The 121,153-nt window shown below is 39.8% G+C and overlaps 2 protein-coding genes across 3 annotated transcripts in view; one reads left to right on the top strand and one right to left on the bottom strand.

Annotated features, from left to right (window-relative positions):
• The first annotated feature begins 9,427 nt into the window (after nt 1-9,427).
• Nucleotides 9,428-109,814, top strand: EEIG2 (EEIG family member 2). Of its 2 annotated transcripts, XR_008418291.1 has the most exons (12): nt 9,428-9,890; nt 58,396-58,516; nt 69,258-69,287; nt 75,109-75,225; nt 79,425-79,471; nt 88,286-88,389; nt 97,302-97,397; nt 97,538-97,727; nt 97,827-97,954; nt 99,111-99,180; nt 105,605-106,024; nt 107,260-109,814. XR_008418291.1 is itself a non-coding variant. In XM_019457693.2 (11 exons), the coding sequence occupies exons 1-11, from the start codon at nt 9,754-9,756 to the stop codon at nt 105,645-105,647; spliced, it is 1,083 nt and encodes a 360-aa protein (XP_019313238.2). In that variant the 5' UTR covers nt 9,428-9,753; the 3' UTR covers nt 105,648-109,814. The 2 variants fall into 2 exon arrangements, 1 of the variants encoding a protein (XP_019313238.2); XM_019457693.2 differs by having other exon boundaries at nt 105,605-109,814.
• A 7,705-nt stretch (nt 109,815-117,519) lies between these two features.
• Nucleotides 117,520-121,153, bottom strand: part of HENMT1 (HEN methyltransferase 1) — a 9,415-nt gene continuing 5,781 nt past the window's right edge. The window contains exons 5-8 of the mRNA XM_019457697.2: nt 121,105-121,153; nt 119,910-120,089; nt 119,052-119,250; nt 117,520-118,172 (exon numbers count right to left, since the gene is read on the bottom strand). The exon at nt 121,105-121,153 is cut by the window's right edge and continues 86 nt beyond it. Coding sequence (XP_019313242.2) covers nt 117,747-118,172; nt 119,052-119,250; nt 119,910-120,089; nt 121,105-121,153 — 854 coding nt within the window. The 3' untranslated portion in view covers nt 117,520-117,746. The remainder of the gene's footprint in view (nt 118,173-119,051; nt 119,251-119,909; nt 120,090-121,104) is intronic.

Raw genomic sequence — 121,153 nt, 5'->3', positions numbered from 1 at the left:
TAAAGAACCCACTGTAATCCACTGTAATTATTCCCTGACTGGAAAGAGTTGTTAACTAAACATGGTGGTTTCTGATAGAAAAGTGTACAATCCAGTGTTTGTCTTTTTAAGAGCCGCAAAGGCAATTTGCCATCTTTCCACAGAAATTTGAAAAAAGGTAAAAAGAATTAGTGATGAAAGAAATCAAGTTTTCAAATTACTGGAGACACCTCAGAAAGTAACCTAGTTCTTTCTTTGAAAGCTTTTATTCTTCTATCAGGCAAACTGATATTTAAGACACCTAAATATCAGTATTTAGGTATCAGTAATATCCCTATTTAACCACAGGACCCAAGAAAGAAGGAGTGTTTTTACTGCCATGTTTCCTTTGATGTGAAATTAAAAGCTTTTGCTTGGCTAGGAATGTTTTATTCAAACTTCTATTTCATTCTCCTACAATCATTCCTGAATAACTCTAGTTTGGTTTCAGGCAATGGAAAATTAAGGCAAGTATTTGAATTAACACTTTTAGAATATATGCTTTTTCCAAACTCAATATAGCAGTATTTCCCATGAAATGAACAATGTACAGGGGAAAAATATGTTATGGACTCCCAATGTTAATTTAAATTATTGTAATTATAAGGTTTTCTAAATTACATTCAACATAAAATCGGGGGGCACCTGGGTGGCTCAGTCAGTTGAGCGTCTGACTCTTGCTTTCGGCTCAGGTCACAATCTCACAGTGGTTTGTGAGATCAAGCCTTGCATTGGGTTCTGCATTAACAGTGTAGAGCCTGCTTGGGATTCTCTCCCTGTCTCTCTCTGTCTCTCTCTCTCAAAATAAATAAATAAACTTAAAAATAATTTCATAAAAAAATAAAAATCACACACAAAATTAAATGCTAATTTCTCAGTCACCTCACAAACCAGTATTCTGGTCAAGGGTTTGGGAGAGTGAGTGAGGGGCTCTGCTATAAGTTGCTGATAGAAAGACCTGGGCTGGGGAGCCTGGCTGGCTCAGTCAGTAGAGCGTTTGACTCTTGATCTTGGGGTTGTGAGTTTGAGCCCCACATTGGGTGTAGACATTACTTAAAAATATAAAATCTTAAAAAAATTAAAAAATGAGAAAGACCTAGGCTGATGGAGCCTTTCTCATCTTTAGCACCTGGCTTCCAAGGCCAGCTTGGCATCAACATGCAGACATTAGATGGGGAAAGAGTAAAAGAATCACATGCAGGAGGTGTGGAGACATTTTTTACTGTCACAACTAGGAAGGAGGGTCATCTAGGGGGTAGAGGCCAGGGATGCTGCCAAACATTGTATAATGCACAGGACAGCCCCACACAACACAGAACTGTCTGGTTCAATGTGTAAATAGTGCCAAGGGTGAGAAGCTCGTTGTGACCTATATAATCTAATAAGGTATCTTCCCCAATCACATCCAATATATAATTATGAAGCAAATGTATTGCAGCAAATACTTCCAGGTGGGAAAGAGGAGAAAGGGAAAGACTGACCCACTGCAAAGATGAAATTCTGCATGGAGGCATCATGATGACCCTGAAGTGCGAGAGGTTCCTTGCTTCTACATTCTGCAATGACCCCTCTCGTTTATTGTTCTCTGTGGTCACTGGCTCTACCCTCTGAAAGCTTTTCCTCTAAGCCCGCATGTAAAAGAGGTGTGGAGAAACATGAATTCCTTGTAAAAAGTACCGCTTTTAATATAGGCAAATGGTTTCTTTAGCAATATATTCCCTCAAAAACTGAAAGACTTCTGATCTATTTGCATCCAGTCAGTTCCATTTGCCAGTAACACTAAAGTTCTTTCCTAGAAATAATTCTCAACCTAATTTATTTCTTTGCTTTTTCACCCCTATGCTTCTCTTCTTCCCAAAGGGCTATCAGATTTAAATATGAAGGCCACACCCTAAATCTAATCTTTGCTGCAGGGCTGAATTTTAATGGACCTTTGTTGCTCAAAAGCTTTTTCAATCCTATTTCCTATTCTTTGAAGTACAGAGCAGTTTTTCCAATCCCTTGAGGCTCCAAATTTCTGTACTTTCTATATTCCTTTTCATTTATGCTTGCAAATCTGCTTATTATTGCATGAGCTCATCTCATTTTTCTATTTTTTCTATCTTTTTTATTCTAGAGAAAGAGAGAAAGAGTGTGTGAGTGGGGGAGAGGGGCAGAGGGAAAGAGTGAGAGAGAATCTCGAGCAGGCTCCACACTCAGCACGGAACCCCACACAGGCCTCAATCCCACAACCCTGGGATTATGACGCAAACTGAAATTAAGAGTTGGACGCTCAACCGATTGAGCAACCCGGGCACCCCTCATTTTTCTAATATCTTGCTAAATGCAGCATTAAACTTAACCTACTAACATTTCATTTTCCAACCTCTTCTAGAGCTATGGACTTTGTAGTCACCTTATTAGCCTTCTCAAATACTGCACGGAACTTTTTTTACCCAATGTCTTGCCGTGGGTTTCCATTTTCAAGCTCCTAATAATAGTTTTCTTGTTGTCTACTGCCTGCCTAATTTTAGATTTGCACTCTACTTCCGTAACAATTTCTGTATTAAGGTAATGCTAGCTGCTGAGGAAAACATACCTCAAAAAGTCACAGTAAAATCTGTTTCTTGCTCCCATAACAGTTCAGTATAAGTGTTCCTGGTCAGGGTTGGAGGAACAAAAGAATAACCCTTTGTCACACAGTCACCTAGGGCCCCAGGCGTATGGAGGCTCTATCATCTTCAGCCAGTAACTTCAAATTTTTCCCTTTACACCAAATTCCAACCAGCAGATGCCAGAAGAGAGGGAGGATTATGTGTAGGAGGTTTCTGTGAGCCAGGCCTGGAATTGGTGCCATTATTTCTGTTCACATTGCACTGGACGTTAGAATTGAAGCAAAAGTGGAGTGTGCATCTTTCAGGAAGTATTCTTGAAGGAAGGAACATATCTTTGTTCCTTCAAGCTTCTTGCTGGCTGGAATGGACAAATGGCGCTAAAGCTTAAGCAACCACCTTAGACCACAGGATGAAAAGCACATGTTAAGGATGATGGAGAAACAGGTTTGGGTCCCTGGTAATCATAGAGCTCTCATTCAAGTTTTGGACTCTTTACCTCCTGACCTTAATTAAGAGAGAAATAAACTTCTGTCATATTTAAGCCACTGTTGTTGTTTTGAGTTTTTTGTTTTTAAGTTGTGGCTTACTCTAACTTTAACTTATATAGTTATTCTCTAATTGTTTGCTATGGTTACTTTTTCTTTTGCCCACTCCTTTTGGTTGAAGACCTTTAATACTTTCTTCTCATGGTAGAGGGGACCATAAGAACTACCAAATCTCTGACACAAGTAGTCTCAGCTCATGTCGAGAGCATCTTTATTGTTTTACCTGAGAGGTAAAACACTTAGGATTGGCCCATAAATTCAGATCATTTCAAGAAACACTATTGAATACCCACTAATGTCAGATACTGGGTGAATTACAAGAGATGCAAAGGTGATTACAAACCATCCCTGCCTTTGGGAACTTTATTATAGGCTGTAGGGTAAATACTTAGATCTGCTGCCTCAACTTCCAGTCTATCACTCTATTTGAAGAACTTGGAAAGCTAAAAATTATATTTCTCAGACTCCCTTGCCACCCAAATTCTAGGTACAAATAAGGTCTGCCAAATAGATGCACTTATGGGGGAAAAAAAATAACAGGTGAAATGTTCCTGCTGCAGTAGCCATGTACAAGCAAGATGTGACAATGTGTTTACAGCATCCAGCCTCTTCACATGGGCTTCATGGTGGTGGTGGCAGCAGAAACAGGGTCCCATTGTCAGCTTCCCAGCCCAGCTACATTGTATAGTGTACGAGATATAGCCTATAGTCAGAATAGGCTAGTAACATGCTGTAGTAACAAGCAATCCCCAAAATCACAGTGGCTTAATGCCACAAATTTTCTTTCTCAGTGACAAAAAAAGAAAAAGTTTACTGCATGCACAGCAAAGGAGACCATCGACAAAATGAAAAAGGCAACATATAAAGAATCATACAACTCATAGCAAAAGAACCCCCAAAAAATCCAATTAAAAAATGGGCAGAGGAAATGAATAGACATTTTTTCCAGAGAAGACATACAGATGACCAATGAGTACATAAATGCTCAACGTTACTAATGATCAGGGAAATACAAACCAAACCACAATGAGATATCACCTCACACCTGTTAGAATGGCTATTATCAAAAACATCGGAAATAACAAGTGCTTGGAAGGATGTGAAGAAGAGGAAACACCTGTTCACTTGTTGGTGAAATGAAAATTGGTGCTGCCACTATGGAAAACAGTATGGAGGTTCCTCAAAAAATTAAATGTTGAGCTACTATATGATCCAGAAATCCCATTTCTGGGTATATATCTGAAAGAAACAAAAATCACAGTCCCCCAAAAATATCTGCCCTCCTGGGGTGCCTGGGTGGCTCAGTCAGTTAAGCATCTCTTGATTTTGGTTCAGGTCAAAATCTCACATTTCATGAGATGGAGCCTCATGTCAGGCTGCATGCTGACAGGGTAGAGCCTGCTTGGGATTCTCTCTCACTACCTCTTTGTCCCTCCCCTGCTGGTGTGTGCTCTGTCTCTCCTTCTCTCTCTCTCTCTCTCTCTCTCTCTCTCTCTCTCTCTCTCTCTCTCTCTCAATAGATAAACATTAAAATATATATCTGCCCTGGGGCGCCTGGGTGGCTCAGTTGGTTAAGCGTCCGACTTCAGCTCAGGTCACGATCTCACGGTCCGTGAGTTCGAGCCCCGCGTCGGGCTCTGGGCTGATGATGGCCCAGAGCCTGGAGCCTGCTTCTGATTCTGTGTCTCCCTCTCTCTCTGACCCTCCCCCGTTCATGCTCTGCCTCTCTCTGTCTCAAAAATAAATAAACGTTAAAAAAATATTAAAAAATATATATATATCTGCCCTCCCATGTTCATGATAATTATTTATAATAACCAACTCATGGAAATAAATTTAAGTGTCCATCAATAGCTGAAAATATAAAAAAAATGTGGTATGTTTATACAATGACGTCTTATTTAGCCATAAAAAAGAAAGACACCCTGCCACTTGGAACAATATGGATGGACCTTGAGGACACTATGCTAAGTGAAATAAGTCAGACACAGGAAGACAAATGCTGCATGATCTCACTTATATATGGAATCTAAAAAACAAACAACAACAACAGCAAAACCAAATTCATAGACACAGAGAACAGACTGCCAGAAATGTGGGGAGAGGGGAAGGCAAAACAGGTGTAGGGGGTCAAAGTTATAAGATAAATAAGTTCTGAGATGTAATATATACCATAGTGACTGTAGTTAATACTGTACTGTGTATTTTATTTTTTTTTTATTTTTTTTAACGTTAATTTATTTTTGAGACAGAGAGAGACAGAGCATGAACGGGGGAGGGTCAGAGAGAGGGAGACACAGAATCCGAAACAGGCTCCAGGCTCTGAGCTGTCAGCACAGAGCCCGATGCGGGGCTCGAACTCACGGACCGCGAGATCATGACCCGAGCTGAAGTCGGCTGCCCAACCAACTGAGCCACCCAGGCGCCCCTGTACTGTGTATTTTAAAGTTGTTAAGAGAGTAGATCTTGAAGTTCTCATCACAAGAAAACAAATTTGAAACTATGTGAGGTGATTGATATTAACTAAACTTAGGGTAATCACTTCATAATTATACCTATATCACATCATTATATTGTACATCTTGGACTAATCTAATGTTATATGTCAATTATATCTCAACAAAACTGGGGGGGGGCAGAACTTTACTATGGGTGTGGTTAGTTGTTCTTCATGTGCTGACTCAGTGGTCTGGGCTGCTTCGATCTTGTGTCTACTACATTTTAACCCAATATTTCCTCTATGACTATTGTGGCAAGGAAGAGAACGTCTAGAAAACTTTTCAAAGGCTTTTCACTGCCTCATTCTTGAAGTGACACATTACTTCTCACGTTTGATTGGCTAGAGCTAGTCACGTGGCCCCACCTAACTGCAAGAGGATCAGGAAAGGTAATCTTCCATAGGCCCAGGCAACAAAGGAGATATTAGTGAACACTAGTAATGTTTACTATAAATGATGTGACCTTGAATTCAATAGTCTGTTGACTTCCATTCCTCCAGCCCTTTCAGGGGTTTGAAGCACTGAATTGCCTGATATAGTTTTGTTTTTTGAAATATGTAGAGTGGTTTCAGGTCCTGATGGTGAACCTGACTGAATCAGGTATGGGCTGGTAGCTTTCTGTCTCCTTACCTTTAACTTCTCTCTACCCCTCTGTGCCTTACTCTGGGTTCCAGAAGGCCATCCTCTATGAACTGCATCTTCCAGGTTCCTTTGCCCTCTGCCTTTGGATCATGGGAGGTACCAGCAGGAGCTCAGAGGCAGGAAGTGAGAGAGGTCAGGATATTTATCCCCCCTCATTTCAACTCCCCACCAAACTGTGGGTCTCTTACCCTGCCCTCAGTAAAGAGTCCTTTTATTAAACTTTCCTCATGTAAAAATTTTGAGTATGATATCTGTTTTTTGCCTGGACTTTGATTCATAAAAGGTGTTTAATAATCACACCATGGATCAAAAAGAGAGTGCTACTAACTCTCTCCCTCCTCCAGCTGAAGGTCTTTATAAAATGCAAATCAAAATATATCATTCCTCTGTGTTAAAATGTCTAAGGCTGGCTATTATATCCTTGTCACCACACCCCACTCTAAGTTGTGGCCAGACTAAACTACTTTCAGTTCCTCTTGCAACATGGTCTCTCTTCCTCTGAGCCTTTGCACATGCAGTACCTTCTTCCTGGAAACTGCTCCCTACCCCCCACTCTCATCATTCAGACATCAGCGTAAATGTCACTTACCCCAGAAACTCTTCCATAAGAGTTAGAGGTTATTATGTGTTCCCAAGGAAACCTCTATTTACCAGCACATATAGATAGAACTCGAAGTTACATCGTACTGCAACTGCCTGGGGACTTACCTGTGTCCTCTGGTAGACTGTAGCATATAAAACTGGGACAGCAACTCAGATCTCTAGGGCCTATTAAGCTGCTTGGTATATAACAGGCTCTCAACAAATCTTAGATAGTACCCAAATGTTATTGAAAAAGCCTGAAGCCTCCTCCTCTACCTACTGTCCTATCTCTTCTCATTCACTGACAAAAATCATAAAAAAATTTTAGTCACCCAGTTCTCATTACTACCTTTAATTTACTTCCCGGACCATTTGAATCTTAATTGGCCACCACCTTTTAAGGGGACTTCTCTTGCCAATGGTACCAATGACCTCCTAGATCTTCAAATAGATTCTTTTTAGTCTAAATCCTCCAGGAATGCTCTGCAGGCTTTCTGGAAACTCCCTCCTCTGTTCTCCAGGGACCGTGGCGTGCGCGCACGCGCTCTCTCTCTCTCTCTCTCAATGTTCTGTTTGCGTATCTATGCTATCCTCCATTCATTTATAAGCCCCCGTTTGTCTTGTTCATTCCTATCTCTAGTACTGAGTATAGTGCCTGGCACACAGTAGGTCTTAATAACTATAAATTTCAAATGATTAAAACTCTTGGTTTTCAGGTCATCTCTCTTGATCTCCTCTTTCTTTGACTGTCTCAGGCACCTTCATAGGCTCCTCTTCTCCCATCTACCCATGAAATGTTGTTCAAAGTAACTCATTTTTATCCACCTCTGGGGCTTCAGCCATCAGAGAAAATACTCTAAATTCCACATGTTTTCAATCTTAACCTTTCACCTGAGCTAAGGCCGCCCTCCTCACCCTGTATATCTCACAGGCAATTCAAATAAAGACTCATTATCTCTTCCATTCCCAGCCTGCCCTCCTCCTGCTTCCAAAACTCAACCAATGGAATTAACATGCATCTAATTGTCCAAATTACATACCCCAAAGTCCCCTTAACTCTTCCCACTGCCTTTCCTCCCTGTCCTGTTGGGCAGCCAACTTTATCCACTACCAAACCCCCAGCCCCAAACTCCTGTACTCTGCCTCTGGGTCTTCTATTTCTTCCACCCTGAACACGGGAAAATCCTATTCATCCTTATCCAGAAAGTGTCAACTTCACTTAATTGTTTCCTCTTCTGAGTTCTAGACAAATTGCTTCTTCATTCTGAACAAACACAACTTGATGCTAGATTTAGTTTTTAATGACTGCTTTATATATGTCTCTCACTAAGTTGTAAAATTCTTGAGGGCAGGTTTTTGGTTTTTTGATCACTGGGTCTAGCCAATGACTGACATTTTAGGAAATTAAAAACTATTTTATATAAATGAATGCATGAATAAAAGAGTGAACTGAGAATGAGAAGCTCTTCAATTACAGCTTTCAGAGATTAGTGGGAGGGAATATTTGACTTGAAAGGACAATTCAGTTTGAAAACACTAACTTTATGTATCCAAGTAGGCAAATATATTGTAATAACATATGCATGCCTATGGAAAGAAGGTAATTGCTATGCATCTAAGGAGGCTTTATTTTCAGGCTTTTCAGTTCTTTGTTATCAACAGCCACAATTTAAAAGGGAAAGTATTCTTTTAACCCTTCCTATAGTCTTTTATTCTAGGGATAGGAATTAAAGTATAAATAAGACAGGGCACCTGGGTGGCTCAGTTGGTTGAGCGTCTGACTTCCCCTAACGTCATGATCTAACAGTTCCTGAGTTCCAGCCCCATGTCTGGCTGTGCTGACAGCTTGGAGCCTGGAGCCTGCTTCTGATTCTGTGTCTCTCCCTCTTCCTCCACCGTCCCCCCCCCCCCCCCCCCCTTGTGTTCTCTGTCTCTTCCTCTCTCTTTCAAAAATAAATAAATAACTTCACATACATACATACCTACATACACATAAAGGAGAAAATGTGTCCACAGCAGTTGAGTGCCTGTGCACTTGGTAGGCCCTCCACACATTTTAATCCCTTTCCTTTTTCCTACCTCGTCCTAATATTAGAAACCTCCTGACTTCAGAATACCTAAAGGAAATCTTAGTTATAGGATTTCAATTTGACGAAAGTAACGTCGTGGAGATTCTGATTAACCCTATTAACCCATGACTCTCAAACTCAAGAGGGGTGGAAAAAATCACTGGAGGGGGAAGGGAGAAAGGAGGCGAAGCAAAAACTGAAAGAAGGCTGGGGGGAAGCTGTAGAAGGAAGCTCCATTTTGGTTGGGTTTTGTCTTTTTTTAACCCCAGAGAGGCGTGACGCTCTAACTGCCCTCGTGGGTCAATTTCCCGGCGAAGCGCCCGCCCGCCCCGAATTTCCTCGCCCGCCCTCCCGCTTCCGCCCCGCGGTGCGCTGCTGGCCGCCGCCGCTGGGGGCGCCTCTGGCCCCGTTGGCGCTGAGGAGGCGGCGGCAACGGCAGTCTTCAAGTCTTCGCCTCTCTGGGCTCTCAGACGCGCGGCGGCGGCGGCGAGCTGCACACCGAAAAGGCGCCCACCGCCCAGGCGAGCTGCAGCACGATCGCTCTTCGCGGGCGGGCGGGGTCCTCGCCGCCGCGCTCCGGCCCGGGCTGCCGCGAGAGGCGGCGGCGGAGGCGGCGGCGGCCCCTGCCCCGGCTCTAGCCGGCCCGCGGCGCCCCCCGGCCGCGCCCCCGCGCGCAGCTCGCGGCCCTGGCCCTGGCCCTGGGGCTGCGCGGACCCGGGTCTCCGGCGAGCTGAGGCGGCGGCGCCGGTCCGCGCGCCCCTTGGGGCCGCCCCCGCATCCCGCTCGCCGGCGTTTGGCTCTCACGATGATGAAGAAGAAGAAGTTTAAGTTTAAGGTGGACTTTGAGCTCGAGGAGCTCTCCTCGGTGCCCTTCGTCAATGGGGTCCTCTTCTGCAAGATGCGGCTGCTGGACGGCGGCAGCTTCACCGCGGAGTCCCCCAGGTAACTCGCCCTCGGCGCCTCCCGAGCCGTTCCGCCTGCCCCGAAGGGGTTTGTTTCATGGGCAGCTTGTCTTTCCTTGGCCCGTTTACTTCAGGGGGAAGGCCAGCCTCGTGAGCTCCTCGTCCTCTAGGGACCCAGTCTGAAATCAGTCAGGAGTTTATTGATCTGCACAAAGTGCTTCGCAAATGGGTCCATCCCAGCTGGGCTTGGCTCCTGCTCTCCTGATTCCAGATGGTTCCTGGTATCTACTCTTCCCTCCTAAATTCTCTAGGAATGGGTGCAGTGGCCAGAAGGGAGAGAATGCTTCTGGTTTCTCTTAAGACATTTACGTATTTGTGAAATGCAAAGTGGAAATTGAACTGTTATTGAAACAGAAACAAAAATAACCCAAACCTCTTGCGTTCCAAGAGCCCTCGCTCTGAACAGAAACCTGTGCTTAGCATTAACTCCTTTTCTTTTGTTTCTTACTGGGGGGGGAGGGGGGGTACTCAGAAGCCCAGGATGTGGCCAGGGTAGGCCTGATCAGGCTTGTCTTGACTTCAGTCAAGTGTTCCCTGGCAGATGAGACAACAGTCTGTGCCTCATCGGAGAGCTGCGTCTCCAGTTACGCGCTCAACACTCACTGAATTACCAGCCTTGAGGTGGCCACTAGTGGCTCTCAGTATAAAGGACTTGGAACCAGAAGGAGAGCCCAGACCTGTGCTCATTTTGAAATGAACCCCAAGGCACTCTCAGGGAGAGTCGTTGGCAGATTGCGGACTGAAGTCAAGGGTGATAGTGTTCCTTAAGTAATTTAAGGTCTATTGGGTAGGTTGACAGATTTGCCCTAAGGTAAGTGTTCTTTAAGAAAATAGGAAATTTACATAATTTTTAAAAATGAACTTTTAAGTTCCTGAGATCAAGAAAGGAGATTAACAATTAATACTTATTTTGCCTAAATTTACTGTTCATGAACTTTATTTTTACCCTAAAAAATATTCTGCTTTCTTTTGATCTGTCATCCCTATTAATGTAAAGAGAATAAGATAAATAGGTTGTGAAATTGGGGCCAGAAGATTGTCTACAATGGCAACACTGAAGCCTGTAGAAGCCAGAAAATGTAATGGCTAGTTGGCTGAAGCCAAGGATTTATAAAACATTATTGACTCTCAGAATTAAAAAACAGTCAGCCAAGGATACTTTTAAAAATTAAACTGATGACAAATCTTTTGTGGCTATTCAGCTAATTAATTACACTGCAATCATTTTAACACACTGGTAGGAGAACAGTGTAACTTAAAATGGTGCACCAACTATTGTACCAGCTCCTAAAGTGTTGAAAAACCAAAGCCAATTCTTGAATGTCCTGTAGGTACAAATGACTGCCTTATCCTGGATCTTACCCTGTTTGCTGCAGGGTCACATGCCCCACTAATGGCTGTTAGGCCAGCTCTTCTGGGCCAGTGATGACACCTGGTGGTCAGGGCACTACTTCTCTCTTAACTCTTTCCTCCCTCAGATTATTGATTTGGCTTGCTACTGACAAATCCGTTATTTCAGTGTTGCAGGTAATCATTTATTCAGCGAATACATGTAAGTTGGGTCCTTTAAGCTTATTACCTTATTTCATTCTCACAGAAAACCTGTGAGGTAGGGATTCACATTTTATGAATGAATAAACGGAGACTCAGGTTAACTTTCCCAAGGCATCCACATGTGGTAAGTGAAATGCCAAGATCTTGATATGGGTCTGTCTGATTTCAGATTGATGCCAGATGAAGGAGAAAAGTGTGCTGTACTGAGTAGGGAGCTTCCTAATGGTTTTAACAAGCAAGGGGTATAATTTGATTTCTAATTTGCAAGAGTTGGAAAGGAAAAAGCAGAGTATCCTGGGTTAAATTTACCCCCTTCTCTTCCAACAAAAATGTGACCTTAATGAAAATCAGTAGGGTTGAGAATAGTGCTCTATGTGGCCAAATAAAAACCCCTGTAGTTTTGAGGGAAAGGATTCATAAGGAGCCTGTGCCTTGTTAGGGAGAGGTAGTTTGTGTAAAGCTAAGAGCAAGGACTTAGGATAAGGCAGATCTGAGCCTAAATCCTGACTCCACCGTGGTAAACCTGGGTAGGTTACTCAGCCTCTCAAAGATTGCATCTACAAAATAGAAACCATCACTGGCATATGGGGTTGTTGTGAGGATTTAGTAAGTTGATGTACCAAAAACAGATATCACAGTGCTCTAGCACCCAATTGACATTTAAAGAGAAGACGAGGAGCTTGTCTGAGAGGGTTTGCTTCCTTTAGATGTTGATACTTAACTCCTTTATCCTGACAATTACAAAAGTGTTGGTTTGAAAACGATACCTTAGGGGCGCCTGGGTGGCTCAAATAGTTAAGTGTCAGACTTCGGCTCAGGTCATGATTTCGCGGTCTGTGAGTTCAAGCCCCACGTCAGGCTCTGTGCTGACAGCTCAGAGCCTGGAGCCTGCTTCAGATTCTGTGTCTCCCTCTATCTCTCTTCCCTTCCCCCACTCACGCTCTGTCTCTCTCAAAAATAAATAAACATTAAAAAAAATTGAAAAATGTACCTTATTCTACAAGGGGAGAAAAAAACCTGAAATATCTAAAGGATGTGAATTATTTTTAAATTACCTAATTTTTAATTATTGGGTACCAAGCTAGGCATTGCATCTGTAATTAAATGCTAGAATTTAATTTTTTTAAATAACTTTATGTGCCTCCTATAAATCAAATATGGCTAACGCTATAACATTTCTCCCATAAAAAATATGAAATTGGGGCACCTGGGTGGCTCAGTTGGTTGGGCATCCAACTTCAGCTCAGGTCATGATTCATAGTTCCTGAGTTCGAGCCCTGATTGGGCTCTGTGCTGACAGCTCAGAGCCTGGAGTCTGCTTCCAATTCTGTGTCTCCCTCTCTCTGGCCCTCCCCTGTTCACGCTCTGTCTCACTCTCTCAAAAATAAATAAACATTTTTAAAAAATATATGAAATTAACTTCATAGAAAAGGGTTAACATAGCAGGCCCAAAACTAATTTCTTAAAAAGGCCTGCTTACAATGTTTTTGCTGGCATCAGGGAACTTGAATGGTCACCAGTTCCCTACACTGATGTAAAACTTTAGAGTGTCTCACTGCCTAGACTACAAACAATGTGATTTATGCTGAATACTTTCTAGGAGTCTGGAATTTTGGTCTGTGCCAGGGGAAGGGTGGCTATATGACCATCACCAAATGAGCTTCCTTGGTAGATGACAGGTGTTGCCACAATTTGATGCCAGAGAAACTGTGTTCTGGGTGACTCCACTGGGAAGACTTAGAAACTTGCCCATGGTTTCCAAGGACTTTGGTCCATGAACCTTTTCCCTTTACTGATTCTGCTTTGTGTCCTTTCACTATAATACATCTTAGAAATGAGTATGACTATATGCTGAGTCTTATGAGTCTTCCCAGTGGATCACTCAACCTGGGGATATTCTTGGAGACCCCTGATGCATGAATGTACATAAAATAATAATTCATTTTTTTAGAGAAAAGCCTTAGAGGTACATCTCAAATTATAAATATATTTAGCTTTATACAGAAATTAAAGATGCAGATCATTCATTGCTCACCAAATATTAATTGAGCATTTACCAGGTTTCTAACTGTGTATCAGGGGCTCTGAGAAGGACAACAAATAAAAATGCCCATAAATGAATTAGCTCTACTTAATGAAATTAGATCATAGATGTATAATTGCTTACCAGTAGGAGACAGTATGATTTAGTGGCTAATCAATGGGTGAGACAGTATATGAGTGTTGTTGAAATTCTGTAGGTAGAGAATTTATTTGCAGCTGAAATGGTTACTGAAAACCATATTGGCTTTTCAGCTGAGCATGCCAGGAGGCTGAATTTGCATTGACAAGGAAGTGAGGGTGAGAGGGCAGCTTGAGCAGGTTATCAGTAGGAGCTGGTGACAGATCAGCCTGATTGCAGAGAGAGTTCACACCGAACAGAAGCAAAGATAAAGACTTTGAAACCATTACAAAGAGTTTGCTTTCCACTGCTCATTGGATAAAAGTCAATTTGAGATTCTTGCACTAAGGTGTAATGTGATTAAAATGGTATTGAAGATGGCTAGCGGGCTGATGTTTGTCAGATTCAAGTGGGGATAGACTAGAAGTGGGGAGACAAAGTAGGAGTCTGTTAAAATAACCCAGGAAGGAGCTAATAAGAACCTGAACTTGGAGGTTGTTCTATATAAGTAACTGATAAAATGATAATGCTATGACAAATGCCCTTATGACATGACAAAGAAGTCCAGAAGAATCTTTGTTTCATTTTGTTTTGTTGAGGTATATCGTGGTGTATTTGAGGTGTATTTGTTGATAGAATACTGTGGGGGGAGGATATGAAGAGGTAGGTTTTACGTTTAACACACAACATTGAGATGACAGTGAGCCTGATAAGCACTTAGAGACATTTATTGTAGATTTCTTAGGTTCTGTTCTATTGCAAATAAGGCTGCTTACTAAACTTTTCATCTAGAATTTCCTTATACTGTTTTGCCTTTTTAAAGATTAGTAGTGAAAATTAATTTTAGAAGGATCCAGTTTCTCCTGGGAAAGTGTGCTTAGTGAAGGGGTTAGAAATAATATAAAGACCAGAATGTGTTTATTTGTGATAAATGTTATTAAAATTGTCAGATTTTCCATATCATAATAAATAAAACATTCAGATAACACTTTGTATGATTACAGTAATCTAATAAACTGAAACCCAATTATTGCCTAATAAAATATTTTTGAACCTTTCAAAAAGACAGAAAATTACATTATTTAAATCTTTTAAGAGCATGCTTTCTTTGTAAAAGCATTTAAATCTCTTGAGGTTTCTTAAGACTGTGAGAAGAAGTTTCATTTCTGTCTGCTTTAATAAAGGAATAAGAAGAAAATTTTCCTGCATTTTTAGGATTCCCAAGTTTGCCATATTTTGTTCAGCTTTTTCTGTGCTCATCGCTAAATACTTCTCTAAGTTTCACATGAGCCTGTGGCAAAAACCATGTGAATTCAGGGAGTGTCTGGGAAACTAATGAGCACATCTGTGTGTTGGATCTTTTACTCTGTAAACAAGCTGAAGGGATTTCTTCTCTTTGGCCAGAGTATGTCTTCATGTTTTCAAGATTTTAGTTCACTGCGCATTGTGTACTTATTTTTAGTAATTTTTTTCCATATTGCAAAAGTGAGAGATTCTTATGAAAAATTTAGAAAATAGACGGGTGCCTGGGTGGCTCAGTAGGTTGAATGTCCGACTTCAGCTCAGGTCGTGATCTCATGGTTGGGTTTGTGGATTCAAGCCCCACATGGGGTTTTGCAATGACAGTGCAGAACCTGCTTTGGATTCTATCTCCCTCTAAAAAAATAAACAAACATTTAAAAAATTTTTTTAAAAATTTAGGAAATAGAAAAGCAAAAAGAAAGAACAAAAGTTGCATATAAAGGACCAACTAGAAAGTATCGCTATTATATTTTGGTATATAACATGGGAGTCTTTATTGATACACACCCACAGATCACATCACATCACATACTTTTTTAAAATCCAAAATAGTATCATAATGTACTTAATATGTTTTTCCCTTAATGTATCTTCCCATATCATTACATATTCAATTACAAAATATTTTTTAATAGGTTGTTATCATTCATTCCATTGTATGGATCTCCATGGTTAATTGAACCATGCCTCTTTTGAAATAGTCTTTATTCTATGCTACCTTTTTTTTTTTTTAAGCTTATTTATTTATCTTGAGAGAGTGCCCAGGAGTGGGGCGGGGCTTGGGGGCGGTGAGGGGCGCAGAGAGAAAATCCCAGGCAGGCTCCGCACCATTAGCACAGAGCCCCTTATGGGGCTCAAAACCACAAACCGTGAGATCATTACCTGAGCTGAAACCAAGAGTCAGATGCTTAACCGACTGAGCCACCCAGGTGCCCCTCTCTGCTATCTTTTTAATTAATACTTTTATGAACACACTACAGTGAGCATCATTAAAACCAAATTTTGTGCACATCCATTATTATTTTTTAGGACTAATACTTAGAAATGGAATTACTGAATCAAAGTGAATGCAGATTTCTAATGCCCTTGATGAATTATCAACTTGCCCTTCAGTACATTAAGTTGACTTTTTAAGGTAAAAAATACTAATGATTAGCAAATATGAAAAATAACCAGTATTAGAAATGCTGTTTGGCCATATGGCACAGAATTCTATTTTTTCATAATTAACATATATATCATATTAGTTTCAGGTGTACAACATAGGGATTTGACATTTGTATACATTGCAAAGTGGTCACCACAATAAGTCTAATTACCATTTGTCACCTTACAAAGTTAATACTCTATTATTGACTGTATTTCCCACGCTGTATACTACATCCCCATGGTTTATTTATTTTATAACTGGAAGTTTGTACTTCTGAATACCCTTCACTCATTTCGCATCCTCCCAACCCTTTCTCTCTAACAACCACCAGTCTGTTCCCTATATCTATGAGTCTGGGTTTTATTTAAAAAAATTTTTTTTTACCATTTTCATTTATTTTTGAGAGACAGAGACAGAGTGTGAGCAGGGGAGGGGCAGAGAGAGAGGGATACATAGAATCCGAAGCAGGTTCCAGGCTCTGAGCTGTCAGCATAGAGCCCGACACAAGGCTGGACCCCACGAACCATGAGATCATGACCTGAGCTGAAGTTGGATGCGCAACCAACTAAGCCACCCAGGTGTCCCTTGTTTTGTTTTTTAGTTTCAATATGTAAGTTAAATCATACAGTATTTGTCTTTCTTTGTCAGATTTATTTCTTTTATTATAATACAAGATCCATCCATTGTGCCATTGCCACAAATGGCAAGAAATCATTCTTCTTTATAACTGAATAATATTCCATTATATATGTATACCATATCTTTATCCATTCATCCATCAATGGACACATCAATAGACACATGTTTCTATTATCTTGGCTATAGTAAATAATGCTGTAGTGAACATAGGGTGAGTATATCTTTTTGAATTAATATTTTTTTCTTCAGATAGATAGCCAGTAGTGAAATTGCTGGATCATATGGTAGCTCTATTTTTAATTTTTTGAGGAATCTCCATACTGATTTCCATAGTGGCCGCACCAATTTACATTCCCACCAGTAGGGTTCCCTTTTCTTCACATCCTCCCTAATACTTGTTATTTCTTGTCTTTTTGATAATAGTTATTCTTAAAGGTGTAACGTATTTCGTTGTGGTTTTGATTTGCATTTCCCTGATGATTCGTGATGTTGAGCATCTTTTCATGTGCCTGTTAGCTATCTGTATGTCTTCTTTAGAAAAACATCTATTTAAATCCTCTGCCTATTTTTTTTAGTTTTTATTTGAATTCCAGTTAGATAACATATAGTGCATTATTGGTTTCAGGTGTACAACAAAGTGATTCTGCACTTCCATACAACACTTGGTGCTTATCAAAACAAGTGTGCTTCTTAATCCCCATCACCTATTAAACACATCCCCCCACCCACCTTCCCTCTGGTAACCATCAGTTGGTTCTCTGTATTAAGAGTCTGTTCTTGGTTTGCCTCTCTTTTCTTTTTCTCTTTGCTCATTTATTTTGTTTCTTAAATTACACATATGAGTGAAATCATATGGTAATGTCTTTCTCTGACTTATTTTGCTTAGCACAATACTCTCTAGCTCCATCCATGTCCTCACAAATGACAAGATTTCATTGTAGATATGTCTCTTGAAGCAAAGGAAACAAAAGCAAAAATAAACTATTGGGACTTCATCAAGATAAAAAGCTTCTGCACAGCGAAGGAAACAATCAGCAAGACTAAAAGGCAGCCTACAGAATGGGAGAAGATATATGCAAATGACATATCTGATGAAGGGCTAGTGTCCAGAATATATAAAGAACTTATGAAACTCAACCCCCGAAAGACAAATAATCCAATTAAAAAATGGGCAGAAGACATGAACAGACATTTCTCCAAAGAAGACATGCAGATTGGGGCGCCTGGGTGGCTTGGTTGGTTAAGCGTCCGACTTCGGCTCAGGTCATGATCTCATGGCCCGTGAGTTCGAGCCCCGCGTCGGGCTCTGTGCTGAGCACTCAGAGCCTGCAGCCTGTTTCAGATTCTGTGTCTTCCTCTGTCTCTGCCCCTCCCCTGTACATGCTCTGTCTCTCTCTGTCTCAAAAATAAGTAAACGTTAAAAAAAAAAAAATTAAAAAAAAAAAAAAGACATGCAGATGGCTAACAGACACATGAAAAGATGCTCAACATCACTAATCATCAGGGATATACAAATCAAAACTACAATAAGATATCACCACACACCTATAAGAATGGCTAAAATCAACAACACAAGAAACAACAGGTGGTGGTGAGGATGTGGTGAATGGGGAACCTTCTTGCACTGTTGGTGGGAATGCAAACAGGTATGGCCATTTTGGAAACAGTATGGAGGTTCCTCAAAAAATTAAAAACAGAACTACCCTACGATCCAGCAGTTGAACTATCAGGTATTTACCCAAGGAATACAAAAATACCAATTCAAAGGGGTACATGCACCCTGATGTTTATAGCAGCATTGTCTATAATAGCCAAATTATGGAAACAGCCCAAGTGTCCATTGACTGATGAATGGATAAAAAAAGATGTATGTCTACACACACACACACACAAACACACACACACACAGGAATATTACTCAGCCATGAATAAAATGAAATATGTGCCTATTTTTTTAATCTTTAAAAAAATTTTAATGTTTATTTATTTTTGAGAGAGAGAGCACAGGGAGGGGCAGAGAGAGAGAGAGAGGGACAGAGGATCTAAGCCAGCTCTGTGCTAACAGCAGAGAGCCTGATATGGGGCTTGAAATCATGAACCGTGAGATCATGACCTGAGCCAAAGTCAAACACTTAATCAACTGAGCCACCCAGGCACCCCTCTCTATTTTTAATTTGATTGTTTGTCTATTATTGAGTTGTATGAATCCTTTATATATGGGATATTAATCTCTTTATTGGATATATGACTTGCAAATATCTTTTCCCATTCAGTAGGTTGCATTTTCATTTTGTTGGTTTCCTTTGCTGTGCAGAAGCTTTTTAGTTAAGATTGTCCCATTTGTTTATTTTTGCTTTGTTTCTTTTGCTTTTGGAGTCAGATCAAAAAACATCACTTGGACCAATGTAAAGAAGTTTACCACTTATGTTTTCTTCTAGGAGTTTTATGATTTCAGGTTTAACATTCAAGTCTTTAGTCCATTTTGAGTTGATTTTTATGTATGGTATAAGATAGTGGTTCAGTTCATTTTTTTGCAGGTAGCTGTCCAGTTTTCCAAACACCATTTATTGAAGTGACTGTCCTTTCCCCATTGTATATTCTTGCCTCCTTTGTCCTAATATTTTTTATTTATTTATTTATTTAGAGAGTGCATTTGGGGGAGGGAGAGAGAATCCCAAGCAGGCTCTGCACTGTCAGCGCAGAGCCCAATATGGGGCTTGAACTCACAAACCGGGAGATCATGACCTGAGCCAAAATCAAGATGCTTAACTGACTGAACCATCCAGGTAGTCCTCCTTTGTTCTAAATTAATTGAATATATATGCATGGGTTTATTTCTGGGCTCTCTATTCTTTTTCACTCATCTGTGTGTCAGTTTTATGTCTGTGTCATAGTGTTCTGATTACCATAGCTTTGTAGTATAGTTTGAAATCAAGTAGTGTGATACCTTTGGCTTTGTTCTTCTTTGTCAATGTTATTTTTGCTATTCAGGATCTTTTGTGGTTCCATACAAATTTTAGAATTACTGGTTTCAGTTCTGTGAAAAATGTATTTGGAATTTAATAGGGATTACATTGAATCTGTGGATTGCTTTGAGTAGTATGGACATTTAAACAGTATTAATCCAGAGGTGCCTGGGTGGCTCAGTTAAGCATCCAACTTCAGCTCAGGTCATAATCTCACAGTTCCTGGATTTGAGCCCCGCATGAGGCTCTGTGCTGACTGCTTGCTCAGAGCCTGGAGGCTGCTTCAGATTCTGTGTCTCCTACTCTCTCTGTTCCTCCCCACTTGCACTCTGTCTCACTCTCTCAAAACTAATAAAATAAATGTAAAAAAAATTTTTTTAATTTAAACAATATTAATCTAGTCCATGAGCCTAGAATATCTTTACACTTTTTTATGTCATCTTCAGTTTCTTTCATCAATGTCTTATACTTTTCAGTTTTTAGGTCTCTTCCTTCTTGGTTAAATTTATTTCTAGGTAACTTACTCTTTTTCCTAAAATTTATTTATTTTTTTTAGAGAGAGAGAGAGAGAGAGAGAGAAAGAGAGAGAAAGAGTGCATAAAGGGGGATGGGGGCAGCAGAGAGGGAGAGAGAAGGAGAATCCCAAGAAAGCCCCACGCTCAGCATGGAGTCCAGCATGGGGCTCCATCCCACAACCCTGGGATCATGACCTGAGCTGAAATCAAGAGTTGTACACTCAACTGACTGAGCTAGCTAGGCACCCCTATTTTATTCTTTTTTATAGAATTGTAAATGGAATTATTCTCTTGATTTCTCTTTCTGCTACTTTGTTGTTGGTGTATGGAAATGCAACAGATTTTTGTGTATTAATTTTGCATCCTGCAGCTTTACTGAATTCGTTTATTAGTACTGTCTTTTGGTACAATCTTTAATGCTTTCTATATGTAGTATCATGTCATCCGCAAATAGTGTCATCTGCAAATGTGACAATTTCACTTCATTTCCAAATTATATGCCTTTTATTTCATTTTCTTGCATAATTTTTGTGGCTAAGCCTGCCAATGCTGTGTTGAATAAAAGTAGGGATAGTGGGCATCCTTGTCTTGTTCCTGATCCTAAAGGAAAAGCTTTTAGATTTTCACTGTCTAGTATGACATTAGCTGTGATTTTGTCAGTTATGGTCTTTATTATGTTGAGGTACATTCCCTTTATACCCAATTTGTTGAGAGTTTTTATCTTGAGTGAATGTTGCATTTTGTCAAATGCTTTTTCTGCATTTATTGAGATGATTGTATGCTTTTTATCTTTTATTTTGTTAATGTGGTACATAATGTTGATTGATTTACAGGTATTTAACCATCCATGCATCCCTGAAATAAATCCCATTTATTTGATCTTGGTATATGATCCGTTTAATGTATTGTTGAATTCAGTTTGCTAGTATTTTGTGAGTATAGTGCAGCTATGATCATCAGGAATATTGGCCTGTAATTCTATTTTTGTGTGCAGTATCATTATGTCATTTTGATATCAGGGTAGTGCTGGCCTCATAAAATGAGTTTAGGAGCTTTCCCTCTTCAGTGTTTTTTGTTTGTTTTGTTTTTAAGAGTTTGGGAAGGGGGCGCCTGAGTGGCTCAGTTGGTTAAGCATCCCACTCTTGATTTCAGCTCAGGTCATGATCTCATGGTTCATGGGATCAAGCCCCGCATTGGGTTCCTTGCTGATAGCAGAAGCCTGCTTGGGATTCTCTCTCTCCCTCTCTCTGCCCTTCCCCTGCTTGTGTGCTCTCCCCCCACCCTTCTCCAAAAATAAATAAACTTTTAAAAAATAGTGTTTAAAGAGTCTGGGAAAGATAGGTATTCAATCTTTGAATTTTTGGTAGAATTCTCCAGTGAAACCATCTGGTCCTGGACTTCTGTTTGTTGAGAGATTTTTGATTATTGATTTGATCTCTTTAGTAGTAATCAGTATGTTCAGAGTTTCTATTTCTTCATGATTCAGTCTTGGAAGATTGTAAACTTCTAGGAATTTATCCATTTCTTCTGCACTGTCCAATTTGTTGTCATATAATTGTTCTTAGTATCCTCTTGTGATCCTTCGTATTTCTGAGAAGTTGTAACTTCTCCCCTTTAATTTCTGAATTTATTTGAGCCATCTTTCTTTTTTCTCTTGGGGAATCTAGCTAAAGGTTTGTCAATTTTATTTACCTTTTCAAAGAACCAGCTCTTAGTTTCATTGACCATTTGTCTTTTTAAGTCTCTCTTTTATTTATCCACTCTGATCTTTATTATTTCCTTCTTTCTCCTAACTTTGGGCTTCATGTGTTCTTCTTTGTCTTGTTTCTTTAGGTGTAAAGTTAAAGTGTTTATTTGATATTTCTCTTATTTCTTGAGGTATTGCTATGAAATTTGTCTCTTAGAACCTCTTTTACTGTATCACATAGATTTTGGTATATTTCTGCTTTCATTAGTCTTTAGATATTTTGTTATTTCTCCTTTGATTTCTTCAGTGACTTAGTAGTTGTTCAGTAATATGTTGTTTAATCTCCATGTACCTGTAGTTGTTCCAGTTTTCTTCTTGTGATTTCTAGTTTTATACCATTGTGGTCAGGAAAGATGAGTGATATTATTTCAGTCCTGTTGACTTTATTGAGATTTGTTATGTGTCCTACAATGTGATTTGATCCCGGAGAATGTTTCCTAGGTACTTGAGAAGAATGTGTATTCAGATGCTTTTGGATGGAATATTCTGTATATATCTATTAAGTCCATCTTGTCTAACATGTCATTTAAAGCTAATATTTCCCGGGGCGCCTGGGTGGCTCAGTCGGTTGAGCGTCCGACTTCGGCTCAGGTCACGATCTCGCGGTCCGTGAGTTCGAGCCCCGCGTCGGGCTCTGGGCTGATGGCTCAGAGCCTGGAGCCTGCTTCTGATTCTGTGTCTCCCTCTCTCTCTGCCCCTCCCCCATTCATGCTTTGTCTCTCTCTGTCTCAAAAATAAATAAACATTAAAAAAAAAAAATTTAAAGCTAATATTTCCTTATGGTTTTCTACGTAGGTAATGTATCCATTGATGTAATTGAGGTGTTAAAATTCCATATTATTATTATGTTGCTATCAATTGGCCCTTTAGGTCTTTTAATATTTGCTTTAGATATTTTGGTGCTTTTATGTTGGGTGTATTTATATTTATAAATGTTGTATCTTTTTGCTGGTTTGTGATCTTAATCATTTTTGCTTTAAACAGAATATTCTGAAGTCTATTTTGTCCAATATGAGTATAACTACACCAGCTTTCTTTTTGTTTTCATTTGCATGGAACATCTTTTTTCATCCCTTTGCTTTCAGTCTATGTGTGCCCTTCTAAAGTGAGTCTCTTGTAGGTGGTATATAGATGTGTCTTGTTTCTTAATCCATTCATCTAATCTACATCTCTTGATTGGACAACTTAGTCCAATTTACATTTAAAGCAATTATTGGTAGATATGTACTTGTTGCAATTTTGTTAAGTGTTTTCTGGTTGTTTTTGTAGTTCCTCTCTTCCTTTCTTGTTCTTTCTCTTTTCCCTTGTGGCTTGATGACTTTCTTTAGTGTTGTGTTCAGATTCCTTCCTCCTTTTGTTTTGTGTATTTGCTATAAGTTCTTGCTTTGTGGTTATCATGAGGCTCACATATATCATCCTATGTATATAGCAGTCTACTTTAAGTTGAAAGCAACTTAAATTTGAACACATTCCAAAACTCTACATTTTTTATTCTCCCCTGACACATTTTATGCTTTTGGTGTCACTTTTTACATCTTTTTGTTTTATGTATCCCTTAGCTAATTATTAGAGTTTTTAATTTTACTACTTTTGTCTTTTAGCCTTTTAGTAGCCTTATAAGTTATTAGTCCACTACCTTTACTATATATTTACCTTTTCCAGTGAGATTTTTACTTTCTTATGTTTTCTTGTTATTAATTAATGCCATTTCTTTTCAGCTTAAAGAAGTCTCTTTAATATTTCTTATAAGGCCATTTTAATAGTGATGGACTTCTGTAGCTTTTGCTTGTCTGGAAAACTCTTTCTCTCTCCTTCAAATCTAAATGATAACCTTGCTGGGTAGAGTATTCTTGGTTTGAAGTTTTTTCCTTTCAGCACTTTGATACTTTATGCTACTCCCTTTTGACCTGCAGAGTTTCTGCTGATAGCCTCATGGGGTTTCCTTTGTACATAACAATTTGTTTTTCTCTTCCTGCTTTTAAGATTCTCTCTTTAACTTTTGACATTTTAATCATAATGTGTCTTGGTAGCATCTTTGGGTTCATTTTATTTGGAATTGTCTGGGCATCCTGGACCTGGACATTGGTTTCCTTTCCTAGGTTAGGGAATTTTTCAGCCATATTTCTTCAGGTAAGTTTTCTGCCCCTTACTCTCTTTCTTCTCTCTATAAGACCCCAGAAATGCAAATGTTATTCCACTTGATGTTGTCCTAGATATTCCTTAAATTATCTTTATATTTTAAATTCTTATTTCTGTTTGCTCTTCTGTTTGGGTGAGTTTCATTGCTTTATCTTACTCCTCACTGATCAATAGTTCTACTTCACCAAGTCTACTGTTGAATTCCTCTTGTATATTTTTCAGTTCAGCTGTTGTATTCTCCACCTCTGTGACTTCTGTTTGGTGCTTTTTAAATATATTTTCTATCTCTTTGTTGAAGTTCTCACTGTGTTCATTCTTCTGAGTTTGGTGAGTGTCTTTATGACGATTACTCTGAATTTTTTATCAGGTACATTACTTATCCCTCTATCATTTAGGCCTTTTTCTGAGGTTTTGCCTTGTTTTTTTATTTGGAACGTGTTTCTTTGACTCCTTATTTTACTTGACTTTCTGTGTTTGTTTATGTGTATTAGGTGACACAGCTCCCTCTCTGTCTTGAAGGAGTGGCCTTGTGTAGGTGATAATCCTTGTCATTCAACTTTGCCCTAACTCTTGACTATCTCTCAAACCTTTGTGATTGTCTAAGCCACCTGATTTATTATTCTTGATATTCCCATGTTGAGGTTGTGCCAATACCTGTTAGTGATCCAAGGGGAGGAATCTCATTTAGCATCTAGTTTCAGACTGGAAGCCAGACCCTCAGGCAGGAGCTTTTAAAGTTTGCAAATATATACAATCTTATGGAGCCACAGTCATAATCTATATTAGCCTCCAGACCAGAAGATCTTGAGGTATTCCCTGGGCAACAGTTGCAAAAATCTGGGAAGGCTCGTTGAGCCGTATCAAGGTGAGTGGCATGCACAAGGATGGTATTTTCCTGCTTACATTCCCTGATAGGCCTCGTTAGCCTCTAGATGTATGGGAAACCTGAAGCCTATGCCTTGAGCTGAAGCTCCAGGCTAAGTAAATAGGCCTTTTTCACAGGAAGACTAGAGTTGTGTTTCAGTCTGCTGTCTTTGTAGTCCCCAGGTCATGATGGCCTGCCAAGAGCTGTCTTTTGGACTGTTACAGTCCCATGGAGCTCTGGAACACCAGTCCTCTTGACCAGCAGGGTCAGATAATCAACAGACATCCCCTATATGGATTGCACATGCCCCCTGGCTTTAGTAAAGGAGCTGGAAAATCTAGGGGGTAGGACATGCTCCCCAGTGTTAGAAAAGCAACAGGAAAATGTCTTAACCACATGTATTCATATGATTCAGCAGTGTAGCAAGTGAGTGAGTGCCTGGTCCATGCACATACACAGGCTTTAGGCTTGGGAGTAGGAGGATGCCCCAACTACTCGCACTTTCCAGCCCCAGCTAGGGGGCGGGGGGTTGGAACAGCTGGTGCTGGCATACTGTAGCTAGGGAGTGGGAGAACTCCACAACTGTATGTGCTCTCTGGTCTCAGCAGGTGAGAGGTAAGCATGACTGCTTACCCAACCCATCCTAACAAAGCAGTTCTACATCTAAGGTCACCCACCTGTGCTAGTAGTCTATGTGGAGAGTGCCACAGTGGTTTCTGCCAGTGCCTTCATATCTAGGAAGCATCTAAACTAGCCTCCGTTCCTCCGCCCAGTGCCCCCAGATCAGCAAATGAATCTCCTTCACACAAAACCTCAGTTCTTTTCAAACTGCTGTTTTTCACTGGGTCTCAGGGTGAGTAAGGATGTACATGGGCTCTCCAGGAGGGGAGTCATAGTATCCTACAGCACTTTGGGACCCCCAGACATCAGTCCTGTTGGTTTTACAAACCAGCCATTTTGGGTCTTGTCTTCATGGTTCATATTCCAGGGGCTGCAGAGCCCATTGTGGAGTACCAACCCCTGACACCTCCAGAAGAGTGCCTATCTGGTGAGATCCCTCTCTCTTATGTGTCACCACACCAAGGGTGGGTTTTTTTGTGAGACTGTGTCTCTGCCTCTCCTACCCATCTTGATGTGGTCCTCTTTTCCTTTGTTGTGGAGAGTACTTCATCTTGTTTTCAGATCTTTATCAGAGAGAAATGATCCATATGTAGCTATAGATGTGATGTTTCTGTGGGAAGAGGTGAGTTTGGGATCTTCCTATGCTGCCATCTTGGACGACCCCCCCCCCCCCCATCACAGAGGGGTTTTTTTTATTAATTTATTTTTTAATTCCAGTACAGTTAACATACAGTGTTAGTTTTATGTGTACAATATAGTGATTCATCCATTCTATACGCAGCTCAGTGCTCATTATAAGTGTACTCTTCATCCCCTTCACCTGTTTCACTTGTCCCCCCCACCCACCTCCCCTCTAGTAACCACCAGTATGTTCTCTATAGTTAAGACTGTTTTTTTGTCTTTTTTTCTTCGTTTTGTTTCTTAAATTCCACATAGTTAAATCATATAGTATTCCTCCAGTCATTCACTGACTTATTTCCCTTATTTCACATTATACTCTCTAGAACCATCCATGATTTCATTCTTTTTTATAGCTGAATAATATTCCATCTTCTTTATGCATTTCACCACATCTTTATCCCCCACGTCTTCTTTTGTCAATCAGTGGACCCTTGAGCTGCTTCTGTAATTTGGCTATTGCAAATAATGCTGCAGTAAACCTAATGGTGCATGTATCTTTTTGAATTAGTGTTCTCATATTCTTTGGGTAAATACCCAGTAGTGCAATAACTGGACATAGTTCTATTTTTAATTTTTTGAGGGACCTCTATGTTGTTTTCTGTAGTGGCTGTACCAGTTTGCATTCTCACCAGCAATGCAAACACTAGGGTTCCTTTTTATCCATATCCTTACCAATATTTGTTTCTTGTGTTTTTTTATTTTAGCCATTCTGACAGGTGTGAGGTGATCTCTCATTGTGATTTTGATTTGCATTTCCCTGATAAGTGATACTGAGCATCTTTTCATGTGTCTTTTGGCCATCTGTGTGTCTTCTTTGGAAAAATGTCTTTTCATGTCCTCTGCCTATTTTTATTGGATTATTTGGGGAAGGGGTATTGAGTTGTATAAGTTATTTATACATTCTGGATACTAGCCCCTTATCAGATACATCATTTGTAAATATCTTCTTCCATTCAGTACACTGTCTTTTGTTTGGTTGATTTTTTTCCTTTGCTGTGAAGAAGTTTTATTTTGATGTAATGCCAATAGTTTATTTTTGGTTTTGTTTCCTTTGCCTTAGGAGACATGTCTAGAAAAATGTTGCTACAATCGATGTCAGGAAAATTACTGCCTGTGCTCTCTTCTAGGAGTTTTATGGTTTCAGGTCTCACATTTGGGTTTTTAATCCATTTTGAGTTTATTTTTGTGTATGATGTAAGGAAGTAGTTCAATTTCATTCTTTTGCATGTAGCTGTCCAGTTTTCCCAACACCATTAGTTGAAGAGTCTACCTTTTTCCCATTGCATGTTCTTGTCTCTGTCAAAGATTAATTGACATTAATTAATTAATCATGGGTTTACTTTTGGGTCCTCTATTCTGTTCCATTGATTTGTCTGTTTTTGTGCCAATACCATACAGTTTTGATTACTACTGCTTTATAGTATATCTTGATATCTGGGATTGTGATTCCTCCAGTTTTGTTCTTCCTTTCCAGATTACTTTGGCTACTCACAGTATTTTGTGGTTCCATACAAATTTTAGGATTATTTTTTCTAGTTCTGTGAAAAATGTTGTTGGTATTTTGGTAGGGATTGCATTAAATCTGTAGATTGCTTTGTATAGCTGGGACATTTTAACAATGTTTTTTCTCCTGATCGATGAGCATGGAATATCTTTCCATTTGTGTCATTTTCAATTTCTTCCATCTGTGTTTTATAATTTTTAAAGTACAAGTCTTTTAAAGTACAAGTCCTTAGTTAAGTTTATTACTAGGTACTTTATTTTGTTGGGTACAATTGTAAATGTGATTGTTTTCTTAATTTCTTTTCTGGTTCATTATCAGTGTATAAAAATGCAACAGATTTCTGTGTACTGATTTTATATCCTGCAACTTTAGTGAATTCATTTATCAGTTCTAGTAGTTTTTGGTGGAATCTTTAGGATTTTCTATGTAAAGTATCATGTCATCTGCAAATGGTGACATTTTACTTCTTCCTTACCAATTTAGATGCCTTTTATTTCTTTTTCTTGCCGCATTGCTATGGCTAGGACTTTCAGTACTATGTTGAATAAAAGTGGTGAAAGTGGACATCCTTGTCTTGTTGCTGATCTTAGGAAAGCTTCTCGCTTTTCACCATTGAGTATGTGTCACAAAATTCTTTATACCCTGACCAGAAATGGGGTCATCTATTCACATTATTAGAATATCTCACATTATTACAATACTATATTGTAATAATGATAGCTAACATTTTTTAGTGCTTTTCCCATGTGCCAGAAACTTTTCTAAGCCTTTATATCCTCAAAATACTCCTAGTAGGAAGGTACTATTATTACATTATTACTGTTGTTACTTTTGCTTATACCTGAGAAAACAGAACTGCAAAGAGGCACTGGAAGTTATAGTTAATAAGCAATAGAGCTAGGAGGTAGTTTGGTTCTAGGGTACACTCTTGATCACTAAATTTTGCTGCCTTTCAAGTTTTATGTTTTCTCATTTTTATATTCTAACAAAATTGTAGGTAAATATATATAGTATGACTTTTTCTGAATGTTAGTCTCAGAAAACTGGTTCCAATATGTGACACCACTAAACAGGTCACTGGACCTGGCCCCTCTAAATTTGCCCTAAGATTATTGTATATCAGACATAAGAAACATAGTACTAATACATATGTTTCTTTTTTCAAGGTGTGGTTTTCTAGTACGAAGTCCTCAAAATTCAGTCTCATTACTGGATAGTTGTGTCTTATAACAACATTGTTAATATCATTTTAACCAGTAAGTTGATATTCACTGTTGCATCACTAAGTCTTGCACAGTAAACAGTTCATAAATATTTATCAAGAGAATGCAGATATTTAGAGAAAGCATCTGTCATATCTTTGCTAAGGATGACAAATACACAGAGACCCCCAAATTAAATATATAGAGAAGTCATTTAGGGAAGTATATGCTGTCCTATGTACATGGCTTATAAAAAATTAGTGTTCAGTTTGGGGTGTCAGCCTTTGAGGGATACTATGTGAGATCCAAAGAAATTTGTTAAGATTCTGAGGAATCTTGAATTATGTTAACAATGGGGGACTAGAGTGAGACTCGAGAAAATGATAGTCTTCAAATACTAAAACAAAAAAAGTGTGTATGTGAGTGTGTGTATGTGTGTGTGTATTTTACATTCTTAATTTTATTTAATTCTGATAAAATCCCTTTTATAGAGATGCTGCCTCCTATTGGGTTTGGGTATACATTAGATGCTATAACATGTATATTGAAAAATAATAAGTGGTTTAAAACATATAGACATTTGTTTTTCTCTCATATAAATTCCAAGCTGATGTGGTGGCTCTGCTCTGTCAAGTTGTCAGGGGCCCTGACTTTATCTTGTTGCTCTGTCATACCCAGGGTATTGTTCTCATCCACAGGGTCTAAGTTGGTTCACCCCACATCCGAATTCTAGCCACTAGGAAAAAGGAAAGGGGAAGAGGAGGTCCCTGTTGCTCATAGCCCATTGACCAGAACTTAAGCAGAAAGCCACATCTAGCCCCAAGAAAGGTTGAGAAATATAGTCTTTCTTGTGTGTCCGTGTACTCAGAAAAAGATTCAATTATGGTAAAGAGAAGGGAGGACAGATATCAGGGTACAGCTAGCCTCTGTCACACCACTTTTTTAGAAATGAGAAAGTCGATCCTCAGAAAAAGCAACATAATTTGTTCAAGGTCACAAATCACTTAAATGAGAGACATTTGAAAGACTATCTCATAAAGAGGGAATAGACTTATGCTGGGTACATCAGAGGACAGAACGTAGGACCAATGGAGACGTGTTAAAGAAAGCATCTCTCTATCCAGTATGATATTAGAAAAGTAATCTCTAACATTTAGAATATAGTAGTAAATAGGCTACCTCAGTCTCTGGTCCATTTGTCAGGGATATTGTCCTTCATTAGAAGGATTGGTGACCTAGACGGTTCTCACAGCCCTTTCTAACTCCAGGATTGTGTGACAGGGCTTTCTGATTTCTGATTTTTTATCAGTATTTCCTGATACTGCTCTTCGCAAGTCTCCCATTTTAGCCAAGACTGTTCAGCTTATATTAGCCAAATGTCTGTGGGTTTCTGTCTCCTTGGTACTCTCTCCTTTGGCCACCTCTTCACCATTCTTTCAGTTGATTCACATTCCAACCATTCTTCAAGAGCTAAGTCAAATGTCTCATCACCTTTATGCCCATACGTGTCCCAACCTACAGTCCACCCACTGCTTTCCTGTAATGTTTACTACACATACTGTGTCCTTAATTAATGGTGGTTGTCTGTTGAATGAATGAAATCTTACCTCACTGTACCACTCCAGTTTTACCTCACACTCAATTCCTATAGTTGTTTCTACCCCAAACTTGTTCTTTTAATTGCCTTTATGAAAAATTTCCACATAGTATAAAATTTACAGTAGTAATAATAAATAAAGGAAAAAGTAGAAAGAAGTGTTTAACTGTTTGGGGGAGGAGAGTAGAGCAGGGAAAGTGTCATGGAAGAGAATTCCTCAGCAAGATTTTGAAAAAAGTCTAGCTGAAGGAGCATGCAGGAACAGCAGCATGGTATGTACAGGGAACACTGTGAAGACGGGTTTATCACACTATCCAAAAGATTATGAACTCTTTGAAGGAGAGAGTAACCCCCGCCCCTTTCCAAACGTTCACGTTACACCACTTCACATTTAGGAAAGATCTCCTTTCGTGTGGTAACAACTTTTCTCATAAAAGCAGAAATGCTCTTCAGATTTCTTTCAGTTAGCAAAACCGGGCGCCAATGTAGGTTTTTCCTAAACGTGAAGTGGCGTGACACAAACTTTCAGAAAGTGAGGGATACCTGTGTGTGGTATTCCCCTCCCTTATTTGTGGTTTCGGTTTCTGAGGCTTCAGTTACCAGAGGTCAACTGTGGTCAGGAAGCAGATGATCCTCCTAATGAATGGTCAGAAGGTCAGCAGTAGCCTAAGGCTGTGTCACAGTGCCTACATTATTCACCTCGCTCATCACAGACCTTTTATCATCTCATATCCTCATAAGAGGAAGGGTAAGTACAGTACAGTAAGATGTTTTGAGGGAGAGACCACATTCACATAACTTTTGTTACGGTATATTGTAGCTGTTCTGTTTTATCGTTACTTATTGTTGCTAATCTGTAATCTTACAGTGCTTAATTTATAAATTAAACTTTATCACAGGTACGTTATGTATAGATAGGAAAAAACGTTCGCATAGAGTTCAGTACCATCCATGGTTTCAGGCATCCACTGGGAGTCTTGGAACATTCCCCCCCACCCCCCCACCGGTCATGGGGACACTACTATAATTGTGTATTACTGCTGACACATAAAGAAAGGGAGAGAGGGTGGTCTCTATAAGGATTTTGGACTTAACTTTGATACTGTAGGGCCTATGGAGCCAAAAGCAGAGGAGTGTGTGATTTATGCCAAGTTAGTAGGTTGGCTTAAGGCTGGCATTTAAGAGAATTCTCATCTGACGACCTTAGCTTTCTCAGTAGCAACTGTGAAAGGATGAATAAGGAACATGAGGATAACGTAAAAGATCAGAAAAGCTTTTGTAAGTGATGGGAGAGGAAGCTGACCAAAGACAAATCCAAAAGGCCCAAGTGGAATTTAAAACATGAATTTTAGTGATGGCAATGTACATGTTAATGCATTTTTCTTCAGCAGTGCTCATAGGTTTGAGATAGTGAGATAGGAAGAAATGGTTAGAAGGTTTGATTCAGGTTTAGATGTTTGTTAGGTATGTGGAAAGACTAAGGAGGCAAGGGAATTAAGAGTGTTGGTGAGAAAGGAATTTAAGCAGTCACTCATGGGATCTGCACTTCATAAGGAGAAAAACCACGCCAGAAAGATAAATCAGGAAAACATAAAATGGTTGGAAGATGCAGGCCTGGGTGATTGTATGTAAGGAAGGAATGAGGCTGTGACAGATTTGGTGGAATAAGAGATGTGCTCAGAGAGTGGGATACGGAAGCTTGAGTTTCCTTCCTTCTAGAGCAGTCAGGAGGGTTGGCAAGGTCCAGGGTGCAGGTGTTACTAAAGTGATGTAAGAATAGGCATAGGGCAAAGAACTCTGGGTCTAGGGTGTTACGTCATGTGCATGATGTTAAATAGTGACTGTGATTGCAGGTGTGGGGGTGAAGAGAGAAAGATCAAAAAAGATGTGCTTCAGTGTGACATTAACTAGGAGAAGAAGAGTGTAGGCTGATACTATAGCCTGACATTGTGTGCCTCAAACTTGGAAGTAGAACTACAGCCTACAAATGACATTGAGGAATTAGGGAAATTCTAGTGCCGCCTTCTGTGGAAGATGGGGGTGGAGAATAAACATCACCTATGCCACAGGGCTTCAGTACAAGTAGTGTCCCCGTGAGATAGTTGGTTTCAGTTAGGCAGTGAGCAGAGTGTTCTTATATGAAGAGGTTCAGGCTATATCAGTTTACTTACCCCTCCGGAACCAGGGTTTCAGGCAACATGGTCAAACGAGTTGAGAAGGAGAGCAGCAACAGGAGAATGAATCAGAGCGAGGAGGGATAGAACAGTGGGAAAGAGCCAGCTGGGGATTCAGGCAGGCTGGGCGACTAGGATCTGCGTCATAGTCTTTTCCTGTGAATTACAGGGACGAGAGGTATATAGAGAAATGAATGGCCTGAAGACTTCCAATATGGACATGAAATAATTTAGCGTTCTAAGGCCCAGGTAATACAAGACATTTGCTCCAGCTGTCTCTACTACTTCACTTCTCGGAGTACAAAAACAAGGTCACGCGCATCTTTCCTCCCACTTCCTAGGAGGCCTTCTCCTTGATTGTCTGTGTCTCTCAGTCCCCTACCTACAGACGCGATCTTCACCCTCACTAACCTTGTCACCCTGTTTCAGAGGATAAATGTTCTTCCTTCTGTTCAGTGCTCATTTTTTTGAGTATCTTTGACGCCACCTGCATCTAACTTCCCTCTCCCTCTGCACAATTCTGATCCAAACTTCATGAAACAGTAATCCACATTTGCTGCCTCTTAAGTGTTCCTCCTCCCTGCTCAACCCTATACTCTGATTTCCACCCCACCACTCAGTGGAGACTGTCGTTGCTGACATCATCAGCCATCTCTACCACATCTAGTCAATATTTTCTTATTCCTTTGTTTGTGCTCTATTCAAAATTATCTGGTAAATTTACCTCTTTCTTGAAACTTGACTATCTTGGCTTTCATGAATTTTATTCTCCACTTTAACCTCCCACTTCTGATTCTTCTGAGGTCACTTCTCACCTTCTTTGTTTTTGGTTTGTTTGTTTGTTTGTTTGTTTACAGACTTAACTTTTAGAGCATTATTATGTTCCGGGAAAAATTGAGAGTTCCCATGTACCCCTTGCCCCACACATGCACAGCTTCCTGGACTATCAGCATCACCCACCAGAGGGTACATTTGTTACAACTGATGAGCCTACATTCACACATCATTATCACCCAAAGTCTATGGTTGTCATTCAGGTTCACTCTTGGTGTCCCATGGGCTTTTTGTGACAGATGTGTTCTGACACGTATCCATCTTAATAGTATCATATAGAATAGTTTCAGTGCCCTAAGAATCTTCTGTATTACCTATTTATCCCTTCTTTTCCCTAATCCCAGGCTCCATAGGTTGCCTTTTCCAGAATGTCATATAGTTGGAATTATACAGTAGCTAACCTTATTCAGATTGGCTTCTTTCACTCAGTAATAACGCATTTAAGTTTCTTCCATGTCTTCACAGCTTGATAGCTGTATTCTGTAGTCTGAATTACCACAAATAATATGTTCACCTACCATTCACTGTGTGTGTGTGTGTGTGTGTGTGTGTGTAAATTCCACTTATGTGAGTTACCTAGGGTAGTCAAATTCATAGAGACAGGAAGGAGAATGGTTGTTGCCAGGACCTGGGGAGAAAGAGGAATGGGAAGTTATTTAATGGGTACAAAGTTTCACTTTTACAAGATGGAAAGACTTCTTAAAGATTTGGTACAATATGAATGTATTTAAGACTCCTGAACTGTACAGTTAAAAATGGTTAAGATAGTAAGTTTTCTGTTATGTGTATTTTACCACAGTTTCTAAATAAGTATTTCAGTCCCCCTCCCCCAATTTTTATTAGGTCAAGCCAATTGTTTACATATTAGTATATTTAAAGTTGATTAGTATCAAGAAGAAAGTTTTCTCCTTTTAAAACTTCATAAAAAAGGAATATTTTGCCATGAATTTTCTGAAATAGCATTGATGAGTCCATTCAGTCATTCTACAAACAATATGATTTAATAAAACTAAGATGTATCAGTTTATGTAGTAATTAATTTTTGTATAACAATTTTAGGCAGGTCCCTCTTTTTCCTACTTGTATTTGTGCTTATGTAAGCTATTTTTTAACAGTATCAGTCACTGATTTTTTTTTAATGTTTATTTATTTGAGAGAGAGTGAGCACAAAGCAGGGTATATAAGCTATTTTTTCTTGTTTCATAAGTCTTAAGATATTTGTCATTCACCAGCAAATAGCATTTATTGATAATATTATTTCAGGTTTATCTTTTATTAAATGTATTACCTTAATAAATTTGTTATGTGAAATTACTGTATATGACATTTATTTTTGTCTTTTGCATGAGTCTTTTTCATCATCTCAAATGGTATATCCTTCATAATAACAATATTATAAATATATTAAAATAATATATATTAATATAATATATAATAGCATAATATAGTAATAATTACTGTAAACATAGGTATAAAACAATTTTCATCATCAAGAAACCTGCAGTTTCATGAGAGATACTGACACATATGTTGTTAAATGCAATATAGGGCAGAGTGACCAAGTCTACAGTATATGTACAAATTGGCAGTTCAGAGGGGGAACAGAGCTGTTAATCCTGACTGAGAAAATAGGAAAGACTCCTTAGAAAAGGTGGTATGTGAGCTACACTTTGAAAGATTAGTAGGATTTATCCAGTAGGGGGTAAATGGGATGGTAGAATGTCAGACATTTTGATTCTAATAACTTTGAATTGTGTTTATAATTAAAAACCATTTTAAGGAGCAGTACGTTAATAGTGAAGTTAGTGTTTTCATTTGTTTTTATTTTGTTGTGTTTTGTTGTGTTTTTGATAAATACCCAACAATGAAATTGCTGTATTGTATGGTAGTTTTATTTTTAATTTTTTGAGGGTCCTCCATACTGTTTTCCATAGTGGCTGCACCAATTTACATTGCCAACAGTGTATGAGGGTTCCCCCTTTTTTCCACATCCTTACCAGTACTTGTTATTTCTTATCTTTTTGATTCTATCCTTTCTTACAGATGTGAAGTGATATTGTGGCTTTGATTTGCATTGTCCTGATGATTACTGATGTTGAATACGTTTTCCTATACCTGTTAGCAATCTGTATGTCTTCTTTGGAAAAATCTCTACTCATTTCCTCTGCCCATTTTTTTTTAATCAGCAGATTTTTTTGCTATTGAGTTGTATGGGTTCTTTATATATTTTGGATATCGACCCCTTGTTAGATATATAAGTTGCAAATATTTCTCCTTTTCAGTAGGTTGATGGTTTCCTTTGCTGTGCAGAAGTTCCTTGGTTTGATGTAGTCCCACTTGCTTATTTTTGCTTTTGTTGTTTTTGCTTTTGGTGTCAAGCCCCAAAAATCGTTGTCAAAACCTATGTCAAGGAGCTTACCACTTATGTTTTCTTCTGGGAGGTTTATGTTTTCAGGTCTTATGTTCAAGTCTTTAATCCAATTTGAGTTAATTTTTGTGTATGGTGTTAGATAGTGGTCTAGTTTCATTCTTTTGCATGTTGTTGTCCACTGGTGAACTTCAGAGAGTAGTTTCATTGGAATCATAGGAGCAGAAATCAGGTTTCAAGGGGTTAAGGAGTGAACAGGTGGTAAAGCAGCAGAAGCATGGAGTGTAATTGTTCTTTGGGGAAGTTTGTTAATGAAGAGAAGGAGAAAAGTGGAATTTGGTAAAGGGGGGAAACACAGGAAAAAAACAACAGTTTTACGTGTTTATGTTTAGGATAGAGACCTGAAGAAACAATGTAAGAGGAAATAGGCATACAGATATTTTAAACAAACCCATGATTGAATACCTTTCCATAATCTCAAAGAAAAAAGAATTTCCTGCCCTGACATTGGTTTCAGAAGAAATTCTCAGGCTTTTCCTAATCAAATGCTATTTTCAAACATTGTGACTTAGATACTAGCTTACACCCAAGTCTTATTTTATCTTAATGAATGAGGAAGTACCCAGAGTATTGATTTTGGACGTTACATGTTTGCTTCATTTCATTTTAGTGAGTCATCATTAGCATAGCATTGGAATAAACTCATTTGGTGACATTTTCTTTCTAGTTAAAATTTTATTTATTTCCTTGTTCACAGACTGCAACCACATTTCAATAGCAATTCCTGAGAATTCTCTAGTGCTGGTGTCTAAACATGAAGTTGTTAACATTTTGAGGCCATTTCAGGGTCCCGTAAAGCTTTTTGTTTTGTTTTGTTTTTAAGTATCACCTCTGTGTACCATCTTGAAGGTCTCCACATTTTGGTCATTTCTTTAAGGAATGACTTCAGAAAGCTCAAATGAATATCTTCCTTGGAGTGTTCTGTAGACATCACTATTTTCTCTGTTTCCGAGGCAGAGACAATTACAGAAATAACAACCCCAGGAACATAGTTCGAAAGATTGTTTATAGTTCCTGCAAAAGAAAATAATTGGTTCCAAACTTTTGCTTGTCGTCTAAATTAGTAAAGAACATTTTATAAGCAGCCATAAATTACCTTTATAATATCTATTAATGCATTTCTATTCATGGAAAAGTTAATTCAGTCATTAAATTAGTAATACAGATGATAAACATTTGTAATTACATACAACTGAGAACTGTAAACTCTTTCATTATACTAATAAAGTATAAGCCTTCCTGAAGCTACCAGGAATTCGGTAGTAACTGCCATATCAACACTTGCCGTTTCCTCATTTGAGAGACTGTACGTTAGTGCCAACTGTGATAGTAAGCCAAAATGAATCTGACAGTTATTTTTACTAAGGTCATCTATATAAAACCAACATACAAAAAAAAAAAAAAAAAGTTGAGAAGCTATTTTAAGTATTCATTGCAGTTTTCTTAACTCACCTGCTCTGCTCCCCCTGGAGTTTCCTTCTATGTGAAGAATGAATGGTATCAGATGTGTCAGGCAATGCAGTGTGATGCCTAAGCACAAAGCTTACACTGACTGTTCTCACAGTCAGCAAGAGATACCACAGTGGGTCTCTGCCACTTAAGAAATATCCCAACCCTTGGGGTGCCCGGGTGGTTCAGTCAGTTAAGCATCCAACTCCAGCTGAGGTCATGATCTCACAATTCGTGAATTCTAGCCCCACATTGGGCTCTGGGCCCGAGGCTTGCTTCGGATTGTGTGTTTCCCTCTCTCTGCGCGCCTCCCCTGCTCACACTCTTTCTGTCTCTAAAAAATAAATAAACATTAAAAAAATTAAAAAAAAAAAGAGAAATATCCCAACCCACATACCCAGGATAGGCCTTTTCTGCACAACTCCTGTAACCTTATGTTTTCAGCACTGCCCAGATCTCTTCCCTCTTCTGTCTAGTACCCAGACCTCCCTTCAAAGTAGCACTCCAATAAAAACAAAAACAAAAACAAAAACCACTCGACTGTCTTGCTGTGACTTTATTTTAATTTACTTCTTTTGCATGAGTTTTTCCTCACTATTGTATCATTATCATTATTTTAAGAATTACCAAGACAGCCAGAGTAGAGCCTTTATAGTTTTCCTGCTATTTTGTCACATTCCAACTGTGTCACTGGCTCATTTCACTCCTGATCTCAAGAATGTAAGCATTCTGCATTCTTCTTTTCCTTATCTGTATCTCCAAATCAGTCCTCATGGCCTGTGCATGTTCTTTTGAATTCACTACTTAATATCACTGTATCAGAAAACCTCCTCTCATACTATAGAGTTCCCTTTCAATAATTGTGCTTGTGAAAATACCAAAGGGGGAGTACTCTCATAACATGCAGCAAAACTTCACTGAAGTCCCATTTTCCTTGTTCTCAGTATCTTTCATTTGCAAGGCAGCTCCAGACACACTTGTACAATGTCCCAGGATGGGCGTGTTGGTAGCTCAGTTGTTTAAGCGTCTGACTCTTGATTTTGGCTCAGGTCATGATCCTACAGTTTGTGAGTTCGAGCCCCGTACCCAGCTCTGCGCTGGCAGCATAAAGCCTGCTTGGGATTCTCTCTCTCCTTTTCTCTGCCCCTCCCCCATTTGTATGCATGCCAACATGTTCTCTCTGTCTCTCTCTCAAAAATATTTTAAAAATAAAATGAAATAAATTTTAAAAATAAACTGTCCCAGGAATTTATCAAAACAAGAGAATAATTTTACTCAGGGACTCAGAAAGTGTATTATAGAAAAAGCTTTTGGGGCACCTGAGTGATTCTGTCAATTGAGCGTCTGACTCTTGATTTTGCCTCAGGTCATGATCCCAGGGCTATGGGATGAAGCTCTGCACTGGGCTCCGTGCTGAGCGTGGAGCCTGCTTGAGATTCTCTCTCCTTCTGCCCCTCTCCTCCCTTGCACATGCTCTCTCTCTCTCTAAAATAAAAAGCTTTTGAGTGAATTCTGGATTCATAACATTTTGTTATTTACACAGTGGTGTGTGTGTGTGTGTGTGTGTGTGTGTGTGTGTGTGTGTGTGTATAATTTTTCAAACTACCCTGTGAAGTAAGTTTTTATACCATTTTATAGATTTAGGCAACATATGTTTATCAATTTGTAGCTAATTACAAAACATTTCATAAAAGGGGGAAACTTGGGATATAGAGGAAAGTAAATTGTTCCACATCTTTCAGTGTTCAAATTAGACTTGAGCCCAGATCTTCTGAGTCTGAACTTTGCTCCCTCTCCATTAGACTGTGTGCCTGAGGTTGGATGGTAGGCAAAGGACAGCGCGCATTGGGGAGGCACCCCAAGGGAAAGAGCAGCATGAAGGCAGAGACAAGGAGCCCGCCTAGAGAATAACAGATATTCAGTTTAGTGAAGAGTCAGTGAAGGTAAATCATTGGGGATCAAATTTGAGAGTTTAAGGGCAGCCATGGAGGGATGAATATGTAGTTGAAGAATTTGGTGTTTATAGACAAAATGGAGCCATACATTTCTTGATCTAGAAACTGGCTAATTGACTACGTGATGGAAGAAGCTGTTTACAGCTGTTAAACATGTTTTTAGACTACTCAGAAAGAACAAAAAAGTCCTTTTGTTCAAAAGTAAAGTACTTTTGAGAGAACAGGTAACTTACTGACTTGGTTTCTTGCCTTTTTTTGATTCTTATAATCTAACTTTTAATTCATTTTTCTTATTCTTACACAGCTCTTCAAGTGTTGTATTTATAAAGGGTACCTGGGTGATAGCTTTTTGCTTTGCTTTGTTGTTGTTACTGTTTTGGGGTTTTTTAATCCTTGGCATGTCTGACAGAGTATCCTTTTTCCTTCGTACACAATGCATAGTTTGAGCTAGGTATAGATTCCACAATTCACATCTGCTTATGAGTTCTGAGAAATCAATCCCTTGTCCCTTTGCTTTTAAGAGTTGTGGAGAACATACTTTCATTCCTATGCACATAACCTGATACATAAAAATTTTTTAAGTTTATTTAGTTATTTTGAGAAAGAGAAAGAGACAGCGTGAGTGGGGGAGGGTCAGAGAGAGGGGGAGAGAGAGAATCCCAAGCAGGCTCTGAGCTGTCAGCACAGAATCCGATGCAGGGCTTGAACTCAAGGAACCGTGAGATCATGACCTGAGTTGAAACCAAAAGTTGGATACTTAACCGACTGAGCCACCCAGGCACCCCTCACATAACCTGATTTTAAGTACGTATATTCATGAAGGATTTTACCTTATTAAAATTGGGAACTTTTGTGTAGTTTTCATTAAATTTTCCTAGATTATCCTGTGTATTCTTAAATTTGTAGTATAAAGTCTTTCCTTAGATTGGCATGGGTTTTTTCTCTTATTTTTTATTGTGTTTTCATCTGTACTGTCCTTTCTAAAAAGTAGGGAAGCAATGCTATGTAAATGTCTATATTTACAGCAAAATAGATTATTAATTTTCTTGGATGATAAAATATTCTTGTCAAAAATATTATTTTGATACATGGAATCATGAAATTTTAGCTTCTAGTTTAACACTTGTTTCTAAATGAAGAAGTTGAGGCCCCATCCGGTTAAATGACTAGTCACTTACCTAGTTTATAATAGAAAACATCTTTGTTCTCTGTCCTTTGCTCTTTCCATTATTATCCTGCTTTTCTTTGGCTGTTAAGCTGAAAAGTTATGAATAGAAAAACTATATGTTCACTGGCAGGTGAACTGGGTGCTGGTCCTCCTTTTTCATATTACTCTGATTGTTTCTATTAAATGTGATCAAAAGTATGTAGAAAGAATCTGTAACTAGATATGAGGGAACTTAAGAAATATGTCTCTTTAAGTGAACATAAAATTTGTATTCTACTCATAAAAACAACTACTCAATTATTATAGTATAAAATTGGCATAATTTTCCATACTTTTTAAAATATTTTTATATGTTTATTTTTTGACGGGGGGGGGGGGGGGGTGCAGAGAGGGAGGGAGACACAGAATCCAAAGCAGCTCCAGGCTCTGGGCTGTCAGCACAGAGCCCAACGTGGGGCTCGAGCCCATGAACCATGAGATCATGACCTGAGTCAAAGTCGGACACTTAACTGACTGAGCCTCTCAGGTGCCCCACTGCATACTTTTTTTTTTTAATGTTTATTTATTTTTGAGAGTGAGAGCATGAGCTGGGCAGGGGCAGAGAGAAGGAGAGAACAGAGGATCCTAAGTGGGCTCTGCACTGACAGCAACAAGCCCGATGCAGGGCTCAAACTCATGAACCATGAGATCGTGACCTGAGCCAAAGCCAGACACTCAACCAACTGAGCCACCAAGGTGCCCCTGCATACTTTTTTTTTTTTTTTTTTAATGACATTGCTCGTTAGGATATCTGTTAAGTCACTGCTAACTCACAGTCTTTCTTGTATGAGGCTACAAAAATTTGTTTTCATGTATTCGGCAGATTATTAATAAACAAGTATTCAACAAACATTTATCTGGTGACCTACTATATGCCAAGTAGTAGTGTGCGTGTTTATATGAAATTTCTCATCAGAACAGTTCTGGGAAGTGAACAGTGATCTGCTGACAAACCTGCCTGCATTAGAGCTTGTTCTTTTCTTTTTCCCTCCTCATGATGAAAGAGGAGCCCCTTCTTTCGTCAAGGGCCAGTTCCTCCAATTATTGCCTGGTTCCCATCCCCTGTGACATTTTCAGGGATGGTTCCTCCCTGGTGCTGTCATTCATACACCCTCAAATATTTGACCTTTTCTCTTTACTAGTTCTTTCCTATCAGTACTAAAACATGTTTGCCTAAGTCTCTTGCATATTAACTGAAATCCTCTTTCTACCCCCACCCTCATTTCTCTACTTTATTACTACGGTCTCTACTTCCTATAGTTTTCTGCCTTTCACCCTCACCTTTGCACTGAAACCACACTCCCCAGTGTTATCAGTGACTTCATTGTTGCTTCTTTTTCATCATACTGTTATCTGAACTGTCTGCCACATTGGATATTCTTGAGCAGTTCCTTATTAAAAATCTTTCTCTTGGTTTCAGTGACATGATTTCCTTTGCTTCTCCATTTACCCTATGGTTTCCTTTACCTGCCCCCTTCTACTCCTATACCTTATGTATCTGTGTTCCCTAGAGTTCCAGCCTCCGTTCTCTTCCTTTCCTACTCTACTCACTCTCCTTCAGTGACCTTATCCATTCCCATGATCTCAATGACCATTCACATGCTGATGACTTAACATTTGTGTTTTCAGCTCTGTCCTCTTTTTGGAGTTCTAGGTCTCTATATCTACCCACCTACTGAACATTTCCAAATGAGGGACTCTCAGGCTCCTCAACCTCAAAATGTCCAAACTGGATCATCATTTCCCTCACTGTCTAACACTACCATCAGAATGAATAAATGAATGAATGAGTGAATGAATGAACGTACTACTTAAATCCTTAATAATAACAACTTCTAATATTTATTATTGAGATCCACTATAAGCCAGGCATTGTTCAAACACTGTGTGTAATAATTCACATTCACTGAGTTTCCAAAAATTCCCTTGAGGTGTGGGAATTGTTACCACCCCTGTTTCATGGAGGAGAAAATGGAAAATGCAGAGAGGTTAAGGAAAATGCAGAGAGGTTAATGTCCAATGTGACACGTGGCAAGTAGCAGAGGCAGGATTTGAACCCAAGCAGACTGGCTCTGGATACAAGCTCTTAACCTCCCGGCAATAACGTTGTCTGGAAAAACAGCTTGCATTCCTCATAGCAGTTTTTTTTTATCACTGCTTCTAAAAAGTTAAAAATACTTCGAATTATCAGGACGTGGCATAATTTTAAATATAAGTGTAGAGTATACATATGCAAGTTATTCTTAGAATATTAAGTAATGCAGTTTGCTGGTACAGTAACAAAGTCACAAGGATCCATAATGTTCACTTTATTTTATGTTAATTTTTAAAAGACTTTTTAGATTTTTTTGACTATTGAAGCATAAACAATGTCCATAGCAACATTTATCTTCTTTTAAGTCCTTGTGTATTTCACAATCAGCAACTTTATCATTTATCTTGGAAATACTTGACTCTCCACAGTTTCAACACAAATCCTATTCTCTTTCTTTGTTTCTTGAAAGTGGGTAAGCAACCATATAAAACTCATAGGAAGTTAATGACTCACATAACGGAAAACATTACTAATGTGACTTTTGTCTCAGTTGCCAAGTAGTCTGAGTTTGTTTCCATGGTAACCCATCAGTATAACAAACTGTCATGAACTAGCTTTGCCACTTATTTTTTGTTTGTATAGTTTGGACAGCTTTCTGGCAGCTGTGTGTATGTGCATGTATATTCGTATGTGTGTATACACACTGAAGATTATCACAAAAAAATTCTGAATAATTGTCTTGGGCACACAATTTTTTTTTTAATTTAGAGAAATTGTTTAATACTCCAGGGCTATTACTCTGATGTTATAAAATCAAAAAAGATTAAGTTGTCATATCTATTTCTACTTGAATTCCTATTAAGAAAGGGCAAAGACAGCTATTTTTTAAGCTTACAAATTTTTAAAATTAATTTAAAATATTGGTTCATTTGAAGTATATGTAATCATGGGAGCATCTGCCAGAAACAAGGCAGAGAAAAAAGGAAAGGAAAGGACCATGTCCTGGGAGATGAGGACTGAATGGAATGATGGAGAAAGCCAACTCTGCCAGTTCTTGCCCACTCCTTCCCTGGGTGGCAGTCCTCTAGGACACCCAGTGGTTCCCTGAGGTATACAGGGAACTAGGGCAAACCACGCCATACATGACACCGAGCTTTCACCTGAAGGCTGAGTTGGGGAAGGATTCCCAGAGCAGGTAATGACTGAGTGAGTAAGAATTAAACTGGTAAATGTCAGAGTTGAAAGGGAGAGTGGATGGCATACAAAGGAAAGGAAACATGAACAAGGCATACAAATGAGAAATAGTGTGAAGCAAATGGGGAACAATAAGTAGTAGGAGACAGAAAGGGTCAAGAGACTAAAGATAAGCAAGGACCTCCTCATGGCCTTGTTAAGGAGATTGGAGCTGATCCTCTAAGATACGGCAAAGCGGTGAAGGATTTTAAACAGGAATGACATTATCAAATTTGTGTTTTAGAAGGAGCTCTCTGGTAGCAATGAGGAAGGTAGATTTGAGTAAGGACCATGTAGGAGGCTGTTGCCATATTTCAAGAAAGAGCTGTTGAGGGACTGAATTAGGGTAGTTGTGCTAGATTCAGGAAAGGGGTTGGTTTAAGAATAACTATGAAGTAATTGTGTGTTTATTTGTGACTGATTAATGACATTTACTCATTTAGTCAATAAATATTTATCGAGCGTTTACTGTGGTTGGCGGTGTATTAAGAGTATAGTTAGGCTGGGCTCTTATTTTCTGTCTTCAGCTTTCTGAATTTCTCCTCCAATAAGGACTCTTTATTGTGTGACATTATGAGTTAATTAATGATCAGGCACACTTTTCATAGCCCTCATTCGTGCAAACCTGATCTCTTAGCTCACTAAACTTTCTTACTTTCACATAAGAACCTATTCCAGAGTTCTAACATATATATCAGTCTACTACTTGGGAGACAGTATTCACATGTCTGGATAGTGCCTTAATTCCCAGCAAGTGGATTGTGGATCTGAGCTTGTTTGTGGCTTCATTGGGTAGGGCTACATGGGTAATGAAAAATATGTACAATATGTGTAAAAATATAACAGCATTTCATCCATAATTTTAATTTTTATCTTTATTGAAGTGTAATTGACAAATTAATTACATATGCTTAAGAGGTACAACTTGATGTTTTGATTTATGTATACATTATAAAATGACCACCACAAACAAGCTAATTAGCATATCCATCACCTCACATAATTGCCTGTTTTTTTCTGGTGAGAACATTTAAGATGTACTTCAGCAAATTTGAAGTATGCAATACAGCATTGTTAACTGTGGTCACCATGCTGTGCATTAGATCTCCAGAACTTATTCATCTTGCCTAACTGAATTTTGTACGCTTTGACCAACATCGTCCCCATTTCCCCACTTTCCAACTCCTGGATACCACCATCCTATTCTGAGTTCCTATGAGTTCCACTATTTTAGATTCCATATATAAGTGAGGTCAGGTGGTATTTGTCTATGTCTGACTTATTTCATTTAGCAGCGTGTCCTCTACCCTCCCCTGTGTGACTACATTTACTTCTTTTTTATGGCTGAATATTTGTGTATGGGTGTGTAGGGGTGTGTGTGTGTGTGTGCGCGTGATATTTTCTTTATTCATACCTCAACAGACACTTAGGTTGTTTCCATGCGTAAGCTATTGTGAACAGTGCTGCAATGAACATGGAAGCACAGATATCTCAAGATGCCAATTTCATTTCCTTTGGATATATATACCCAGAAGTGGGATTGCTGGATCTGATGGTAATTCTATATTTAATTTTTAAGGAAACTCCATACCATTTTTCATAATTGCTATACCAACTTATATTCCCATCAACCATGTAAGAGGAGTCTTTTGTCTCCACATTCTCACCAACACTTATTTTTTGTCTTTTAGATAATAGCCACTCTAACAGACCTGAGGTGATATCTAATTGTGGTTTTGATTTGCATTTCCCTGATGATTAGTGATTACAAGCGCCTTCTCATATATCATATCTTCACTTAAGAAATGTCTATTCAGGGGGCGCCTGGGTGGCTGAGTTGGTTAAGCATCTGGCTTCGGCTCAGGTCGTGATCCCGCAGTTCATGAGTTCAAGCCCCGCATCAGGCTCTGTGCTGACAGGTTGGAGCCTGGTGCCTGCTGCAGATTCTGTGTCTCCCTCTCTCTTTGTCCCTCCCCCTCACCCCCCCAACCCCTGTCAAAAATAAATAAACATTAAAAAAAAAACCTTAAGGCTCCTAGCCTGCTTTAGATTCTATGTCTCCCTCTCTCTCTGCCCTTCCCCTGCTCATACTCTGTCTCTCTGTCTCAAAAATAAATAAACATTTTAAAAAAAGAAATGTCTTTTCACATCTTTTGCTCGTTTATTAATTGTGTTGTATGGGTGGGTGTTTATTTTTGCCACTGAGTTGGAGTTTCTGATATATTTTAGATATTAACCTCTTATCAGATACATGGTTGGAAAATATTTTCTCCATTCCATAAGTTTCCTTTTCATTCTATTGATATTTCCTTTGCTCTGCAGAAACTTTTTAGCTTGATGCAATCACACTTGTCTATTTTTGCTTTTGTTGCCTGTGCTTTTGGTGTCATACCCCAAAACTCATTGCCCAGACCAATGTCAAAATGCTTTTTCTCGGGGTGCCTGGGTGGCACAGTTCATGGGTTCAAGCCCCATGTTGGGCTGTGTGCACTGACAGCTCCCAGCCTGCTTCAGATTCTGTCTCCCTCTCTCTCTGCCCCTTCCCCACTCGCTCTCCCTCTCTCTCTCAAAAGTAAATAAACATTTAAAAAAAAAAAAAAAGCTTGGGGGGCACCTGGGTGGTTCAGTCAGTTTTGAGCATCCAACTTCGGCTCAGGTCATGATCTCATGGTTCGTGGGTTTGAGCCCAGCCTCAGTTTCTGTGCTGACAGCTCAGAGCCTGGAGCCTGCTTCAGATTCTGTCTCCTTCTCTCTATGCCCCTACCCCTCTTGTGCTCTGTCTCTCAATCTCTCTCTCTCTCTCTCTCTCTCTCTCTCTCTCTCTCTCTCTCTCAAAAATAAATAAACATTTTTGGGGCACCTGGGTGGCTCAGTCGGTTAAACGGCCAGCTTCGGCTCAGGTCATGATCTTACAGTTCATGAGTTCGGGCCCCACATCGAGCTCTGTGCTGACAGCTTGGAGCCTGCTTAGGATTCCGTGTGTGTGTGTGTCTCTCTCTCTGCCCTTCCCCCACTCGTGCTCTGTCTCTGTCTCTCTCTCAAAAATAAATAAACATTAAAAAAAAATTTTAAACATTTTTAAAAATTTTTTTAATTAAAAAAAAAGGAAAAAGGCTTGGGGCGCTTAGGTGGCTCATTTGGCCATCTGACTTCGGCTCAGGTCATGATCTCGTGCTCCATGGGTTCAAGCCCTGCAGCTGCATCTGCTGACAGCTTGGAGCCTGGAGCCTGCTTCAGATTCTGTATCTCCCTCTTTCTTCCCCTCCCCCATGGGTGTGTGTGCGCGCGTGCGCTCTGTCTCTGTCAAAAATAAACATTAAAAAAAAGTTCTAAGGCTTTTTCTCTGCTTTTTATTCTGATAGTTTTACTATTTCGTGTCTTATGTTAAAGACCTAAGAATCCATTTTCAGTTGATTTTTGTATACGGTGTGAGATAATGTTCCAATTTCATTCTTCTAATGTGAATAGCCAGTTTTCCCAATATTACTGGCCTTTTTCCATTGTGTTTCCTTGACACCCTTGTCAAAGATCAGTTGAGTGTTAGTGGGTGGATTTATTCCTGGGATGTCTATTTTGTTCCACTGGTCTATATTTCTAGTTTTGTTTTGTTTTGTTTTGTTTTCATAATACCATACTGTTGATTGCTGTGGCTTTATAATACATTTTGAAATCAGGAAGTTTGATACCTCCAGCCTTGTTCTTCTTCAAGATTGCTTTGGCTATTTGGGGGTCTTTTATGGTTACATAGGAATTTTAGGGTTGTTTTTTTCTACTTCAGTAAAGAATCCCATTGAGATCCTTGAATAGGATACGTTGAATCTGTAAATCACTTTGGGTAGAATGGACCTTTTAACAATATTAATTCTTCTCATCTAGGAACACAGGATGTCTTTCTATTTATTTGTGTCTTCATTAATTTTCTTCATCAGTGTTTTATAATTTTCAATGTACAAGTCTTTTACCACTTTGGTTAAATTTATTTCTGGATATTTTATTCTTTTTGTTGCTATTGTGAATAGGATTATTTCCTTAATTTCCTTTTCAGGTAGTTTGCTGTTTGTGTATAGAAACACCACAGATTTTTTTTTTCTTATTTAGATTTTGTATCCTGCAAATTTACTAAATCTGTTTATTTCTTCTAACAATTTTTTTCTTGAGTCTTTAGGGTATTCTCTATACATCATCATGTCATCTGCAAATAGAGCTGATGTTACTTCTTTCTTTCTGATTTGGATGCCTTTTATTTCTTTTCTTCCCTAGTTGCTCTGGCTAGGATTTCCAGTACTATATTGAATAGAAGTGGTGAGAGAGGGCATCCTTGTATCCTACTAGATCTGAGAGTAAGAGCTTTCAGTTTTTCCTCATTGATTATGATGTTAGCTGTGGGCTTTTCATATATGGTCTTTTTTTTTTTTTTCTTAATGTTTATTTTTGAGAGAGAGAAAGAGTGGGAGACAGAGCCTGAGTGGGGGAGGGCAGAGAAAGAGGAAGACACAGATCTGAAGCAGGCTCCAGGCTCTGAGCTTGGGGGTCAAACCCTGGAATCATGAGATCATGACCTGAGCCAAAGTCAGACACTTAAATGACTGAACCTCCCAGGCGTCCCTTTATATGGTCTTTATTGAGGTAAGTTCCTACTCTACTAATTTTGTTGAAAGTCTTTATCATGAGTGGATGTTGAATTTTGTGATGGTTTCTCTGCATCTACTCAGATGATCATGTGGTTTTTCATCTTTCACTCTTTTACTGTTGTTTATCACAGTGATTTGCATAGATTGATCCTTGTAATGTGTTGTTAATTCAGTTTGCTAGTATTTTATTGGGAATTTTTGCATCTGTACTCATCAAGGATATTGGCCTTTAGCTTTCTCTTTTTGTGGTGTCTTTGGCTTTGGTATCAGATTGATGCTGGCTTCAAAATGAATTTCAAAGTGATCTCTCTTCTATTTTTTTGGAAGAGTTTAAGAAGGATTGTATTAATTCTCCTTTGAAAGTTTGGTAGAATTCACCCAAGAAGCTGTCTGGTCCTGGTCTTTTTGTTGTTGTGTTCAAAAGTTTTTGATTCATGATTCAGTCTCCTTATTTATTATTGGTCTCTTCAAGTTTTCTGTTTCTTCTTGATTCAGGTTTAGTAAATTGTATGCTTTTAGGACTTTATTGAGTTCTAGGGTACCCAGCTTGTTAGCATATAATTGTTCATTATAGTCCCTTGTTTCTTTTTATTTCTGAAATATCTGTTGTAATGTTTCCTTTTTCATTTCTGATTTTATTTGACTTTTTTTTTCTTAGTCTAGCTATGGGTTCTTTGATTTTGTTTACTTTTTTCAAAAAGTCACCTCTTATTTTTGTTGATTTTTTTCTGTTCTTTGATTTATGTTTGATTTATGTTATATTTATCTTTATTATTTTCTCCTTTCTACTAACTTTGGGCTTAGCTTGTTCTTTTTCTAGTTTGGAGGTGTAAAGTTAGGTTGTTTAAGATCTTTCTTCTTTCTTAAAGTATTTATTGCTATAAACCTCCCTATTAGTACTGCATGGATTGCTACAATCCATAAGTTATGGTATGTTGTGTTTTAGTTTACATTTGTCTTGAGATTGTTTTTAAATTCTCTTTCAATTTCCTCTTTGACTCAGGGTCATTGTTTAGTTTTCATGTATGAATTAATTTTCCCACTTTTTTTTTCTTTTAGTTTATTTATTTAAATTCAAGTTGGTTAACATATAGTATAGTATTGGTTTCACAAGTAGAACCCAGTGATTCATCATTTACATATAACACCCAGTGCTCATCCCAACAAGTGCCCTCCTTAATGCCCGTCACCCATTTAGCCCATTCCCCCACCCATCTTCTCTCCAGCAACCCTCAATTTGTTCTCTGTATTTAAGAATATTTTATGGTTTGGGGCACCTGGGTGGCTCAGTTGGTTAAGTGTCTGACTTCAGCTCAGGTCTTGATCTCACAGTTCATGAGTTCAAGCCCCACATCAGGCTCTGTGCTAACAACTCAGAGCCTGGAACCTGCCTCACATTCTGTGTCTCCCTCTCTCTCTCTGCCTCTCCCCTGCTCATGTGTTGTGTGTGTGTCTCAAAAATAAATAAACATTAAAAAAAATTTTTAAAGAATCTTTTATGGTTTGCCTCCGTCTCTGTTTTTATTTTTCCTTCCCTTCCCCATGTGTTCATCTGTTTTGTTTTGTTTTGTTTTTGTTTGTTTGTTAATTTTGAGAGAGTGTGTGTGATTAGGGGAGGGGCAGAGAGAGAGAGAGAATCCCAAGCAAGCCCCACACCCAGCACAGAACCCAGTGTGGGGCTTGATTCCATGATTGTGAGATCATGACCTGAGCAGAAATCAAGAGTTGGACGCTTAACTGACTGAGCCACCCAAGTGTCCTTCATCTGTTTTGTTTGTTAAATTCCACATATGAGTGAAATAATATGATATTTGTCTTTCTCTGACTGACTTATTTTACTTAGCATAACACACTCTAGTTTCACACATATTGTTATACATGGCAAAATTTCATTCTTTTTGATCACCACGTAGTATTCCATTGTGTATATATATACCACATCTTCTTTATCAATTCATCTGTCAATGGACATTTGGGCTCTTTCCATAATTTGGCTATTGTTGCTAGCACTGCTGTAAACATTGGGGTGCATGTGTCCCTTTGAGTCAGCATTTTTGCATCCTTTGAATAAATACCTAGTATTGCAATTGCTGGGTAGTAGGGTAATTCTATTTTTAATCTTTTGAAGAACCTCCATACTATTTTCCAGAGTGACTGCGCAAGTGTGCATTCTCACCAACAGTGCAAAAGCGTTCCCCTTTCTCATCCTTGCCAACATCTATTGTCTCCTGAATTTTAATTTTAGCCATTCTGACAGGTGTGAGGTAGTATCTCATTGTGGTTTTGATTTGTATTTCTCTGATGATGAGTGATGTTGAACATCTTTTCATGTGTGTGTTAGCCATCTGCATGTTTTCTTTGGAAAAGTGTCTATGTTTAATTTTCATGTATTAATGAATTTTCCCATCTTATTGTTACTGATTTCTAGTTTCATTCCTTATGGTTGGAAAATATTTTTTTTAATGGTTATTTATTTTTGAGAGACAGAGTGCAAGTGAGGGAGGGGCAGAGAGAGAGGGAGACACAGAATCCGAATCCGAAGCAGGCTCCAGGCTCTGAGCTGTCAGCACAGAGCTCGATGTGGGGTTCAAACTCACAGACTGCAACATCATGTCCTGAGCTGAAGTTGGATGCTTAACTGACTGAGCCACCTAGGCGCCCCTGGAGAAGATATTTGTAATGATTTAGATCTTCTTAAAATTTGTTTACTTATTTTGTGACCTAACATGTAATCTGCTCTAAAGAATGTTCCATGTACACTTGAGGAAAAAAAAATATATTCTTCTGCTGATGGGTAAAAAGTTCTGTATATGTCTTTAAGGTCCATTTGGTCTATGGTGTTGTTCAGTTCTGCTGTTTCCTTACTGATTTTCTGTCTGGATGATCTATTTATTATAGGTCCCCGTATAGAGTGGAGTATTGAAATCTCCTACTATTATTATATTGTTTATTTCTCCCTTCAGATCTGTCAATATTTACTTTATATATTGAGGTGCTTTGATGTTGGGTGCATTTACATTTATAATTGTTATATCTTCCTGCTGAATTGACTCTGTTATCATTAAATAATGACCTCATCTTTGTTTTTGACTTAAAGTCTATTTTGTCTGATATAAATATAGCCACCTCTGCTGTCTTTTGGCTACCATTTGCATAGGATATCTTTCTCTACCTTTTCACTTTCAGTCCATGTGTATACTTAAATCTAAAGTGAGTCTCTTATAGCCAGCATACAGTTGGGTCTTGTTTGGGGTTTTGTTTTTGTATTACCTATGCAGACATTCTGTACCTTTTGGGGAGTTTAGTTCATTTACATTTAAAGTAATTATTAATAAGTAAAGACTTACTATGGCCATTTGGTTCATTGTTTTCTGTTTTTATGGTTCTTTTCTCTCTTGCTGTCTTCTTATATGACTTGCTGATTTTTTGGTAGTGATATACTTTGATTCTTTATCTTTTTTGTATTTGCTGTAGATTTTTTTCTTTGTGGTTACCATGAGGCTTGCATAAAACTTCTCATAACAGTCTGTTCTTTAAGTTCAATTGCCTACCAAAACTTGACACTTCTATGTCCCCCCAACAGATTTTGTTATTGATGTCAGAATTTACTTTTTTTTACCGTATGTATCTATTAACAAATTTTTGTGGTTGTAGTTATTCTTAATATTTTTCATCATTTAACTTTTATACTAGTGTTAAAAGTGACTTATGCACCATTATTACAATATTATATTATTCTGAATTTGTTGATCTTTACCTTTACCAGTGAGATTTATACTTCCATATAGTTTCTTGTTGTTGTTTAGTGTCATTTGATTTCAATTTGAAAAACTGTTTTGCGCTTGTTGTAAGGCAAGTCTAATGGTGACAAACTTACTCAGTTTTATATAAGAAGGTCTTTATTTCTCTTTCATTTTAAAGGACAGTTTTTCCAGGTATAGTATTCTTGGTCGGCAGTTTTGTATTTCAGTCCTTTGACTATATCATCTCACTCTTTCCTGACCTGCAAAGTTTCTGCTGAGAAATCCTCCTTAGTTTTATGAGGGTTCCCTTGTATATGACAAGTTGGTTTTTTCTTGCTGCCTCCAAAATTCTCTCTGTCTTTAACTTTTGATAATTTAATTGTCATGTGTCTTGCTGTAGAACTCTTCATGTTCAACCTATTTGAGGTCTTTTAGGCTTCATGAATCTGGATATTTATTTACCCAGATTTAGGGAATTTTCAGCCATTATTTATTTTTTAAAATTCTTTTTAATGTTTATGTTTGAGAGAGAGAGAGAGACAGAGTGTGAGTGGAGGAGGGGCAGAGAGAGAGAGAGACACAGAATCCAAAGCAGGCTTCAGGCTCTGAGCTGTCAGCACAGAGCCCGACGCAGGGCTTGAACTCACAGACTGTGAGAGCATGACCTGAGCTGAAGTTGGATGCCCAACCGACTGAGCCACCCAGGCGCCCTCATTATTTCTTTAAATAAGTTTTCTGCCCCTTTGTCTTTCTCTTCTCCTTCTAGAACTCCCGTAATGCATATGTTGGTTCTTTTGATGCTTTCCTGTAAGTCTCAGAGGTTCTCTTCACTTTCTTGTTCTTTTCTTTTTGTTCCTCCAAATAGGTACTTTCAACGGACCTGTTTTCAAGCTTACTGATTCTTTCTTTTGCTTGATCAAATATACTATTGAAGCTCACTGTTGAATTTTTCAGTTCAGACCTTACGTGCGTCAGCTCCAGACTTTTTCTTTTTTATAGTTTCTCTTCATTGAACTTCTCCTTTTGTTCATGTATTACTTTCCTGATTTTGTTTTCATTGTCTGTCAGTGTTGTCTTGCAGCTCATTGAACTGCTTTAAGATGATTATTTTGAATTCTTTGTCAAGCAGTCTTTGGGTCTCCATTTCTTCAGATTTGGTTACTGGAGCTTTATTAATTAGTTTCCTTTGGAGAAATGAAACCAATTATATTAGTTTCTATTGTTTTTGAGAGGATATAGTCTGGGTACCTCATTTTCCACTGTCTCACTCTACAGAATAATTTTATTTTTTTAAGAGTTTTTTTTTTTTTTAAGTTTACTTTGAGAGAGACAAACAGTGCAAGTGCAGGAGGGGCAGGGAGAGAGGGAAAGAGAAAAAATCTCAAGCAGGCTCTGTGCTGCCAATGCAGAGCCTGGTGTGGGGCTCAAACCCACAAAGCCACAAGATCATGACCTGAGCCAAAAGCAAGAGTCAGATGCTTAACCGACTGAGCCACCTAGGTGCCCCCAGAATAATTTTAAATGAGGGGCAAGGGTGTCTGGGTGGCTCAGTCAGTTAAGTGTCTAGCTCTTGATCTCTGATTACAGTTCATGGAATCAAGCCCACCTCAAGCTCTGTGTTGATAGCTGGATCCTGCTTGGGATTCTCTCTCCCTCCTTCTCTCTCTGCCCCTCTCCTACTTGTTCTCCCTAAATAAATAAGTAAACATTAAATGAAGAGAACAGGACTCTGGGATTCCTGAGCACCTACCACAATGTGTAACATTTGAACTCTGCAGATTCTGTTATTTGGACATGATTGGTCGTAGGCTCTATTAGGATTTAGTTAGCTGTATATAACAAAGTCCAAAGTAAGCACTTTAAATAATAAAACTTAAGAACTTTGAAGGGAGACCATCCAGGGCACATGATTATTTGGACCCATTTTCCTTTGTCTCTGTGTACCACTGTCACATGGCTTTTCCTTCAGGTAGCCTTGTGGCCCAATATGGCTATTGACATTCTTACCATCATCATGACATTTTCCAGGCAGAGGAAGGAAAGAGGCGTAAAAAGACACAAAGCAATTACCTTTCCTGTGCCTTTACAGAAGTCATATCAGATAACCTTCAGTTATATCTTATTGGTTTCTAATAAGCACATCTCTAGCTGTAAGAGAAATGGGAAGGTGCAGTCTTTTAAATGGACACATTGCCATTCTAAATAAAATCATGTTTCTGTTTTTAAGGAAGAGAAGAGACTGCATATTGAATAAGCAACTGGCAGTCCCTGTCACATATGCACCTGGGCAAACCATTTTACTAGTTTAACTAGTCACACTGATGGACAACCATCCTGTTGGACAAAGGTCAAAGGCCTAAAGCTTTACCTAGAGACTAGAAGTACTAGGTGGAAATTGCCAGTGAGTAGGTAGATATATGAATCCAAGGACCAAAGGCAAAGACTTTAGGTTTGTATGTTCTTAGTATACACATAGTAACTAAGGCCGTAAGAGTGAAAAGAAAAGAAAGCTAAGAATGTAGAACCTTAGTGAACATCAATATTTTAAGGAGGCAGAAGTAGAAAGTGAAAAGAAATAATCACAGAAATAGAAAGGGACTAGAGTATTTCAAGAATGTATAAGAGGAGTCAACTACTATGCTAAAAACAAGAGCCAATTAGATTTAGCAACTAGCCGCTCACTAGTAAGTGGTTTCAGTAGAGTTCTGGAGGATAGAGGCCTTCTTAAGGGAGATTGAAAAGTAACTGAGAAATGACGAAATGGAAAATGTCTACACTATAGGCAGTTCTTCAAATTCTAGTTCCAACCCTTTTTAGCTGAGTGACCTTGGACAATCATTTAATTACCCCTTATCCTCATTCTTTTATCTGTAAAATGGACCTTATGGTACCTTCCTCATAAGTTGTTTTGAGGATTAAATGACTTAATATATGTGAGGTATTTGCAACAATGCCTGGTGTGTAACAAGCACTCATAAATGTTGTCATTGTTGTCATCATCGTCATTAGTATGATCTTCAAGGAGCTTGGATCTGAAGGGAAAGAGTGGTAGTAAGTAGGTGGGAACAGAGGGTTATGGAGGTGTATTTTTTCCTTTAAGATTCAATGTCACATATTTTATGAAAACATATTCTCCATCTCTGTTCTACACCATAACTTCAGTTATCTGCCCAAATTTATGATGCTCTGCTGTTTTTTAATCTCTCCCCAGACCCACAAGACTTCATGTGGCCTTCCTCTAATCTCTAGATAAACTAGATCTGTATTTCTTGTAAATACTCCCTTCCTGCTTGTTTGTTTTTTAAGACAAACACAGAGTTCACTTGACTTCTTTTATTTATTATTTATTTATTTATTTTGAGAGAGAGAGTGAGCAAGTGTGTGTAGGAGGCAGAAAGAGAGGGAGAGAGACTCCCTCTCAAGCAGACTCCATACTGCCAGCACAGAGTCCAATGTGGGGATCGAACTCACAAACCATGAGATCATGACCTGAGCCAACACCAAGAGTCAGACACTTAACTGAGCCACCCAGGTGCCCTGACTTCCTTTATTTTTATTACTCAGGCTAAAACTGCCCATTTGTGTAACTGATAGCATATACTATTTGGTATGTAAAGTCTGCTGCCTTATAAGGTGTTTTAAACTAGATAAAGATCTAAAGATGTGTTTCTGTAATTAGTATTGTTGAGGAATTATTATTATTTCATAAACAAATGAAAAGTAGAACATAAACAAAGTTTTAGAGTTTTGCAGTTAGTATTAATGGACTTTTTGTACATATGACATAATTTCTAGAATAACTGTCTGAATAACACTTTAAGATACCTTCAGTTTTGGTTTTTTTAGGCAGTTAGGGGAAAAATAGCTTGCAGTGTTACATACTCTTGTTCTCATTTTCAGATTTTCCAGTACTTGACACTGTGGGTTTTTTTAAGTTTATTTATTTTGAGAGAGAGAGTGCACTTGTGCACAAGTGGGGGAGGGACAGAGAGAGAGGCAGAGAGAGATGGAGAGAGAGAATCCCAAGCAGGCTCCATACTGTCAACGTGAAGTCTGATGTGGGGCTCCAACTCATGAACTGTGAGATCATGGCCAGAGACAAAATCAAGAGTCAGACACTTAAACAACTGAACCACCCAGGCACTCGATTGACAGTGTTTCTTAATTTGTTGATTTGGTTTTTATTTTAACAAAGTTATAAATGCATATAGTTTAGAGTCTAACTTCTGTGGACATACTGTAGAAAACTGCAATCCCTAATCATTTACCCATTTCCCACATGGTCTGACAGGGAAAGAGCCAGTGGAATAAACATGCCACCTTCTGTCTCCTACCCTCTATCCTGGTGTTTGTCCCTTTACTACATTCAGTGACAGAGTGCAAGTGAGCCTGGTTGATGTAGTCCCTAAAGACCAGGATCCTGGGCCACAGAGAAGAGTAGAGTGGATATGGAATGACAAATAGAATATTAAGCACAATAGTTTTGATTTCCATGAGTACTTTTTAGCTCTCTATATACCCTGCTTTATAGCATCCTATTCTTTTATGGTAGATGCAGTTTCTGTCTCTCTGAGACTTTTTTTTCTTCTTCCAGTATAGATTTGGTTGCCTTTTTGCTATTCATTTTGGTCTCAGTTTGTTCATATTAAGAGTCTTTCCTCAAGTGCTTGCTCATATTTAACTATGAGGCAGCAAAAGTTGCTCAGCAGCTTTGTATATGTGGAGAGTGTTCATTGACTCAGGTATTTACTGTAGATTGAGCAGACAGAGCAATTTTGTCACCATCAACATACATCTCATTAGAGCTTTTCTTTGGGGCTGGTTGTAATTCCCCAGAGATTGTTCTTCCTATATCTTATTAAAGAATATATTCTAGGGGTGCCTGGGTGGCTCAGTCGGTTGAGCGCCGACTTCGGCTCAGGTCACGATCTCGCAGTCCGTGAGTTCGAGCCCCGCATCGTGCCCCTGTGCTGACAGCTCAGAGCCCGGAGCCTGTTTCAGATACTGTGTCTCCCTCTCTCTGACCCTCCCCCGTTCATGCTCTGTCTCTCTCTGTCTCAAAAATAAATAAAACGTTAAAGAATATATTCTGAGGAGCCAGGTTAGGGGACAAAGGTTGGAAGTCTCAGCATTCAGTAAGTTATCTTTCATCTTGTGTACCCCCCCACCAACCCCCCACTCAATATGATCATGTTGTGGTGCCATTTTCAATACCTGCCCTCAAGTCAGGTAGTACAGAGATCCCCCTGTTTTACCTCATCAGGAAAATAAATCTGTCTTCTGTAGGAGTCAGGAAGATCTGAGGGTCTCTTTCTAAAACACCTTTCAGTCAGTTCTTCTGCCATTTGTCTCTCCTTCATTCTACTTCATCACAAGCCTAAGATACCTGCTCTTGGCTTCACTATTAACTAGCTTAATGTTCAGCTTTCTTGGATTTGCTAAATCACTATCACTTCCTCATCCCTGGTCGTTTATTTTTGTCTCCTTTCTGATTCTCTTTGTCCTTGCTAAATGATGCCTTAAAAATTAACATAGAATGTTTTGGAGAGGGAACAGAGGTTAATACATGCCCTCAACTTGAAATCTGTAAAAGTTTTTATGTAATTTTTTTTTAAGTTAAATACAGGGATTTTTTTTTTTTAATATTGCCTCTGATTCCTGATATGTTAATGATCTCAGTGACAGGAACAACCAAGTTCCTTGAAGCACAACATATTCCTTTACAGGAGTAAAACTGTAACAGCAGTTTATTTCAGAATAACTATTTGTTTATATTTCTGTCTCTCATACTGTCAACTATAAGCCCTCCAAGGTTAGGAATGTGGTCATTCTCATCTTCATATTTCAAACACCTAGCACATGGCCAGCACACCTAAAATAGGCATGTATTATGTGCTGAATGAATGAGTAGTGAAGTTTCAATTTATATTGATTAAATTGATAAGTAATTTCACTTTTAAGCTTCTGTGGATAATTAAAACTAGAGATTTTCAGATCACATTGTTAAGATTTGTTTTCTTCATGTTTCCAAATACGGTGTTTTACTTTACCACTTCTGCATTACAGACCTGAGTGAAAGAGTGTGTGCGCTTTTTTTAATCTGTCATCAATAGTAATTTCTTGTGTGTTTTTTTTTTTTTTTTGTTCCCTCAGGGAAGTGGTGCAGGCAAACTGTGTTCACTGGAGAAAGAAGTTCTCATTTATGTGCAAAATGAGTGCAAGTGCCACCACAGGCATCCTGGATCCTTGTATCTACAGAGTATCTGTGAGGAAGGTATAAAAATAGCCTATTACGTCTCCCCTTTCAGAAACCATAATTAGTTCCATAGTCAGCTCTACTTTATTCAGCTCTACTTTATTGTTGGAACTGCTCTATGTAATTTCACTTCACACTTGCAGCAGTAATTTAAATTAGTGTGACAAATACGATTTTTAAAATCTGAAGTTATAAATTATTATACAGGAACCTTATCTCACCATCATTATACATTTAAGTGTTAACCCTATTTGAATATTTGCAGGGGGTGGCTATATATATATATTTATATTCCCATTCATTGAATTTCTCTTTGTTAGGCATTGTTTTTAGGGACTTTACATATATTATGTCTAAGAATAACCCTGAAAATGGGTGTCATTTTTTTCCACTTTCAGCAAAACTGAGGCTCAGAAAGGCTGTCAATTGCCCAAATTCACACAGCTAGTAAATGGCAAACTGAGGACTCAAACACACATCTTTCTAATTCCAAGGCCATGTTTTATTTTTTACATCATTTCCTTTCCACATATTAGGTTGAGACATGTTACAAATAATCTACAAAGATGATAATCTCAGATGGTTCAACCTAATATATATAAAAACATGTGATCCTACTTTTTTGGGGTGAAAAGAGGGAATCCATTTGTCACCACTACGGGTGAATTAAACTGCTGGCTTTAAAACCTAACCTTTATGGGGCACCTGGGTGGCTCAGTCAGTTAAGTGTCCGACTTCGGCTCAGGTCATGACCTCACAGTCTGTGAGTTTGAGCCCTGCGTCAGGCTCTGTGCTGACAGCTCAGAGCCTGGAACCTGCTTCAGATTCTGTGTCTTCCTCTTTTTCTCTGCCCCTCCCCTGTTTGCGCGCGAGCGCTCTCTCTCTCTTTTTCAAAAATAAGTAAACATTAAAAAATAATAATAACCTTTATGTTCCACTTTATATAAATTGTTTAAATTACCAAAATAATACATATACATGTTCAAAAATTAGAGAAGGCCTTGGAATGAAAAGCAAGAGTCCCTTGCCTTGTTCTTTTCCACCCCAGTCTTGTGTTCTCCTTTATCAAATAAAAAGTTGTACTTTTAACCTTATTCTGCTTTTTGAATGAACTGATAGCACTATGTTTTGTGTGGCTATGTTTTAAATTCTTATATTGCTTAATCTACTCATTTATGATAGAACAAAAATACATGTATACATTTGTAGATTTTAAGCCTTTACTGAAAACAGATCTCTAAACAGTCTGACTTGGAGCACAATAATTGCACAGAGGCTTCCCTAAAGGAAGTATAGTTCAGTGACAGGATGTGTGTCATCATAGTGATCTGGGTTTGAATCCCAGATATGCCACTTACTCACTGTGAGACCTTAGGCAGTTTTCCTGACTTAGTAAAAATCAGTTTCCTCATCCAAATTAAGGGTATAATTTCTTTGTCTAGAAGTTACAGGGGTTAACCAAGATGTAATTAAGCATCCTACCATCTTCTCTTTCTACTTTAATTATTGCTGTGGCTCTTATATTGAAACCTTTACTAAATGGGTTCTAGTCATGATTTTTGAAAGGTGACCAGTTAATCTTTCAATTTTAATAAAAAGAAAACATATAACCAGTTTAGAGTAAAGCATAACTGCTAATTAAAAACAGTGTCTATTACCAAAACACTTTTTTTTTTTTTTTTTTTTTTTTGGTAATTTGAGGTAAAACTTGTTCATCTGAAATCAGTTCCTCAGACTATGATGGTTTGGTGTAGGGGTGCCTGAGTGGCTCAGTCAGTTAAGTGTCTGACTCTTGATTTCAGCTCAGGTCATGATCTCACCACTCGTGGGTTCAAGCAGGGTGTTGGGCTCTGCGCTGAGCATGAAGCCTGCTTGGGGTTCTGTCTCTTCTTCTTTCTCTGCCCCTCTTCCACTGGCATGCACTCGCTCTCAAATATTTTTTTAATGATGTTTAGTGTATCACGGTACGTATGTTAAGCTGCTGAAGCAGAAAGCCAACTACACAATAACTTAGACAAGATAGAAATGTATGTCTGTCTTGGGTAATAGCCAAGGGGTCCAGGACTACTAGAGTAGCTCTGCCATCTTCACCACATGGTGCCCATTTTTAGATCCAAGGGAATCACTCCAGTCTCGTTGTCTTTCATCCAGTGAAAAAAAGAGAAGAAGCCACATGAGAATTAAAGTAAGAACCCATAAAGAAAAATTAGTAAACTCATCTATATGAACATTTTCTGCATTGCAAAAAATACCTTAAGGGGGGAAAAAAAAAAACTTAGGGGCGTCTGGGTGGCTCAGTCAGTTGAGTATCCGACTTTGGCTCAGGTCATGATCCTGCTGTTTGTGGGTTAGAGCCCCATGTTGGGCTCTGTGCTGACAGCTCAGAGCCTGGAGCCTGCTTCCGATTCTGTGTCTCCTGGGGCGCCTGGGTGGCTCAGTCGGTTGAGCTACTGTGGCTCAGGTCATGATCTCACGGTTTGTGAGTTCGAGCCCCGCATCGAGCTCTGTGCTGACAGCTCAGAGCCTGGAGCCTGCTTCTGATTCTGTGTCTCCCTCTCTCTCTCTGCCCTTCTCCCACTCATGCTGTGCCTCTCTCTGTCTCAGAAATAAATAAACATTAAAAAATTTTTTTAAAAATATTCTGTGTCTCCTTCTCTCTCTGACCCACCCCCACTCACACTCTGTCTCTCTCCTTCAAAAATAAATAAACATTAAAAAAAATACATACATACATACATACATACATACTTAAGTAGGGGGCGCCTGGATGGTTCAGTCAGTTAAGTGTCCAACTTTTAGTTTTGGCTCAGGTCATGATCTCACAGTTCGTGGGATCAAGCCCCTAGCCAGGCTCCATGCTGGCAATACAAGGCCTGCCTGGGATTCTGTCTCTCCCTCTCTCTCTGCCCCTCCCCTGCTCATGTGCTCTCTTTCCCTCTCTCTCTCTCAAATAAGTAAACATTTTAAAAATACCTTAAGCAAAGTCATAAATTAGGGGAAAACGTCCAAACCATGTCAGAGGACTAATTTCCTTGGTATGGAAAGAGTTCCTTCAAATAAATCAAAAATAAAAGATCAATAATCCTTTAGAAAAACAGGCAAGAGGAGGAAAATATATTTCACAAAAAAGGAAAATATAAATAGCTTTCAAACATATAAAAAATTAATCTCACTCATATAGTAAAGCTACAAATAAAGCATCCTTTTTTACCTATAAATTTAACAACAACCCAAAAGGTTGATAATGCTCTCTGCTGCCTAGGACACAGGGAAGCCATCCATCACCTGTCAACAAATATGTGAGTTCCTACAAAGTGTCAGGTACTATTCTAGGCACTTAAAGGACCGTAGTGAACTGGAATGAGTTCCTGCCCTCAAGGACTCTATTTTCTGGTTGGAGCTGGGGGGAAGAGTGGTAGGAAAGACAGAGTAAACATGTAACCAAATAAGATTGTTTGAGATGGTGATAAGTGTTGTATATAAAATACAATAAGAGGGGCGCCTGGGTGGCTCAGTCGGTTAGGCGGCCGACTTCGGCTCAGGTCATGATCTCACGGTCCGTGAGTTTGAGCCCCGCGTCAGGCTCTGTGCTGACAGCTCAGAGCCTGGAGCCTGTTTCGGATTCTGTGTCTCCCTCTCTCTGACCCTCCCCCGTTCATGCTCTGTCTCTCTCTGTCTCAAAAATAAATAAACATTAAAAAAAACATTTAAAAAAAAATACAATAAGATAATAGAGAATAACTCAGAGAAGATCATTTTAGAAAATTAGGCGAAGGGTCAGCAGACTTTTCTGAAAGGTAACATTTGAAGAGGAGGCACCTTTGTAAAGATTTAGGGAAAGACCAGTCTAAAGGAGTAGGACCTGGGGGGCGCTGGGTAGCTCAGTCAGTTAAGCATCCAACTCTTAATTTCAGCTCAGGTCACGAGCCCATGGTTCATGGGATCAAACCCAGCGTTGGGCTCTGTGCTGACAGCATGGAGTCTGCTTTGGATTCTCTCTCTCTCTCTCTCTCTCTCTCTCTCTCTCTGCCCATCCCTTGCTCATGCTCTCTCTCTCTCTCTCTCTCTCTCAAAATAAATAAACATGTTTTTTAAAAAATAGAGGAGTAGAGCCTTGTATTAGTCAAGGTTCTCCAGAGAAACAGAATCAATAGAGTCAAGATATAGGTATATAGATAAAGATTTATTATAAGGAATTGGCTTACACAGTTATGGAGGCTGAGAACTCCCACAATATGCCATCTGCAAGCTGGAGACCCTAGAATGTTGGTGGCATGGTTCCAGTCTGAGTCCAAAGCCCTCAGAACCATGGAACCAGTGGTGTGAGTTCAAGTCAAAGCCTGAGAACCAGGAGTGCTAATGGTGTTAAGTCCTAGTCTGAGGGCAGGAGAAGACCAGTGTCCCAATTCAGACAGGTAGAGAGAGAGAGAAAGACTATAACCTTCCTCTTCCTCTTTCTTCTATTCAAGCCCTCAACAGATTGGATGGTGCCCACCCACACTAAGGAAAGCAGATTGCTTTCTTCAGTTGGCTGATTAAAATGTTAATCTCATCCAGAAACACTCATAGACATAGCCAGAAATAGTGTTTAACCATATATCTGGGCACCCCATGACCCAGCAAGTTGGCACATGAAAGTAACCATCCCATACCTTCAAGTAAAGAGGCCCTGTGTTAGTTTCCTAGAGCTGCTATATCAAAATACCACAAATTGGGTACCTTAAAACAACACAGATGTACCGTCTCATAGTTCTGGAGGTCAGAAGTGAAAATCAGTAGGGCCTTGCTCTCAAGCTTCCAGAAAAGAAACTGTTCCATGTCTTTCTCCTACCTTTTGGTAGCCTCAGGCATTCCTTGGCTTGTAGATGCATCACTCCAGTTACGTGGCTGCTTTCTCCCTTTGTGTCTCCACATCATCTTTCCTCTGTACCTATATCTACATTCAAATCTCTTTTTTTTTTTTTTTTATAAGGGCACCAGTCTTATTGGATTAGGACCTCATTCTAACCAGATTACACAGAATACTGTGTATTTCCAAATAATATCACATTCCAAGGTATTGAGGGTTAGAACTTCAAAATATTTTAGGGGTTTGGGGGAGAAACGCACAATGCGATCTGTAACAGGCCCTAAGATTATAATAAGGCTGGAGACTTATGGTTCTGAAATTAATGGACCAGCTTATTAAAGACCTCCTGTCCCTCTGAGAACAACCAGAAAAACGAGGCAGAATGTAAAAAACAGCTTCTTGAAGGTATCAGAAGCTGCCATGGCAGTAATGCCTTAAGAAGCTTAGAATCATAGACAAGGGAAGTATAAAGAGATGAGCCTGACATTTGGCATTGCTTTTTCCCTCAGAGAATTTAAGTTGTAAGCAGTGGTTAATAAGCTGAGCTGAAAGCAGCGATCTAGAGGCTAAGAAGCTAGCTGAGATCACAGCAATTTTACAGGACTAAAGGCACAAAAACTGGAGTCCAGGACCCATCATCATGAAGGGCCTTGGTAAATACCCTGAGCTTTTCATTGGGATTCTCTATGAGTTTCAACCTAGAAGCTGTGTAGTGGATATAGATCAGCCTGTAAAAAGAATGAAACTCAGCTTCTAATCATCTTTATCCCTGTTTGGATGAAGGTGATCTGCCTTATAAGAACTTGCCAGAAGCAAATGTGTATCTTCTCTGAAGGAAAATAACATTACTCCAAACCTCACATTACTTCTTCAAGTGATCATGCACAAAACTTATCAAGCATACCAAGAGATGTGATTGCATGACCAAAATCAAAAGGAAAATAGATAATAAAAACAGATTAAAATTTAAATAAACAGATCCATGGAAGATACAGGTCTTGGGAGGATCAGAGACAAACTTTTACAGTAACTATGATAAGTGAATGATATGGGGAATTTTATTAGAGAACTAGAAACCATAAAGAAGCAAATTGAATTCTAGAACTGAAAAATAACTAAAATTTAAAGCTAAATAGATGAAAATAAATCTCAACAGATGGATTTAACAGCAGGTTTATCAGAAGTGAAAAGAGGTTTGGTAAAACTGGAAAATAAGACAAAAGAAGATATATAGACAAAATCACAGAGCAAAAAAAGAGTAGAAAATACAGAAAAGAATATGAGACATGGGAAATAGTATAAATGTCTAATATATATATAATTGGAGCCCTAGAAAGAGAGGAAAGAAGTTGTGGTGGAGAATCTTCTAAAACTGATGAAAAATATCAGGCCACAGATTCAAAAGTACTGTGAACCCCATTTAGGATAAACAACAAATCTGGGCATGTTTAAATGTCAGAAGACCAGCCAGGCTGGAAGATGGTAACACGGAGAGGGAAAGCTCTTGTCAGTGAGGTTGGAGGCAGTAGATTAGGTAATGAGTTTGGATTTTATTCTAATTATAACTGGAATCCATTTGAGGATTTTAGTAAGGAGAGATATATGATCTTCTAAGATGACTTTTCTGTTGTGTGGAGGATGCATTGCAGATAGACCACACAGGTAGTGGGGATGGTTCAGGTGAGCAATGCTTGCATTGGTATGGCATTATTGGTATGGCATACCATACAGAGATGGTATGATTCAGGATGGATTCTGCAAGGTAGACCCCTCCACTAATGGATTGGATGTGGTAAATGAGGGGGAAAGAATTGAGGATAACTTAGACCTTTGCCTGAGCATATAGATAGGTAATTGTGCTATTTATTAAAATGGTAAAGGCTCACAGTGAAATAATTTGGGGGACCAATAAGCAGAGATCAGCAGGCCTGTTTTGGCCGTGTTAAATTGGAGGTGTCTATGAGATTCCAAGCAAGGATGTCCAGTACTCATTTAAAGATACTGGTCTGGGTACCTAGGTGGCTCAGTCGGTTGAGTGTCCAACTCTTGATTTCAGCTCAGGTCATGATTTCATCATTCATGGGATTGAGCCCTGCATCAGGCTCTGTGCTGACAGCATGGAACCTGCTTGGTATTCTCTCCACCCCTCCCTCTCTGCCCCTTCCTAGTTCATGCATGCTTACTTGCTCTCTCAAAATAAATAAACTTTAAAAAATAAAAAATTGAAGATACTGATCTGGTACTCAGGAGAAGTCAGAATAAAGACAGAGACATGAGAGCTACCAGCATACAGTTTTTATTTAAAGCAACAGACCTGAATGGGCTCACCCAGGGGGATAATATAGACAGAAGACAAGAGACCCTGAACCAAATCCTAGATCAGTCTAACACTCAGAGGAAGTATAAATTACTGTTAGCAGAAGAGGAGAAAGAATTCCTATATATCACATATTACATCCTTTTGGCCAGATCTTAATCATACTGCCACAGCACAAAAGGAAGGTAGAAAATGTTGTCATTACTTTATTTTGGGTAACCAGACACCCATCTAAAAATGCAGGTTTCTATTACTTTGGAGAGCAGGGAAATGGATAATTGGAGTACAACTAGCATTTTTTCTACAGAGGTTAAAACAGGAGTAGGTCCAGCAAAGGAGAGTGAGAAGAAGGAGCCATTGAGGTAGGAGTAAAACCAGGCCATTGCAACACCGCAGAAGGTTAGAGAAAAAAATGACGTAGGAAAGGAAGTGGAGAGGCCCATCTTGTCAGATGCTGTTGAGGGGTTAAGTAAGATGAAGACAGAGACTTTGGCTTTTACAAAAATGAGTATCATTGATAACATTAAGAGCAATTGCAGAAGGAAGATGAGGACAAAAACATATTTGAAATAGACTGAATTTAAGTGGGATACAGCAAATTGAGAAGTCTTGAGGAGTTTGGCTGTAGAGGGGAGCAAAGAATTAGCTAGAAGAGACAGGGATCATCTAGGTAAAGTTTTATTTAGTGCAAGGTGCTATTAAGGGATATCACAATAACCTAAGAAAGAAGAATAATTTGATAATTCATAATAGGGGTAGATTTAGGGGAATGGCCATGCCTGACATCAATGGGACAGGAAAGGGGAAGGGCAGCAAATATTCATGATAATAGAGTTTACCATAGATTGCTTCTCATATTATTTAAATTCACCACTTTTGCGGGGGTGCTGAATATGGTATACTTTAAAAAAAATTTTTTTTTTAATTTATTCATTTTTTGAGAGACAGAGCATGAGCAATGGAGGGGCAGAGAGAGAGGAAGACACAGAATCCGAAGCAGGCTCCAAGGCTCTGAGCTGTCAGCACAGAGCCCAACGCGAGGCTCAGTCTCACAAACTGTGAGATCCTGACCTGAGCCAAAGTCAGATGCTTAACCATCTAACCATCTGCTGGTTCAGGGGGCTCTTAACTCCTTGAAGGCCATAAGGTCCACCACCCAGTTGCTGTAGCCAAATTCATTTGCCATACCAGGAAATGAGCTTGAAAGACTGGTCATTGAGAGCAATGCCAGCCCCAGCATTAAAGGTGGAAGAGTGGGGTGTCACTGTTAAAGTCACAGGAGACAACCTGGTCCTCAGTGTAGCCCAAGATGCCTTTGAGGGGGCCCTCTGATGCCTGCTTCACCACCTCCTTGATTCATCATATTTGGTAGCTTTCTCCAGATGGCAGGTCAGATCCACAGCTGACATGTTAGGAGTGGGGATACAGAAGGCCATGCAAGTGAGCTTCCCATTCAGTTCAGAGGTGACCTTTCCTACAGCTTTGGCAGTGCCAGTAGAAGAACAGATGATGTTATGGGCAGCCTTCTGGCCACCACACCACAGCTTTTAAGGGGGACTGTCCATGGTCTTCTGGGTGGCAGTGATGGCACAGAATCATGAGTGGCCATCCGTGATGCCAAAGTTGTCAAGGATGACCTTAGCCAGAGAGGCCAAGCAGTTAGTGGTCCAGGACTCACTGCTGACAATCCTGAGGGAGTTGTCATACTTCTCACGGTTCATGCCCATCACAAACATATGGGCATCTGCAGAAGGGGCAGAGATGATGACCCTTTTGGCCCCACCCTTCAAGTGAGCCCCAGCCTTCTCCATGGTGATTAAGACCCCAGAAGACTCCACAACATACCTACCACCAGCATCAACCCATTTGTTGGTGGTGGGATCTCACTCCTGGAAGATGGAGATGGGCTTTCCGTTGATGAAAAGTTTCCTGTTCTCAGATTTGACTGTGCCATTGAATGTGCCATGGGTGGACTCATAATGGAACATGTAGATCATGTAATTGAGGTCAGTGAAGGGGTCATTGATGGTGACAATATCCACTTTGCTGGAGTTAAAGGCAGCCCTGATATCCAGGTGCCCAGTATGGCTAAATCTGTTTCCTCTGACCTTCACCATCGTGTCTCAGGGACGCGGCTGGTACTGCACCAAAAGACGCAGCTGTCCATTGAAAGGGGAGGAGCAGAGAACCTAAATTTACCACCTCAAGGATGGAAATGGTATAAAAAAGAATGAAATCTTGCTATTCAGAACAACGCGGGTGGACCTAAAGGGTATTGTTATGCTAAGTGAAATGTCAGAGAAAGACAAATACCATATGATTTCATTTATAGGTGGAATCTAAAACACAAAACAAATGATCAAAACCCAGAAACAGACTCATAAGTACAGAGAACAAACTCCTGCTTGCCAAAGGGAGGGGTATGAAGGGATGGCAGAAATCAGTGGTTAAGAAGTACAAACTTCCAATTATAAAATAAGTCACAGACATGAAAAGTACAGCATAAGGGAATATAGTTACTAATATTATAATAGTGCTGTATGGTGACAGATGGTGATGACACTTACCATTGTGAGCATTGTGTGATGTTTAGAATTGTCAAGTCACTGTGTTGTGTGCCTAAAACTAATATAATGTTGTATGTCAACTATACTTCAATAATAAAAAGATGGAAATGGTATATAATGCATTATATCTCATTTATGCAAGAAAGATGAGATAACTCCATTCAACAAACACATTTTTAAAAGTAGGTCGGGAGAGGAGAGTTTGACCCTCGTATATCGAGGGTCATTACATGACCCTCATGTAATGGCAAACACGATACAACAGAGTATAAGGGCTTTGTTCTAAGTGTTTTACATTTAATTCACACATATGCGTGGTGTCCTAAATCCAGAGATTTGGCAAATTAGTGTAGTTATAGATTTCAAATTGAAATTAAAATGTTAAGGTATCTATATATTAGGTTTTTGTTACTTTCCACTTTTGCCAGTCTTGGTCACATTAGTTAAGAGGGCTTCTATACTAACATGGAACAATATTTATGTTATGGGAGGTGTGTGTGTGTGTGTGTGTGTGTGTGTGTATAAGGTCTAGAACAGTGTGTGTAGTATGGTATATTTGAATAAAAGGGGAATACATAACATCTTTTGGACTGTTCCTAAAAATTGGTAATAATGGTTATCTCTGGGGTGGGGGCTTCAACTCTTATGAAAATCTACAGTGTTACTAATGTGCTTACCAAGTAATTTTTTTGATAACTAATTTCACTTTTCTTTGGTGATTCAATTTCTTACAGTGTGTCTATGACACTTTAGTGGTTTCTTCTTCAGGGTAGATTAAATATTAGTTTGTCTTCTTACCATTTGTCTCTTTCAGATTTAAGTTAAATTCTAAAATAAAATTCTGGTAATTTGGGGGGTGGGGTGGGATGGTCATCCAAATAGTTGAATTCAAGGTCATCAGAAATTTACTATCAATATTTTCCAGCATGTAAATATGTAAATATCCACTTCAGGATTATTTGACATATATTTAATTTTATATCTTTAATCATATGATATCCTTACAGTGTTTTTTATCTTTGACAGGAATTAAAAGGTGGAAAAGCTTATGCAAAGGTAAGTGGATGTTTTTTAACTCTTTTAGAACTTATAATATGACTCTTGCTGTTTATAAGCTTAAAAATCAAATGGTTTGCTCTTCTTTTTTTAATGTGTATTTTCACAGAGCATGCACACACGAGCAGAGTAGGGGCAGAGAGAGAGAGGGAAAGAGAGAATCCCAAGCAGGCTCCACACTCAACACACAGCCCAACATGGGGCCCAATCTCATGACCACGAGATCACAACTGCAAGATCATGACCTGAGCCACTACCAAGAGTTAGACATTTAACCGACTGAGTCACCCAGGTGCCCCTCAAATGGTTTTCTCTTCTTATTGCTGTTCAAGTTGGCTGTTTTTAAATATATATTTCAAATTGAAATAAAAATTGGAGGCGCACCTGGATTGCTCAGTTGGTTGAACATCTGACTCTTGATTTCAGTTCAGGTCATGATCCCAGGTTTGTGGGACTGAGACCCACGCTCAGTGTGGAGCCTGCTTGGGATTCACTCTCCATCTGCCCCTCTCCCCAGCTCATGATCTCTCAGATAGATAGATAGATAGATAGATAGATAAATAAATAAATAAATAAATAAATAAATAAATAAATAAATAAATAAAATAAAGCAACTTGGAGATTGAACAATTGGACCCAACAATAAATTATAGACATACTCTTTCTAAATGCTGATTATGGGATGTTATTCTTACATTTCAGCTTCCCTACTAGAAGATGATCTCTGGTTTCCATTAAGCAATAGGATCTATTAATTCAGTCTGTCCTGGAAAGTATTCCCAATCCCACCTCCCCCACCTCCAGGGTTTTAGGACCTCTCCTCTGTGCTCTCTTAGCACTCTATATACATGTTCACTAATCTCCTTTATACTTTCACTAGCTAAATGGAATTACTAATGAGTGTGCTCACCTCTTTGCTGAAGAGAAGGAGTTAGTAATTAGTAATACTACCAGAAACCCACACACTCCTCTTTTATTTTCAGTCTCTGATGGTATCTCCATCAGTTCAGTCATCAGAGCCAAGGATGGGGCACTAGCTTCAGCCATCAAATCTGCCTAACTCCTTAAAACTCCTTGGTTGCAGTGTCAGGATGCTCTTTGCTATAAGCACCAGAATACCCTTCTCACCTAGAGATTTGAATGTCACAAAACAAGTAGGTATGAAATAGAGTTGAGATATGAGATAGAGCTGCTTCAGGATTAGTTAATCCACTAAGTGAAGAACATCATCAAGAACCCATATTACTTTTCTCTTTTCATTCTTCCATTCTCTGTGTGATGACTTTGTCCTTGGCTAGCTGTTCTCATGGTCACCAGGTAGCTCGAGTTTTAGTTCACACGTTCACATATGACAAAATCCAGCTGTTTCTCTATGTATGGCTTTGAGTGAGAAAACTTTTCCTAGTTGGACCTCAGAGAATTTTCCCCATAGCTTTCATTAGCCACAACTAGATGATATCCCCACTCCTAAACCAGTCATGGACAATAGGAATGGATTGCCATGGCTAGCTTGTGATTAGTCTCACAGTTTAACAATGAGCTAGGGATTGGGTTACTTTTCTTTTGCACATAGATGAGCTAAGAGTGGACACTTGAATAAAGTCAGTGTTCTGCTAACAACGAATATCAGAACATTGAATAATGGTGGGTAAGCAAAAAAAAAGGATCTGCTGTGATTGACAAATCCTGTGACTTCCCCCTTCTAATTTAAAAACCATCCCTTTTTTCCACTCCCAAGGCCAGTGCCTTAGGTTATACCTTCATTATTTCTTATTTAAAACCTGCACTGGCCTCCTATCTTTTGTTCTCTGCCTCTGATGTTTCCCTCTATCCATCCTCTACATTACTGCCAGAGTGATCATTCTGAAATTCAAACACAATCATCCTCACCCTTTTAATTCTTCAACAGCTATCTATTGCCTGGAAGGGAAAACGAAATGAAAAGTCTTCAACGCAACATTTAGATCCATCTTGGTTTACAAATCATCTGTCTGTACATGCATATACTCACTCCTTTTTTAAAAAATTATTTTCCAGAGTTTCTTTTTTTTAAGTTTATTTATTTTGAGAGCGAGAGAGAGAGAGAGAGAGAGAGAGAGGGTATGTGGGTGTGAGCAGGGAAGGGGGAGGGGCAGAGAGAAAGAAAGAATCCCAAGCAGGCTCCATGCCATCAGCACAGAGCCTGACACTGGGTTCAATCCCATGAACCTGGGATCATGACCTGAGCCAAGATCAAGAGTCAGACACTTATCCAACTGAGCCACTAAGGTGCCCCACTCACTCACTTATTCTTATGCTTCAGACATACTGCGCTCAGAAAATTCCTGGAGTGTGCCATGCTCTTTTAGCCTCTTTGCCTTGTGACTTGATGTTTTCCCTGCCATGTATGTGCTTCCCCCTTCCCTTGTCCTGTCACCTCTTAGAACATTAAACACTCAGTTTAGTTGTCCTTTCCCCTGAGAAATTCTCTTTTCCTTTCTGTCTTGTAATTGTGCCTTCCTCTGTCACAGCACTTACACTTTTTTTTTTTAACGTTTATTTATTTTTGAGACAGAGCATGAACGGGGGAGGGTCAGAGAGAGGGAGACACAGAATCTGAAACAGGCTCCAGGCTCTGAGCTATCAGCACAGAGCCCGACGCGGGGCTCGAACTCACGGACTGCGAGATCATGACCTGAGCCGAAGTCGGACGCTTAACCGACTGAGCCACCCAGGCGCCCCAGCACTTACACTTTTTATAAGAATTTGTTTTCTTTCTTTCTTCCCTCACTAAACCATGAGCTCCTTGAGGATAGGAATGATTTACATTCCTGATGCCTAGTGTTACCTGAAATGTAGATGCTCAAAATTGTTTGCCAAATGAAGTAATATCTACCACAGATATAGCTAGTGTCTATGTACACTTGCCATTTTAATGAGACAGTTATCTCAGTGAAGCCAGAGACAATCCTAAGGAAATGTGGACTATCTTGTGCCTCACTAGAATGTAAGCTCTTTCAAGACAGTCCTTATCTGTCCTGTTCATCACTGTTTTGTGGGGTCCCCAACAGGGCCTAGCACATAAAAGGTGCTCAGTAAGTGTTGACCTGCAGCCTAAAACATCACGTTGACATACCCCACCTTTTAATATGCTTTCTTAGTGATGACAGACCAGATACCTTTTTTTTTTTACTTGAATTATGCATAGTGACACTATAATACCAGCATTCTAATAGTGGATAGTGGGCCAGTGGGCTGGTATTTGTTCAACAGATATGTATTAACTCCTACCATATGGCAGGCATTGTTCTTGACACTATTCTGAGTATTGTGGACATAGCAGTAAACAAAACAGACCCAAATTCCTGCCTTTATGGAGCTTATATTCTCATGGAAGGTTGGAGGGAATGGACAGTAAACAAAATAAATATGAAATATGTATGTATGTGATATGGTAACAACTACTAAAGAGAAGAACAAGGCAGGTAAGGGGTAAAGAGAGACAACTACAGGGTTAGAGAAGGAGGAAGGAGCCAAGGCATTTAGAATGGTCATGGAAAGCCCCTTGGATGACATTTGAACGTAGACCTGAACGGAGTGAGGAAGAAAGCTACAAGATCTAAGAATGTTTCAGGCAAAAGAACAGTTAGTGTTAAAGGCCTTGAGGTGGACTTGGCATTTGCAAGTAAAAGGACATTGTGTCCAGAAGAAATAAGAAATAATAAATAAATAAGATAAATATAAATAAATAAGAAAGCGGGGAAGTGAAGCTGACAAGGTAGTGGCCAAGGATGAAGGGACCAGAGACAGTCAACATAGATGACTCTTTCAAGGAGCTTTGCTATAAAAGGGAGCAGAAAAATAGTCCAACAGACTGGACAGAGATGTGAGATGAGGTTTTCTTTTGTTCATTCAGATGGCAAAAACTCCAGCGGGTCCATATGGTGGAACGGGAATGATTCAGTAGAGAAGGGAAACTTGAGAATGCAGAAGAGAGGGAGGAATTCCTGAAGCAGTGAACTTGAGTAGGCCAGAGGACAGTGGGTGGCCTCAGATCGGAACACAGCCACTTCACTTATAATAAGCAGGCCTAGCTGCAGGCAGGTGAGTAGATGTGGCTAGCCAGTAAGAGCTTGTGGAAGTTAAGCGCTCTTTTGATTGCTTTTATCTTCTGAGTGAATTAAAAAGCAAGGCATCACCAGAGAGTTTGGATGGAAAGGAGGTGCTGGAGGTTTAAAGAAAAAGGATAATGTATGAAATAGAGCCTTTGGATAATGTGCAATCAAATAGCCACGTGAATCTTCACATGCTCATTTGGATGTGGCTTTGCCCTGGATGCATCCAGGCTATTCTTCTGAACCCCTAAAAGGTATTAAGGCCAGAGTAGCCATGTGAAAATTAAGTAGATGTCACCTGTGGCCTGATGTGTTCTGACTTACTGCATTGGGAAATTGTGGCCCTTTAATTGGTCTCAAAGTTCTTACTCTTCATTCTTTTTGTACCAGTTAAAAGCTACTAGGGGCACCTGGGTGGCTCAGTCGGCTAAACGTCCAACTCTGGCTCAGGTCATGATCTCACAGTTCATGGGTTCGAGCCCCTTATTGGGCTCTGTGCTCACAGCTCAGAACCTGGAGCCTGCTTCGAATTCTGGGTGTCTCTCTCTCTCTCTCTCTCTCTCTCTGCCCCTTCTCAGTTCATGCTCTGTCTCTTTGTCTCACTCTCAAAAATAAATAAACATTTTAAAAAATTAGTAAAAGCTACTAAATTAATGCTCCAGCCTGTAGTTAAAATCTTCATCTTGAATGCCATTCATATGTGTCCAGTATGTGTTTTTAAATCTTAAAACAGGCAGCTTAAAATCATAGCAGTGTTTGAAATGGCTAATAATCTTCATTAGGTATTCAGGGAGATGTGCTTAACTACAAATTCAAAACATTTTTTGTTGTTTTTAATAAAAGATTCCATATACATTTAGTCATGTAGAACAGACTTAGTTTGTAAAAAAAAAAAAGGGGGGGGGCATATTTCTTTACTGCTTGGAGACGGGAAATAGAAGTTGAACAACATCAGAGGGAAGAGTGCAGGACAATCATTGGTAACTTCAGAAAATGGAGAGGAACCTGGGTCATAATGAGAGGGAGGAACAGCTTTCAGCTGAACTTCTGGATAGCAGCATAGAGCGTTGTTGTGGGGTGCAGCTTTGGGGAAGGGGAAAAGAAAGGTAAAGAGAGATCAGCAAGGCAAATGTGAAAGGTGGTGAAGGAGAAGGGGCTTATACCAAAGAAAATGTCTGATACATTTAAATCATTCTACTTCTTGCATTTAAAGTAAGAATTTAATAACCTGCCACTATCTTCAGTCACCAGTGGTTAACTGGGAAAGGAGCCAGAACCAGAATGGGGAAAAGAAAGTCTGGTCAGTTTTCTATATGAATATGCAGGTGATCATGCATGACTGGTCGGCTGCCGTTTCCCACAGTGTTGGATGAGTACTGCTGCTACTTGGAATGATTTTAATTGTTTGATAAACATTATTTTTACTTCAACAGTTATATATTTCAGTGTGTACAGGAAAAAATATATATTTAGTGCATCAAGTCTGTGATTTCAGAGATCATATTGCTTAAGAGTAGAAAAGCTGATATATTTTAACAAAAAGGTGAGCCAATCTTAAGATACACATTAAGCAAATAATGGGGCAGATATTGTTAAGATGGCCACACTTGCAAATGACCGTTGTTTGAGAAAACTTGTCTAGAGCATGGGTTGAATGTTTATTTTAAGGAGAATATGATAGAAGCCTAGTAGATATTCTATTAATATAATTCCCTTTCTTTTCATAGCTGGGCTTTGCAGATCTAAACCTGGCAGAGTTTGCTGGATCAGGAAATACCACTCGTCGCTGTTTACTGGAAGGCTATGATACCAAAAATACAAGACAGGATAATTCCATTCTTAAAGTAAGCATGTTTTGAGATTTACATGTCAACAAATGAGAATCTCTGCCTTTGAATAAGCATAGGTATACACAGTCAAGGGCAAGATGGGAATCAGTACTGAGATCATAAGCTGACCACACCACACTGAAATATTCACCTTCAAGGGAAAAAGGCTACCCATATCACAGAAGCAGCAAAAAGTAACAGATGTTCACCTTCATGATCCTAAGGTGTTTCTGAGGCTGTGAACATTCAGGGAATAGTACATACAACTGCTACAGCATCAGGCTCATTGACAGTAAGGAGCATGATGAATGAATGCCTTAAAACATGTATCACTCCCGAAAAGTGACTTCCCAAGCAGCTATGGTGGGCACATAGAAGTCACTGGGTTCTCTGGTAACTAGTAAAGTGACAGGTGGAACTCACTTTGGGCATCTGCGATATTGTTTCCAAGTAGCATCAGCAGCCCCATAGTGTGGTGGCCACAGAGAACACATACGGTTGGTGGGAGTATTAAATGAGACCAGTGCAGAATATGTTTGTAAAATGTCTTGTACCTAGTAAGCCTCACCAGACAGACCTTTTGCTGTATTTTAGTTAGTTTACCCCTTGATGGTAAGTTATCTAATGATAAGAAAGGAAAATAATTCCTAATAAAAACTGTATGGTCAGAAGTTAGTGGAGCAAAGAATTACCCTATACCTACACTTTTCAAACTTTGTTTTCAATAAATATAACTGAAAAAAATTTCAAAGCACTTGCATATACCTGTGTAAGATAAACAGTGTTCTTCAGATGGGGATAGATTCTCTCCATTTTACAGATGAAGAAGCTGAGACTCAGAAGGTTAACTGTCTCACTAAAGTCATCAGTCATCAGTAGCAGAGCAGAGACCAGAATGCATCTCTACCATTATGTAGTCAGTGGTCTTTTCATGTTGCCATGCTGCCTAAGCATCAGACTCCAAAGAAACAGGCTGCCCTATTCCTTCTTAGACTGATCCCAAACAAGCTGAACAAGCCGCTAAGTTTCTTCATATTTGCAGTGTAAGAAGAAAGATAATCCTTCTCTGAATAGTGTTTTCATTAGGAATTGAAATGACTTTCTTTTTTTTCTTTATTTTTTTTTTAAGAAAGAGATAGAAGGCACGTGTACACGCATGCACTCAAGCAGGGGAGGAGCAGAGGAAAAGAGAGAATCTTTTTTTTTTTTTTTAATGTTTATTTATCTAGAGAGGGAGAGAGAGAGCATGAGCACGGGAAGGGCAGAGAGAGGGAGAGAGAGAATCCCAAGCAGACTCCACACTTTCAGCACAGAGCCTGAAGCAAGACTTGATCTCACAAATCATGAGATCATGACCGAAGCCAAAATCAAGAGTCAGGCTCTTAAGCTACTGAGCCACCCAGGCACCCCAAGAGAGAGAATCTTAAGCAGGCTCCACACCCAGTGTGGAGCCCAACATGGGGTTTGATCTCATGAACTGAACCGTGAGATCATGACCTGAGCCAAAATCGAGTCCCACACTTAACCGATTGAGCCACCCAGGTGTTCTGGGAATTGAAATAACCTTCTAATTTTAAATTCCATCCCCTGCTATTCCTTAGGGCCAACTCCTGGAGTAGTTTCCTTCTGGCTCTCCATTGATCCTTTCACACCATTTCTCCCACTTGGCCCTACAAAGAAATTACTCTTTTATAGATCATACCACTCTGTATCACACACGCTGTCTCCCTGCCTGAGCTGTCATCTCCTGGTCACCTAGTTACCTTCTCTCTCCTACTTATGATGACTTAGCTCCTGGCTCACAGTTTTTCTATCCATCCCTTCTGTCGTCATTTTTTGATGGCTCCACCATCTGGTGGGTGATCTGTCCTTGCAGACTGTCTTTTCTGTGCATTCTCTCCTTCTAGCTAATCTCTCATGTGCCTGGGACCTCTCCTTTCCTCAAACTACCCTTCTCCAGGAACTTTTTCCTTTTCTTCACCTCCATTCCACACCCCATGGTCACAGTCTAGACTTACCTCTAGAAATTCCACCACCTCCAGAATTTTAGTTCCATGTATCCCCTGCTCCCATCTATTATGTTTCCAGTCCTCTTGGTCTACTGTTCACTTGGCTATTCTTAACCTGACCGCTCTCACTGTCTACCAGCCTCCACTTGTTTCCACTTCCCTCTTTATCCAGCTTCGATTCTGGTATCCATGGTTATCCTATGCTCAGAAATATTCCTCGCTCCTTTGCCCCTGTCTCCCTCATTGCTCTCCCCTGAGTAATCCCCGACCCCAGTCAGACTCAACTGTCCTCTCTGGACTTGCGTCCTAGTTGCCGAATGTTGCTGGAGAACATCATACAACCATCCAGCTGCCATTCCTTCAGTCTTGCTCCCTGCCATCAAGCAACTGTACTTCCTTTGAAAGCATCCTTTCCCGTTTTTCTAGAGACTCTATTATATACCTTCTTTCCCCTTGGATCTCTATACACCACTCTTACTCTCAACTGATGGTCTTTCTTTATCCTTTATTGAGAAAACAGAAGCCATTAAACCAAATGCCCTCATCGTCCCATTGCCAAATTTATGATTCTTCCTGTCTGTCCAGCCCTGTTATCCTTTTTGCCCTGGTTACAATGAAGGAAATGCCCCTCTCCCTGTCAGAAGTCAATCCCTTCCCTTGGGTTGAAGAATCCAGAGCTTGCCTAATCCAGAGCAGTGCCACTTGGACTATCCCTTCTCCTGATGTTCTCTATCTCTAGTGAATCATTCTCATTAACATATGGAGAAACAGTTCTAGTATCTGCTGTGTTTAAAACAAAAACCGTTTCTCACCTCCTCCAACCACTATCCTACTCTCTCTGTTCTGCTTCCCCACACAATTTCTTAAGAGCTGCATGTGCCATCTCCCTCCCTCCTCAGACATTAAAGATACTCAAGAGTGCTGTTTTGACAGAGTTAGAAACCAGACTGTGGTGGAGGGGATAAGGCTACCAGCGCAGCAGACCCAGACTCACACATTTAGTAAGTGTAGTGCTCAAAGGGGAAAAGAACAGTAGTGGAGACACTGGGGTGAAGAAATAAGAAAGAAATGAGGTTGGTTATATTAGGATACATGTCAGCCACTATATGTCCTCCTCTTCGTAAAGACTGTGGGTTTTAGTATTGTGCAGTCCTAGCTTCAGATCTCAGCTCTGCCCTTTATTAGCTACCTGATCTTGAAAATACTAATATATCTCCTGAACTTAAAATGAAAGTATCCATCTCTCATAGGAGTGTTGAAGATCCAGTGAAATCTTGCATTATAAAACACAGTTTATGCCTGGCACATAATTAATTCTCAAATCATGATTGCTGTTAATGTTGTTGTTATTACTACCATTATCATTATTACTCCCAGAAGAAGGAAACAAGGTCCTATGGCTGTCTTTTTTTTTTTTTTTTTTTTAATGTTTATTTGTTTATTTTGAAAAAGAGCTCCAGTGAATCCGGGGGAGGAGCAGAGGGAGAGAGAGAGATAATGAATGAATCCCAAGCAGGCTCCACACTCTGCACAGGGACTGACTCAGGGCTCCATCTCACCACAACCACAAGATCATGACCTGAGCTGAAATTAAGAGTCCAACACTTAACCAACTGAGCCACCCAGGCGCCTCCTCCTCCCCACCCCCACCCCCCCCCCACCCCCCACCCCCCCCGCCCGCTGTGGTTGAGTCTTAAAAGACAGTCACAACTAGAGAACAGCAGCATTTCAGAAAGCATTAGCAAAGGTTTAAATTCTGATCTAAAGCTGCAACACGGGCCAGAAGCATTGTGCTCTTGCAAGCCACTTCAGGCAGCCCATGAGGCAACAATATGGCAAGTTGGAGGGAAACATTCCAGACACTTGGGCACCACAGGAATTGGGGAGGAAAGACAGATAAACTAGACCAGCACAGCACACACCCACAGAACTGTTATTAGGGCAGCACTTGCTTTTTGTTTCCATCTTTTCCACTCTGATTTTTGCAGTTACAGAGTTTTGAATGTTAAAAAGTGGTTTTAAATCTGTGTCTGTATAAAGCAGCAACTTAATACTGGATGTAACCCAATTAAGCAATCGTTTTATTTAATACTTTCTAAACAGAAAATATTGGCCTAGATTCTGTGGCGGATGCATAGATGAGCGGAATGTGGCTTCTCCTCTCAAGGAAACTTTTATAATCACATTTCTTTTCCTAATATTCAGGTTTTGATCAGTATGCAGCTGATGTCTGGAGACCCATGTTTTAAAACGTAAGTTGAAGCTCTGTAAATGAATTATTTATCTGAAAGTATAAAAGTGGTTTCTTTTTGTTTGTTTAAATTTTTGCATTCATATTTCATAATATTTACTAGTGAAGGACTGTTCTCTTCCTAGGAGACTGACCTGACCCACATAGAAGTTACTATTACCTTTTACCAAACAAGCTCCCCACAGTCTAAAATTATTTAAGCTATAAGTCTTTCATCATCTTCAAGTTTTGGGTGAAACTATACAAATTAAATGTTTTAATTTGACCTCCGCAGACTTATTCATTTCTTCAACAAATACCTCTTAAGTGCCTTACCATGTGCTAGGCTCTATTCTAGACACTAGAGAAACAGCAGTGAAAAAAAAAATAGACCAAGTCCCTGACCTCTTGGAGCATGTATTCTAAGAGGAAAACAAATAACGAGCTAATACATACATGTATAATTTAAAAAGAGCAATGAGTGTTTTGGAGAAAAATAATGCAGGGTAGGAAGGCATGGTGGGGAGAAACGTTGCTGTTTTAGAGTGTAGTCAAGAAAGTCCTCCCTGGCAAAGCTGATATTTGAGCAGAGACCTAAAGGAGGTGGGAAGCACACCATGCAGACATTTGGGGAAAGAGCATTTGAGGTAGAGGAACAGGGACAAAGGTCTTGAGGGAGGAGTGTGTTTGTCATGTCCCAGGAACTGCCAGGAGACCAGTATGTCTAGAACAGAGAGAATGAGGAGTAGGGGGATTGGAGATAGCATCAGATGATGAAGAGTCTCATCGGCCACTTATAACCTGAGTGAGACAATAAGCTCCTGGAGGGTTTAGAGCAAGGGAATAAAATTATCGGACTTATGGCTGCTAGGTAGAGAGTAGACAATTTGGGGGAGCAACGACAGGAGGAATGGCAGAAATAGGTAAAGGGTTAGGAGGCTCTTTCAGTAGTCCAAGGTTTAGGGCCTGAGTAACTAGAGAAATGGTTTTTCCACTTATTGAAATAGCAGAGCCTCTAAGAAAAACAGGTTGGGGGTTGGGAGGTTGGATGTTAGGCATGTCACATTTGAGATCCCTATTTAACATCCAGCCAGGCACATCATGTGGGCAGTTGGACATAACACCAAGAGTTCAGTGGGGAGGCCCGAGCTGAAGATACAGTTTTGGAAATCATGACGTCATCAGCGCATACAGAGCAGTTAAAGCCATGCAATTTGGTTAAATGACCTAGAGGGAATGACTATAAATAAAGAAAAGAACCACAGACTGAGGGGTGGGACACTCCAGTGTTAGAGGTTGGGGAGATGGGGAAGAACCAGCAAAGGAACAACCTGTGAAAGAAAAGGAATGAACCAAAGGGGAAGACTGTCCTGAAAAACCAAGCGTGAGACGTGTTTCGAAAAGGAAAGGGTATTGGCTGTGTCCCACACTGTGGAAGTAGATCATGGAAGATGAGGACTGGAAACTGACCTTTGGATTTGCTGTCCAGAAACCACCAGTGCCTTTGACAAGCATTTTGATAGATTGCTGGGAGCCTGTAACCTTTTTGGAGTGGGTTAAAGAGGGCTTGAGAGGAGAAAAATTGGAGACAGCATAAACAATTTTGCTGCAAAAAGAACAGAAAATCAAGTTACAAATAAAAAGAGGATACAGGGTCAAGAGCAGGTCTTTGGGTTTATTTGTTTTTTAAGATGGGAGATAGTATTTGTGTACAGATCTGAATGGTTCAGTAGGGAGAGAGGGGACACAGAAGAGAAAAAGGACAGTTATTAGACGGTGTCCTTGGATTGTCAAGAGCAATGAATGCAGAGAATATGGCTTTAGATGCAGTTATATGAGAAATGGAAGCATATAGAAGTTATTTTCAATTTTCTCCTTATTTCCTAGTGAAATAGGAAATGAGATGATCATTGAAGAGTGCGGACGGGAAAGATGGAGATGGGTTTGAGGAAAGAGGAAAGATGTGGAAGAGTCCTGTCAGAGTATGAGAGAGTGAGCTGAATGGGGAGAGGCTTGCTTGTTAGCAATACTGAAGACACTCAATTACAAAAGAAAATTAATTATATATCACTTGAATATCTGAGAAAAATATATTTAGTAAAGGAAAGAAAACCTTAATTTTTCCCTGTGCACCAACTTCCATGTTTTTAATAGTAACATCCATATAGTTCCCTATTTACAGTGTTTTTTAAAGTTGAAAATACATATTTAATAAAAAATCAATTGATTAAACTATGCATTTTACTATAACTTACCTTTCCTGTGTTGTCATCTCTTGAACTGTAATTTCCTGGCTTCTTTCTTTATATCCTGCTCTCGAGACTAAACAATTTTTGCTATGCTACATTTGGCTTCTTAGGTAACAGTGTTTTTCTAGTGGAATCAGTTTAAGGCAAAATGACAAAATGAGCAGCAAAACAAAGTGGAAGGAAAGGAATTCATCATTCCTTCTCGTGAACTTAATATTCCCTTTCTGGCCCTTTCTCTACCATTTTATCTCTCCACTTGTGCAACTCAAATACTGAAGAGTTCAAAAATAGATCACCTTATGTTCTGTATTATCTCTGGGAATGTAATTCTGAGAGTCTAGAATTTATATTTATAGGAAAGATGTTTATAACTCATTAGAATAAACAGACCTCACCTAATCCCAAGATACATAAAAATATTTCTCAGGAGAACCAAACTCCCAATAGTTATTTTCTCTTTTCTCTGAATCTGAAATTGTACAACTGTCAGTGGAAAAGGAGCAACTCTGACCCATCCATGCACTTATGCATACTGAGTATGGACCAAATAGAAAAATGGTGAGGGGCGCCTGGGTAGCTCAGTTGGTTGAGCATCCGACTCTTGGTTTTTCAGCTCAGGTCCTGATCTCACAGTTCATAATATCGAGCCCAGAGTTGGGCTCTGCTTGGGATTCTCTCTCTCCCTCTCTGTCTCTGCCCCTCCCCTATGCACGTGTGTGCACACATGCTCTCTCCCTCTCTCTCAAAATAAATAAACTTTAAAAAAAAAATGTTTAAACTACTGATGTAAAAAGTAAATTATTTGGAGGGCACCTGAGTGGCTCAGTCAGTTGAGCATCCAACTCTTGATTTCAACTCAGGTCATGATCCTAGGGTCATGGAATTGAGCCCCACATTGGGCTCCATGCTCAGCATGGATTAGGATTCTCTCTCTCCTGCTGCCCCTCTCCCCGACTCGCTTGCATGCATGCTCTCTGTCTCTAAAATAAATAAGATTCTGTCTCTCCCTCTGCCCCTCTCCCCTGTTCGCACTTTTTCTCTATAACAGAAAAAAAGCGGGGGGTAGGGGGGACCTGGGTGGCTCAGTTGGTTGAGCATCCGACTTCGGCCCAGGTCATGTTCCCATACTTCGTGGGTTCCAGTCCCACATCAGGCTCTGTACTGACAGCTCAGAACCTAGAGCCTGCTTCCAATTCTGTATCTCCCTCTCTATCTGCCCCTCTCCCGCTTTGTCTCTCTGTCTCCCAAAAATAAATAAACATTTAAAAAAAAAAACTTTTTTTAAGATAAAAAGTAAATTGTTTTTATTATATTGTATTTCAGTATATGTCAAATATGTAAAATCACAATACTTTAGAGCTGAAAAGAGTGTTGGAATTTGTCCAGTGATTTTTTTCAGAATATTTAGCCACAAAATCTTTGTGTTCAAATGTATTATAAATCTCAATATATCAGTTTTTTCTATTGAAAAATATATAGTACCTTACTACCTAAAGTCTCTAAGGGAGGAGCTTCATCAAGCCAGTTTAAAAGTATTATAAAATCCAAGTTCTCATTTTACAGATGGGGAAACTAAGGCAAAAACAACTGAGTCACATGACTGAATATTTCTAAGACATAGATGTAAGTAACTGCTGGAGAGGTTCATCCTACTATTCTTTCTGCTTTTATCTGTCTTTGAATTTTTCAGGATATAAAGTTTTTAAAAACCTCGGGGCGCCTGAGTGGCTCAGTTGGTTAAGCGGCCAACTTCGGCTCAGGTCATGATCTCGCGGTCCGTGAGTTTGAGCCCCGCGTCGGGCTCTGTGCTGACAGCTCAGAACCTGGAGCCTGTTTCAGATTCTGTGTGTCTCTCTCTCTCTGACCCTCCCCCGTTCATGCTCTGTCTCTCTCTGTCTCAAAAATAAATAAACGTTAAAAAAAAAAATTAAAAACCTAGAGAAACTAAAACAAAAAACAAAAACCTAGAGAAACTAACAAGAATACAGCAGACCTTCAGCATTCTCACCTTTAAATTCTAGTTTTGACATTTTATGAGCATAGGATCTTTACCATAATTTGTATCATTTTCTGAAAGATATATTTCATACCATAAGGCCTGTATTTATGAATAAGACAGCTGGTAAGTCACCCTCTACCTACCTGCCCTGGACTCTGTTTCTCTGTTTTGTAGTTCTCTGCAAATCATCAAATATCCGACTCTTGTAAAAGAATGAAACTGGCTAAAAAAAAAAAAAAAAAAAGCCAACCACTAGTGCTAATAAAGAAAAAGGATAGGGGCCCCTGGCTGGCTCAATTGGTGGAACATGCAGCTCTTGATCTCAGGATTGTGAGTTCGAGCCCCACGCTGGGTGAGGAGATTACTTACAAAAATAAAAATCTTTTTAAGAATTTTAAGAGAGGGGCTCCTGGGTGGCTCAGTCGGTTGGGCATCTGACTTCGGCTTAGGTCATGATCTCATGAATGTGAGTTCAAGCCCCATGTTGGTCTCTCTTCTGGCAGCTCAGAGCCTGGAACCAGCTTCAGATTCTGGTCTCCCTCTCTCTCTGTTCCTCCCCCGCTCGCACTCTGTCTCTCTCTATCTCTCAAAAATAAAGATTAAAAAAAAATTTTTTTTAAGAATTTTAAGAGAAAAAGGATATCTTGAGAGAAAAAATACATGCTACACTGACATCTGCCAATATGGTGGTTAAGTAGATCTAGGGATGATAATCCTCTTGAATAGCTAGGGTTCTGGAACATTCATATTCTAGAAGGAAGGAGAGTACTATTTGTCAAAATGATTTAGTAAATATTACTGTCTTCCAATTTAAATGTTGAAACAACTCTGTGATACAGTATCTATATTTTTTAAGTGAGGACCCTGAGGCTCCGAGGTTAAGGAACTAATTTGTCCAGAGTCCCAGGATTCACTCATTTATTCTGTACATGTGCATTGATTGTCTGCCATGTGCTAACATTTACCAAACTAAAGTAAGGCCAGCCCCTGTTCTGAAAAATTTACTCCTTCTGTGGGAGACAGACACAGAACATATGATGCTACTGAGGCATGGATGGTTGAGTCCCTAACTACTTTTTCTTGAAATGCAGGGATGTGTTCACTGAGGGAGTGATACTGAGCTAATTTTTAGAGGATGAATAGGAAATTATCAAGCAGAGGAGGTGGGTAGAACATTCCAGGAATAGAAAACGTCTTGCATGAGTTTATGGCATTGTTACAGGGCATGAATATCAAGTACGTAATTTTGTCACTTCAGGTCATTTTTCACATACTCTTAACGTTGCTGTGACATTAAAATAAAATCTCATCTCTTCATTCTGTAATTGAGCTATATTAAACAAGTTCTTATAAGGGATACAAAAACATTTTCAGAACAAAAAGGGGTAATAGAATAAAAACTGACACACGTTAAGCACGGTGATTATTCAACACGACTGAGTTGTGTAGGGAGACTTAGGAGAGCTGCCAAGGCCCCACTAAGATTTTAGATCATAATTAATATCAATCCCCATGGACTGATTCAATAATTCAAAATTATTGAATTTTCTCTGTAATGCTTAGTTACCCCAGTTAACTAAGTTAGTGAAGGAAGGCTCAAATTATCAAGGGTTGGGGTTCTTCAAGTGTTTTGAGACCTCAGAACAAGGGATGCCAAACTGAAGGTATTGCTAAAAGTATTGTGGCCCTGAAGTCAGGCTGAACAGGAAAGACTGGAGCCAGAGGGAGACAGGGAGAAAGGGAAGAGGCCACAGGCTGGGAGCACTGAAAGTTGGAAAACAGGTCTAAGAGGTAGAGGGATGGAGACACTGGAATCAGGCCACCTGTGAAAGGAAGAACAAAGGACTTGGCATTAAAAAAAATAGGACAGGCAGGCATGAGTCACCATCAGTGATTAATGACTGGGACTGTAGACTCCATTCTTTGTAAGTGTATTTGTTTTGCATGTTACTTTTTCTTATGGAATATTGAATGCAGGGCTTTTTAGGCCACTATTATTTCACACTATTTAAAAATACGGCCTTTGGTAACTGAAGAAGTAGGTCTAGGCCAGACTACAAAGGGCCTTATAAAGAGTTTGTGCTTTATCTGGAAGGAGCTATTGACAGGCTTTTAATCAGAGAATAACATGTTCATAACAAGCTCCTAGCTAGGAGACTCTTGTGGTCTTAAGGTACAAAGACCAAACTAAAGTAATTACTGGAGGCAGAGAAAAGATGACAAATAGGAAAAACATGGGAAAATCTGTGGGATTTGGAAACTGTTTGGGTGTGGAGAAATGTGAGTAGGAAGGACCCAGAGGCAGTATCTAGGACTGTAGTTTCAGTGACTTTGTGGACTACGATGACATTCACAGAATTGGAGAATACAAGAAGAAAGCAGATTTAGGAAGAGAAGATGGCCTTAGCTGGGCATATATTGACTTCAATATACTTGCAAGACAAATACTTGAAAATATCCCAACAGGATATGCAATTTTGGAATTTAGGAGACCTTATGATAAAAATAATTTATAAATAGGTTTCAGGGCACCAGGGTGGCTGAGTCGGTTGAGCATCCGACTCTTGATTTTGGCTCAGGTTGTGATCTCATGGTTTGTGAGATCAAGTCTTATGTCCCTGCTTGGGATTCCTTCTCTGCCCCTCCCCACATTCATTCATTCATTCTCTCTCTCTCTCTCTCAAAATAAATAAACACAAAAAGAAAAAAGAAAGAAAGAATCTCAAAATAGGTTTGATGACGGTCTTAAATGTCTGTATCTTCAAGGACCTAAATAGCCAGAGGATTCTACTGACATGATATAATACGAATTTAAGAATTACCACACAATATATGTACACACACAATATATACACATACACATGTGTACACATGTATAGTTTTATATATACATATATGAACGTATGCATACAAATAACCACTACTTATACTGTTGTACAATGGGTTTTATATTGCATTACATTTTTTTTGTTACTATTGCATCTGGCCAGTTTAATGTTTTACATAGATAAAAAAGATAAATTCTGTATTAAGGCAACTGAATGACAATTACTGAACTGTCATAAAAATATTAAACTGTAGTATATTAATGTGTGTAGACTAATGTCCCCAGCACCACCAAAGATGTCTACACCTAATCCTTAGAACCTGTGAATATGTTGAGTTAAATGGCCAAAGAGAATGAGGTGGCAGGTGGAATTAAAGTAGTAATCTAACTTCAAAATAGGGAAATTGTTCTGGGTTCTCCACGTGGACCCACTATAATCCCAAGGGTCCTTAAAGGGAAGAGGTATAATCCAAGAGAAAAGGTAAGTGGCAGCATGTCAGGGTTAGAGGGAAATTCGAAATACAGAACAGTCAGAGAGAGATGCAGCCTTTCTGGCTTTGAAGATGAAGGAAGGAGCCTGAGCCAAGGAATGCAGGCAGTCTCTGGAGGCTGGAAAAGGCAAGGAAACAGGTTCTCCCCTAAAGCCTCCAGGAAGGAATGTGGTCCTGCCAACACCTTGGTTTTGGTCCAGTGGAACCTATGTCAGACCTCTAACAGAAACTGTAAGATAATGAATTTATGTTAAGTCTCTAAGTTTGTGGTAATGTGTTCCAGCAACAACATAACTAATATACTCAGGCTAACTAATTTTTGGTCATCTGTATTTTGGAAATACTTTTCTAGTTTATTTTAGCAATCTTTATTTTAGAGGTACTTTGCTAGTATGTTTTGAATTTCAGTAAATACAAAATAACAAAAACAAAAAAGGAATTGCCACGTAGTGGGTCAGCTTCACCCACTATCCCCTCAGCCACCTCCCTATTTTACCTCAGGTCACCAAGGGATAGTTTCTAGGAAGATGTGGTTTTCCTCCAGACTGTCAACCTCAAAAGTTAGGGATGTTTTATTGAAAAGAAAAAAAAATCTTCTTAGAACTGAGATTTGCCCCAACCTGCTACACATCTTCCACATGGAGATAGGAGCCTTGAATTAGCCAATGAAAAGCTATCCATCACCTACCCCTAGAGAATCCAGCCCAAAAAACAATCTAAACAACTGGGGCTCTTTACAGATTCCCCCTAGGGTAAGTAAGCCGTTGACAGAGAAGAAGGTAGAAGTTAAAACCGTGAGTACCATTTAAGTTAGTAGGCCAACAAGAGAGCTCAGGCCCTGGAGTGGAAAGCATGACGTATTCCCCTCCGACCTCAGATACAAAGGGTCTTGATACCACCTTCTCTGCCTCAGGTAACCTCCCTGCCTTGTCTGAGAGTTGACAGTTGAAGCATCCTCCACAGATGGTGCCGGGGACACACAACCAGAGCCCCTCTTTTCCAGACTCTGTGGAGGCAATCCCCTTTCTGGTCTCAACATTTTTTGTTGAGTAAAAATCTTTTGTTTTCCCCATGAAGTGTATTCCAGTTTTGAGGCAGCTCATACAGTATGTGTTGATTTTTATGACGTTCACCCTCAAAGAGGTACCGTTAAGCGGGCACCGTACTAAAGTGGTGCACTGACTCCACAACCATTCTTTAACACTATCTCAAGCTTTCTGATTCACCCATCATTAATCAAGTTCTGATCCTTTGAAATACTTATTTACAGGCCTCCTTCTACATCAATGTCTCTACCAATTGCTGGTGAATCTGAATCTCTGGAAGAAGATAGAAAAGGTGGAGAGACTCTCAAAATCCATCTTGGAATAGCAGGTACGGGTGTGTAGCTTACTGTTTTTTTTTAATCTGTGAGAAATGGCACCACTTGACATCATGAAAGATTCCCAAAGTCCCACCCAGATTTCAAATTCTGTGGGTAAAGGAGGTGGGTAGGTGAATAGAGGGATGGGCTGAAACATGGTGGGCACTAAGTAGGGCACTTGTGATGAGCACTGGGTGTTATATGTAAGTGATGAATCACTAAATTCTCATGAAACCAATACTATACTGTATGTTAACTAACTGGAGTTTAAATAAGATGTCGGAGGGGCGCCTGGGTGGCTCAGTCGGTTAAGCGGCCGACTTCGGCTCAGGTCATGATCTCGCGGTCCGTGGGTTCGAGCCCCGCGTCAGGCTCTGTGCTGACAGCTCAGAGCCTGGAGCCTGTTTCAGATTCTGTGTCTCCCTCTCTCTGACCCTCCCCCGTTCATGCTCTCTCTCTGTCTCAAAAATAAATAAACATTAAAAAAAAATTTTAATAAGATCTTGGAAAGAAAAATAAAAAATTCTTTGGGTACATGGCTTGAAATGGGCCAAGAATTTATCAGCAGAGTTTTAATTATGCAATTTTGGGGTGAGCCAGTGCTTTGTTTCGTCTGAAGTGTCAGGCTCTGGTAGATTAACAACTCAATGTTGTATTGACACACACCCCCTTGGTGTACTTCTCCCCACAGATGGAACGGGACACTACAGGAGTGTGCCTAGCAACTTCTGCCAGCCACCTGTCAGGTGTTGCTTCTCCCCCACCGAACACTCTCCTCTGTTGGTGGTTCCAAACATGAGTGTCCATCAGAGTCCCCTGGTGGGCTTGTTAAACCATAGGTTGCTGACACTGCAGCCAGAGGTTTTTGATTGGGTAGATCGGGGTTGGAGCCTGAAAATTGTATTCCTGGGTTCCAAGGTGACACTGATGCTGCCGGGCCCCGGGCCACACCTTGAGAGCCACCTCCCCAGGCAAACTCCCAGCCACACTCAGATCTGCTCCAATAGTTAAAAGCCTAAAATGTTCAGTTGCCTGAAGAAAAAGGAGTTAGGAGCTTTCTTTCTTCTCTCATGTGATTGAGCAGGGTTATTATTTGAAAGAATGAAGAGAAAGGTGTAGTGATGCGATTAACAAATTAGTCCTAGGGGCGCCTGGGTGCCTCAGTCGGTTAAACATCCAACCTCAGCTCAGGTCATGATCTCACAGTTGGTGCGTTCAAGCCTCACATTGGGCTCTGTGCTGACAGCTTAGAGCCTGGAGCCTGCTTTGGATTCTGTGTCTCCCTCTCTCTCTGCCCTTCCCCTGTGCATGCTGTCTCACTTTTTCTCTCAAAAATAAACATTAAAAAAATATTTTAATAAGAAACAGTCCTATATCATTTTTTTAAGATTTTATTTTTTTATGTTTGTAATGTTTGTTTATTTTTGAGACAGAGTACAAGTGGGGGGGGGGGGGAGACAGACAAAGAGGGAGACAGAATCCAAAGCAGGCTCCAGGCTCTGAGCTGTCAGCACAGAACAGTGGGATGATGACCTAAGCCGAAGTCAGACCTCAACCAAATGAGCCATCCAAGCACCCTGGTCCTATATAATTCTTGATATGAACCACCTCTTTGGGTTTAGATCTTCATATAGATCAGCTTTGCATTTAGGACCACTATAAAGTGGACTAGGGATGCTGGTTTGGAGTTTGTATCTTATAGCCTGCCCAGAAGTGAGAAACCTTTGCAGAAGGGCCAGGCTGCTCCAGTAGCTTACTCATTTGGCAGCATTGCTTGGTCCAGCAACATCCAGTATCATTTATAGAACTGCTGCTGTAATTGCTGTGTTACTCAGTTGGTTTCCTTTTGCCTCTAAGTGAAAAGCAGTTCTAGTTTTCAAATAGTTCATGCTAATGAAAATGGCCACAGTTTTGCATTCTGTGAAACCTGGTTCTGGAAATACATAATTGGCATCTGGAATATGCACATTATCAGGGAACTGCTAGAAATGGCTTTGACACTGTTTTTTTGTACATTTACTTGGAAACTGAATACTATAATCAATTCTTAAGAACTTTTATTCTCACTGCTACATTGCATGCTGTGTTGATTTAAACCACAGACATTTGCCCAAATTATAGCCTAACACTAGCAACACTAATACTAAAGTAACAACGTGCTCTTTAGTTTACTGCTGTGATGGATTTTTGAGAGCAGGATTTTCTCAAAAAGCACACAATTTTGTATTTATAAGAATACATCTGACTCATTTTTATTAGAGAAATACTGAACATAAAAACTGAAATGCTTTTTGTTTTTCCGTTTATTTATTAATTTATTTAGAGAGAGAGAGAGAAAGAGAGAGAGAGAGAGAGAGAGAGAGAGAGAGAGAGAGAGAGAGAGAGAGAGAGAGTCCCAAGCAGGCTCTGATGTGTCAGCACAAAGCCCAAGGTGGGGCTCAAACACACTGTGAGATCATGACCTGGGCCGAAGTCCGCAGTCAGACACTTAACCAACTGAGCCACCCAGGCACCCTGAAATGGTTTTATTTAAGAGTGCTGTTAAATCTTATGAAAAAAAATATTTTTTTAAGTTTATTTATATTGAGAGGGAGCAGTGAGAGCGAGAATCCCAAGCAGGCTCTGCACTGTCAGCACAGAGCCCAATACAGGGCTCAGTCCTATGAACCATGACATCATGACCTGAGCCAAAGTCCAGAGTCAGATACTTAACCATCTGAGCCTCCCAGGCACCCGAAACTATATTTCTTCAATAAACCATGGTATTTAAGCTTTTTAGATTTCACTACAATGCAATTGTTTACCTTGTACCAATTTATTTTTTATTTTTATTTTTTTTTCAATATATGAAGTTTATTGTCAAATTGGTTTCCATACAACACCCAGTGCTCATCCCAAAAGGTGCCCTCCTCAATACCCATCACCCACCCTCCCCTCCCTCCCACCCCCCATCAACCCTCAGTTTGTTCTCAGTTTTTAACAGTCTCTTATGCTTTGGCTCTCTCCCACTCTAACCTCTTTTTTTTTTTTTTCCTTCCCCTCCCCCATGGGTTTCTGTTACGTTTCTCAGGATCCACATAAGAGTGAAACCATATGGTATCTGTCTTTCTCGGTATGGCTTATTTCACTTAGCATCACACTCTCCAGTTCCATCCACGTTGCTACAAAAGGCCATATTTCATTCTTTCTCATTGCCACGTAGTATTCCATTGTGTATATAAACCACAATTTCTTTATCCATTCATCAGTTGATGGACATTTAGGCTCTTTCCATAATTTGGCTATTGTTGAGAGTGCTGCCATAAACATTGGGGTACAAGTGCCCCTATGCATCAGTACTCGTGTATCCCTTGGGTAAATTCCTAGCAGTGCTATTGCTGGGTCATAGAGTAGGTCTATTTTTAATTTTCTGAGGAAGCTCCACACTGCTTTCCAGAGCAGCTGGACCAGTTTGCATTCCCACCAACAGTGCAAGAGGGTTCCCGTTTCTCCACATCCTCTCCAGCATCTATAGTCTCCTGATTTGTTCATTTTGGCCACTCTGACTGGCGTGAGGTGATATCTGAGTGTGGTTTTGATTTGTATTTCCCTGATAAGGAGCAACGTTGAACATCTTTTCATGTGCCTGTTGGCCATCCGGATGTCTTCTTTAGAGAAGTGTCTATTCATGTTTTCTGCCCATTTCTTCACTGGGTTATTTGTTTTTCGGGTATGGAGTTTGGTGAGCTCTTTATAGATTTTGGATACTAGCCCTTTGTCCGATATGTCATTTGCAAATATCTTTTCCCATTCCGTTGGTTGCCTTTTAGTTTTGTTGCTTGTTTCCTTTGCTGTGCAGAAGCTTTTGATCTTCATAAGGCCCCAGTAATTCATTTTTGCTTTTAATTCCCTTGCCTTTGGGGATGTGTCGAGTAAGAGATTGCTACGGCTGAGGTCAGAGAGGTCTTTTCCTGCTTTCTCCTCTAGGGTTTTGGTGGTTTCCTGTCTCACATTCAGGTCCTTTATCCATTTTGAGTTTATTTTTGTGAATGGTGTGAGAAAGTGGTCTAGTTTCAACCTTCTGCATGTTGCTGTCCAGTTCTCCCAGCACCATTTGTTAAAGAGACTGTCTTTTTTCCATTGGATGTTCTTTCCTGCTTTGTCAAAGATGACTTGGCCATACGTTTGTGGGTCTAGTTCTGGGGTTTCTATTCTATTCCATTGGTCTATGTGTCTGTTTTTGTGCCAATACCATACTGTCTTGATGATTATAGCTTTGTAGTAGAGGCTAAAGTCTGGGATTGTGATGCCTCCTGCTTTGGTCTTCTTCTTCAAAATTACTTTGGCTATTCGGGGCCTTTTGTGGTTCCATATGAATTTTAGGATTGCTTGTTCTAGTTTCGAGAAGAATGCTGGTGCAGTTTTGATTGGGATTGCATTGAATGTGTAGATAGCTTTGGGTAGTGTTGACATTTTGACAATATTTATTCTTCCAATCCATGAGCAGGGAATGTCTTTCCATTTCTTTATATCTTCTTCAATTACCTTCATAAGCTTTCTATAGTTGTCGGCATACAGATCTTTTACATCTTTGGTTAGATTTATTCCTAGGTATTTTATGCTTCTTGGTGCAATTGTGAATGGGATCAGTTTCTTTATTTGTCTTTCTGTTGCTTCATTGTTAGTGTATAAGAATGCAACTGATTTCTGTACATTGATTTTGTATCCTGCAACTTTGCTGAATTCATGTATCAGTTCTAGCAGACTTTTGGTGGAGTCTATCGGATTTTCCATGTATAATATCATGTCATCTGCAAAAAGCGAAAGCTTGACTTCATCTTTGCCAATTTTGTTGCCTTTGATTTCCTTTTGTTGTCTGATTGCTGATGCTAGAACTTCCAGCACTGTGTTAAACAACAGTGGTGAGAGTGGGCATCCCTGTCGTGTTCCTGATCTCAGGGAAAAAGCTCTCAGTTTTTCCCCATTGAGGATGATGTTAGCTGTGGGCTTTTCATAAATGGCTTTTATGATCTTTAAGTATGTTCCTTCTATCCCGACTTTCTCAAGGGTTTTTATTAAGAAAGGGTGCTGGATTTTTTTTGTCAAAGGCCTTTTCTGCATCGATTGACAGGATCATATGGTTCTTATCTTTTCTTTTATTAATGTGATGTATCACGTTGGTTGATTTGCGAATGTTGAACCAGCCCTGCATCCCAGGAATGAATCCCACTTGATCATGGTGAATAATTCTTTTTATATGCCGTTGAATTCGATTTGCTAGTATCTTATTGAGAATTTTTGCATCCATATTCATCAGGGATATTGGCCTGTAGTTCTCTTTTTTTACTGGGTCTCTGTCTGGTTTAGGAATCAAAGTAATACTGGCTTCATAGAATGAGTCTGGAAGTTTTCCTTCCCTTTCTATTTCTTGGAATAGCTTGAGAAGGATAGGTATTATCTCTGCTTTAAACGTCTGGTAGAACTCCCCTGGGAAGCCATCTGGTCCTGGACTTTTATTTGTTGGGAGATTTTTGATAACCGATTCAATTTCTTCGCTGGCTATGGGTCTGTTCAAGCTTTCTATTTCCTCCTGATTGAGTTTTGGAAGAGTGTGGGTGTTTAGGAATTTGTCCATTTCTTCCAGGTTGTCCAATTTGTTGGCATACAATTATTCATAGTATTCCCTGATAATTGTTTGTATCTCTGAGGGATTGGTTGTAATAATTCCATTTTCATTCATGATTTTATCTATTTGGGTCATCTCCCTTTTGTTTTTGAGAAGCCTGGCTAGAGGTTTGTCAATTTTGTTTATTTTTTCAAAAAACCAACTCTTGGTTTCGTTGATCTGCTCTACCGTTTTTTTAGATTCTATATTGTTTATTTCTGCTCTGCTCTTTATTATTTCTCTTCTTCTGCTGGGTTTAGGCTGCCTTTGCTGTTCTGCTTCTATTTCCTTTAGGTGTGCTGTTAGATTTTGTATTTGGGATTTTTCTTGTTTCTTGAGATAGGCCTGGATTGCAATGTATTTTCCTCTCAGGACTGCCTTCGCTGCATCCCAAAGCATTTGGATTGTTGTATTTTCATTTTCGTTTGTTTCCATATATTTTTTAATTTCTTCTCTAATTGCCTGGTTGACCCACTCATTCTTGAGTAGGGTGTTCTTTAACCTCCACGCTTTTGGAGGTTTTCCAGACTTTTTCCTGTGGTTGATTTCAAGCTTCATAGCATTGTGGTCTGAAAGTATGCATGGTATAATTTCAATTCTTGTAAACTTATGAAGGGCTGTTTTGTGACCCAGTATATGATCTATCTTGGAGAATGTTCCATGTGCACTCGAGAAGAAAGTATATTCTGTTGCTTTGGGATGCAGAGTTCTAAATATATCTGTCAAGTCCATCTGATCCAATGTATCATTCAGGGCCCTTGTTTCTTTATTGACCGTGTGTCTAGATGATCTATCCATTTCTGTAAGTGGAGTGTTAAAGTCCCCTGCAATTACCACATTCTTATCAATGAGGTTGCTTATGTTTATGAGTAATTGTTTTATATATTTGGGGGCTCCGGTATTCGGCGCATAGACATTTATAATAGTTAGCTCTTCCTGATGGATAGACCCTGTAATTATTATATAATGCCCTTCTTCATCTCTTGTTACAGCCTTTAATTTAAAGTCTAGTTTGTCTGATATAAGTATGGCTACTCCAGCTTTCTTTTGGCTTCCAGTAGCATGATAAATAGTTCTCCATCCCCTCACTCTCAATCTAAAGGTGTCCTCAGATCTAAAATGAGTCTCTTGTAGACAGCAAATAGATGGGTCTTGTTTTTTTATCCATTCTGATACCCTATGTCTTTTGGTTGGCGCATTTAATCCATTTACATTCAGTGTTATTATAGAAAGATACGGGTTTAGAGTCATTGTGATGTCTGTATGTTTTATGCTTGTAGTGATGTCTCTGGTACTTTGTCTCACAGGATCCCCCTTAGGATCTCTTGTAGGGCTGGTTTCGTGGTGACAAATTCCTTCAGTTTTTGTTTGTTTGGGAAGACCTTTATCTCTCCTTCTATTCTAAATGACAGACTTGCTGGATAAAGGATTCTCGGCTGCATATTTTTTCTGTTCAGCACATTAAAGATCTCGTGCCAATCCTTTCTGGCCTGCCAAGTTTCAAAAGAGAGATCAGTCACGAGTCTTATAGGTCTCCCTTTATATGTGAGGGCACGTTTACCCTTTGCTGCTTTCAGAATTTTTTCTTTATCCTTGTATTTTGCCAGTTTCACTATGATATGTCGTGCAGAAGATCGATTCAAGTTACGTCTGAAGGGAGTTGTCTGTGCCTCTTTCAATGCCTTTTTCCTTCCCCAGTTCAGGGAAGTTCTCAGCTATAATTTCTTCAAGTACCCCTTTAGCACCTTTCCCTCTCTCTTCCTCCTCTGGAATACCAATTATGCATAGATTATTTCTCTTTAGTGCATCACTTAGTTCTCTAATTTTCCCCTCATACTCCTGGATTTTTTTATCTCTCTTTCTCTCAGCTTCCTCTTTTTCCATAACTTTATCTTCTAGTTCACCTATTCTCTCCTCTGCCTCTTCAATCTGAGCCGTCGTTGTTTTCATTTTGTTTTGCATTTCGTTTAAAGCGTTTTTCAGCTCCTCATGACTGTTCCTTAGTCCCTTGATCTCTGTGGCAAGAGATTCTCTGCTGTCCTCTATACTGTTTTCAAGCCCAGCGAATAATTTTATGACTATTATTCTAAATTCACTTTCTGTTATATTATTTAAATCCTTTTTGATCAGTTCATTAGCTGTTGTTATTTCCTGGAGATTCTTCTGAGGGGAATTCTTCCGTTTGGTCATTTTGGATAGTCCCTGGAGTGGTGGGGACCTGCAGGGCACTTCCCCTGTGCTGTGGTGTATAACTGGAGTTGGTGGGCGGGGCCGCAGTCCGACCTGATGTCTGCCCCCAGCCCACCGCTGGGGCCACAGTCAGACTGGTGTGTGCCTTCTCTTCCCCTCTCCTAGGGGTGGGATTCACTGTGGGGTGGTGTGGCCCGTCTGGGCTACTTGCACACTGCCAGGATTGTGGTGCTGTGGATCTGGCGTATTAGCTGGGGTGGGTAGGCAAGGTGCACGGGGGCAGGAGGGGCAGGCTTAGCTCGCTTCTCCTTAGGTGATCCACTTCAGGAGGGGCCCTGTGGCAGCAGGAGGGAGTCAGATCTGCTGCCAGAGGTTTGGCTCCGCAGAAGCACAGAGTTGGGTGTTTGCGCGGAGGAGGAGCGAGCAAGTTCCCTGGCAGGAACTGGTTCACTTTAGAATTTTGGCTGGGGGATGGGCGAGGGAAATGGTGCTGGCGAGCGCCTTTGTTCCCCACCAAACTGAGCTCTGTCGTCCGGGGGCTCAGCAGCTCTCCCTGCCTTTGTCCTCCAGCCTTCCTGCTTTCTGAGCAGAGCTGTTAACTTATGACCTCCCAGACGCTAAGTCACGCTTGCTGTCGGAACACAGTCCGTCAGGCCCCTCCGCTTTTGCCAGCCAGACTCGGGGGCTCTGCTTGGCCGGCGAGCCGCCCCTCCGCCCCGGCTCCCTCCCGCCAATCCGTGGAGCGCGCACCGCCTCGCCGCCCTTCCTACCCTCTTCCGTGGGCCTCTCGTCTGCGCTTGGCTCCGGAGACTCCGTTCTGCTAATCCTCTGGCGGTTTTCTGGGTTATTTAGGCAGGTGTAGGTGGAATCTAAGTGATCAGCAGGACGTGCAGTGAGCCCAGCGTCCTCCTATGCCGCCATCTTCCAACTGCCCCCTACCTTGTACCAATTTAAAAGGATCTCTTTTCACTTTGTAACTAATTTTTCTTGATAATGAACTTAGCAGTTAATAAAATCTGCAGACAAGAATACAAATTGACCATTGACTTCTTGGCAGTAATGGTAACATCATGTTATGACTTATTGCAGATCTTTCAGCAAAGAGTGCCTCTGTTCCAGATGAACTTGGTGCCTGTGGACATTCTAGAACATCAAGCTATGCAAGCCAGCAGTCAAAAGTATCAGGTAGAGGCTAACAGTGAAGTTGAATTCCTTAGATATTTATTGTTCTAAAGTATTACTTGTAACTGCCAGGGTGTGGGAGAACGTTTACGTGCAGTGTGTTTGGTGTTAGTATTTTACCCAAAGCAATTTTTCTCTAACAGGGTATAGCTCGTGCCACTCCCGGTCATCTAGCTTCTCTGACCTCTGCCACAGGAGAAATACCTCAGTGGGAAGCACATCAACAGGAATTGAAAGTATTCTAGAGCCCTGTGATGAAATTGAGCAAAAAATAGTTGAACCAAATCTTGATACAGCTGGCAAAGAAGATACCGCTTCAGAACCGTTCAACAGGTATTTTTCCAGTCTCTGTTTAAATGGAGAGGAAAAAAACAACTTTGTTCTCGTAACATAATAAAAACAAGGGAAAAATTTTTTTAATTATTTTCAAAGATGCCCAGTGAAGCAAGATTCTGTAGAATCTCAGCTGAAGCGAGTTGATGACACCAGAGTGGATGCAGATGATATTGTAGAGAAAATACTGCAGAGTCAAGACTTCAGCCTAGATTCCAGTGCAGAAGGTATGTGGATTAAGTAGGCTGCATGCCCAGCGTGGGGCTTGAACTCATCACCGTGAGATCAAGACCTGAACTGAGATCAGTAGTCAGATGCTGGGGCACCTGGGTGGCTCAGTCGGTTGAGTGTCCGACTTCGGCTCAGGTCATGATCTCACAGCTCGTGAGTTCGAGCCCCACGTCAGGCTCCGTGCTGACAGCTCAGAGCCTGGAGCCTGCTTCGGATTCTGTGTCTCCCTCTCTCTCTGACTCTCCCCCACTCATGCTCTGTCTCTCTCTGTCTCAAAAATAAATATACATTTAAAAAAAAAAAAAAATAGATGCTGAACTGACTTAACCCCCCCCTCAGATGCCTCTAAAAACATACAATTTTAAAGAAGCCTTATTGTGTATGCATCAACGTCTACCATGTTTATGTACCTTACAACAGATGTCTGTATCTGCTTTATCATAACTGGACACAACAACTGTGTAATTTTCAGGGTTGGATAGTGATCTTGAGATGATAGTGAATCACAGAATCCTTTATTCCCTCCTCAGCATTTTCACTGAGGCAAAATTTACATGCCACCAATTTGAAAGGTGTAATTATTCACGCCGGCATGAATAGAGAGCAGTTAGCAATGGACTTAGTTTCATTATGTAACTGGTTGTAAAGAGAAGTAATTAAACCTTACTTATGGAAATTTGTAGGAAGAGAAATCTTTTTTACTCAGTTTTAAAGAAAAACAACTTTAGGGAAGTTAATGAGAAATAACTATTAGGATATCTTTTAGGAGCGCCTGGCTGACTCAGTACATCATGTGACTCTTGATCTCAGGGTTGTGAGTTTAAGCCCCACATTGGACATGGAGCCTACTTAAAAAAAAAAAAAAAAGCATGTCTTTTAAATTGCCTGTTTTTAAAATATATGTGTAGCTTTCTAAAAGTTTATTTCTTGGGGCTGTTTCAGTCAGTACAGTGTGCAATTCTTGCTCTCTGAGTTGTGAGCTCAAGCCCCATGTTGGGTGTAGAAATTACTTAAAAATAAAATCTAAAAATAAAAAATAAAAATGTATTTAATAAAACTTAAATGTAAATTATGAATTTAATATGATAGGAATATAATTTGACAATAATGTAATACGTGTGCCTATAACAAATATTTTAAATTGAATTGCAGAAGAAGGACTGAGGTTATTTGTGGGTCCCGGAGGAAGTACGACCTTCGGCAGCCATCATCTTCCAAATAGGTACGTGGTCCAGATAGCATCGTATTAAATAAAGAATATGTTCTTGAGTAGAAGGTGAAAGTTACAAAGTTTGTATTAGATTGAGGCTAGAAAATACATAGAATGCATCCATGAGAAGAATTACAGCTCTTAGCTTTCCTTATCTTGAGTATGTTTGAAATTATATTTAATAAGTTTTATTTGTTGGTTTTCTTAAATGTGTTTTTAGAACATATTAGTAGAGGACCAGAAGAGCATTGGGCAAGATGCAATGAAAAACGATGTTTAGAAAATAGTTCTTAGTCTGATATTTTAAAAAGAGCAAAGCAAAATTACATTTCAGTCAGTGATCTTGTCTGTTATGAGCAGTTACATGACCACTCAGCAGCATACACTTGGTACTAACCTTTTTTGTACTCCCCTTTCTCCACCCTACAAGAGTCTAACATACATACTAAGAAAAGTTCAGAATACCAAACATCATTCTGGTAGTTATTCAGATTCAGATGAAGAAAAGGCACCTGCCAGACTTACTTCTGATTTCCAGTACTGCAGCAAATAGTACTGAGCACAGATGGCTTGGGACAGTTAAGGAATTCTGACCCCTTATGCCCTTATGTGCATCCCTTATACTCAGTATTTCCATGTAATATTTAGAGTTCCAGAATAAGTCACAGTTGTACTGGGGAGCCCCCATGTCCAAAACAGTTATTTTGTTCTCTAATGCTCAAAACCTGAAGGAATTTCTAATTCATTTGTTCCACCAATACTGCTTTTATTGAGTTCCTCCTCCGTGTCCAGCACGTTGCAGAGTCCAAAAGTTACAAAGGATATAGCAGAGAACCTACATCAGCAACTAACTGCAATCAGTTGTGATAGGTAGGTAAGAGAGAGAGACATATAAAGAGGCCATGAGGAAGTAGTTAATTTGAACTAAGGTTTATAGAGGATGTAAATGCAATTTATAGTTTTCATTAACTCTCACTGAGTTATCCACTCATTAAATTCAGTAGCTATTTATTGGGCCAAGTCGTGGGTAAGGATGCAAGATAGAAAGACCCAGTTCACCCTCAGCTAGCCTATGTGTCTAGCATATGGGGTTGGGAAATTACAGCCTGTGAGCCAAATTGGCCCACTACCTGTTTTTGTAAAAATATTTTTTTAGAATACAGCAACTCTTGTTTATGTATTATCTATGGCTGCCTTGATGCTACAGCAGCAGAATTGAATAGTATAATAGAGACCATAATGGCTCACCAAGCCTAAAATATTTATTATCTGACTCTTTCTAGCAGGTGAGATAGACAAACTAAAATTTATAGTAGTGTAATAAGCACTATAATATAGAGAAGTAGAGGAGACTCTGAGAGAACAGAGATGGGACCTCACTCAGAGAAAACTTACTAGAAATTTGACACCTGAAGAGAGAGTTGGGAAGAATTAAAAGTAAGTGTGGGGGGTTAACAGGTGGATGTGAGGAAGACAGATATTCCTGGTAGTAGATTCAAAGAGAATGAATGTATAGGCATAACAGTTATAATATCTAATTATATAATAGTAAATATATAATATAACACTGAGCATTTACTCGTATGTGCTAGGCACATATATATGCTTCATTCAATTCTTACATTATCTCTTTCAGTACTCACGATGTACTATTATTAGTCTTTAAAAAGACAAAACAAAGAGGTTAAATAATTTGCCCAAGGCCTTAAAACTAATAACTGATAAAACCAAGATTCAGACTCCTGTCTCTTTGAGCCCAGAGCACATTCGTTGTACCTAACCGCCATACCTTACTGGCTTATGAATAATATAACCCACTTTGGGAGTTGCCAGTGAACAGGTACTCTGAGGAGGGGGCATGTGAAGGCTGCCTGTGGGACATGAAGTTGGTAAGAATCTCAAAGCCAGGTTATAAACAGTCTCTGTTGCCATAACAAAGAATGTATCCTTTTCTGTCATGTGCACAGTTTGGTCGTTCTTTGGCAGGAAAATGATCTATGATACTGGCATGTTAGAAAACTAAGTGGCCATAATTTGATGGGGGTGGGGAGGTTGGAACAAGGAGAGACTAGTAGCAAGGAACAGGTAGAAAATGACATTTATGAAGACAGTAATACATATTATATGGTAGAGAGACCATGTGTTTTGAGTTAAAGAGGCTTGAGTTCATATCTGAGCCAGACCACTTGGGGCCTCAGTAAATCATTTAACTTCAATGGAACTTTAGTTACCTCCATTGAAAAGCAGGGATAATCATGGGATTGTTGTAAAGAGCAAATGACCTAATATACTCAGTAAGCTCTAGTGTTTATTAATTTAGGTACAGGAACAGCAAACAATAGAAGTTCCAACCAAAAGGAACCAAAATAGTGAATGTTCAAAAGCAACAGCTATCTGTACTCTCATTTCAGACTGCTCAGGGTCCAAGTCAGAGTCCCTCCCCTGTTGACTTCACTGATACTATTAACCTCTGTCAGCCTTACTCTCCTCACCTGAAAAATGGGAGTGACCAATAATGCCTAGTTGATAGGATTTTACTGATTAAATTAGATAACTTATGTAAAATACTTAGCGTAGTGCTTAATACACAGAAGGCTGTCAGTATATGCTAGCTGTTTATATTGTTGTTATTAAGAGGAAAGAAGGTTAATTTTCTATTTGAGAAATAACCTAGGCTCTAAAGGCATTTAGAATTCTGGCTCCCACTCCTTTTCCAAATGAATGTTAGAATAATCATCACCTAACATAAGGGAAGGGAAACAAAAACAATATAAAAACAGGGAGGGGAACAAAACATAAGAGACTCTGAAACATGGAGAAGAAACAGAAGGTTACTGGAGAGGTTGTGGAAGGGGGGATGGGCTAAGTGGGTAAGGGGCATTAAGGAATCTACTCCTGAAATCACTGTTGCCCTATATGCTAACTAATTTGGATGTAAATTTTAAAAAAAAAATTTGTTTTAATCTACATTTAAAAAAAAAAGAATAATCATCACCTAATGCATGAAAGCCTAAAATGATAATTAAGGGTTGAAGTAGATGATTAATGTTACATGCCACTGAAAGCCTGAGGAATGTTAGAGACAGTGTATCATGGTGAAAAGAGAATGGGCCATGCAGTCTGACATGGATTTCATTCCTGGCTTAACCATCATGACCCAGCTTAGCTTAGTTTAGCTATGATCCTGACAAATTACATCTCTTACTTACCACCAAAAAGACAACCATTATCACTGGGGTTAACAACACAGGCTCTGGAGTTGGGCTACATGGGTTCAGTCCCAAGCCCTCCTGCGTATCAGCCGTGCATCTTTGATAAGTTACTTCACTTCTCTCTGCCTGTCTCCTCACCTACGAAATAGTGACAATAACAGAACCCACCTCGTAAGAGTTACAAGGCCTAAATTAAGTGAGGTAAGACATAGAAGTGACTAAAACATAATCTGGTATGCAGTACTCCATATACACTAATTAAAGGTCTCTCTTGCAGGATTATTGAGATCGAGCTATTTTCAGTGTCCAGCACAATACCTGTGCACATAGACTCTCCATAACTAGCTGGTGTGTCTCAGAGAAACTAATGTGTTAGCATTAGATCTATTCTGAAAGAGAAACTGGCAGCACAAGATGAAACTAGAGTCATTTACTCAGGCACTGAAGAGGCACAAGAACCATATGTGGTTAAGAAAGTAAACCCATGAAAATGAAGAGAACAGAGCAGAGTAGTAGAGACTTGGGGGAGCAGTATCCCCAGTCATACACTTAAAGTCTAGTGGACACAGCCCAACCGGCCTGGGAGTGCTTGCACAGGCTGCTCCTTGCTTGCCTTTGAGACAATAGTTTCTGACAAAAAAGTCTGCTTTCATTTCGGTTTTTATTCTTCCATGTGATTTTTTTTTCATCTCTGGCTACCTTTTTAAGATTTTATCACTGGTTCTTAGCAATTTGGTTATGATGTGCCTGGGTTTTTCTTTGTGTTTATTCCGCTTGGGGTTCATTGAGCTTCTTGGGTCTGTGGGTTTACAGTTGTCATCAAATTTGGAAATTCTCCAGCCATTATTTTCCCCTACCCCTCCTTCTGTTATCCTAACCCACAAATTCCAGCCCGCAGCCTCCCTGTGCTCTGACCTGTGACTCCCACACTCAGATCACCTGGCTGGGGCACCCGGATGGCTTAGTTGGTTAAGCGTCCGACTCTCTATCTCAGCTCAGATCTTGACCTCAGGGTTGTGAGTTCAAGCTCCACATTGGGTTCTACACTGAGCATGGAGCCTGCTTAGAAAGTAAAATATAAATAAATACATACATACATACATACATACATATATACATACATACATAAATACCACCTGGCTATGTTTGGGTTCTGTCTTCCTGCAGTGAAGGCTGGGAGGACCCTGAAGGAAACTGTCTTAGACTTTTCTTCATTGATTTCCCTTCTCTCAGGACCAGTCCTGTGCTGCTTGTTGTCCAGTATATGAACTGTTGTTTTATATGTTCTATAAAATATTATAGCTATTTACAACAGGAGGGAAAGTCTGGTTCCTATTACTACATTATTGCCAGAGTAGAACAGTTTTAGGGCATCTAACAGCCAGGGTGCAGTGGGGCTCACCAAGACTCCTTCAAATTCCAATATCTGTAATTGTGAATGGGTGTTCACTGGTGTTCCGTTAAGGATGTTCCTGTTTCTTCTGCAGAATGAATCTGTAAGAACAGGAGCCTCTAAGCAGTCAACTGAGAATTCCAAGTCAGTACACAGTGGCCTGGTAACCACTGCATTACTCCCACTTTTTTAGGATTTCCTCTTAAAATTTCATTATGGGAAGAGACCAACCATGTTGTTTGCTTTTGGTCTTACTGGTCTCTGGAATTCTCAGAGTGAAATGTCAGGTTGTGTGGCCCCTGGCATCCTGACACATGAGGAGATAGGTACTGGTGAAAACTGAAAGCAGTAATACTCTCCCCTCCATGCAACACCACCACTCAGCTCCCTGCCTGATTGCTCGAGGGGTCAAAAGTCCTCATCTAAAAATAAATCCAGCTACCATCAAAAAGACACTGTGCTTTTACAGACTTGTAGAAAACCTGTATCCTCCCAGATGAAGAAACAATAGAGGGAACATGTGTGTTCCATTATAGGGCCAAGGTTCTGGGTACATCAGGAGTAACAAACCTTTTGTTGATGAGGTCATTACTTCATTTAAACACCTGTTTTATTCACAGAGTTTACTAATTTTAAATTTTTAGTATTCTCCATATTTTATTGATAGAGGTCAGTTAGCACCTGGAATATCAAGGCAGAGCAGCTTTGCGGCAAAGCTGCTATCACAGATACGTATAATGAGAATACAGTGGCCAGGCTGTTAGGACAGAGAGTTTTGCCATAAAAGGTGATTCATGGATGCACGTGCCCTCCATTTTGCCCTTCACCATCCTCCCTACCTGTGGTCAAACTTAGATTGCTACCAGTCCAAGGCAAGCAATTGCTCTTTAAGCAAGTGAGACAAAGTTGACACATCCCCATTCATGTTCCATGGCATGAAACAGTCACATGGCAACACCTATCAACAAGGCGTTTAGGAAATGTGGCCTCTAGCTGAGCAGCCTGGACAGCCTGTTGCCAGCTAAAACTGCGAAGAAGGAGAAGATAGATTCAGAGGGACAACCAGCAGCCTGCCAAACCAAGCTAGTGAAGAAATAAACCTCTCTTCAAGATCACTTCACTTCAAATCTGTATTACACAGGTATAATTTACATTACTGACTACATATAAAAACATTGGCATGTTGACTAAAAAAAATTCTCACACTTTCCAGGAAGATGCATTAAGACCTCACACTGTAGGGGTGCCTGAGTGGCTCAGTTGCGCATCCAAGCGTCAGCCCAGGTCATGATCTCACAATTCATGGGTTCAAGCCCCACATGGGGCTCTGCGCTGACAGTGTAGAGTCTGCTTGGGATTCTCTCTCTCCCTCTCTCTCTCTCTCTCTGCCCCTCCCAAACTTGTGCTGTCTCTCACAAAATAAATAAAACAAACAAAAAAGACATCACACTATAATTGCAACTAAAAACTATCACCCATAACTCTGCAAGGCCTGGGTAAATTGCCAGTCAGTATATGCCCTAGGATAAGACTGATTTTAAGATTTATGTATAAACATGTTTAAAGAAAAGATTTCTTGCCACAGGTCAAGATTTAGGAACAGTACTAGATTATTATAGGAATAAGTGTGTCTAGACTAATCCAATGTACTAATCCTAAACATTTAATATTTCAAGTGTTTTCTATCTGTGATATCTTTAAACCTTGTGGAAATCAAATCTAGTAGAAAATGCCTAATGCACCTAACTCTTTGAGTGCAAGGTTAATTAGAACAATTTCAAACATTACAGTTCAAGATTTTGAAGGGTTTTTTTTCTTCCTCTGGTTGTAGGGTGGGGTCTGGAGCTTATGAACAAGTTGTGATCAAACGCTAGAAGTCAAGCTGGTGAACTGAAGCTTCTTCCCTGGGGGTTTGAGACATGCGCAATCAAGCTGTCAAGGCACTTCATTCAAGCACTTATGAGAAAATGAACATATTTGAAACATGAAGCGCGTTCCTCTATCAAGAGGAAAGCCAACACTGATTCCTTCTGTGAAAGTGTGCGCCACCATCCTGTCCCACCCACCAAAAGGGAACATCAGAACAGTAGTATCCAGGTGCTGTGCCACGTGTGTTTAGAGGCACACAGCTTCTGTGGTCACTGCACATGATAGTGAAAGCCTGCTCTTTCTTTTGAAACAGCCAGGTGGGGAAAACAACATTATACGTCTGAGTATAGCTCAGTCCTGAAGTGTAAAACCTGTAGTAGAGGTAGGTGCTCAACAGGTTTGGGCTCTAATTATTTAATTTTAATGTTTGGGAGATAGTAAGTGAATGTCTTGAACCCTATAAATTCTGTCAAGATAGTTACAATCTCTTAAGGATATCTTCCATAATATTATATACTACCTATGGTATTGTACTAGGTTTATTAACTCTTCTTGGTTAAATAATTGATAGAAAGTTTGGGTGTTCATCCTTCGGGGAAATGCTATACTACAGTCAAAGTGTGGAGAATGCTTAATTCTAAACGTATCCGTCACAAGTGGAATAAGCGTGTTTAAGTCTGAGATGTGTGAATGAGTGTAACGCCATTATTATGCAGCATGCATTGTTACTTGTTAATGTTAGATGAGCTGCACAACTCCCGCTAGCACTATATATGAGATTCAAGCTAAGTTTAATATTCAATATGGTAGGCTCCCATGAGGCACCTTAAGAGCTGTTCTATTATTCACTGAATAATATCTGCTGGTTTCAGGAGTCAAAATTCAGAACAGGAGAAAAACCTTAGCATCAAAAACCAAGCAGCCTTTTCTGTGTAAGTTCAGACTTATCTGAAACTGAAAATTGTTCCAAGGAGGTGGCAGATAAGACAGGGGACAGCTGCTTGACATTACTGACATAGACTCGTGATTTTCTATTTTAACTCCCCACTATGGGATAGTATGTTTTTTCCTTTACTATAACAGTTGTTGTTTTGAGACAATAAAATATAACATAATCCAATGCAGCTTTTCAAGTATTATCTGATCTGGATCCAGTTTAACAAGCTCAAAAGATAGATCATCTTTTTATCAGGTGGGAAGAGTTTTTCTGGTCTTACATGACGAGTTTTAATTTTCTTGGAATCATTCAGTTACTGAAGAAAAATGTAGATTCTTTAGAACCAGTAATTCCCAGTCCTTACTTTCAAAACCATGTCAAAAAAAATGTGGTATGTTTGAATAATTTTGGTCTAGGTATTTTTGTTTTGGCAAAGTAAAGGGAAAACATATTAAAATATTTCAATACCCAAATTTAAAGGTTTAGAAAAATTTGAGTAGTTCATGTTACAGTTTTCGGTTTTTTAACAATTCAAGGATTAGGTATTCCAAATTAATCCAGTACTACTGTTGCACCTAGATATTTTTTAAAAGGTTAAATTCCATTTTAGAATATTTTGAATGTTGAGAGATAAGGTTTTCTGAGTCGTTACTAATACTTTTGTTGTTTTGTTTTGAAAGGAAAAAATGTGACCTGAACATTTTAGTCTAACCAAGGAAAATGTTAGCTGAAGTGGTAAAGACTTGCTTGCTCTCTGTGATTAACAAGTGAGTTGATCCGTCCATTATATATTATGGGGGTGTTGCGGGGGTGGGGGGGGTGTCAAAGTATTTAACAGAGATAAGAAGGTAGTGTTGGAGATATTTATGATGTATTAAAAACATATTTTTCTATTTTCAAAATATTATTTCTAGACTATATTTTTCATTGGCACTAATGCAAATAATTTTGCAGTTTTGAAAATAAGAACTATAGATTGTAAGCAAGGTTCAGGGAAGACATTCTTCAGATATGTAAAACATGCTGTAATCCAGGCATTGTCCATCTTGCCTGCGCTCAGCCTGATACCTTTATACAAGACTGACTCCCAGTATTTAAAATGATACAGAATTATTTTTTAAAAACAAAATGTGGAAATCTTGAAATGCATAAATATCATGGCTTTATAATTTTAGCCACCAGATACATCTTGATTTATGTAGTAGAAAATCATTTTATTTTTTAATGTTTATTTTTGAGAGAGAGTGTGTGCACTCGCGCACACACATGTACTGTGCAAGTAGGGGAGGGGCAGAAAGAAAGGGAGAGAAAGAGAATCCCAAGCAGGCTCTGCACTGTCAGCACACAGACAGATGCAGGGGCTCAAACTCATAGGGGCTCGAACTCACAAACTGTGAGACGATGACCTGAGCCGAAATCAAGAGTCCGACACTTAACCGAATGAGCCACCCAGGCACCCCAGAAATCATTTTAATAAATAGAAAAATTGATTAGGGAAAAATCAGTGCAAGTCTGGTTTCATATTATTTTGTGTTGCATTGGGATACTTTGCAATCACATTTCATTACAGTCCTCTGAAAATATTTGTTAAAGTTCACTTAAGTGTCTGCCTTACTTTTCTGGTTTTTCTTAGAACATGTAACCATGTAACTACTGAAAAAAATTGCCTTTTAAATACCAAGTGCACTTTTGGTTCCATTTGGAGTTTAGAAAATTGGATTTGAAAAAATGGATTTTAATAAATTGATTTTTAATATTAAAATCAAATTTCAAATCACCCAGTCTTAGAGAATTTGCAGATATATAACCTTGTCTTTCTAATCCTATCCTAGAGAAACATAACGGCATATTAAAGCTATATATTTGTGGTTAGATACAGAAATCTTAAATACCTTGTTTGGGGGAAGTACAGAAGCTGGTCAGGAGCCCACTTCCCATGACTTGAGCTGGTAACTGAGACCAGAGCGGATGTGAAGGGGGCAGGCAGAGCAGCCCTAGGCCATCAGTTTGCATTCTGATGGTTGACTCCCCTTTGTGGTGATGAAGGCTTCCATATACAAGCAACCGATATGGATTAGTACTTAAAATCTGAGAAAGTCTTGACCAAAAATCCTGAAGTCCATCATCCCATTCCAGGAAATACCATGAGAGTAATGTTATCCAAACTAGATTCTTCTGTTTTGTTTTGCTTTTCATGAAAACTGTGAGCCATCAAGATCTACCACCTTAGCCCATTTGTTTCTAGAAAGAAAACAAATCCTCAACGAACCACCAACCAAAACATAAAACATCCAGAAGTAATTTTAGACTGAGATTTCCATGCCAACTAGATCACTTTGCAAGCTCAAGCTGACAGTATTAAATACTTCATTTAAAAAAATTAAAAATTAAAAAAATACTTCATTTAAGTACTCTGAACTGTTAGGCTTCCTAAGACTTTTATAATATGCTTGAAAGAAACTGGGCTCATATGATGGGGTTGCATTTTGTTTTAACAGGTCAAACTGGGACAGTTCAGAAATTATACTTGGTCAATTCTTAGATGGTACGTCATGTGAATATAGTCAAGTACTGTAACTGAAATTGTTATGCCGCTTTCTGTGTTGGCTTAGGTACTATGCATAATTTTAATAGCCAAGATGTTTAAGAATATGAACTCTAAAAATATAAAGGATGAAATTAAGCCTGTTAACCTTATTTTAAGACTACTCTGGAAACAAAGGCCTTATTATTACCTTATATGTGATTTTTCGTAAGATAATATATACATAGTATATTTTAATCATGTGAATGGTCTCTAGCTACTCCCTGTATGACAAAGCTGGCAAAATTTTTTATTTACACAGACAGCATAGTCTGCATTTACAAATGTTTATGTTCATCTTATATATATATATATAACAAAATTCTCTTGCTGATATTCATTGACCAAATCCCATGCAGAGAAAGACTTAGGATATATTGTTTGATTGTTTTTTGGAAATATGTCTTATTCTGGAAGTTGGTATACTTGTGGGTGATCATGTAAATATTTACCGAAAAAAAAATTGTTATGGAAGTGATTCCATTAGTATTGTTCTAATACTTGGAAAATGACCTTCATATTTATGTATTTCTTTGTTTTACTGTACAACTATAATTCCAGGAAATTTTTTTACCAAAAAAAAAAAACCCCTTTTATTGTATTTGTAATAATGTTAAGGTGAATCTTCAATAAAAATCATCTTAAACTTTACAGTATTTATACTTTAAAATGTCAGTTAAGATTCTGCCAGAAATCCATCAGATCCTTGCCAAGGTAAGAAAACAGAAGTAAAACAGTGTAACTTTTTCCTGAGAGGTTCCCCTCATTTATTAGCAGATGGTATAGCACAGACTTGAATCTTCTGGTGAAAGATCCTTCTTTGAACTCTGAGGTTCACCCTGCAGTGGTGTGAACATGGGCTGTAGAGTAAGACAGACCTGAGACTGAATCCAAGCCCCCTTCTGAACCTGTTTTCTAATCTAGGATGGAGATAATACTACCACTAACTCTTCTGTGTTGTGAGCAAGAGCCCATGAAGTGTGAAGAACATGTCACACTATTATCAAGCCAAAATTTGCCTTTGTGCAGCAGCTACGTACAGAGCTTAATTCTAGTGTGAGACACATAGATGGTCAATAAATGTGCCACTATTAGGTTAAGACCCTCATTTAAATGATACTCAGTGTCACCACTGTACAGACTGTTCCTCCCTTTGACTAGGTCCTCACAGATGAAAAACAATGCCATGACATTCCCTTTGCTGTCATTCAAATTACAATAGCAATTTAAATAAAGAGCAATGGTTCAGGAACGCCTGGGTGGCCCAGTGGGTTAAGCGTCCAACTCTTGGTTTCTGTTCAGGTCATGATCTCATGGTTCAGTTCATGAGACTGAGCCCCACCTGGGGCTCTGCTTTGACAGAGTGGAGCCTGCTTGGGATTCCCTCCCTCTCACTTTGCCCCTCCCCTGTGTGCATGTGTGCATGTGTGCATGCACTCTCTCTCTCTCTCTCTCTCTCTCTCTCTCTCTCTCTGTCTCTCTGTCTCTCTCTCTCTCTGTCTCTCTGTCTCTCTCTCTCTCTCTCTCTCTGCAGATTGCCATGGCTTTCCTGGACAGTGCAGGTTATGGGAGGTAATGTGCATTAAGGAGAAAGATCCTGCTTGCTGGCCTAAGTGGGATGGGGATAACTTTGTGCCAGATCACAGCAGAACCTGGCAGGGCCCTCTGCTCTGCCTTCATACTACTTTGCCCACACCTGAAGCATGGAGTTCCCAGGCCCAGCCTGCTTGACTTATCCCACCTTTCCTCAACACCAGTGTTTTTATCTCCCTTATTCCACCTCATTACATTTTACTCCTTCCTTCCTGTACCTACATCTCACATACCTGGTGTGGACACATGTAAGGAAATGAAATCTTTTACATTTGCATGATAGGAAATCATTAGTGGAGTTAATCCATCCCACATTACACAAAATGTAACAAAAATTCAGGAAAAATAAAAGATTTAACTATGGACTTCCTCAAATCAATGACATCTACTCCATATGGGCCCACCAGACAAGGAAGTGTTAGAGACCTTCCTGCATGAATTACTTTAGACCCCATTTCTATGTACTTTTAACTCCTAGTTCTCCTTAACCATTTTTTTAAATTTTTAAAAATATTTGTTTATTTTTGAGAGAGAGAGAGAGACGGAGCATGAGCAGGGGAGGGGCAGAGAGAGAGGGAGACACAGAATCCAAAGCAGGCTTTAGACTCTGAGCTGTCAGCACAGAATGGAGCCACCCAGGCACCCCTCTCCTTAACCATTTCTTAAACTGACTTCACCACTACATCTTTAAGCCATTTAGCAGTGATTTCCAAGTATCATTGCAAAAAATTTCAAGTTATTTTATAGCGTATTTATATTGGGGAGCTCTTGAGTGCAGTTACTTTTAAATGGGAAAAGTGTGCCACCTTGTGGTATTTAAATTCAGTGATTCAGTTCAACTCTCCCAAAGTGACCCTGTGTCTGCCCTTCTTTCCCAATACAACATGGAATTAAGACAAAGAAAAACTACACTAAATTTTTTCAGTAGTAACTTTTTAAAAATTTTTTTAACGTTTATTTATTTTTGAGACAGAGAGAGACAGAGCATGAACAGGGGAGGGGCAGAGAGAGAGGGAGACACAGAATCTGAAACAGGCTCCAGGCTCTGAGCTGTCAGCACAGAGCCCGACGCGGGGCTCGAACTCACGGACCGTGTGATCATGACCTGAGCTGAAGTCGGACGCTTAACCGACCAAGCCACCCAGGCGCCCCACTACTAACTTTTTTTTAATGTTTGTTTATTTTTTGAGAAAGAGCGCAAGCAGGGGAAGGGGAGAGAAAGAGGGAAACACAGAATCCAAAGCAGGCTCCAGGCTGTCTGTCAGCACAGAGCCCAACATGGGGCTTGAATTCATGAACCAAGTGATCATGACCCAAGCTGAAGTCGAATGTTTGACCAACTGAGCCACCAGGCGCCCCCACTACTAATTTTTAAGTATTCTGTCCATTCAACACGGGGCTGAAATTTACAACCCCTGAGATCAAACAACTGAGCCAGGCAGCTGCCCCTTTTCAGTACGAATTCTACATAATGTGATATACTTGCAAAAAAATAAGCATTACAGACTTTGCTTAAATTGGGTAAAATTACTTTCCTTCAGTTTGGAATTAAAAGATTCTGTCAGCTCAGTTCATGAGGATTCCTACCAAAAAGGAGTGGATGGTCAGCATGATAAATGGCTTCCAGAGGGATGAGGCTAGACAAAGATAGTGGAATAACAGCCTATCCAACAAAAGCAAAATTTCTGATTGGATCGAAGCCAAGGTGTGGAAGTAGGAATGCAGTGTTTCTGGAAAAGCCAATAAAAGGATCAGACCCTAATTTGACTACTTCCAGCTAGGGTCCTGACAGGAGGATGAGAAGCAGAGAGAACTGCAGTGATGCAGGAGTATGCACAGTTTCACAGGCACAGGGAGAACCCAACAAATGGGCATAGAGCGCTGACAGGTAACTTTCAAAACATGTATAAAAGGTGTGTTAACTTGGGAATGCAAGCTGGTGCAGTCACTCTGGAAAACAGTATGGAGGTTCCTCAAAAAACTAAAAATGGAACTACCCTACGACCCAGCAGTTGCAGTACTAGGCATTTATCCACAGGATACAGGTGTGCTGTTTCGAAGGGACACATGCACCCCAGTGTTTATAGCAGCACTATCAACAATAGCCCAAGTATGGAAAGAGCCCAAATGTCCATTGATGGATGAATGGATAAAGAAGATGTGGATATATATATACACAATGGAGTATTACTCAGCAATCAAAAAGAATGAAATCTTGCTATCTGCAACTATGTGGATGGAACTGGAGGGTATTAAGCTAAGTGAAATTAGTCCGAGAAAGACAAAAATCATATGACTTCACTCTTATGAGGACTTTAAGAGACAAAACAGATGAACATAAGGGAAGGGAAACAAAAATAATATAAAAACAGGGAGGGGGACAAAACAAAAGAGACTCATAAAAATGGAGAACAAACTGAGGGTTGCTGGAGGGGTTGTGGGAGGGGGGAAGGGCTAAATGGGTAAGGGGCATTAAGGAATCTACTCCTGAAATCATTGTTGCACTACATGCTAACTAACTTGGATGTAAATTAAAATATAAATTTTTAAAAATTTAAAAAAGTATATTAACTTGCATGCTTCATACAGTCTTCAAAAAGTAGTTGCACAAGAGGTGAAACTAACATTTAGACTTCTGACTCCTACCAGCTTGTTTTGCTAGATCAACAATACCCGTAAGTGTTCCCTGTATTGGGATATCCCCAAAGATGTGTAGCCTATAGATAATAAAGGATGTCAGTCATAGTTAACATCTGGCATCCTTGAACTTCGTACCTTGCACCATGCTCCTCCCTGATCTGTCAGCAGCTAAATGCACAGGACCCATGTAACAAGGTGCTTTTGTTGTCATCTAGCTGAGGAAATTACATTTGGAATTATTCCTTGATAGGGGTACCTGGGTGGCTCAGTAGGTTAGGCATCTGACTTTGCTCAGGTCATGATCTCACAGTTCATGAGTTCAAGTCTCACATTGGGTAAGCTCAAGTCCAGCATCGGGTGAGCCCACTTCTTTCCCTCCCTCCCTCTCTCTGTCTCTCAAACAACAACAACAACAACAACAACAACAACAAACTCTAGGAATTTATTCCTTGACAATCAGCAACAGAACTGAGAGCCCAAGGGGCTGACAGAAGTACTTCAAAGAGAGCTCAAGTGCAGGATATGATGTACCTGAGACTGGAAGTGAGAGAACAGAGGAGGGTGGGGAGCAGCGGGGGGCAGCATGTGAGCTGAGCCTCAAGGAGCTGCACACTTTTATATCTCAACTGCATGGAAATAGAATGCATGGAAACCAAACTTGAAGACAGAGTGCCGTGAGAACTTACACTTTTAGACCATGAAAAGAAAAATTGGAGACAAACCTTCACTCAGATCAAGGGCCAGGGTGTTCTAATACTTTGTAACCCATTTCATACCTACTCTGGGAGGTGAACTGTGGTCTTGACAACTCTCCCTCTTAAGAAAAAGATCTGCAGATAAAATGGTCTCCAGCAGAACCACATTTTTTATTGCCATTCAGTGCAGTGAAATTCCTTGGAGCAAAGTCATCTGAAATGTTTCGAGGCCTCTATATTTACAAAACCCTGGGGTCCATTCAAAGGGTTTTCCTAGAAAAAGGAACAACCATTCCCACAAAAAAAGTCACTGGTTCTTGCAACACTGGAATCTGTGTGTATTCTCAGTTAATTGAAGAAAGCTAACAACTTTTGATAGTTGTCCCTAGGGAGTGAAATGGGGGGTATGCAAACTGTTGAGAGACATTTTTTTTGTCCTAATAATCAGTCTAGATTTTTTTAGCATGAACTTGCGTTACTGTTCATGTTTTGTACCATCTGTGTGTATTCATTCTTTTTAATGAATTTATAAAATACATTGCTAATGATAAAGGAAGCTGCATCAAAAAAATAGTTATTACCATTTACATACGGGGGGCACCTGGGTGGCTCAGTTGGTTATGCATCTGACAAGATCTCATGGTTCATGAGATCAGAGCCCCAAGTTGGGCTCCAGGCTGATGGTGCACACCCTACTTGGGATTCTCTCTCTCTCTCTCTCTCTCTCTCTCTGCCCTTCCCCCACAATAAACTTAAAAAAGGGGAGGGGGGTGGCAGCTAATGCACAGCTCACCAAATGAGAAAAAAGCCATTCATAGCAAGACATGATTCTTATGTAAAGAGACATTTTTAGACAAAAATTTTAAAATTGCCTTCATGTCCCCTTTTCTTGGGAAGCTCCTAGAAAACCATTTTCAGAAATACAGAATAGGGATGAAGGGAGGTGGCCATCCAGCACTGCCCCTGCCCCCCGGGGTGGTGGGTTTTACAAGAACGAGAGAATGCCCCAGGATGAGGTAGTAAAGGGAGAGCAGGTGTAACAGAGGTAGTGGTTGGAGAGGACTAGGCTTCTCATCTGAGCAGCTCCCCACATTCAATTACCTGTGAGTCCTCTCAAATCTGGCCTGAAGTATATACAACTCATGCTGTATACGGAGCAAATTCTCTACATAGAAGTTAATAGGGTTGCCACTTTTTAAAAATGGTTGAGAGTGAGCTAGAATGGGGAAGGTGCAGGGAGAAGGGGACAGAGAATCCAAAGCTGGCTCTGCACTGACAGCAGAGAGCCTGACGTGGGGCTCAAACCACGGATGGACATGAGCTCATGGCCTGAGCCGAAGTCAGATGCTCAACTGACCTGAGCCACCCAGGTGCCCCACCACTGTTTTTTAGTCAGGTATTTGATGGTTGTCTCAGAAAGAACCTTAAAGAAGGACTGTTCACCTTCTAGACCTGCAACATGCATTGATGTGAGAACTGACTAGCCAGATACAAGAATGAGCCTTATTACTGAACAGATACTGAAGTTACCTAACATCCCTAAGATTAACACAGCTGCCTTATAAAGGAACATTTCTCTGGGCCAGGCGCAGTCTTCTTAGTGCTTACAAGAACTCTGTGAAGCAGTTAATTGCTCCTGGCATACACACAAGTGGGCCAAAAATTCCCTTAGCAAACCTGACTTTGGCTGCTTTCACAGCAGTACGAAAGCAGGTCTCTACTTGGTTTTGTCCCTTTAGAAAGATCTCATTTCTGTGCTGCAGAAGGTTGGAGTAGATAGCTTTGTTTTAAAAAACAAAAAGAAAAAACTGCAAACTATTGGCAACATCAAGCAGCTGCCTTTTTAGTAAGTATTTCAGTGGAACACCACATGCACTTGTTTGCATATTATGTCTGGCTGCTATTCCACTTCAACTCCCAGAGAGCTCAGTAGTTGCAAGGTTGCAAAGATTTGCTGTCCCTGCAAGAACATCTGCTGACCCCTGGCTTAGAGCATTAACAGAAGCTTTCCATGTGCAGAGAAAGGCCTCTATCAAAATAGAAGGTAAAGACCAATTTCATGAAGAATGTAGGTGCTGCTGTTACCAAGACATGGGGGAGCCCTGGGAAGACTGTAGCTCCATCACCCATAGCAGCCATGAGTTTTCAGGTGATGAAGCTTGAACAGTGATCAATTAGCCTGGAGGACAACAGGATAAAGCGTTGGCCTTGGGGTTAAGATGTTGGCTCTAACACAGATGAGAAGGAAACCCTAGGGTGAAAGTCAGGCAGAGGCCTAGAAAGGGGAGGACAGACAGGGCCTTTTGTGTGGGTAGGGGAGGGCAGCAAAGGTAAATCTATTGGTCCTATGCATTCAAGAGGGAAAAATCAGTAAGAAAAAAAGGGGGTAGGGGACTGATGGAGCAGTCTATATTTAAGAACAACTGGTTAACAGTGGTTACGGTGATCACCAGATGCCTGGGGGGTGCTCAGTTGGGCATCTGACCCAATTTCGGCTCGGGTCACCATTTCACAGTATTGTGAGTTCAAGACCCATGGTATGGAGCCTCCTTGGGATTCTCTCTCCGAATAATTTTTTTTTAAGTGTTTTAATTAAAAAAAAATAGGAGTGGTTACAGTGATCAGATTCTCTTCCAGAATCCCTTCTTTCCCTCCCTGCCTTCACCAAATCTACTTTCCATCTACTTATTAACCCTTCAAAAAGGCTTCAAAAATCTGCCCCAGCACACCATTCCCAGCACCAACACTGCACAGCCAGTCTCTCCCAGGTTAGTTGAAGATATGCCCGTTGTGGCAGTTGCCACAATGTCCTTTCTGTCCTTGTCCCTTCACAGGAGTGTCAAGTGGGCATACGCCCTCCCAGAATATCAGACTACACCTCCCAGCTTCCCCAGGTGGTAAGGAGGACTTCAATCCGCTCAACAAGAGCCTAACAGTGTAGAACTTTACCCAAAAGCTGGCACATGCTCTTTGTCCCTTTTCCTTTTTCTCCTGACTAGGAATATGCAAGTGGAAGCTAAAACATCCCCAAGGGGCATCAGAACAGGAAAGTGGATGAATTAAGTCCCTTTGGTGATAGAGCTGCCCTGTGTGGGCAACTTACACCCTACACCCCTCCCTATACTTCAGAAAGTAGTGTCTCATTTAGACCAGTTCTCCCCATTGTGTGAAACTCTATTTCTCTCCCAATGGAGACCACTACCCCAATTGTAACCGGAAAACTACCCGAAGAGGATGATGCTCTAAAACTGGACAGGGCTTCTGAGGCTTCTCTTCCCTTCAAACACCCACTCCCCTCCCCACCCCCACCCTGTCTTGTGTTTTATCTAAGTATTACAGGTCAGAATTTAGCCCAAAGGAGGTAGGGAATCCTAAGAAGATTTTAAAGTTACTCTTACTCCCTGGGAAAAGCTTTAAACATTGATAACTCAATTTATTTTTAAAAATTTTAATGTCACATCAACATGGGTCTAACAAAAAAACCTGAACACGCACACTGTGAACTTACACCATCCACCCAAAAAAGCATTTAAAAAAAACACGTAACGAGGTTAATATCAAAATTAAGCTACCTATGTTATGACTGTAATTTTCTAAATGAGCCTAACTATCCTTAAAATCATGAATTTTAGGACATAAAGATAGCTCCCGCTCACTAACGGTAATCGTGAGGGTAATCGTAAGGGTCCAAGTCGATCTGCACTGAAGTATGAGCTCTGTTCAGTCGCATTGGAATTCCTTCAGCAAGGAGTGTTCTCAGCGTGGACACATCAGCAACCAAGCGGTTCACCTTCGGATAACCAATAAGTCTTTTCAGGGGTACATAAAACCTCTTTCCCACAGAGTAGGGTTTGGGGGACTTCTCTATTTGGGCTACTTGGGCATCGGTGAGGAATAATCCGGGCCGTCTGACCAAGCCACTGTCAGTGTCTTCTTCTGACTCGGGTTCACTGGATTCCTTTCTCTTCATAATCCAGACATACTTCTGTCTTATGGCTTCGACTTCTTTTAACACCTCCGTACACAATACAAACAGGAGGAAGTGTTTTTGCTGTAAACTCGGGAATGAGGCTCTAAAAACCTGAAGGCAAATCAAAATGCCACAGTATAATGGGAATCAAACTACTGACAGACATTATCTGATCTGCTTTTAAAAATTCTAATTATCAAGATCAAAGTCACAAAAGCCACCACCAAGTCACACTATTCACAAATTCACACTAGCCCAATGTTCCTATACTTGATATTAGAGGGAAAAAGGCAAAGAAAAATTGTTAAAAGGGAAATGTGTTGGGGCGCCTGGGTGGCTCAGTCGGTTGAGCGGCTGACTTCGGCTCAGGTCATGATCTCGTGGTCCGTGAGTTCGAGCCCCGCGTCGGGCTCTGTGCTGACAGCTCAGAGCCTGGAGCCTGTTTCAGATTCTGTGTCTCCCTCTCTCTCTGCCCCCTCCCCTGTTCACGCTCTGTCTCAAAAATAAATAAACGTTAAAAAAAAATTTAAAAAAAAAAAAGGGAAATGTGTTGTTTATTCTTCACCATTCCTCCTGAACCCAACCAAAAGGGTCTAAGAAGCTTAAGCTTCTTAGCTTCTGTTGGCTCAGCTGCCAACAGTCATTTCCTGAGCCACGCTGTGGAGGAAGTCTGCTGGCATTCTTCTTTCCTGCTGCTGATCCTGACAGATTACAATGGGGGGTAGCTGGCCCAACCACTTGGAAGCTTTCTAGGATTCCAGATCTTTCTCTGTGGTGCACATTGAGATACGGAAAAAGGCCAGGTGGTCTCCGGGACTGCAGTAGACCAACTCTGACACCATTTGTGAGCATGAAGGATCTTCCTAGGGTCAATCTCAAAATAAGGTCATTTACACTTATCTCTACAGTGGGGACTCTGTACCCACTATAATTAACCATCCTAATCTATGTGCTTTTTGCCCCGGTAGCTACCTCACAAAGAATACTCACAACTTGATAAGCATGTTCCTCTGGCTCTGAAACGCGGGATCCAGTTGGTTTTGCCAGGATCCAGCTGCCAGGATCCGGTTGCTTTTTCTTGAAGATCCCTATCTGGGTACAGTATCCAACATGCTTAGCCCATGGTGGTGGAGCACCCACACCAGTAAACTCTACAGTGTAACTATAGAGTTTTGCCACATTTGAAGCCCTGAAATCACAAGAAACCATCTTCTGAAACTTAGAGGTTCTGTTAAAGAACCTCCACTAGAATAGAGCGTAAATACAACTAAAATACTTTCATTGCAAATTCTTACAGCACCAGATAGTGCCAAATCACAGGTTTTGCTTACTTCTGAGGTGCTTTAGGATAATGAGTGTCAGTTTCCAAGTGATCACAATGAGAGAAAGGGAAAGTTACGGAGAATTTAGGAGTAAATAAGACCATGATGACTACAGTCCCAACACCTGTTAGGGTTTGCAGTTATGCCAGAAACATGACCACCCTTCAAGCTCCTGGGAGGAAACACCCCTGCACATGAAGGGCATGAAGCACATCTTCACCTCCCCACACCCTGTTCTGTTTCCTCCACACAGATACTCCTAATGTTCTCATATAAAAAAGCACCTGGTGCACCCCATTTTTCCACGCTTGCCTGTGGGACATAAAAAATAAACTCCCCCATTTATTTTGCCGAAATATGCTGGTCCCTTTAGGATCTTATTAATTGCTAAGCTGCATCCTGGGAATTTTATTATGATAAAATAATTTCAGTAATGTATAGGGGTCAAGATTGACTTCATAGTACTTTAAACTCCTGTGGGATCCCCCATCCCCCAAAAAAACAAAGAAGCACTTTATGAACTCACCAGTGTTGAAACTGCGTTTGGTTCCACTCAAACTTGTGATCTGAATTTCTAAAGGTTGATGCTGGAAACAGGGGATTGAAATCTGAGTTTGGTGTGCTGATGACAACCATGCCTGGAGAAAAGTACCCAAATACAACTTCGGGAAACTTGGCCAGATCTTCTGAATCCAAATGTTCTATTCTGAAATGGTTAATGGGAATGACAGAATGAAGTTCTCTTGCAATTATTTTCCTAGTTGATTTAGCAAACACTTTCTATCTCTACACTGATTTATCCCCTCTCTGAATATATAATAGTACTTACATGACCTAAAAATCAACTATTCATATATTCTCACTCTGCCCATCAGCCATGTTGCCCACTCCCTGGCAGGACGCAAAGACAACCACTTCTGTGGTAGACCAACCAGGACAGTGAATGTGTAATGAGAAAACAGACAAACCCAGACACCAGGATGAATAGCCAAGTGCCAGAGACTACATGTGAAGTCTGCAGCACCAACAATGAACAATGGATTCAAGCATGCAAGGGGAGACTGGCAAGCTCCCCAGGAGCCCTGCAGGGCCATAAGACCAGAATGTCTTAAATAAGTTGTGGGCTTCAGCAGCAGATCCCAGTAGAGTTGTCTACCCACACCCAAGGACAAGATCAACTGCTAATACAGGCAGCCAGTAGGAACATATACCTTGACTGGGGGAGTTATCAAAATTAGCATCACTGGGGAGAGACAAATGGACGTTGGGCCTCTGTGAATGGAAGCCCAGAGAAGGACCCAAATACCATTCTACAGTATTCCAGGAAGGCATAATCACCAAGAGCCAAAACATGAGTATTCTTATTAAAAGTGAAGTGAGGGGGACTCGTTATTTAACACCCCTGCTTTTAAATACATTCTGAATTTGCGGCAAAAGGCTATGATGGGTAAAACCTACCCTTAATTAATTCAGAAAAGGGTAGGGGAGAAAATTGATAGGTGAATCTGCATAAAGGGTGATCCTGGCACTGCTTGCAGCTTACCTGTAAATTTGAAATTTCTGAATTAAAGCCCCAAAACATGCTAGTAAAAAGCCAGTCCAAACTGTCAAGCATATACTTTACAAATCTGAATTAAGAGGACTTAAATCTAGTTAGGACACTAATTTACGGAGATTAATTCACATTTTTCTAATAACTTCAACACAGTAAGAATACTTACAATTCAATACATGTTATCAAGTCAAATCCAAGCAAGCGGGAGTCTTTCT

This window comes from Panthera pardus, unplaced genomic scaffold (assembly GCF_024362965.1).
Source record: "Panthera pardus isolate Hobbes unplaced genomic scaffold, ASM2436296v1 HiC_scaffold_11, whole genome shotgun sequence".
Classification (NCBI taxonomy): Eukaryota; Metazoa; Chordata; class Mammalia; order Carnivora; family Felidae; genus Panthera; species Panthera pardus.
Note: the sequence above shows the minus strand (reverse complement) of the source record. Positions and strands in the feature narration are given on the sequence as shown.

Bases quoted from the DNA above. Each gene is read 5' to 3' on its own strand.
- EEIG2 (XM_019457693.2), top strand. From the start codon at position 9,754: ATGATGAAGAAGAAGAAGTTTAAGTTTAAGGTGGACTTTGAGCTCGAG. The intron at 75,226-79,424 runs GTAAGCATGTTT...CCTAATATTCAG, and splicing joins AGGATAATTCCATTCTTAAA to GTTTTGATCAGTATGCAGCT. The intron at 97,398-97,537 runs GTAGAGGCTAAC...TTTCTCTAACAG, and splicing joins CCAGCAGTCAAAAGTATCAG to GGTATAGCTCGTGCCACTCC.